This window comes from Simochromis diagramma, unplaced genomic scaffold (assembly GCF_900408965.1).
Source record: "Simochromis diagramma unplaced genomic scaffold, fSimDia1.1 OVJJ01000150.1, whole genome shotgun sequence".
Lineage (NCBI taxonomy): Eukaryota > Metazoa > Chordata > Actinopteri > Cichliformes > Cichlidae > Simochromis > Simochromis diagramma.
Genome location: NW_024387083.1, coordinates 2274907 through 2419085, shown reverse-complemented (window position 1 = coordinate 2419085; position 144179 = coordinate 2274907). Strand labels below are relative to the sequence as shown.

The window sequence follows — 144179 nt, the reverse complement described above, 5'->3', positions numbered from 1 at the left end:
CAGCTCACGGAGCCTCCTCACTGCGGCTGACAGGTCGGACGGGAGAAGTGCTCTGCCATCCTCGTCCGACCTTGGTCCGCTGGACTATCCTGCTGCTGTCAGCAAACCGTGACCCTGTGACATATCGACCAAATATAAATAATAGGGCTTCAACTCTTCCCCCACCCCCTTCCTTTTTCATTTGGAAATCTAAACCGCCCCCCCCAGTCTACCGCATTGCTACAGCAGAGGGATGGGTCTGGCTCGCTCCGAGTTGGAGGATCAGTCCTCGGCCAGCTTCATCACACCAAACCCCGCAAGCAAGCAAGCATGCAGGATCATGACACGAATACTGATACATGACTGGAGGCTACTGCCGTTTGAAGCTGGAAGAAATGCCCAGATTTAGCAAACCCTCTCTTCTTTGATTTGGACTATTGTGCAGCCCGCACCACCTCATCGGCGACTGGCGGGTTCGGCTTACAGTAAAAATGGATCTATGTAACAGCAATACCCCCCATAAATAAATCCACTATGTTTGGCGGGGGTTGTAGTTGCAAATGCATCGCAAAAGCACTGCAGACGGCTGAAGAGAATGGCAAAAAATGTGTCTCATTGAATCTCATTGACAATGGGGGAGAGAAACACAGCTTATTAAACAACACAAAGACAGGAGGTTTTGAGCGGATTGTAACAAGCCGCCAAAGCGCAGCGGACTGATTTCAGGAGAGCAAAGTTGCTCCAGAAGAAAGCTCAAACTGTGGGGACTGCTACGTGTCCTGTTGTTTCTGCCGCCACGGCAGGAGGAGAGAGGGACACGGGAGCTGTTGCAGTCCTAAGGTATGTGCGGGGGAGAACTGCCTAAACTGAGTAAAATAAAGACGGCAAGGCTTTTAGTCTGCGCTGTGTCTGATGTGGTGGAAGGAGATGGGTGAGCTCTCGTACCTGCTATCCGTCGCATGCGTCTGTGTAGGCGGATGAGCTCCCGGTTCACCCCGTGTCTTCTCCACTTTCTTCCAACTTGACGTTAGCTAGCAAGTCTGCTAATCGGAGGCAGCCCGCAGGCTTTCCCCGTGCGAGCTCAGGGAAGAAGAAAAACAACCTCCGCTGCTACACCACAACGTGGCAGAACAACCATTACAGCCCGGAGAAGAGAGGCTTTCCCCGATTCCCCGCTGTCATGAGTCTACTTGAAAAGTTTTTTGTTTTTTTTACTCGTTTTTATTTTGGCGTTGACAGCAAGGACCCAGTGGTGACGTCGGTACGTACCCGCCCACGCGTGCACACGCCCCCCACCGCCGCACACCCCTTCACCAGACAAGAGTCTACGCTACAGTCTGTGGGTTACACCCACCAGGAACAAAGGCCACGGTATATTATGATTGATGATGATCCGCTGCAGCACAGGTAGTGGAGACGTACAGTCTGCAAGTCATGCTGCTCTGCTGGCCGATGGACTAACGACTTGCAAGAAGATATCTCACACTCACAGAGTGGACTGAGATATGCTCAAGGGGCTCAACTGTTGAGCACCAAACCTATCCATCATAAGTGGATCATGAGGATTTAAGTTACACCAGGTGTATTAAATAATATGAGCTCAAACACTCCTTAATTATGTGTCAAATGTAATGTTGAAAAAGCCCCCTTACTTTAAAGCTTATGGAAGGAAAACTATGTAAATGTGACTCGTAGTGCACTGAAATAAAAATGAAAACTACACTTTAGCTAAAAATTAAATGAACCTTTGTCAGATCTAACAATACAATAAATGTAATATTTAAAAAAAATATACGGGACATCTCTCCTTTTTTCAACAATTTAGTCTGGTGCATGTGTTTACTGAGATAGGAATGTCAACATGACTGTAGGAAGTTTGCCTTGACACAGTGTGTCACAGTGTTTGTGTTGTTATACATAATTAGAAGTTCTTAAACTTTGCATTTGATAAGTACCATTCAAGGCACTGAGGCAAAAATAAAATTCAAATATTGAAATTAAGCATTAAAGAATAAAATAAAAACAAAAACATAATATAATATAAAATATAATAATAACTATAAGAACTACTTTTAGCTCCTCCCATATTCACAAGGAGTCAAATAGCTCAGTATGTTTGCTTTGGCAGATTTTTAAGCTTTTTATGCAGATTGCTGACCCTCCCTGAACCTGGTTCTGTTGGAGGTTTCTTCCTGTTAAAAGGGAGTTTTTCATTCCCGCTGTCACCAAGTCCTTGTATAAAGGGGTTGTCTGATTGCTGGGGTTTTCTCTGTAACAAAAAACACCTTGAGGTGACTGTTGTTATGATTTCAATTTTCCTGTAGACTCCTGGTGGAGCATAGGTCCGCAACAACACCACGCCAACAGACTCTGTTCTGGGCAGTTCTCTTCATCTGGATCCACGTCATTCCGGCGGCCTTCACTTCGCTCTCGACAGATCTTCTCAACGTCTGTTTGGGTCTCCCCACTTTTCTTTTCCCTTGTGGGTTCCAGTCCAGTTCTTGCCTTGTGATGTTGTCGAGTGGTTTTCGAAGTGTGTGGCCTATCCAGTCCCATTTTCTCTTCTTGATGTCTTGACCTGGGTTCTGGCTGGTTCTCTTCCACAGGTCTGTGTTTGAGATCTTCTCAGGCCATCTGATGTTGAGGGTGTGTCGCAAGCACTTGTTGATGAAAATCTGTATCTTGCTGGTAGTGATGTTGGTCACCCGCCACATCTCGGACCCATACAGGAGGACTGCTTTCACATTGCTGTTGAAGATGCAGATCTTGCTGCGCTGAGATAAGGCTTTGGAGTTCCAGATGGGTCGCAGGGTGTTGAATGCAGCCTTGCTTTGTTGATCCAGCTTCATCTGTGCCGCCATCGCTGTTGACTATGGTTGTTATGATTTAGCACTATGTTATTTAAAAGTTTTACATATTTGATATAAATCATTTAGCATTGTGTAAATAAAATTTAATTGTCATTTGTAAACCACAACGCTATAAGGCCACTAATTATATTTAAACTGGGAAAAAAAAGAAATGCAAATAAAATCTAGGAAGAAAAATAAACCCTTCTTTCTGTAAAAAAAGATTCAAAATGTACCTGTCAAATGATCTTAAACACAGTTACTCATTGTGTATTTTATTTGTACCCAGAGGGCAGTGTGTGCTGAGAAACAAAGAAAAGAAAATGATCGACTTGTGCATATTACACGTGCAAGATGCGTGATTTCTCTCTGTTGGCAAGGCATAAAAAAGCCCTAGCAGCTATCAGCACGTCTCATCCTTTACAAATGAAACAAACAGGCAAAAGGTTTGAAATGCATGATTGATTTGCTTTGGAAATTTAATGGTGAGACACACCTAGGGATTGCAGTAAAGTCCTTTGTCTGCTATACAGTGCTCTGTTGCTCAATATATTTTTTAATGTAATGTAATAACTGCTTTCTCTTAGCGGTGGAGGGATTTTTAGAAAAAAATACATGTATGCTGTGAGTATAATTCATAAAAAGTCTCTTTTGAGATGTCAGTAAACCCATGGTCTGAATTCAAGGACATCACTCAGTTACATAGCTGGAAAAAAACGATGCAGACTACTGTTGAAGCAGGTTTCCAGGCAGAGTGAAATACCAGCAAGCAGGCTACAAGTATACGCTTATGTTCCTTTCATATAGCAGTTTGACAATCCAGACAATCCAGTTGTTTTGTTTTCGTTTTCTTTTGTTTTTTGTTTTTTTGGTTGTTTTTTTTTTTTCTTTTTTTTTGAAAAAATACAGAGGAGTAGTTACAACTGAATCCAGCCTATACCAGCATACTGCACAGACAATAGGAAAACAGCTTGAGTCACAATTAGGTTTAGGAAAAAAGGACGAAATGGCTGCACCTGGAGGAAAATGTAAATTCATGAGTAATGACACCATGCATAAAGTAACCCTTTGAATTTTCTTTTCCTTTTTTTCTCCTCCATCAGGCGACTTTTGGCATGGTGACTGTTTGACCTCTTTGTTGCTTCAGCTTCTGAGTCATTTTGCAGAGATAACGCTGAGTCAAGGTTGTCTGTCCTGTTCTTCCAGGACACAAACGATCACAGTCTTACTCTAACCTTAAGCATAAGTGCCACCCATTTAACCCCGTTGCCCCCAGAACTTTGAAAAAATGTTACCCCAAGAATTAATGACTTATATAATTGTCCTCATAAGGAAGACGTGTCCTCGTAATGAAAGTGAGTAAATGGATGTAGGTCCCCACAACATCTTTAATACCTGCACCACGGGAATCTTTTCTTCTCACAGTCGTGCACCAGCATGTTCAGTGTGTGTAGTCAGTAGCTGTGGGGTTATATTGTGTGATGCATTATTCATAAGAAATTTATGAAGGTACAGTTTTTATTGAATTTGTGCTAAGAAAAAAGCAGAAGGAGTGCAAAGAGTTAAAAATGTATCAGACGAGAACAGATGCAGGGATAGAGATTGCCTGAGACAATGCAAGAGGAAATTTATGTGCAGGTTTATAGACTGCATACGAAGGTAAAATCTCACACGTACAAGAAATTACAGGTTGGTACAAGCAGAAAACACAAAATTACTTTGTGACATGGCAGAATCTAAATTTATAGAGAATTAGATTTTAATTTTCAGATGTGCAGAGTGGAAACAAAGGACACTGTGACTGAATGCTTTGGCAAGAAGGTATGTGAGAAAGCATACAGAGATGGAGAAATGATATTTGTGTTCACTGAAAGAGTGTGTCGAGACAGGATGAATCTAATCCCTACACTAACAATGAAGAGCCTCACAGATTTACTAAACATCAGCTGGTAATTAGAGCAGATCAGATGCCAATCAAGGGAGTAGCACAGGGAAATAAAGAGGCGTGGGGAACATACTGCCTTTAAATTATGTCAGACAATATGACAGAGGCAAGCATGCAAGCAGTGGTTGATGTGCCATCACTTGGTTTCCCAGTGGCATTGGGTTACAATGTGTCAGTGTCATTACCAGAAATTGTGTGCCTCCATACCATTACAATTGAATTTAGCTTCCATAGTGGCCTACTCTAAGTGAAGCATGTACAGTATAATGTTTACTATGGTTGTCAACACAAAAAGCACATTATGTGCATTAAGTACATTCATTTGGGTCCATAAGTATTTAGACAGTGATACCAATTTTGTGATAGGAAAGCTGGTAGAGAGACCAAGGGGAATACATGTAGTAAATAGCCTCCAGGCAGATTCAAGCTCAGGCCTCTGCATTAACTGGCAACTCCACACTGGATTTTAAACCAACAATCAAAATGTGATTGAAGTGAAGGCTTTCAGCTTTAATTCTAGGGTTTTACCAGAAGTATCAGAGTAACTGTTTAGGATTTGCAGCCATTTTTATACACTTTAAGAAGCTCAAAAGCAATTGGACAATTGGCTGTCAAGCAGTTTCACGGTCAGGTTAGGCCTTTTTCCCACTTGAAGTGCACCACTAGTGTTTATTGCTGATGTGACTGCTGATAGAAGTAGCAGGTGACATGTAGAGCAAAGGAGGAATCACAGCATTTGGTGATGTTCAGGGGCTTTAGACATAAAGCAGTCAATAATCAACGTTATGTTCGTTTGTTAAGTTCCTTTTGAGCCTTTGAATATTGATGAATGTGCATAAAAATGGTTGTAATTCTATTCTATTTTATTTATTTATTTTATTTACTTTATTTTTTTGTAATTCTATTTAATTGAATTCAATTTTATTTATATAGCACCAAATCACAATAAAATTCACCTCGAGGTGCTTAATATTGTAAAGTTAAGACACAATAATACAGAGAAACCCCAACAATCAAACAATCCCTTGTGAGCAAGCACTTTGGTGACAGTGGGAAGAAAAACTTTTTTTTAACAAAAAGAAACCTCCAGCAGAACCAGGCTCAGGTAGGGGCAGCCATCTGGGTTGTGGGAAGGGAGAAAAGATAAAAGATATCATATGGAAGAGAGCCAGAGATTAATAATGACTCATAATTAAATGCAGATTTCAATGCAACAGTCACACAATACTTCTGTTAAAGCCCTTTAATTAGAGCTGAAAGTCTGCACTTCAGTCACACATTGATTGATTGGTTTAAAATCCACTGTGATGGTCTACAGAGCCAAAGTTTTAAAAAATGATGCATAAAAAGACTAGGTACACCATATTTATCTAGCTTTTCAATACAATTTTATTATAGCAAACAACAGAGGTGAATGCATATGAGTCTGACATCCCATAGATTTCTTTGTTCAGGACTGGTAGTCTGATCAGTTTCAATACAGTAAAAGATGATATAATTCAAAATGAGACCTGAAAACGCATCGCAGAAACTGAAGGAAGCTGTTGCAAACTCCTGAATTATAGTGGAAGAAAAACCTCTGCTTTCTGTAAAGAACATTAAAGTTCATCACAGTTTGGAGGTGAACAGAAACGTAGTAAATATTTATGCTTTATATGCATTCTCCTTTTCATTACATGAGTGTCATGCTATGAGACTACGACCTTTCCAATGCAATGTCCATCCATCGATCTCTTCCACTGAAGCCTATCCCAGCTATCATAGGGTACATCCTGGAAAGGTTGCCAATCTGACAAAGGACTAACACAGACAACCATTTAGACTCACATTCATACTTATGGGCAATTTAGAACCACCGATTAACCTAACGCCATTACTTACATGTCTTTGGACTGTGGGAGAAGCCAGGGTACCTAGAAAGAACCCATGCAGACACGGGAGAACATGTAAATTCCACGCAGAAAGGTCTCGGCCAGATGGGGGACTTTTTTTTTTTTTTTTAATTATTATTATTATGGGGGGAAGACACACAGCTAAGGGATTCACACTGGACTCAAACCCAGGCCATGGGGCATGTGGCTGTGGTTCATTTTTTAGGCAGATGTATAACCACACTATGGAGCCACACATATAAGACTTATGTGTAAAAAGGAAACTGTACCATTGTCTTTGCCACTTGGTTAAAGGCAGATCCTTTGAGAAAACCGTTTTCTGGTCAGATGAATCAGAGATAGAGCTGTTTGGCCGCAGTAACAGACATGTTTAGTGTAGATCAAAGACAGATCCTTGGGAGAAGAACCTGCTGTGAAGCATGGACCTGGAAATGTAATGGTTTAGGGTTGCTTTGCTGCCTCAGGGATTTCAGCTTGCTGTCATCGCCAAGCTACAAATTCCACATCGTATCAATAAATGCTTGAACATAATGTGAGGCCACCTTTCTAAAAGCTAAGCAGAACCAGAAATAGTGTAGACGTTTTACAAGGATCATGATCCTAATCACACATCAAATCCACCAAGGAATAGTTTAAAAAGAAGACATGGTTATGAAATAACCTGGTAAAAGCTCAGATTTAAATTCTACAGAGGGGATTTGAAACAAGCAGCACACACTGCAAATCCCCCAGACCTCTCCACTGGGAGGAATTTTGCAAGAAGTGAATACAAAATTTAAGTAAGCCAACATCAGAGACTGGTAGGCAATTACACAAAAAACAAGAAGAAAAAGAATTATTTTCTGCTAAAGGTAGTATGTGCCTCTGATGCACAGGGCTTCTTAGTTTTTCTACATTTTTCTTTTGGTTTGTTGTTGTTTGTCATGCTTCCCATGATGCACTGCCCTCTCTATGGCTTTATAAACAACTCTGCATTTATTCATTAGGTATTATTCGTCTCTGGTTCTCTCCCATAGTGTGACTTCTGTCCTGTCTATCTCTGTTATTTTCTCTTTCCCCTTGCACCTAACTGGCCACCACAGATGGTTGCCTGAGCCTGGTTCTGCCAGAGGTTTCTTCCTGTTAAAATGTTTAAAAGGAGTTTTTCCTTCCCACTGTCACCAAGTGGTTGTTCATATGATCTCTCTGTATAATTGTAAAGTCTTTACCTTATAATATAAAGCCTGCTGTTGTGATTTGGCACCATATAAATAAAATTCAGGTTGAAACTACTACAGAAATGACAGTGGTCTTGCAGTGAGAAGGTTTAATCTTTTCTACAAAAAGTCCTGATGGAAACACTTGACTGTATTCTGCACATTTTGTGACCATAACCACATTTTTACTGACTTCATTACATTGGGGTGACAGCAGAGATCTCACATATGTGAAAACCTGCACAAAGAAAACCAAAAGTGCAATCACATTTTTAATTTCGATGCAATTACCCTGTAGAGTATACGTTAAAGAAATAAATCAATATTTTTTATTACGGTAACTCCATGGGTCAGAGGAACCTAAAATATGAGATGGGACAACCCAGCTGAAGTTCAAAATTGTTTTAATCATGCAAAAACAATTACTTACAAAAATCGAACTCAAATAAGAAGATAGAGGCTGTGCAGAAACAAACAAAAGAGAAAGAGGGCCATGAACCAACCACACAATGGGCTAAACTAATATTAGAAAACCAAACCGATAAGACAAATACTGAAAACAGGACTGCTAGCAATCCTCATCTCAACTAATAATTAATAAATAAACTTCAAAAAGGAATAACGGCTAATCAGCACTATCAGAGAGGATGGTAAGAGCCGGTTAATAAGGATGATAAACGTATTCTATTTCTTGCCAAGGATTACATGACAAGATCCTAAATGCGCAGAAAACACAGATTAAACCTGTTATGCTCATTTCCAGCTCCTTAACTTTATTTTTTGGACTTTATTAGCTTTGCAAGATTTGAAATTAATGGAGTTAGATTAATTGGAGATTCTAAATTGCCCATAGGTGTGAAAGTGAGTGCGAATGATTCTCTGTCTCTCTGTGTTAGGCCTGTGACAGACTGGCCATCTGTCTAGGGTGTACCCGGCCTCTCGCTCTATGGTAGCTGGGATAGGCTCCAGCCACTTCGCGAGCCTGATAAGGATAAGTGGAAGAGAATGGATGGATTTGCAGTTCAAAATAATTTATCTCCTGCTGGGTCTCAGTAGCAGCCCTGCATATCACCCACTCTCTGAAACAGGTTTAGCTCCTTTCCCTTTGAGCAAACTGTCTTTTGATTGGCTGCCCCTCACGAAGGCAGATGAGTGGAGCGTCTGTGGTGACAAGCTGAGCTGCCTGAGTTCAGTGGGACTACTTGAAACTTTGGCCTGTGTAATATGAGCATCCATATTTGTAACACTGAATTATGATTAAAAAAGCAACATAAGAGATTCATTTAAAATGTTTATTGTATTGCGTAGCCTACTGTAGATCTCCAACGCTCCTGTTGTGTTGTTGGGTGTGAAAAACTGATTCTCAAGTCATGGTGTGAAATTGGTGAGAGTGACTCATAACTGGGTGCAAAATGATGCAATTTACATTCTTTACTGCACTTTGATGCCAGATTGGTAAACAGGTACAAGATGGTTGTTAATAATCAACAAACAAAACCCGTCAACTCTCCGCTGGATTCCTAAAAACCTCAGAGGGGTTTTAGAAAGCTTTTGTTATCTGATAGATTTAATTAATTTAGTCAGATTCACTAAACAAATCCTTAATTTACATTTTCAAGCATGGAAATTTCACGTCCCTGATGACTGACTGTAATTAACCCGTAATGATGATGATAATGAGTGCAACAGTGACATTGTTTATTATATTACAAGCGCAATTGAATACAGCAGGCTACTTCATCTCACTGCAGGACAGAGGGCTGTTCTCATCAAGGTGTAAGGGCAAGCCACAGCAGGGCAGTGTAGTGATCTGCAGGCCGGCTGAGAGTTTGGGCCAGTGCCATCTCTGTTGGTTCTATTTGGATGAAGCATAAAGTCTGGGTGTAGTGGCCTTTTTTTCAACCTTGAGAGTAATTGCTGGAAGGAGAAAGGTTGTTGGCTTGTAGCCCAGGACAAAGAGGCAGTTGGTTTCCAGTAGCCCTGCAGTGGACATCCATATGCTGAACAGGGCAAGATATATATCATATTAAAATGTCAAGAGTGCAGAGCAGGTCACTTATAGCCTGGACCTTTGCTCGTAGTGAGGTGAGATGGTAAAGTGTTTATTTGAGCAGGAGGAGAAGGTGTAGTGATGTGAACAATGTGCCTGCAGAGCTATGTGTATCCACATCACTGGAAAAAGCTATGGGAGGTGTATAGTAAGTGTAGGGGTTGTTGTATTTGATAGCTACAGACATCTTAAAAAAAAGGTTTACCAGGGTTGCAGCCAACTTTGAGGACACTGAGGTCACATTCTCTCTGCTTTCTCTGTAAATGCATAGCTGTAATTAAACCATAATATTAAACCTGTGAGATTTATGAATATGGAAGTTTAAGATATGAGTCCACATTTTTGTTTAGTCACACAGAGTCATTTTTTTTCTTAACCTCATTAAAATCAGAAAGTTGCCAATTATTCTATTGAAACTGGTCTGCTGGGTGATAATTTGTGTTATTATATGGACAATTATCACCAGGAATACACTTGAAAGAAATACTGAAGTAGAGTCTAGCCTGATTGTGACACCATGACTTCACTCCAGTGGCAAAGAGGAAATGTGTACACTTTAGCCATTTTCAAACACCACAGTTCTGAAGATGTGCATGCAGGATGTAAAAGGTCTTTGTCCTACCAGCTTCCCAGTGCATAGAAACCTACCTGGGATTTATGAAGCTTGTACACTTACTTCCATGCATATGTTAGTAAATCATTCAGAACTAAGATGTTTGTGCAATCTCCATTTTTCTATATAAGGAAACATGTTTTCATCCAGGTGAAGTGGAGAACGTAGTGAAACCTGCATCTCTAAATCAAGAAACCAGGAGAAGGTCTAATTGAAGAAACTTGAAGGATAGCGTGCAAAGAGGAAGCCAGAAAAGGCGCAGCTTTCCAAACTGTTTCAACAGGAGTGATTTTTTTTTTTTAAGCAAAGAAAAAAAAAAGAAATATCGGGCTGAAAGAATGGGATTTCTGGACATCCCCCCGGACACAATGAAACAAAGCTCAAGTACAAAAAAAATAAAGTTTGGACGTTAAAGTTGATATGACAACAGATTAACTGACTGAAGAAAACAGGTCGAGGACAACGAGCAACTCACTGTAATGAAAAAAAAAAGATTCTCCAGCATCTGTGGGATAGTGCCAAGAAATATAAGTAAGTGATGACATCCACTGCAATGATATGAGTCATTTTTAATAAGATAACACAAGATAAGATGAGACACGTGTCTTACAGTCTATCTTTCTATTACATTTTTTTATTTATTTAATTGTAATTCTGAGCATTTTCTGGCTTATGGTGTAAACTATAAATAAACACCAAAATGCAATAATATTAATATTAATTAGTAGTAGCATGCATTATAAGCAAAGGTAAAATACACCTACAGTCATACAGAAAAGGATTACTTCAATTTACTGCAGCCAAATGTTGCTCTACAACCTCCTGAATCATGAGGTGTACTTAGGATTTCACAGGATTGCATAGAGTTCTGTTTCTTTTCCACATAACTGCAGTATCTGTGTAAGAGCTGTTTCTGTCTATGAATCTTTTGTTGCCCCGCACCATGTGGCTCGTGCAGAAAGCTACTTAGGGGTATAATTGTGTCTCAGATACAGCACTGTTAAATAATCAAAGTCTTTGCTCATTTTTCTTCAGCACAAGTGGATAAAAGCTGGGGAAAGCAAAGAAGCTGCCACTGCCCCCCACACCCCCCAACCCAACTGAAGTAGAGACAGTCATGAGATGGGGCCACAGACTCACAGGAAATGTCAACAGCTTTTGCCCTCAGGTCAGGGGCATTTGGTGCCTTGATTGGATCTTTTCTCAGATAACCTATAAAACACAATCAGGCGCCAAGAGAAGGCCACAAAGGATAATGAAATTATCTGAATAGCACGCATAAAACACCAGCAGAGAAAAATAGAAGTGAGGATGAAAGTTTACCCAGAACTGCACTTGACATGGATGAGTATACTGAATAATGAGGAAATACTGAGCCATCTGTTCCAGAAAGGAAAGAGTATGAGAGTGTTTGAAAACAGACAAATGCACAAGTGTCTACAGCACAAACCTAAATATTTTAACAGATGCAGCGTGTCTTCAGCTTGAAATATTATAGTCTCACAGTGCGTCTGAGTGCATGTGTGCAGAAACACATCTTTATCTGCGTGAGAGTACAGTGCAGAAGTGTAGTCGTTGTAGTGCATTATTAATATATTGACGCTGTGATCGCCTTTATTCTCCAGTTTATGCGTGTTTGGAATTTATAAAGCAATAAAATTAGTTGTAATCCCAGGAAAACACTTGGCAGAATAAATCATTGTGTTGCCTTCCTTAGTCAATTACTGTAATTATTAACCTCCCTTGGGCCCTCTGAGCAATGTTTGAACTTACCAAGGCTCAAAATATTTCATTATCTCGGGAGGAGACTAATTGGCACTCTGTTGCAGGTAGTGAGTTAAGAACAGCCATTATTCAACAAATAAACATGCAATTTAAATCCATCTTAAGTTTAATTGTTTCATTTCAGCTGTGGGAGAAGGTCAAGATGTAGGAGCGGCTGTGCAGCACACACGATGATAATTTTAGCCCGATATAATTTCTTTGTCAGAAACCTGTTACTTCTCATAGTTATTTCTGTTCAAAGCACAATTATCGATGCGCTGCGACACGTTTTGACAAACTGTTTCATATCTTTTTTTATAATCTATGTATCCATAGGTGAATAAAGTCGAGTCCTCCCACTCCTCTGATTTAGGAGGTGTTAAGTTTAACGGCAACTTCTTCAGCTCCTTGCAGATATTACACGCTACTTAAAGGCTCATATAATCATGATATTTGGTAGACTATTTGAAATTAAAATGGGGAAAAAGAAATGCAAATGGTTTAGGCTCATACTAATAGGGATAGTAGAGAACCCTGGAAGTAAAAGTGCTTCTCCAGCTAATGGTGCATGAGTAATACAAAGTGCTTTCTAACTAGCCAAATAGGAACACGACTGATTCAGAATACATTAATGAAACATTTTTAGAGCTTCAGACTCATTTCTATCACTTTTTATCACTTGTATTATAAAACCTAGAGAGAGAAAAAAAATCCAGAACCTAGAATTTAATTTATTCTTGCTTAACGTTAATGTGTCTGGAAGTACCAAGCAGAAACCTCTGAATAGTGAAGCCATTGTAGAAGTGCCCAAAACGGCAGGTCCTGGAGTGGCCCTCCATATTTTAAAGCAGCGGTCCCCAACCTTTTTTGCGCCACGGACCGGTTTATACCCGACAATATTTTCACGGACCGGCCTTTAAGGTGTTGCGGATAAATACAACAAAATAAAACTAGTACCGGTACCGAAAAAAAGAAGATTTATTCATAACACACGTGAAAAGACCCAGGAAAACCGAGTTAATGATAAAAACAATAACAAAATAACGCTGAAAACCAATAAAAACCTTGAAAACCATACATTTCACACCTGAGCCTCAACTCTCGCGGCCCGGTACCAAACAACTCACGGACCGGAGGTTGGGGACCGCTGTTCTAAAGCATTAAAAATCATATTTACCTCAGCCTGGTACACAAAAAAGGGGGGTCGGCCTCTATGAATAAGTTCCCCTTTAAAACAAATGTACAACGGGTGATCTGGGGCTATTGTTTTTTTGTTTGTTTGTTTTGTGAGGTGTGACGACTGAAGCAGCTCTAGCTAGTAGTTTTTTTGAGGGCTTACATTAGGCCCTAGTCAGATTGGTTGGTGACTGCCTGGCAACCATCAATCACTAGGGAAAAATTTGTATTCTCCAACTGGTTGCACTATGAAACTGAAATCTAGCTGCTGAGGTTGCTTGTAGTTTGTACAGAACACTTTGACTGTTCTGCAAACACTTGCCAACTACTCTCTAAGAAATAGTGATGGAACAGAAAGCTGTTGCTGTCCAGTCTTTTGAAGTATGTTGGTTTCAGAGTTAAGGAGCAGTTTTGCTACTGCTCAGTAGTTAGTGAGTGCTTGCAGACAAGTTGCCCTCCATCATTCAAACAATGAGTGACCAAAGCAATGTGCTTCCAACCATGAAAATCACAAGGAATCCTGTGAGGATCCCACATTGACTGGTCTCTGGGCTTGGCTAATTTGAGTCACTGAGCTCGTCCTTGTTACCATGTTTGTCCTGGTGGTAGATTTTGGAGCATTCTTAATAGAATTATCCGGTGAACAATATGGTTTTCTGTGAGGTGTGGGCTGCAGAATAGGCGTATGTTTCAGTTTTGGTGAGAAAGGTTTTAGTGTATTATTAGCCCATTACTTAGCACTGCTATCATTAGCTGATAAATTGGTGCTCTGTGTTCTCATCCAAATGTGGTAATTTCTGACCAATTTATCGCTCCTACCCATTTTTTAATAAGAACAAGAGCACGACTGTACAGCGATTACACATGACAGAGTGACAAAAACACAGTGGAATAAGGAGAAATCCCTTTAGTCCTCCATCAACGCTTTGAAGTTGTTGTTGTTCTGATGACGAACACAAGATGGCATACTTGATACTGTCCTCCAGTAACGTTACTTCAGAGGGCCCAGAAAGGGGTGGCTTTTCCTTCCCAGTCAGCTCCTACATCAGTGGAATACTCAAATCTGCGGCCTGCATTTATTAGAAAGTGGAGAGTAAAGAGTGAGCAAAGAAAATCCTGAAACTTCCAAATCCCACCAGATAGAGCCCATCAGCCTGCGAGGCTGAATTTTAACATGTATCTCTGTACCACGTTACATAATATTGGTGATGTGCTAATGTAAAGCTGTTACACTCTAATGGGTATAACAGAACAGCCTATGCCAGGTCCCAGTGTGTGTGTGGGGGTGTGCGGAGGCGTTAGAAAAAAAAAAAAAGGGGGGGGGGGGTGCCATAAGTTTGTGTTGTGCCATGCCGCAATCTATTCCATTCTACACCCACACAACTAAACTAACTACTGTAGCAACTAACAAAACGCTGGAGAAAAGCTTTTTCTAGAGTAAACAAAACGTGTTCAGATTCACAAAGGCGCAAACACACGCTCAGATTCATATGCACCTGCCATCCTTTTACCCAGACTGGCACCTACTGTCAGTATGATTTAACCCCACTTGTCCTCTATCCTGGGAAGTTTGATGAGCGCCATCAGACAAGAAGAGCTGGTCCCTTCTTTTTCTTGACATGTGAACAGCTGGGGCCTTCTGTGTTATGACTCCCGCTGCCACATCTGGTGCGTGTGTGTCAGTTTACGGGGCGTGCATTTGACGAGTCCTGCCACATCTGGGAGGCAATCCAGCCGTCCCATTCTTCACACGTCTGGACAGCGTCCTGCAGACACCTAGCTGTCACTCTGGGTTACCTGGAGCCCACCTCACCGTTAGAGGCGAGACACTGGCTACATGTGCATCCACACTACCACATCTGCTCTGTGTGTGTGTGTGTGTCGGTGTGTATGTGAGAAGCTGTGTGTTGTTGAGTGTGTGTGTGTGACACTGAGGGTACATGTATGTCCTCAGGGCTGAGGCTCCAGTCTTCACACCTTTCAGTTGAAAACACACCCAGAAAGACACACCAGGCACTGTAGCCACGCTGGGTATATGGGTCAAAGACTCTGCTTCAGAGGGAAGATTTTTGAAGCTCAGGCTTTCATGATGAAGCAAATACTTATGCAAGAAAAATAGATTTAAGAATATTAATTTAAAATATGAAACAAAGACGTGATAGCATCAATAATGATCTAGCCTTTTTGCGTTAAAGAGACAGAGAGTAAGCTGGGGATGGATCTGAACCAGCTGAGTTGCTTCCAATGCAAATATCTTGAATATGACCTGAAGCAAATTTAGTTTCGTTTTTACATTTTGCATCACCAGAGCGAACACAGAAAACAATTTTTACTCGGCAGACTTTTATTGTGTTTGTGGTATAAATATTATGGGTAAAGATTATTTCCAATGGATGTGACAAATACAATTCATCTTTTGGTAGTCTGAGGCTGAGGCTAACGCTTTGGCAATTAGAAGCCTCAAGAAACATCTTTGTAAATGATATATATTATTTTTTATGCAAGTACAGAGATTAAAATCACTTTTCTATGTACACAAGATAACCTGGTGAAGTTCAAACTGAGCACCAGAAGGGTAAGAAAAAACTGTGGGGATTTTCACACACAACCATCTCTTGGATTTACAGAAAAAAAATGTTTCCAGTCAGCGGCAGCTCTCTGGGTAAAAATGCCTCGTTAATGCCAGAGGTGAGAGAAAAATGGGTCAGACTGCTTTGAGCTGATTGGAAGGCAACAGTAATTGAAATAACCACTGATCACAACCAAGACATGCAGAAGAGCATCCCCGAATTCACAACACAACTGTGTGTATGTGTGTGCAGCAGATGACCTACAGCAGCAGAAGAGCGTGCCAGGTGTTTCAACCTTTGTACAAATTCATAAAAGAAGATTGGAAAAATGTTGCCTAGTCTGTTAGTATTCATTTCTGTTGTGACATTTGAATTGTAGGGTCAAAATTTGGTTTGAATTAATTCAAAGCATAGCTCCATCCCGCCTTGTATCAACAGTTCAGGCTGCTGGTGGTGTAATGGTGTAGGGATACTTTCTTGGCACACTTGGGGACCGTTAGTAATACCTGAACATTGTTTAAATTCTACAGCCTACATGAATATTGTTGCCGATGGTGTCCATTCCTTGATGATTGCACTGTACCCATCTTCTGATGGTTAGACCAGAGCTCAGATAATCTCTAACTGGTTTCTTGAATATGATGTCTACAATCACAAGATCTCAACCCAATAGTGCACCTATGGGACCTATGGGACCTATGGGTGAAGGTGGAGATTCTCATCATGGATGTGCAACTGTGTGATGCTGTCATGTCAACATAGACCAAAATCTCTAATGAACATTTCCAACCTCTTGTTGATTCTATCATAAATAATTACAGTAGTTTCTGAAGGTAAAAAGGGTGTACCTAATAAAGTGGTTATGAACGTTTATGTCAGTCTTTAGGGATGTGTGTGTGTTCTTCTCTAGTGAAATATTTTATCGTGATCAAGAGAGCAACATGTTTCTCAGCCCTGATTTATTTTTGATTCCTTTCTCTTTTGGTTAGACGAATTGTTACAAAAGAAAAATCAAAGCAAATAAATGTCTGAGATCAAAAACGTCTTATTTTTCTGTGTCGTCAAGGTTTATTTAGAAAAGTGTCAAGAAGTCAACAATCATACAAACCAAGGTGTTTAGAGCGTTTTCATACTCCCCCTCTTTACCCCAAGAACTGTCATCCAGTCTTTTGCAAATCATTAGAAGACTGTGTGAAGTGTAAAATCTATTTGTCAGGCTGTTCATGACAGGGAGCAACGACAGTCACAAAGATTAAACAAATATCACTACATATATATATTATATATGTAGAAGTTTTAATCTGAGGTTTCATTGAGATTCATTTTTTTTATGTTACAGTTATTTTACAGAGCTAAGATGTGACTAAGCTGCTTCTTGATATTTTGATACCAGATCAGTCACATATTGATTAACTGCATCACATTCATCGCTGGTTCCTGTTTCTCAAATGATCATGTTTCCTGCCTATTTTCTGTTTTTTGTCCAAGTATCGTTATCCTGAGGACTGCCATTTGGGAGTGTCTCTAGCAAAATGTGGTGGATGTTTACACTATTTTCTGATATTTGAGCTGCAACAAAAAAAGTCCAGATAATTGTGAATTGCCACCACACCACACAGTTGTTGCACAAAGTATGATGTATATCTTTGAAGTCTCGAGAGTCTGTCTCTCATGTTTTAAAGGCAGTCACTCGACTGCATAGGTTGATGTGTAAAAAGCAGCCTTGGAATGAAGCAGCACCACAACTCAGTGTTTCTGTGGATGCATGCGCATCTGCCTTGCCATCTACGAGGAGTGTTGCCAGTTCCTTACCTCCAGATCAACATGCATCTTTCCCTAAGCACTCCACAACTGAAGAATCTCCACACTAATTAACTGAGATTACAGCAATTAGCAGACCATTAATCACACCCTTATTAGTTTAGCAAGGCAGAGAGAAGGAAAGAGTGAAGAGAGGGATGGAAAGACGTGGAAAGTGCAACAGTAGAGGAGGAAAGACTGGTGGGGTGTGGGGGAGAGGCTCTCCTCTTGGCACCAGAGTTGTCTGTGACTCCACATAGTGAAGCTTTAGGAGCAAAACGATGTTTCCCCAGATTAATACCGGGGGTATTTGTTCCTAAACGTGTGCTCGGTGTTTTACGACATATTTAGACTTTGCACACAGACACACCTTCATGCAATTTTTTCAAACGCGCCCTGTGCAGATTTTACATACGATAGGGGAGGTGTACACTTAGAGTGTAAAAATTGTGGCGAGTCCTGAAGACAACTGTGTGTATGTGTGTAATGGTGGTGGGTGGCAGAGTGTGAGTTCGGGTTGGCACAAGTGTTGGTATGTTAAAGCTCGAGCGTGTGTGTGTGTTTATTTGTGTGTGTCGTAATGCATGGTCTTACAGTATCAGTAAATGTGTGAGCATGTGTGTTTGAGCCAGGGGGGAAGAGGTTGCATGTGTGTGTGTGTGTGTGTGTATTATATATGTGTGCATGAGTGTGTGTATATTGTGTATATTATATATATGCGTGTGTGTGTGTGTGTGTATGTGCGTGTGTCTTAAGGAAGGAGTGAGAGCAAAGCGGCTTCAGAGGCTGAATTTCTAAATGTGCTCACATCTGATACTATCTTCCATCTACTATTCTATGTTTCTTCCTCTCTCCTCTGCTACCCCCCCCCCCCCAGCCCCCACCCCAACCCCCACCCCAACTTGCCCCCCCCCCTCGTCAGCGAGCGGGGTCAAATGTTATTCCCTCCTCGTTGTCACGGTTGCCAATCACCTCACTTTCTGTAGCAACTGTTTCCAAGGCAACGGAGAGATCCGGTTGCCAGGCACCGAGAGCAATGCATGTGATTGTTACTTATTTATTTAATTCTATCTTTATCTATTTGTTCATTCTAAATGCGTCTGCACTTGCGTTCACGTGCGCACCCTCCATGCACCAGAAAGGCACACACACTCTGCTCATCTCGCACTCACAAGCACAAATACATGAGCTTCTCACACACACACACACACACACACACACACACACACACACACACACACACACACACACACAACAAACAAACGACTGAGACCTTAACTAGCTAACCCAGCTGCATTTACCACAGGTGTGAAACGTGCGCATTGGATGACAAACAGTGATTATCATAGCAATAAGGATCCTAATCTGAGCCCTGCTCTCCTCCTGGCCTTCTGTTCCCTCCTCTCATCTGCCACGTCTCATAGGAGCTGCACAGTGATAAAGACAGGCCCTAATGAGAGGGCTCTTATTGCGCTGTGATTTCCTCCCTCTGTCCCTTCATCTCCTACTGCCCCCCCCCCCCCCCCCCCCCCCCCCCAACTCTTCCATATCCATCCTTCTATACCTACAGCATCTCCTTTCTCTCTCTCCCCTTCCATCTATCCGTCAGATCCCTGCAGCCACTCCTGCACACAGCAGGCCTTTTGTTTTCCTGGATAAGTATTACAGGGTAATTGTAATGGAGTGACCCATCGAGGAGGAAATTACTTCTATCACTGCGCGGCCAAACCCAAGGCATACTTATTCATTCAGAGCCTGTTGTCTCTGTTTTGTTTGGTCTTACTGTGGTTATTACAGACTGATCTGTCGGGGGTGGGGTGGGAGACAGTGTAGATGGAGGAGAAAGGGGTTGGGTTAGGGTGGGTGGTGCTTCAGCTGACCACATTGTTGATTCTGATGGGGGGTTGCTTTGATGTAAGCTCAGCCACGGATTGTAATGTGGGGCTATTTGATGGCCATGTTTAGCGCCATCGCTTTTGAGAGGCAGATCGCTATTGTTGTCCGGAAATGACAGATTAATCATGTTCATCAGCAGCAGCTCTATGAGAAGTGGACAATGAAGAAATGAGGTTCATTTGAGTGTTGGGAATGTGGTCAGTTTACTGATTGTGGAGACACAGGGGTGGAAGTTGAGTTACAGTAAGTAGAGCTGAGAGGGCTGCGAAATATGAACTACAGCAAACTGCCTATGATGTATTCCTTCATAGCTTCTTCATAGGTCAAAAGAGTACTCTTTATTATATTAGTCCACTACTTCAATTTTTTAAACCTTAAGCTGCTTTAAAAAACAAACAAAAAAAATCACAAGAAGAGTCATCCAGTCTTAATTTGTATACTTCAGTTTGTGCACTTCTGTGTGCACTTTATTTACTTACTTGCACGATGTTTGAATTTCTCAAATTGAACACAGCAAGTTGTGTACTTAGAGACGATTGATATCAGGCATTTTGCAAATACATCCGACTTGTCGTGGATTTGGCTAAATTGTTGTGCAGTGAAGGCAAGAATTATATGACGCCACACATGTATATGTACAATGCCCGATCAGAATTGGCCTCCTATAGTAACTTTGATATTTTCTCGTTCCCTCTAGTGCCACCAGCAGAAAAATCGAACGTGTGTCAGGCGTACATGGTTCGTTGACATTTATTGCTCTGCTGAAATGTCTGTTTGATCTGTTGCCTAGCTTGCCATGAGAACACATATAATGAGGGGATACGATTGTTTGTTAGGATGACACCATCTTCTCATCTAACACCAACATTAAGTGTATATTTTAACTTGATTCATGATATCTGAGAAGGAAATCAGAGTTAAATGCACATTTAGCTTTGTTTTGTACACAGAAAATGTTGGCGTTACATCAGATTGTAGCTAAATGCAGTCAGTGGATATAATAATCATTGTTTTTTTTTCTATAAATTTCCACAAATATTGAAAAATATGCTATCATGTGCCAGCAAATTCAATATTTCTAAAGTATTTCCTACTGTATGAAACAAAGACATCTTGGCCTTTAAGAAGCTAGAGAATTAAAAGTACTTAAATAGTTAACTGCTAACAAAATTCCTGCCATAAATTTTCTGTGGATAATTATTTATTCTGTTAGTAAATGTTTTTCTTTTTCCTTTTGAAGGCATTGTATTTAAAGGTAAGGTGTACACGTTATTGTTCCAGCTCCCTGTTTAATCAGATATCATAGAAAAACCAAACTAGTGAAGCAGGTAATCAGTGTAGGCAGGGAAATCAATTGGATCTTTAATTGCTGTGTGGAAGAAGAGACTGAAAAATTGCAATCTTACACATGCGTGCACACACACACACACACACACACGCACACACCCGTGCACAGTGACAGACAGACAGTGGCACTGATATGAGTGGTGTCTCTGGGGAGTGGCATGGAGAATCCTCTTGGCTGGGAATTTCCAGGGTTTAGCACAGAGACACAGTTTCTGTCAAAGGGCCCTTTACATGGATGAGCCCCAGCATCACATTCGCCCACTGTGAAATAGAGGGATTTGAATAATCTTATTACATCCCATTACAATAACACTAATATGATCCAATGCCCTGCAAACTAGACTGGAGTGGGGGGAAACTGACAATCTGACCACCCCACATGGCACCAGAGCTGGGGCAAGTAAATCACTAAAAAGATATTAAGGGGATAGCATTTTCATGAGATTACTTAACCAACATTTCAACCCCACAAACATGACTCGATTAGTGAGTTGAAGCAGAGGCTGGTGGAAGGACTTATGTGGTTAAGGTCACAATTGCACGGCAAAGCATAAAGTCACGGATTTTTACTCTGCTTAGTGAAAGCAGAGATGTATCGTCTCCTTATACATAGATATATAAGTATATATAACCTGGTTGAAATTGTTCTATGGATGTACTTGAAAAATATAAAAAAATAAAGTTCACACAGCTTTAGAATTATGCAGCGTGATCGTAGAATTAGCTGATTTTCTCGAAATTACTGACTGCAAATGATATCGCCTTATAAGCAGTGTGTGATAAGCAGTGTACACTGGTAGTGTGCTACTTACAGTAACATGTAATGTAACGTAAATTGTGTGTGATTTTTAAAAGTAAATGTATGAAATGCATGAAATTTACCTGCAGAGTAACTGTAAAAAATCAAGTTAAATAAGGAAAAAGGAGGAGTATGTGTGTAGGCAGGATGACTTTGGTACATTATAGAAAAGCTAATTTTGAGCATTGTTTTTGATACATTGTTTCGATTTTCACCACCTGTTATCAGCCAGTCAAACCCATGCAGTTTGCTCCTGGCAGCCTGAGTCTGTTAGGCCTGCGATTGACAAACCACTCCACAGCAGGTAACCTTTACGTGCCGAAAATTCAACATTAATTTACTTAGGAAATTTAAAAAAGCTCTATAAAAGCCCTAAACCTGAAAACAGAGTCTTCAGAGGACTTCTCTGCTTTTTGTCCAGTTAAAACATTAAAAGTAATCAAAAAGTAACCAAATGTAATAATTTACATGACTTTTGTGAAAGACATGAAATAAGTTCATTCCTTACATTTTTAATAAGATAGTAAACTGTAACCTATATTTCAGAAATTACCTTCCCAACACTAAAGATTGATTTACAATCCTGTGCTAAATCTATGGTCATGGTTGTCATGTAATTGCATGATCTATGCTATTAACTAAGCCATTTTCTGAGACCTTCCCAGGGATGTAAGTACACATTTCAACAAAGCACACGGCAACAACTGTGACTCGTCTTCTTGGTAGTATGCTGCTTAAATACATAATGAGGCCTCTATGAAACAAAATGTAACGGAGGGAGAGTGTGTGTATATGTGTGTGTGTGTGTTAGTGAGTCTGGGGGGGTTGGGTGGTGGTGGCTATAATTGTATTTAGTTTGCTCACCATGCTAACACAATAGCTCGTATTCTGCCAGTGTAGACATATGCTGTTTTCTTGTTTTCATAGCTCTGACAATCTGCGCTTCAATATTTTTTTAGCTCCAAGTCCAACATGATCAGCTCACTTTCAGACACGAATGGCAAAACGATGCAGACGCAGCACACAAGTATAAATGCAAACGACGACGTCGCCCACTATAGGCTCTGCAGAGATTAAAGCTAAAGAGCTGCTGGTCTCACACACTGCAGTAAACAGACAGACCTGTATGTCTGTATTAATCTGTCTATGCAAACTGCTCTCTGCCATGTGTTTTTTAATGGATAGTAACTTTTTTATCTATATATTGAAAAAATATATAAATATATAAAGTGTGTGTGTGTTTCATGGATTTAGTAACTTATTTATAGTTTTACTGTATATATACATACAAGGCCTTGCAATTGTTACACTTTTTATATTGTATTAGTGTTTTTAATATAACAACAATATGTAGTTACTGTATTGCTTGTTTGCAATAATGTACTTTATATAAAATGTAGTTGTAAAAAAATAAAAACTACTACATTTGCTTTTGAATCCAAATCCAAATAAAATGCTGCATGTCATGTCATGACTAACATGTTCCCTGCCCTCCCATTTTCTTAGAAAATGAACAGTTCAAAGAGTCATACTGGAGCACTGAACACTGCACTGTTTTGTATAAAAGCCTGAAACTATATATTACAAATAACTAGATGAGCGGAGTGGAGTCGTTTGTTCAGTAAAGCTGTAAGTGAACTGTATTTAGGGGCAGAACTTGAGCAAGAGAACGTAAATGTACATGTTACCTTCCTTTCATCAGATATTTGAATCACAGATATTGCATGTGAAGGTTGTTCCCGTGTTTGCCTGTCTTATAGCCCCTGTTTCTGTTCTTCTGTCTGCTTCTCCACCCACCCTCCTCCAGGCAGCTTGTAGAACAGCTGAGAGTAGACTGAGATTTATCTCTGACTTTCTAAATGCGTTCCTGCCCGTGCCCCTACCTGCCCGCCAGCCTGTTTGCCCGCCCGTCTGCCCGCCAGCCTGTCTGGATATTGGATTTGCTCTTTGACTGTGACCTTATACACAGTGAGCCACAGGAGCTAGTGCGACTGCTGGACCTTCTGTCCTGTCGTGCAGAGTCGTGTCTTCCTGCCGTCGGGGGCCCAGCCTCCCTCCCACCGAAACATCAACACTCCCCCCTTCTACAAACCCCTCTGCCATGTGCACTTATTGGATTCCCCTCTTCACCACGCACTCTGATAAGGGCATCTGTCAAGCGGATGAACAATCCAAGCTAAAAAGGTGTGTGATGCACGCTTGGAAGGATCTTACTTCCTGCAGAGGCCGAGAGGATGCTGGGTAGAGAGTCTGAGGACCTCGAACGGGACTTCGGGAAGAGGACTGCCATCACCACAGGTGCTCTTCACATCAGGAGGAGAAATGTTTTATCACTGCACATGATGGTGATGATGACGATGATGGCTTCCGCTCAGCTACGCGTATTCTCAAGCAATAACATCGACATCTGTATTATCAACCCAAGAATACCCGTGGTCGAGACGGGAGCAAACGGTCACGCCACCGCTCTTCCCTCCACCTTCTCTCCTCTTATGCTCTCACCTCGCATCCCTAACCCACCCCCTCTGTCCCTGTTCGACGTTATACGGCAGGAGAGAGCTGGAGGGAAGGGTGGGGATTTCATAAGCGTTTTCATGAACTGTCCAGGTCCTGCAAAAGGAAAAAAAAGAGAAGAAGAAGAAGAAGAAGAAGAAGAAGAAGAAGAAGAAGAAGAAAGAGAGAGAGAGCAAAAACAATTCTTATGGGATTGATTCAGAAAATAATTACGACCGCAACAGTTTTTTTAATCAATCATTCATCTGCAAATTATTCGCAAAATATCATAAAAATGGTACAAATAAAAAGGCAAAAGCGGAAAATGCCAAAACCCTACATGATATTATAAAACCTCAGCATATGTTCACATTAACAGATGACAAAGAAAAACAGGAAATCTGTAAATGATTGTTATTGTTTTTTACTTTTAAAAAAATCACTGAAATTATGACCAAAAGCGTCAATTGCTTGTGGAAACATCGTCTTCGTCTATGGTCGCATCACGATCACATTAAAGTTTGCTGTAAAGTGAGAGGATTACTAGGAAGCTACTGAGGAACGAAACAGGAATTCAAACAAAACAAAACAAAACAAAACAAAAAAACAGGGAGTGGATGCGTTCAGATCATCATCTGAACCGAGAGTGAACGCTCTACTCAAGATGCCCGCTCCACGTCGCGCACAAGTCCTCGCTAATTGCCGTGAATACGTCTTGTGTTTTAGCGGTGTCAGCCACGGTGCGACAATGAAACTACTCCTGTTTCCAGCGTCGTAAACACTCCCTCCACTTACTCGCCGTTTCTCCCGCAAACACCAAACCGTATCTACAGCCAGCAGCAGGCGAGCAATGAAAGAAATAAGAGCGAGAATGTGATGGACTGCCGTGCTCGCATGAATAGTCATTTTGTCACCGCACACTGGGGCGCAATAAAGTCCCCCCCTCCCCTTTTTTCTCTTTTTTTCTTCTTTATTCTGTTCACCTCTTGGAACCTCTGACTGTGTGCGAGTGAGGAAGTGGGAGATGTGAGCTTTAGCCATCCCCTGTCCCCCGTGTTTTATCAGCAAACGCCACAGTCGCACGCTTGCATCTGAGGGAGTGAGGGCTGCCCCCGCAGTGCTGCGAGCTCGAGTCCCCCCCCCCCCCCCCCCCCCCGCCGTCACCTCCTCCACCCCACCTCACCCCGTGCTGCACACGTAAGAGAAATCAGGAGAAAAGGAAAAAATGTATGGAAGAGGAGGCTTTGTAGAGAGACGACGAGTATATATATATATATATATATATATATATATATATATATATATATATATATATATATATAATAAATGTCAAGGAAGGAAAAAAACAAAAAAGGAGACGTGTGCGCAATTTCAAGCGAAAGAGAGGGAGAAGAAATGGATAGAGAGAGAGGTTTTTGTGTTTATGTGTGTGTGTGTGAGAGAGAGAAAAGACAGAGAAAGAGAGAAGGGTGGGGTGGGTTTGTGGGGGGGGGGGGCGGGGGGGGTGATATCAGCTGGGTTCGGACTGTCATTCTACAACATGATTGGCTGTGTCAGGGAAGAGAGATAAGCAGTCTTCACATCCCTCTGCCCTCGCATCTTCAAGGCCCCGGAATCAAACGGTGGAGAACACCGACGTGCGCTCCTCTGCACTGAAAAGAGACTTACATGAAAGGAGTGATTCCTGCTATTATTCTAAACACCTCTGCATGTGAAATACCACACTTTTTTTCAAAGGGTGGAGGTGGGGAGGGTGGGGAGGAAGGATGAAAAGGCAGAAAGACAGAGAGAGAGAGAGAGTGAGCAAGAGAAAAAAGGCTGCTTTAAAAAAAAAAAAAAAAAAAAAAGAGTTAGAATTCCTCATAGGAGGTTGTAGCCTGATAGTACCCCTGTGGTTCCAAGGCCCTGAGATCTCAAATCCCTGTGTCTTTACAACTCTTTCTTCCTCTTCCACTCGCCATAAGCTCTCACATTAGACAGCATTAAGGGAGGAGATGGAGCGAGGAAGAGCAACTCCCCTACATCTCAGTTCCTGTAGGACTTAACATCTTAGCTCTTAACTGTCCCGGTGGCCTGTCCAGCCGCTCTCCCCTGATTCAGTCCACCACTTCCCAAGCGTCATCTAAGAGAAATCCCCAAATTAATCCTCCAGGCGTTATTATAAGCTGTGACACTCTTGTATAGATCTGCAGGATTAAAAAAAGAAACAGGCAGGTATTATAAGGTATTACTTGGTATTAGTTTTTTTTAAGCAACAGCTTAAACCTTCACATCTGATGATGGACTGGTGAAAGGGCTTTTAAACGTTAATTCTATTGATATAAGTAGTTCCTTGTGAGCGCCGAGAGCTACAGGGTGGTGTAAAAGATTCCGATCACAAACCCTTTAAAAATAAAGAACCGCAGATTGGGGATTGATTGAGCAGATCTGAGCGCACGCCGCAATAAGAGCGAGTGTTGTAGTGTTTGGACCCTGCGAGGATAGAACGCCAGGCTGTGTCTGAAACAAGACAGACTGTCTGCGAGGCTGCACAGGCATCACCGGCAATCTCTGGTGTGCTCCCAAACAGCTCCCCACTATGCGCCGCATCAATTATTCAGCATATTTATCTATGCAATTTGACGGCCTCTCCCCTCCAAAGCTCTGAACAAATTGCGGAAGCAGCTAATATCGCTCCCGGGCTATGTGGCTCAAATCGGCGCGCTATAGCAAAAAAAAAAAACAAAAAAAAACAAACCCCAGAGGCTGAGCACAAGAGGCTGTAAACAATCACTTGACACTTAGCACTTATATTTTTTGATCTGTTGGGCTAAATGCAGGCTGTGAACTCGTGCACACCTCCTCTTCCCAGACGTGCGTGCCGCAAGCGCGAGCCTCTTTTTTTCATGAGAGACACAGTGGAGATAAATGTGCGCGCAAGAGACCTGTGGAGCTTTTACAATACCAACAAATCTAAGCATCCCTCACCCCCGCCCCACTCCCATTGGCGAATCTATGTGAACACACACACACACACACACACACACACACACACACACACACACACACACACACACACACACACACACACACACACACACTCCTCATTTCTTTCTTTTCTCTCGTTTTCCACCAAACCGGCATTTAGCATGACACACGCCGAGGAGCCAGGGTAGCCAATTATCAAACAGATGTCAATGTATGCGTTACAATACTGAGGGGAGCCCAATTACCACACAGATGTTTTGTTTTCCTTCTCTCACTATTTGCACCCCCCCCCCCCCCCCCCCCACACACACACACATTTTCTACCCAGCATCCTCTCTGCTCAAGGCCCTGTGGGCCCAGATCCCCCCCCCCCCCCCAACCGCCCGAAAAACACAACCTCCACTAGTCAACACTAAAACCGAAGTGCACACATGTGTATGCGCGCACTCGCGCTCAGCCTTTAGCGAGCCAAAAGGAGAGCATTGGGATGTCAATCAACAGGGTGGAGGAAGGGAAAAGGACTGGGGAGGGAGTAGGTGGGGGATAGGAGTGTGTGCGTGTGTATATGTGTGAGTAGGTTTTTTTTTTTTCCGGGGGGGGGGGGAGAGGAGCAGTATATACGGCCACTGATCAGAACCAAGGACAGCTCCCAGTGGGTAGACGCTTGCCGCTTTGCTGCGTTATTAAATGGAAGTCTTCAGACACACACGCGTTCATATGAACACACCCGTGCAAGTGCGCTAAAGCACCGCTATACGGGCAAACTGATTAGTGCGTGTGTGTGTGTGCGCGCGTCAGACACACACATGTACACCCACACACACGCGCACACGCACATGATCTTTGTCCAAGCACTAACAACAATTTAGTAATCAACTATTAGCTCATTCCTGTTTCCTCTCTTCATCCATCTCCCTTAATGGATTCCCAAGGCTTCGACCAATCTTTTTGTATTTCCTCCTCCTACTCCCCCCCCCTACCCCCCATCTCACCACCACCCCCTTCCACCTTCTCGTCTTCATAGGGGGGCCAGCAAGCCTAAAAGACAGACAGCTAGCTCCAAGCCGAGCCCACATGAAAACCGAGGAGATGGAACTTTATGTCTCTCTCTGCTGCTTGATCAATAGGAATTTAATGGACAAGGATTGAGTTCAGGGAGTTCATGCTTGCCAACGTGCCTGAGGGGCTGAGCACATGCACACTGTGAGGGAGGCAGGGGGGCTTACAGACACACACACACACACACACACACACACACACACACACACACACACACACACACACACACACACACACACACACACACACACACACACACACACACACGGGCACGCATACACTCATTCAAATGGATGTTCTTTCTCTATACCATACAGATGCACGCGTGAACAGGTGCACATCACGCCGTCACATGCTCACACGAACCAAAAGCTGCAAAATTAAACAAACAAACAAACAAATAAAAAGCCAACAGTTGAAATTCAACTGATTGCAAGTTACAGGCGGGATCTGACATAACTGTTCACTGCACAACTCACAGAAGGAAGACATGGACACGCCGAGGAGAGAAAGCACGAACATGTCACTGAAGTGAGCCGAAACCAAATCATCTGAAGAGGTCCATCACATTATGCTGAGCCCTCGCGCGAGAGAGCAGCTCCTGCCTTACAAATGTGGGTTTTTTAAAGCGCAGGCTGTTTAGCCTGCATGGATACTGACAGAAAACTTATGCTGGATTGCTGCAAAAAACATAAAAGAGAATGTCAAATGAAGAAAGGCCCGAAGAGTTCGGAGTAGATCCACAAATACATCAGCTTGGTGTTGCAAACATTAAATGATGCTTAATATTCACGGACACACAAACTGTGACGGTGATGACTTTCGGATTTATCAGGGCAAAAGAAAGAGTGTCATGATGTGGTGTTGCATTGTTTCCACATTTTCCTTAGTTCTAAGCTTTATTTGGCGGAGAAAATAAAGTTATTCACATCTGCATTGTAGTGCAGGCTGTTCACTTTGAACACGAAGTGAAGTCATTGCAAAATTACAGGCAACAAGCAAAGTCACGTCCAACTCTTTCAAAAAAAAATCTTACTAAAGTCTGTGAAGAGGAATTAGAAGAAAAAAATAGGGAGTGGGGAAAAAGCACGGGAGCAAGTTGGAAAATCGCGCGCGAGGAATGAATGAATGTATGAATGAAAGGAATGAAGAGAAGGGGAATGGTCTTAAAGCGCTGTTTCATGACACTGGTGTTGGCTTTGTGCTGCGATTACACTACACAGAGCGCTTTTTCTTCCTCCTCCACCCCATCCCCTTTTATTCCCCCCTCTCTCTTTTAATGGACAGTCTGCTCTGTAACGATGGTCAATGATTTGAATAAACCCACCTGACGAAACTGACAGCTTTTCATAGTGCACTGTAGCCATATTGGCCACACATTTTCTGCGTGACTTAACGGCTCTGCATTAATTCTATTACACAGCATTTATGTCAAACGGATTATGAGAAGAATGGCAGCAGCGGCGGCAGCAGCGGTGGCAGCAGCAGCAGCATCATCTCTGGAGGATTTATTCCATACTCACCCCATTGTTGGAAGTCTGTCAATTCCCCCCTCATGCACTCAAGTCGACGGCAGTGTATTGGCGATATCTGGAAATCACACTGAAGAGAGGAGGGGGAAACGCCCCCCTTTCTAACTCTCTCTTTCTCCTTCCATCCAGAAAAAGCCTCACCCTTGTTCGAGGGAGGGGAAAAATGAAGGTAAAAGAGGAGAGGGGAAAAAGAAGAAGAGAGATCCGAGAGGCAGACACTCTCCACCCTTTATCCTCCCTTTAGATCCTGGAATCTCTGGCTCTGCTTCTGCCCTCATCTCTCTCTCTCTCCCTCTCTCACTCCCCCCTCTCTCTCTCCTGTTCTCCCATTGTTGCGAATCAAGCGTGGTCAAAGGGGCGCGGCGGAGGCGACTCAACGATTCAGGATTCACAGAGAAGGAACAGATTCAAGCCCCGCGCACGCGCTCACGCACGCACGCGCACATACATCGCGGTCATGGTGATGCACGCTGATCAGCATGTAATGACAGCTCACACACTGTCGGGGGAAGAATCGGCGTAGGTCTAATTACGACGACGATGATAATAATAATAATAATATTACAATAATGATGATAATAATTCGTGACTGTAAAAGCAGAGTGTATTAACTCGTCCGTATTCTTTGCTCACCGGACTCAGTGCAGCTTTTTTCCCTCCTTTGTCTCAGTGTCTTAATTCCATTAGGCTATAACAAGCGCATTAAACAATAGTCTCTAACTAAGGCTTGGAAATTATTCAAATGTAACCTTCACCAAAGTGTTCAAATGATAAACCTGCACACCGGGAGACACTCATTAGGCAGTGGCAGGCTGCCTGGAGAGCTCCGCTTTGGAGCCGTTTGCCCTGAACATGACCGCGTTGCGCGTTAGGCTAATTAACTTTTCAAAATTACAGATGGTCCCGCATTTAAATTCTGGCCGGAGTGATGGACATTTTTTTTTTTATTAATTCCGCACCCCGTCTTCTTTTGTACCCCAAAAAGAGAGAAAAAAAAAATCATCATTGTGCCCAAAATCAGGCCCCATCAAAAATCTTTTTTTGTCCTCCTGTTCCTTTAAAATTGTCTACTTCCTCAGCAGCATATAACACGAGCTGATGGATAGATGCACAAGCAAAGGAAGTCACCGCCTGCCCATTCAAAAGCACAAGCACAATCTGTATACACACACACACACACACACACACACACACATGAGTGTGTGTGTATACTATGGCCTACTGTGAGCATTGCAGCTCCCTGACAGCAACTTCTCAGTGACTGGCTCTATATCCATCCTAATCCAATCCCATGGGATTTCCAGCCGTTGAATTTCCACAGCAAGAAGACTGGCAGCTTCAGCAGGATCTCTGCTTCTCAAATCTTCCCAAACCTCGCCTTATCCGCCGGGGGATTACACAGCTCAACTCCCCGGGTAGCAGTGGAAGTAGAGGTAGTATACTCCAGCAGCAGCAGCAGCAGCAGTAGTAGTAGTAGTAGTAGTAGTCTGGTGGAGGGTGTGGAAGTGGTGTTGCTCCATCATTGCATAATAGCTCAGTATCGCTGACGAGGTGGGCACATTGTGGGACTGCGCCACCCATTCATCACGGTTTTATTATTTGTCAAAGAGCATCAGGATGCAGGGTTTTTACTGGGCTGACACCGAGAGGCAGGTTTGCTTTTCTCCAAAGAAGGGGCCTGGCAGGAACAGCACACGTGAACACGCACACGCATCATATCTGACCATCCATCACTCTGCGGCTGATACGGCTGTAGCATTACATAATATTGCTGCATGCTGCCTGTCAATCACAAAGCAGTTCGATTTCCTATCCCGTGCATACTGTAGGTAATCAAAGTTTTTCTGTAGTAATGGGGGTTTGCACAGTTTTTTGGGTCCCCTCTTTACTGAGCTTGAGATTGGCCCCCAGCCTTGGTGAGGTGGTGGTTTTCCAGGATCTGAAGCCATCAGCGGCTGTGTGAGGAGCCCAGACAGGACAGCTGAGTTGTAAGTCCTGTTTCCTGCCTGTTTCCAGTCTCTTTGGCTCTCTAATTTCTTCTCCCTGTCTTTCCTCTGTCCCCCCAATCCCCCCCCCCCCCACTCTTTTGCAGTCTGCTCAGATCCCCGTGGTATGAGCACATTTCTCATTCCCTCTCCTTCTCTCTCTCTCCCTTTCCCTCACTCCCTCAAGATTGCTGCTTTATTAAACAGACTCTCCCTATCTTTCATTTGCCACTCTCCCCACCGTGCTCCCCACTCTCGGCCTGTGTGTGTTTTTTTATTTTATTTATTCTCTCTTTCAACGCACACATCACACTGGCTTTTGCATACGTCAATGCATTGCTCAGCACACATGCCTGGGTACACTTTTCCCCACCATATTCTCTTTAGTGCAGTAAAACTAAAGGATGGGAAAATGTGATAGCAAGAGAGCGAAAAAAGAAAGGAAGGAAGGCTTCCCTTCTTCTATATGTTCCACCCCGACTCCAACCACATCCCTCCCTTTGCTTGGTGTCTACATCGCTCCTGCCCTATGTGCTCTCTCCATCTCTCTCCCTCTCTTTCAGACCCAGGGCAGCTATATTTAGCGGCAGGTTAACTGCTCCTGTCAAAGGTCTGATTTGTATTCTCTGCATGCAAGCCTGACTCGGGCCTCGCAGTAACACAAACAAAAGGCCCTAGTTTGAATATGCACTGAGCCCTACTGGCTTAGGAATCAAAGCCCTCTCTCTGCCCCTCTGCCAGTGGCGCCACCTGCTATGGAAAGGGGAGGGTGTGTGAGGAGAAGGAGAAGGAGGAGGCGGTGGGTCACAGGGACTCAAAGTCAAGCTCAAGTCGCTCCAAATGCACACATTGAAGCGCGCGGGGGGGGGGGGCACCGGTGCAATAGGCCCAAGTCGCTCTGTTGCACAACCCCTTGAATGTGCAATATCTGAGTAAGTGAGGCAAACATGCGATCAGTCGCACCCCTGTGCCAGAATCTGGGATGGCAGGTGGGAGGGACGGGGAGAGAAAAGGAGCCCCCATACAGGAGACAGACCGAGAATAGAAATCTTCCCATCCTCAAAGTGTGCCCCCGGGGGCTTCAAGTGACAAGGGAGATTAAAGTGAAAGGCACATGCATTCCATGCTACTGTACATGTAAAGACACATGGGGAGCCCACGGAGCCGGGCTGGCGGAGAGGTGTGATAAACCCCGCTGCTTTCCCCTCGCTTCCACTGCCTGGTCTCATCTGGTCCTGCAGCAGGCTGTGGGTGACAGGCTGAAATGGCACCGTGCTACATCGAGAGATACAGTCACTCTGACCAGAGGCTCTGAACACAACACATCCCACATACCAACACAAAGCCTGCCTCAGCTAGACTCTTTTCTAGGTCCTTGCCCTTAGTAGTTGCTGTTGCCTTGCGTGACATGCTTTCCATTCTCGCACTGGCAATACAGTGACAAAGGTGGCAGATTTAATATCGAAACCATTAATAGCGTTCAGACAGAACCAGGGAAAAGCAGCTACTCATATCTTGCCAGTAACAGTCAGTTTTCCTGAATGAAATGAGAACTTTCCCTGGCAACTTATATTAGCTGTAGAGAACTAGTAAACTGGCATTAGATTTTAAACTATAAGGCCTTCCGAGGTTCATTAATACATATTGGATGGTAATCTATAGAATAGTCCTGCTAGTGAATAGCTCATTTACACATTGCACATAGGAGTATCTCAGTAAATAATGCTGCAACACAACATTGTTGTTGTGCTGCTGCATGCCTGCTGTGCACTTCAGTGTTGTTGCATTATCAAACAGATTGTTCGACGTTTACTGTTAGAAGACAGAAGGCTTTCAGGATGAGGACTAATCACTGCATTTGGCAAATGTAACATCCGGGAAAACAAGTTAGAGCGGGGTTGCTTGAGGGTAAACTTCCCTAAATCCAATAAAATAAAAAAAAGAAACACAGGACAGAGACACTGAGCTGACACTCTGAAAAGCATCAGGAAAATACACAAAGGATGAGCTAGTTGTGAGCAAAAAACCCACTAAACCAATTAAAAAAAAAAAAAAGTAGTATAAAATGCTTATTGGCATTGGAAGCCATGCTTTGTTAGTAGTTTAGACGATTGCATTTAAGGTCAGAGCTTCATGTTTACTTTCGTGTATATGTGAAATTTGGCTTAAGAGTAAAAGGGGAAGACAGAAACTTCTTTTCATCCATCACTTTCCGAGCACATTCACACATAAAGGAATGTCTTTCTGTGCAACCTTTAAAAGTCTTTTCACTTTTCATGTTTCAGCCTGCTGAGCACTGGGCTCACTTCAACATTATGACTGTGTCGTTGCTTTCGTACAGCTGTATGCTCTCTGGCTAGATAAAGATCACTTTTGAGTCTGAGCACTTTTAATTATTTATTGCACTGTAAATATGATCCCACAAACAACTGCGAAAGTATAACAGGGCTAAAATTATTTGAAATGCATTGTGTGAAGGGTTGATATGACCCCATTTTATCCAAAGCACTATTCCATTCCCTATTTGTGTCACTAAAAGTATCTATTCAGTAGCAGAGACCACACCTCAAATGTGATTAGACAATGTTTATTGGAAGAGAGTGGAGGATGGAGTGAGTGAAGGTCTGGCACTGAGACTGCGGTTTGGGGAAGGCCTCAGTGAGGATTGGTGACTACTCCAGACAGATGGAGGAGAAAGTATGGAGCCCAGAAATGGGAATAAATAAACTTGTAGGGCAGAAAGGCGTTTATTAATGCTTGTAAGAGGTGTGTCCCTTTTCTTGGAATTTAGATAAATTATCAAAAATAAACAATCAAGGTGTGCAATAAAGAAAATCCTTTACTGATTTGAGTAAAAATACACTACTTGTCCTCAGAGACAGTCTAGCTTACTGTAAGACTAATAAGATTAATATATGGCAAGTGGGGAAAAGGGCCATATTCAGTAAATGGCCCAGGGTGGGCTAAACACCAGGCCTCTGCTCAATCCAGTGAGTAATATTGGCACTTTGTGTTGATGTAGACTGATCAGGCATAACATTATGATCACCTGTCTAATACTGTGTTGGTCCCCCTTTTGCTGACAAAAGACCCTGACCCATCCAGCCATGGACTCCTCTAAACCCCTGGAAGTGTGATGTGGTATCTGCATCAAGATATTAGCAAAAGACTCTCTAAATCCTGTAAGTTACGAGGATTGGACTTGTTAGTCCAGCACATTCCACGGATGCTGATTGTGCTCCTCAAACCATTCCTGAACCATTTTTGCTTTGTAGCAGGGTCCATTATCCTGCTGAAAGAGGCCACAGCCATCAGTTAATACTGTTTCCATGAAAGGGTGTTCATGTTCTGTAACAATGCTCAGTTTGGTGGTGTTGACCCAAGGTTTTCCAGCAGAACATTAACCATCGCACTGCCTCCACCAGCTTGGCTTTTTCCCATAGTGCATCCTTGTACACATACACAACAAACTGTGAAGCACTGTGTATTCTGAGAAATTTCTATTCAATTTGTTAGCAATTTTAGCTCGTATGTTGGATCGGACCACACGGGCAAGCCTTCGTTACCCACTTGCATGCATGACCGAATTTCCCAGAGGAACCCACCCGAGGGATTAATAAAGTTTTATCTTATCTTATCTTATCTTATCTTATCTTATCTTATCTTATCTTATCTTATCTTATCTTATCTTATGAGTCTTGGTTTTCCATGACTCTGTCACTGGTTCATGACTGTTCCTTCCTTGGACCGTTTTTGATAGATACTAATGCACATGCAAACCAGGAACACCCCCACAGGAGCTGCAGTGTTGGAGATGCTCTGACTCCATCATCTAACCATCACAGTTTGGTCCATGTCAGACTCACTCAAATTCTTATGCTTCCCATTTTCCTGCTTCTAACACAACTTTAAGGATAGAATGTTCACATGCTTCCTAATATATCCCACCTACTAACAGGTGCCATGATGAAGAGATGATCAGTGTTATTAAGGGCATCTGCCAGTGGTCAGAATGTTTTGGCTGACTGGTGTGTTTCTAAATGCTAAAATGAAATTTGATAATTTCTGCAATCCGATCGTCAGATTGCAACACAATTCAATTCAATTCAATTCAATTCAATTCAATTCAATTCAATTCAATTCAATTCAATGCACTTCATACTATAAGGTAAAGACCCTACAATAATACAGAGAAAAACCCAACAATCACATAACACCCTGTGAGCAATAATTTGGCAACAGTGGGAAGGAAAAACTCCCTTTTTACAGGAAGAAACCTCCAGCACAACCAAGCTATGGCCATTTGGGGGAGACACAACGCACTCCACTCCAAGTGCAAGGACTTCCATCCATTCCTATACTGTGTGTCACACGGTGAGCTTGCAGTACACCCTTTTAACAGTTTATCAGCAAACAGATTCAGGTTGCATCTTTAAGATGCATAACCATGTATGTCCTACTGCTCCCCTTGAATGTCTGCATGTGTTTTTCTTCAAACTCATAACTGTTCAAATGAAAACTTTTGAATGATATTTCTTCAGGCAAAGCGTGGTCCAAAACAGATGTCCATCTTGGTCTGAATCTGGACCAAATCAGATGGACTAAACAATTTTTGATGACTCATTTTGGGCTAAATAAAGACGATGACTGACCAAACACACAGCCTCCACGGACATCTGGTGTTTGGTGGGGAAGGATGAGAATGACTAGTCTCCCTTAACAGGACATATGTTTATACCACGGCTAAGACACCATGACAGACAAACATTCATGTTCACACTCGGGGTTTCCAAATCAACCAAATCAGCAGGGCAAAAGAGCCTCAAATGAGACGTAAACCGACACCTTGCCTGTCACATCACATCACTGCGAAGAAAAAAAAAAAACGCTCTGGCGCTGCTAAATCCCAGAAGGAAAGTTTCTTGATTCTTGTATCTGCCATAAAAAACTCAAATAGTATGATTTGCATATCCTTTAGGAGTTGTAAGAAAGATTCATTCGAGCTTGAATTTTGCCCAAATGCATTATGATCAAAGTGTGAGGTTTATGACCATGTGGTTGGTAAATATTTTGAATGCAAACAGTGACAGTTGGTGTCCAGTCTGCTCAGTCGGGTACTGACACAGCCAAACAATATCAACAAACATGACCAATGATTGCGTGATTCAAAAGGGGACTTATCCAATCAAATCCAAAAAGGAGGGGAAAAAAAAACAATCTTCACAGAACAGTTTCTGAATTGTCCATTACATCCAAGTGGCACCTCGACTCAGACAAGTGAAAATGTGGTTTGAAAAATAGGCCAGGCGCAGACATGTAATGAATACATTTCCTGGTTGGCAGAAACATATTTGAATATAATTTCAAATGAGCTGTGGAACACTTTATATTTTGCTCACTGAAAATAGCTTTGAAAATGAATGAATTGCCGGTCAAATAAGATTTTTTCCCCCTCCCCTTCTTCCTTGCTTGTTTCCACAAACACTTTATGACGATTTGTTTAAGGAATGGAAATAAATCACAAGCTATTTTTAAATTACTGTACTCTAACTTGGCTGTGATTACATGATGGTCGTATTAATGCCGAAGCATATTGCAAAGAGATAAGTTACAGCATCGTATTTCTTTGGAAAATTACATCGTAAAAGGTTATTAAAAAATATATATATTTTTTGTAATAGAGTGGGGACCAACGCATGAGGCTAAGCTTGGAGAGAAAAGAAGGAAGTCTCTCTCTCGCTCTCTGTAGATGTAGTTACAACATAGTTAAATACTACATCAAATATAAACATATGAAAAGGAATAAATTCAAATGTGCTTTTTTTAAATGCAGGGCATACTTTTGCAAAGGGATTTCTTTGCTATGAATGCACGGACACATGTAATATTTATGTGTGTGCATGGAGACGGTTTCCTCTGTTTTCTTACATGTGTTTTATTGTTTGTGCAGTTGACACTGCAGACCTGTGTTTTGGGGCTTTCTCTTATACGTGCATACATCCACGTGTATGCACGTATGTTTGTTTTGTCCGTAGACACCGAGTACACGTGTGTTGTTTCTCAGTGAGTATGTGCAGCTTTGTTAGGTGCACTAATGTATGAACTACATTAAGGATAAAATAAATAATAACTGCTATTTTAAGATTAGACTTAAAAGTTTCCTTTTTGATGGAGCTTATAGTTAGGGCTTGATCAGGTGATCCTGAAACCTGCCCTTAGTTTTGTTGCAATAGGACTAGGTTGCTGGGATGCACTGAGTGTTTTTTTCTTCACTCTCTGTGTATTTATACACCACTTTGCATGTGCATTAGTTGTTATTAATCCCCCCACAGCGTGTCTTTTGTCCTGTCTCCCTCCCTTGATCCTCAACAGATGGCTGCTCCTCCCTGAGCCTGGTTATGTGGAAGGTGTCTTCCTGTTAAAAGGGAGTTTTTCCTTCCCACTGCCCCCAAGAGGTCGTCTGATTGTTGGGGTTTTCTTTCCATTGTACTGTCTTTGCCTTACAACCTAAAGTGCCTTGAGGTGACTGCTATGTAAATAAACTTGAGTTTTTTCCTCATATTTATAACATAGTTTTTGTATAAACAAATACAGACCGGTCTGTACCTTGTAATTATTTCAATAGATGTCAGATAGTCGGGTGTATTTTAGGTGAAATTGTGTGTCGGAGCTGAAGTGTTGCCCTCGTTCTCTTCCTGGCGTTCTTTCGATATAAGTGGCACCTCGCGTGTCCAAATTATTTTACACTGTCATTTGCTATGTCATTTAAAGATGTGTCACTTTAAATATTTTTATAGGCGTCTGGGATGTCAGACTAGATTGTTCCAAGACTGAAGCCCTTATCCTTCAGATGGATGACAAGCCAAGCTTCCACACAACTTACAACGCCAGAGGCAACCTACAGTCCACACAAATGACCCGATCTTTGGAACATTTTACAGATGTTTCTACTTTGCTAGAAGAAAAAAAGCAGTTGCTGGCTATATCTGCCCAGCCCTCTCCATTTCCCTGTCTAACCGTGTCAGTCTGTCTGTCCAAAAGCTGACATGCACTGCCAAGCCCCGCACCCATAAACTCTGACCGATTTTCCCATTTGCAGCTGTCTTAAGGAGACTGGGAGGTGATTTCAGTTTTATGGATATTGACTCCTCCTCTGCTCTTTGATCCTGGTTGTCCACCTTCAGAATGGAATCTATCAGCTGCTTGTAAAACCCGGTGACAGCTCCAGACAAGTAGGCCCGATGTAAAAATGCATGTACTTTTATTGTTCACGTCTAGTCTTACAATAACCAGGTCTGCCAATCAATCACTCTTCCAGTCAGTCAGGGCTCGAGATGAAAGGGTTTTTGCTACTGGACCGCACACAGTTGGGCTTATGATATGCTTGTTTTTCATTTACCCTGATTAATAGGGTGAAAAAGTGCACGTGTGACAGCTGCAGTCTCAGAGCGCTTTGTCTTGTCTGTGCTCACACTCGTCAGCCTCGCCTACTCTCAACAGCTCACTCAAGGGAAATGTCCTTATTGTCTATTAGCTTGCTGTGTGTCCATGTGTTTACGTGTGTGTGAAAAAGGTCCTGGGCCTGTCATCAGTCAGATTTACTACAGCAGTAGCAACAGAGGCAGAGGCAGTGTAGCGATGGCAGGCAGGGAGGGGCTATATGGGCTGGGATATAAGGAAGCTGAGCATGGCTCGGTCCCTCGGGGCCTGCTCTATGTGTGAGGATGTGTGTAATGTGTGTGCGCTCAGGTCAGCACCTCGCCCACAGCCCACTGATGATGTCCATGCCTGATGATGTCATGGTATTGATCAGCAAGGCGTCTGTTGTGGGATTTGGTGTCAGTATGTGGAGAGAAGAGAAGAGAAGGGAAGAGAAGGGAAGGGAAGAGAAGAGAAGAGAAGAGAAGAGAAGAGAAGAGAAGAGAAGAGAAGAGAAGATACTGGTGGAGAAAGAGCAACAGATAAAAGCGGGGAAAGAGAAGCTTGTGGATACATAGAATGGATAAAATATGATTTAAAGTAAAACTTTATCAGGCATTTTAAAGAAAATATTTGAAAATTGAAAGTGACTCAGCTAGCCTGAGGCAGTTCACTCCATGGCCTGAGGGCCACTGACTACACAGGCTCCATCCCTTCTTGTTTTACAGAGAAGGGCAGAACGAAGACCCCTGAGGATGTCTTTGTATTGTTGTATTGTACTGTTGAATATATAGTTAGAGATCCTATCTATCTATCTATCTATCTATCTATCTATCTATCTATCTATCTATCTATCTATCTATCTATCTATCTATCTATCTATCTATCTATCTATCTATCTATCTATCTATCCCTGTCTCTCTGTCTATAACAATGGGTTCACTGTACTCAAATGGCCTCTGGATTCCAAAGAAATACAACAGAACGGCTGCTTGTCTGTGGTGTCTCAAGCTGTCCGTGTTCATTTCAGAAACAGAGTATAGCTTAGCATGAAACCTGGACGATTTGATTGCTCTGTCTGAAGGTAGCCCACTTATGTGTTCTATTGTGTAACTTCCAACAGCAATTCAGAGCGCTACCTGTGTCTAGGAAATTTCAACTGTCTCTGGGAGCAACCCAAGATGTGTTTTGTCCTTGTTTGTAAGCATAGACTGTGCTATATACATTAGATGGTTTCCTAGGCAACTAGAACCTGCAATGTCTGCTACCAACAACCAACCCTTCAGCTAAAAAGTGATGTGCGACAAGCGAATCACCTCCTGTGCGGACATCCCTTGAGAAGCCAGAGACGTTACGCTCTCGTTTTAAAAACAACTTGTTAATCACAAAGTGGCGACGCCCTAAAGCATGCCCAGCTTCATGATCTATTTTATTCTAAATGGGATCATAATTTACAGCATGAACATCATACTGGATTGGAAAAAATTGACCCCCCCCCCCCTAATTAATAGATATACATAATAAATGTTTCCTTATGTGATAAATTACAAAAAAACAAAAAATCTGACTGCATATCTGAAGCATGTCCACATAGGCTTAACCTTTGGGACCACGGGGCGACATCAGTCTTTTAAAACCCGCACTGACAGGTGCTACTGAAAAAGTCTTCTCTCTAATGTCGGAAGGATCAGTGTTGCTACTACTTGTTATTAAATTCTCTCCAGGGAGTCGGTGGTGTTGCATTCGGCTGTACACGTGTCACAATAGGTTGAGTCTGAAGTAAAGGACATCCAACATGAAAAGGTGAAAGGGGAGGTGGTGGCCAGAGTGCTGTCTGAACATACAAAACATCCTTTTAGCTCAGTTTTTGGTCTCCATTGAGTCCCGAGGGAACATTAGCAGGCAGATTTTCCACTGACATGTATGTATGGTGTGGTTATAAATGATTAAGATTCAGAAAGAATAGATAGATAGATAGATAGATAGATAGATAGATAGATAGATAGATAGATAGATAGATAGATAGATAGATAGATAGATAGATAGATAGATAGATAAAGTATGAGCATGAAATAATGAAGTAGGCTTCCATCTCTGACTTACAGTGGTGAAGTGTATCAAGCCCTTTAACCATCCAGTGGGCCCAGGGGACTTGTGTGTAGGAGGATTACAAACCTTACTGCCAGCTCCGGCCATCATTTAAACCTTCTTCAGCATCTCATGCACTTCTAATCGATGCGTTGCCAAGCATTAGCATCACATTAACAGTGTGAATATATAGACTTCTGCATTATTATAAACATTCACTGCAGTCACCTCGTACCATCAGCCCGCGTAGCGCCGCCATCCTGCCAATAATGACTTTAATGAGCATCCTCCTGCGTGATAGTGGGCTTTTATGAAGTGGGCAGAAAGCATGAAATATACAGTAGCTTGTTTTATGGATTTGTGTCCTCTGGGTTTCCCTCCGATGCCTAGGCATAGCACGGCACCTCCATCACATTGACAGTCAGTCGGTGGGCTGAGCCGTGCTGCTGAAGCTGTATTGTGTAGGCTTGTACAGTACAGTTAAGCTACAAGCTGCTGCATTAGAGCTTGCAGACTCTGATGTGTGCTGCACAGAAAAAGAAGAAGAAGAGGGGGAGGAAAAAAGAGTTTTTCCTTCATCTCCTCCTCCTCCTTTTCCTCCCCTATCTTTCACTATCCGCTTCCTGGAACCTGCCCATGCAATTGGATTTAGTGTCTGTCTGTGTGCCTGGCTTGTCTCAGCCCTCTCTCTCTCTCTCCACTGCTCCATAGCACTCCACTCTCCCACTTTACTGCCCCCCTTGGCTCGTCTCTGCATTCTAATAGGACGATAATGCAGCCAGTGTGGTCCACAACTACAACACTACATGACAGTGCAACAACAATAGAGCTCCTCCAACAGGCTCACTGCCGACTGTGTATTGAGCCGCCGCTGCTGCTGCTACTGCTGCTGCTGTGGTGTGTGTGGATTATTCCACGTCTGTTTACATTCGTGCACGCGCAGTGTGATACCCAGGTCTGTCCGTACAGTGACTATTTGTATTTAGATAAGGGGGGCTGAAAGAGGGAGCAGAGACGAAGGACGGCGAGACAGTCCGCTGTTTACCCTCATCGATTGAACTCCAACCACCACGCCTCTCATTCACATTCCTAGCTGGTTTTTTGCCTCTACTGCATGTGTTCATTTTATGTGTTTCCCCATCCATCCATCCATCCATCCATCCATCCATCCATCCATCCATCCATCCGCTCTCAACAAAACCCTCCTGACCCTCTGCACACTTATCACTGCTCCCATTGCCCTGTGCTGCTCCCTCCGCATCTGCTCCACGTTCAGCTGGGGAGTGGGGAGCTGGCCGGGTAATGGCTGTAGAAACGGCCTAATAACATTACAAGCTGCCATAAGAGTGGGGAGGGGTCAGGAAGGGTGAAACGAGGGAGGGGTGGGTGGGTTAGCGGGTGTACTTATGAATTGCAAGGGGTTGGTGGGGTCTAGAAGGGTGGCTGGTTGTGAGTGAGGGATGCGGGTGTGTGTGTGGGGTGGGGGGTGGAAGGGGGGAGGGGCAGGTGCATCACTAATGGCTTTTTAAAAAGGTTACAGCATGTCGCTCCCTCTTCATAATGGGGCCCTGGCTGTGCTGGAAATGCAATTTCCGGGAAAGATAATGCAAGGAGTGAAGGGGCTGCGTGTGTGTGTGTGTGTGTGTGTGTGTCGGGCAAGAGGTGGGTGGAGGGTTGAAGATGGGGTGAATGGGTCTGGGGGGAGGCTTAGTGTGTACCTTGCGCTTATATTCAAGTCAAAGAAACAGAAAGGGAGTGAATGAGACGGGGGGATGAGGGGGAGAGAGGAGGTGCAGGTGTGAAAAAGCACGGGGCTTATGGAGGTGTGTGCATGCATGCGTGGGTGTGCATGTGTGTGTGTGTGTTTTGGGGGATGTGTGTTGGGGGGGTGGTTACACATTTTCTCGGATGTTCAGATAAAGCAGGAGAGACGGCGGGAGACGGGCATGAGAGGAGGAGGCGTCAAGGTGGAGGAAATGCCGCATGTACGCTTGAGGAGATACGGGGTTTATCTGTGTGCTGTGTGCAGCAGCATCAATACTTAATGAAGACATTATCTGCGGACACTGTGCCCGTGTATCTAAACAAACATAATCCTTCAACCCCTTCCCCCTCCACCCCTCCAACATCCTGAATGGTTGGTTAAAGCCAAGTATACTAATTAACCCCACTCCACCGCTGGATATGAGTCTCAACTTTGCTTGATTGAATCTTCCTGCTTTTCACCGGGCATCTGTAATTGCTAGTCATGTTAGAGGGAGGATTTAAGTGTATACATTATGTTCCTGTCGGTGCTGCACACTTTGCTCGATGCTGTAGTAATACTTTCAATTTATTTCACACCCTCTGCACATAACACAAAATCAATACCTCACAGTTATGTGTAATTTCATTGTGTCAGCCTGTAGTTCTGCCTGAACAATTATAATTTAACTAAATTAATATTGAGCTGACATCTGGTATCAGTGCGTGCGTGTGTGTGTGTGTGTGTGTGTGTGTGTGTTCAGCACGAGTGTGCCCGCCTCTGTGCATTATTTTTCATACATAAATAAAAGAAGAGATTGAGGATTGAGAAGCAGGAACTTAATAAGTTTCTCTACACCTGCTCTGTGGCTTATTTTCTATAGAAATTCAATACAGCACCACACACACACACACACACACACACACACACACATATACCCACACTCTGACTTTCTCTCCCCTCACTCCCTTCCACGTCTCCCTCTGTTCCATCATGACTCATCCGGCTTGTCTCTCCTCCTCTCCTCCACTTAACCACGATGATGACATGTGCAACTTCCTCAGTGGAGCAGCTCAGCTGACTGTGCCTCACCTCCAAACTGTCAGGGGGAAACTGATGCCCCGAACCTACAGCACCCGCTTTTAGAAACAGGTCCCATATCCCGGCAGATGGGAGACAACGTGGAGTGGGACGGAATTTGAGATTCGAGTGGGAATGCCCCCATCGTCTGCTTGTTATAGATTTTGTGTGGTGCCTCTCCTCTGCCTGCTCGCTTGCTCGCCCTGCTGTAATCAAAACTACAGGAGTGAGAATTCAAATCAGGTTCCACGGCAACACTTTAAACACACTCAAACACACAACGAAATAAAAAGCAAAAGACTGAAATAATTATTGTGAAGATATTATTTTATTTACTGAGTTGTAAAATTATTCTGTTTATAGTTTTGGAAATAAAATAAATAAATAAAATAAAACCTGCTTGAAATGCGTTCGCTGCATAAACCTGGATAATAGAAAGTTTATTCAAGAAAAAACAAACAAATATTGTTTAGTGCATGGAACATTTAAATTCTAAGTGGAAAGATGTCAAAAGAACTTGTGGTATCGTACAGAAGACACACAGCTTGATTTGAAGTCCCTCTCATAAAGAGTCTTGCTGAAATGTTTGCAACAATGTAAAATTCATTCATAACATAACTTTATTAAAATCAGGACCGGATTTCCTGGCTAAAAGTAGCAACTCATTACATGAAGGCAACCATTTCAGAAGGCTTGTTACTTCCTGTAGTGACAGATAATCCAGCAGTGAGCTGAAGATGTGGTTGGACTTTATACAACTCGTGTATCATATGATATGAATGGCTGTGTAAGGTCCAGCACAGTATTGGAGAACAACCTCTCAACAGTAACATGTTGTCCGATACTCTGAGGTTTGTGCACTTTTTTCATTTAAATATTTAAGAAAATATAAAAGCAGATGGAATTTGTGAGTCTTCTGACTCACAGCGGTTGTATACATGTGCCTGTGGTCTTTAAACAATGCTCAGTAGAAGCAGCCTGAACCAGTTTTTGGTGATAGTTGTTGTAGCCTCAGTTTTCTCTTCTTAGGTGGCAGGAGAAGTACCTGCTGTGGTCTTCTGCTGTTGTAGCCCATCTACTTTGACTTCAGTGCATTGTGAGATCATCTTCTGCATACTTAGGTGGTAATGAGTGGTTATTGAGTTGAGGCCATTCTCCTCTGGCATTGGAGAACTGTTGCTCACTGGATATTTTCTTTACAGACTATTGTCTGTAAACCCAAGAGATGGTTGTGTGGAGAAGCAGATCTGCAGTTTCTGACACACTCAGACCAGCCCATCTAGCACCAAGTCCAAAGTCACTTAAATCACCTTTTTTTATCCATTCTGATGCTCAGTTTGAACTTCAGGAGGCCAAGTTGACCATATCTTAATGCCTAAAAGTGTTGGGCTTCTTCCATGTGATTGCTTTGTGTTAAGAAGCAATTGATCTACCAAAAATGACTGGTGCCTGTATTCTTGTCATTGAATGCAAGCTAATAAGTGGCTAAAAGGGCAGCAAATATTTAAACAAATATTTATGTTTGCAAATATTTAACCCTGTAAGACCCAACCCATCAAAAAATAACCAGAAAATTCAGATTTTTTTTTTAACTGAGATGTTTATTAACCCTTATAACAAAATCCACATTTTTCTTTGCTATATCGTGTTGTGAATGATATATTTTTATTATATATTTATTATATTTTTTTTGTCCATTTCGATACATTGGGCGTTTTGTGCAACTTTTTGTAACAACAATGTTAACTTTAGACAAAAAAAAAAGTTTTGTCCATAACATTTTGAAATTATGGCAAGTACTGATCATGTTGATGAGATAGAGGTCTCAGAAACTCATGTATCAAATATGATAAAAAGGGCATAATAGGGTTAAAGATCTACACTTTCTCCCATTATGTAGAAGATGTGATGCATAGTGGGGTTGTGTTTTTTTGCTGTTTGTTGGTTTGGAAAGAGAAAAACTTGAAGATCTCTCAGCCTTGTGCACACTGCTCACACATGTGCATAAATCTGAAGCCCGACAGGCTAAAAATAGAGATCATTTAAGGTTTAGTGATGGGTCACCTAAATTCGCTAAATTACTCAATAAATATTGATTAACCTTCACTTGATATCATCTCCTGAGCAAATGGTCCACATTTGCCCATATGCAACTTGACTGTCCAGTTTTACTGACTCGGGAAGGAGATAAAGGATCAGTTGTGTTTTCACCTTTGCCTCTCCACGTCATGCATATTTGCGAAGCATAAATCAGTTAGACGGCTTCAGCTTTGAATTTTTAATATATTTTCTCTCTATTGAATTGAAAGATGTTGATTGTATCTATCAGGATCATAAGCATAAATCACCAGACTCCTGGAAACAATAACAAGGACAGTCACTGCTCCAGTGCATTTCTTTTCCACTTATGCAAAAGAAGAAGAAGAAGACAAAAATGACATGATTTCTCTCTAAGAAATCTCTTAGTGCACATTCTGCAGTCGTATTTTTTGCGCACTCATCCCCAGCATGCAAAACCCTCTCTGCTCCGAATTGGTATTAAAGCGTTTGGTCACCCCGATCACGTTTACCTTCAAACCCAAAAGAGCTTTCTGGTTGAAAATAAAATTACCAAAAATTACAAGAAAACCTTTGCGATAGGAATGCAGAGAAGAAGACAGTGGAATTAAAATTCCCAGCAAACTAACAGAAGGAGTTGTGCTGCCCACACTAATGAGGCCTGTATGGGCAAGAAAAAAAAGAGACAGAAAGATGCTGCAGGTGGGATTTCACCAGGAAACTGCACCATCCTTTGAACCTCTCTTACTGGGATGTTTGGTAGTCATTTACATTCAGTCAGGCAGTTAAAAATATATTTATTTATTTATTTATTTTTAGGAATTGCAGGTGCATCTCTCTAAAAGTCTGGAGAATTGAGCTGGTTGCAATTAGCGTCAGCTGTACTGTAAGGTTTCTTTGATCAGCTTTCCGTGGATAGTGTTCCATGTTTCATGGGCCCGAATTTCCCTCCAGAAAAAAAAAAAAAAGAAAAAGAAAAAAAATCTGTCAAAAAAGAGCCACTCGCTGTGCAAATCACACGTGCAGAGTGGCAGAGCGCGCAGACGCTTACGTATAAGCAGTTCTTACCATTATCTGTGACATTAAGGAAATGGATGCCATTATAACTCATTAGCGTGCACAGGTGCAGATCTTCTCATTAGAAACTTTGATTGTTCCTTTCATTTCATGACACAGCTTGAGATGTCTCTTCACGTCTGGAGGATGAATGCTTTGTTGGAGCCGACTTTGTGCTCCCTCCCTTAATATTTACATGTCTGTGATGTACAACGCCATCGTGTGGATTTAACCCGCAAACGCATGCACCCCTTGAGAGTGGCCAGTCAAGTGTTGTTAAAAAGAAAATGAGAAAAAGCATATTTTTTTAATTTTTTTGAATTTAAAGTTTCATATGGTTTTCATGTGGTCATTCCCAGCACGCGTGACACCGTGGTTTAACTTCCTTTAATTCATATTTAATTCATTCATTTGAACATATTTTAAATAAAACTCTGAAAATAACTGGGCTAAAAGATTATAATTCCCTTTCACAATCATTGAGCTCCATCTCAGGTGTGTGTTGGAAAGGAACGCTTTACCCCACATGATGGCAGTACTGAGCCTGCCGTGTCACACAGCTTTAAACAGACTGGGAATTTATGCCGAATGAGACTATGTATGTATTTGTTTTCGGTTTCTTTTTTTCGAATATTTTAAAAGTTGTGCTGTAGGTTTAAAAGAACACTTTGCAGACTTAACAGTTCAGCAGTCATGCGGAGCAGCCTGTGAGAACAGTTGGAACAGCATGTCCCCTGATGATGTCATTATTAAGTGGAAGACTGTGAATAGTTTCTGGAGCTTGATGCGTAAAAACAAGTCTGAACATCACAGCCTCTGAATTACTCATATATGCCAGTGATTCTCTTAATATCTTTCTTAAATGCAATATATCTGATATCCTTGTATTGGAGTTCCTGCATCATAATAATGTTGCAATTGGCCAATCACATTTTGTGATGTCATAGCCTTGCAAAGTGGGGATAGAAAGCAAAAACAAAAGGATAAAAAAGGCTTTGTTTATCTAAAACTCCTTTCTGGAACAAATTATCAGCATTTCAATTGTTTTATTTGTTCATTTATACAACATAATGATGTTATGTTAGTCAGATTTACATTATTCGTGTTGGTTCGCTTGTGAAAGTTTTAACAGCATTATCTAATGTCTTGGCTCCTGCTAACCTAAAGCATTGATCAGTTGCATTGTTGATGATCCTGGATCAATGATGATGTAGGAACAACACCAACGCGGGGATATCTCATCAGATCGTGCCATATATATTCTGTTACGGTGCTGGTTCATAAGAAAGATGGCCAAGGGTTCAGTGAGGTCAGTGTATGTGCGAGTAATCCCTATGAGCCATACTTTAAGGCTTTTTCTCTACTCCTGGCTTTATAAATGTCAATGAAAGTGGATAGCCTAACCCTGTTAGGAGGGGTGCCCGATGCTAGCTTAAAGGTGGTCTTAATGGAAGAGAAGCTAAAACAGCATGTTTCAGACAGTGGATGAGGTGTGTGGCTGCATCAGCTCGAGATAAATAAGGGTTATTTTGAGCTGTGAAGTATGCAAAGCTACTCTAGTAGAGGCCACGAATAAAGCAGGACGAGTTCCCTATGGAACAGATGGAGGTGGAAATTAGCCAACTACCGCAGGTCTGCTTCGTGACACTTTAATGTTACTTTAACTTACAACTCAGCAGCTAGACATTTTAGAGAGACATAGGGCACCCTGTCTGCAACTGATTTCATACATTTATTCAAAAGTAACTTTAGGTAGTAAGATTTTATATTTAAAAAAATTAAAGTCGAGAAAAATTACCTTAAAACTTCTCTCATTTTGATTACATTTAAACAACTACTTCACTTTAAAACTTTAAAAGCATAAAATAACATTTTTTTCTGTTCTAATGTTTAAACTTCTGACACCCTCTGAGACTTATCAAGAGAGAAAGGGCCTAGGTTATGTAGAGTTAACGATCCAGTAACATGATTTTTAATGATAATGAACATAGAGACATGCTGCTGGTAATACTGCTAAGTACTTTCTGTCAAGTAGGATGTTGGATGTGGGACTTTTTTCATTGCTGTACTGACACATTTGTAAAGAATTTGTCATCTGGAGATATGCACCATGTGTATATGGGAAAGGAATGGGAATAATAATGTAGTAAGTCGTGACTAATCATTTTAAATGAATCTGTACCTTTTGTTATTAGTTTTTTCTTTTAATCAGTGATACTTTGGCTCCATGTCAGGAGATCAGAAGATAATTCAGGAGTTGAGCTGCATTTATAAAATACAAAGAAGGGGACAGAAGGCTTTCTAAAAAGCCCTGACGTTATCACTTTTTCCCAACAAAACGAAATGAAATGCAGTCTCAAACCATGACAGAGCCTCCACTGTGTTTTACATGGCTGTTCACTGTTCTAACTTTCTCCTGACCTCCTCTTTATATATTGATAACCTTTTTAACCAAAAATGTAAAATTTGGAGCTATCACTCCATAAGACCTGCTGATGCTGATTTTTTCGTCCAGTTTTTGTGTGACTTGGCAGCCTTTTCTCCCCGCTTCCTTTCCTCAAGTCAACAAAAGCATCCTGTTCACATGCAAAACAAATGCAGCAGCTCTGACACACAAAATCACCGCCAATCACTCTGAGAACACAACAGCAAAACAAGCAGTGCAGACTGACACAGACAGCTTTTCTTATTTCAATATCCATTTATTGTTCTCATCACACAAATCTTTACAAAAACAGAGGGTTTGCTGCATCAGGATCAAAGGAAACACAGTCCTGCCTCTGAGTAGCAGATCTGAAGGAGACTGGTGCTTTTTATTCACATGTCAATCAACTGCAGCGTGTTTGTTGTTTGATTTTTAAACATGTGTTACCGAAGACTTAACAGGAAAGTAAAGCTGCGGCGACGGCAGTCGAGCCGGTGGAGAATCCGAGTCTTCGTGGCGGGCGTGTTTACCTTTCATGTTTGATTGTGTCTCATTTGTGCATTTTGGATCACAGAGGATTCACAGAGAATTTGGACAAATGACAAATTCGCACTTGCAAATGAAATTACAGCCAGTCACTGCTTAGAAAACACTTTCGTTACATTTCGTCATCAAGATTATCTTAAGGCATTTCTGCTTCACTGGGACATTGAAGACTGGAAAGAAATGAGGAAACACATGAAACAAAGGGCCATCATGCAGCAAAGGTCACATGTCTGACTCAGCTTCACAAAGTTGCAGGTACAGTATGTGGTATAAGTAGCCCTGGCTCTCTGAGCCATCAAAATGTCACAGTTTTGATTATTTATTTATTTGTTTTTTCAGTGAAATCAAACCTCTCACAAGTACAAGATGCTGATGATAATGAAGCTTAGCATCCATCAGGGAACTATATAAGGGTAGTTTAGCACATATTCTCAATGGTCAAACACATGCTTTTGGTTAAGTAGAAGCTATAATGAAAAATAAAATCTACTGGGTGCTAGATTTGGATCTCCAAAATATGGTCATTTTTATTTAGCTGAGCACAATTAAAAAAAAAATAAAATGAAGAGAAGTTATGTTCTTTTTGTTTTAATTTCCAAAATGATACCTATGACAGCCACATAGAGTGTGAGTGGAGCGTTCGTAAGGAATGTTAACAAAAAACTTAAAGATATGTAGGCTGATGAAGGATTTAGTTGTTGTCACGCAGTCTGATGGCGTATTATCACTAATGTTATAATGCTAATGATTAGCCAGAGAGGCACATATTTACAACACAGGCCTATCATCAGAAAATTGGGCCATCTTTATCTTACATCCACATGAATGGGGAACCAAAAGCGATACATGCCTGGAGAATTATCTCCCAGCTCTGCTTCTCAGCGATATGGAGCCTTTTAAGCATGTTATAGGTTTTTATTCTGGTTTTTATTCTCATTTCCATCTGCAACAATTATTCTTTTCTGGGACCTTGCGGCTTTATTACACAATAGACATGACATTGATGAAGTCAGATAGAGCATTCGAGAAGGGGTAGTGATCAAGGTGGGTTGCAAAGCAGCTTGCAGAAGTGCATTAACTGCAGACAGGCTACACCAACTCAAATAGCATAAGTCGGATCAGCTAATGTGGAATAGCATGAGGATCAGCTGATCTGCTGGTATCATGAATGAGTCTCACTTTATGCTAGATAATTAAGACTTAAGAGCAGGAAGCTCCCTTCAGTGGGGAAACCTCTGGTAACTGTAAAACTGGTCCAAGTAGACAGCAGACAAACAAAGTTAGCAGCTGGCTGGTGATCATAGTAGAGCATAGTAGAACCAAAATAGAAAATATGCCCATTCATCATTTATATTACACCATTCATCAAATTAAAGCTCTTAATCTGTTAAGTTGGATGTGAAAGCTGTTAGATAAAGTATTAGTGCTAACTAGAATGCAATAATTTGTGAAATGTGTGTTCACAGCTTGACCTATTGCCTTGAAAAAGGAAAAATAGATCTCTTAGGGTGTTTAGATATCTATGCTTTAAATTTATGGCCCCACTATAAACTGTTGACCTGTCTGGGATGTAACCTCACTCTTGCCCCATCACAACTGAAAAGTAGAGGATGGATGGATGGATGATCAAAGCATGAAAAAAGGAAAGTGAAAATGGCCTCATAAAACTCAGAAAGTCAGGATCACATAGTGTCTGATGTCAGAGTAAAATGACTTTTCCAATCCAGCTTTATTCAGTCCAACAGGCAGACGCAGCAAATTGAAACAAAAAGTGAGTCATCTGAGTACTTTCCAACTGATGGGTCAGAGTGGTTCAGCACGTCTGCACGAATTGTCCATCATTGTAACAAAAACAAGATTTTCCTTCAATCGCCACACAGAGTCTTGGTGATGCTCGTGTAAAAATCACACTCTCAATAGAAAAAAGAGCTATGTACAATATCTTACAGGTTCGGTGTTAGAAAGTGGGGAAGAGGAGAAGGAAAGTACAGTAACAAGTAGGGGGTATAAGTGTGCTTGTGCATGTGCGTGCTTTCAAATATGTTAGAGTTTACGTCTGTAAAACGAGGTCTTCTGTGCTTTGTGTGTCTGTGCTTGTGTGTGTGTGTGTGTTTGTGTGTGTGTGTGTGTGTGTTTGTGTGTGTGTGTTTGTTTGTCCAGCAGAGGGAAACATTTCACAGCACAGTGATGGCATATTAGCCTAGATACAGACACCACAGAGAAGAGAGATAAATGGAGAATGTAAAAAACAAAATGTATTTGTAAAGAAAGGAAAAGCAAACAAAGGCAAATGAAGAGAACAAAAGACAAAAGTGGATCGTGAGGGAGTGTGCAAATCAAAATCAGCAAAACTGTCACGCCACATGGAGCGCTTATGGCAACCACACCGTATATACACAAACGTCAGTAAATCAATATATCAATAAAATCTCAGAAATAAATCACAGTAATTACACGACGCAGCCAAAGGAGACGCCACTTCGGGATGAGCGATGCTGTTCCACAGTTAAATGAAAGAGACATTTTTTTTAAAAGTCAGTTGGCATCACAGAGAAGTGTCCTGTATGAAGGCTCCTTTTCGCAAAAGAATAAAAAAATAAATAAACAAGCAAAAAACAAATATTTGCTCCTGAATGTGATGCACTTAATTTGGCTCACTGTTGTGCCACCTGCATTCGGGAGCTTGGGTTTGTCTCATCCAATGTGTGTTTCTGTTTCACATTAGGTTTTGGCAAAATTGCAACCATCTGAGAGCGACGGAAAACACAAAGTTGATAGCCAAGTGAAGATGTCTGTACCTTCATCCTGTTTGCTTCTGGTGAAGGATAAGAAACGGATCCTTTGATCCTGGGAAACCTCATGCGAAGCTGACTAGGGCACTGCTACTCAACCCTGGTGGGTGCTTATGCGTGTGTCTGTGTGCACGTGCATGGGATGAAATAAGGAGAGCAAGTGTGTTTGTTTGTGTGTTCATATGGCTTGCTAAAAGGATGTTTTGTACGGGTAAATCTCAGCAGCACACATTTCCTCAGGTGGGTTTCTTTGGTCCAACACGGCGCACGTCAAAGCCGCGTCCTGAGAGCTCACCATCACCTTTCGGGTTCTTTCCTCAAACAGGCGTGCGCTCGTACGGTTGGAGAAAAAGAAGCAGCGGACATTCTCAGTGGTCACCGTTTGATTTCGTTTTTGTAACAGAGCAAACCACTGCTGATGAAAGTGAGCTTCATGTGATTGAGTTTATATACATATAAAAAAATTAGTTACATTTTTCAACATGAAAAAAAAAGGAAAGAAAAAGAAGATGTACCTGACTCTGTACTTATTGATCAGAGCTTTACTTTACTGGTATTCCAACAAAGAGAAAGTCTTTGAAGAGTTTGCCTATCGGTTCCCCGGGGGTTGAGAGGGCAACGGGGGATGTGTGTGCTGTGTATCATGTATTAGGAGGGGTGGGGGGTCTAGACCTGCGTGGAATAGGAGCGGTGCAATGTTGCGTACCGCCCAGCCGGATGGGCGGCGCATTGTGGTGAGTGCTGCTCCGACTGGTCTAGACTTCGCTGGAAATGGAGCGAGACGGTATGAGGACATCGGGGGTGGCGGGGAACCGATAGGGCTGATGGTCATGTGATCTCTGTGAACGGAGATCCCCGCGGAGTCTGCAGGGGAAAGAGAGGAGTGAGAAAGAGAGAGGAGGACGGGGCAGAGAGGAGGCGGAGGAAGAGAGAGAAAAGTGAAGAAAAGAATAATCAAGAGCAATGTACAGGGATGAGGGGAGGACAGAACAGATGTTCAACAGAGCAAAAAACAGAAATAAGGCAACAGATGGTGGAAATAGTGTTGGGGGGGGGGGGGGTGACAACGTTGGGTAAAAAATATTCAAAGCTGGTTAGAATGGTTGGACGTAGGTGTTGTAAGGTGGGGAGGAGGAGGAGAGTGCAAGATGCTGAAGGAGAGTGAGGGACAAGGGAGCAGATTGAAAGGAGAGAGGCAAGGTGGGAGACAGAGGAAAACAAGGCAGTCAGGTGAGGGTTAGCGACAGTGAGAGACCACAGAGGACGCACGATATTTTTCTAAATGCTTCACCCCTGAGAGAATCGCTTTAGAAAATGCAGCGCTTTCGGAGAGCAGATATAACTTGAGGGGATCGCTTCCACAGCTAAGACTATTTTCTTTTAGCCTCTGCTGACTTCACAGTTTCCCTTCAGCCAAGTGCTCTGCATTATATCCAAATGGTAAATAACACTTGGAGTGTGTCAGCCAAACTGCTGATTCACCTTAAAGACACAAGTGGCTCTCTCTATAAACCAGATAACGTGAAAATTTGTAACACTGTGGGATTTTTAGGAGTAAGCAGCACCTCTTTCCAAAGCAAACATTCACACTAGAATTTGTTCCATCCTCTGACTGAAACATAACCGTGGCTCATTTCACACCACTAGAAAAAATCTCACATGCGTTCTTATCAGGGTACAACAAGCCTCGCGTGCGCAGAGATTTAAAGGATTCACTTGGGTGTTTTGCTAGGACTGGGCGTGCAGGTGGGCTTGGAGCATGCGTGTTTGAATTTGTTCTTCTTTGAGGAACAAAAGGAAGGTCACGGATTCAGTTAAGAGACAAGGGGTGTGTATCTCAGCCCTTCTGTGAGCACAGTTGTGCCTCACACCCACCCCCGCCCCTTACCTGAGGGCCACTTAACTTTTCGAGTGGACTCTCCACGGAGGGCAGTGTCACCATCGGCATGCCCAGCATTGACTCAGGACGTTGGGGTCGCGGTGGAGGAAGACCGGGCTGCAGCTGTTGGAAGTTGTTAATCACACAAGTCACCTGATGATAGAAACCAACATAAAGAGTTAACTGGGACCAGAATGAGACACATGAGAGAAATTGACCATTTGCCAAATTCAACACCTAATCAGATTGTTCAGTAACAGCTTAGTGGATTTTCCTGTGTGGCAAAATGGTTTACAAGGGCTTTGGGGGAAAAAAGGACCGAATTATCAAAGAGCATGAATGTTATAGTTATTTTGGGCTTTGGATAATTTCTTTGAACTGTTCTTTTTCCAGTGTACATCTTTCATGCACAAGTTTATGGTAAATGGCCTGCATTTGTATAGCGCTTTTCTAGTCCCTAAGGACCCCAAAGCACTTCACACTACATTCAGTCATTCACCCATTCACACACTGGCGATGGCAAGCTACATTGTAGCCACAGCTGCCCTGGGGCGCACTGACAGAGGACACTGGCGCCACCGGGCCCTCTGACCACCACCAGTAGGCAAACATGGGGTTAGTATCTTGCCCAAGGATATTTGGCATGCAGTCAGGGATCGAACCACCGACCTTCTGATTAGTGGCTGACCTGCTCTGCCACCTGAGCTACAGCAAATATATAGCAAATATTGTTCTCCAATCCACACGGGGTCAAAAGTACTCAAACATACTCAGATATCGACATACATTCACTTAAATCTTCTAATATGTGGTACGAAAGGTTCTTGTCTTTTAACTTGACATGGTCACGGCATATTAACCTCTCATTAGTGATCATGATTGACTACAACTGGTTCTACAACTTTTCAACTCAACATAAAAAGAATTTGACAGTACTCTCTGGATTACTCAATACTCAGAATGGGAAAGTCCATGTGAAAATCTAAGAATGAGAATTATAGATTTACACAAGTTGGGAAGGTCTCAAGAACTGCACCATCAGTTCAAACATTTCTATGTAAATGCAAGTTATTTGGATTTTTCCCCACCAGAAAACCCAACTGTCACCCTCAGCTGAGAAGAAATGTGTTAGGATATTCAGGAACAACCAAGGAACCACCAAGGTTCCAAGGCATGACCTGGAAACTGCTGGAACACCAGTGTCACTGTCCAAAGTGATGTGGGTTTTTACACAGCCATGGACTAAGACAGTGCTAACAGAGAAAGAAGCCCCTGCTCCAAAGGTTGATGTAGTTGACCACAGTGAGATTAAGATGTTTGGAAGAGAATAAGATCAGGTTTTCAAACCTAGGAACACTCTACCAAGCCTCAGGCATGGTGGAGGTAGCATCATAATCTGGGGTTGTTTTGCTGCTGGTTGTATTGCATTACGTTAGATTAGAAAAAATCCAAAATAAAGTCAAACATTTGCACCCAATTCTTGCTTTTTAAAGTCATTAAAGAGTATCCTGCAAAAGGAATATTTCAAAGAAATAATTAGGAGTCCAAAGTTACCATGGCATTCATGCTCATGATGAGTGGAAACATCTGCAAAACATTATCAGGCACTGCTAACTATTGTTAGGTCTGCAACTTTCAGTTACATGATTTTTCATAATTTGGGGTCTCTATGCCACTATAATAGGTTTGAAATGAAACACTCCATGTACAATTGAAATTGAGACTCTCAATTTTGATTCAATGAATTATACAAAACATTTTGTTACCTGTTTAAATGTTAGTTATTTGTCTAACAAAAATCGCAAACTTTAAGGAGTAACCTAGAAATTCACTTAAAACTATTTCATAGTCAGATTAAGGTTATTTTTCAGTATTTCTTTATCAGTTAAGCAAAGAAAATGTCTTGAGTAATTTATTATTGTGGTACTTGCATTGGGAAACTGTTATAGTGGACCAAAGCAACTGGTCAAAACAAAACCAGATACTATAGTGGGAAAGTTAGAACCAACCAAAGCATGACTCATGCCATGAAAATGTAAAGCTCGCCAGGTATAGTAACAGTAACAAAAAGGGGTGTGGTTTAAAAAAATGGTTGCTTGACTTCTGCTACTGTGGTGCAGCATATTAAAATTGCATGTAAACCTATTTCCGAATGTCATTTAATCTGTTGAGATATTAATGTGGTCTTTAATCATCTGATTGATATGTAGCCCATTAATGACCGTTTTTGTCTTTTTTCATAATTAAAAGCACCTAACAGGACATTTTTCTAAGACACATTGTTTTAGATTATGAAGAAAGATAATAAATCACCATATGAGACATTACACAGCTGTTTTCACAGTGCTCTCAGGGGCAAGTAAGCTCGTCTTTACATGCAAAGATGGAGCGCTTAAAAAACTAAGAACATGTCTTTCTTTTTTAATCTATTTGTCTGCCTGTCTCTCTGCTCCTTCTATTCTCTCCTCACCAAAAACACAGCGATGGCTCCCCCAGTGAAGAATCCCGCCAGGACATCAGCCCAGTGGTTGCGGTACTCAGCCACTCTGACCACACCGACTAGCATGGCGAGACAAAGCAGCGTGAGGCTGATAGTGGGCTTGGTGAGCCGCGTGCCTTTGGTTTTGAACACCAGTGTCACGTACATCTGCAAAGAAGCGTAAGGGAGGGAGCGCACAGTAGGGTGCAACAAACACAGAAAGCCACAAAGAGCATGCAAGCGCTTAAGATACATCACTATTTTAAACCAGGTAATAAGACGTACAAGAGATTTTCTTCCTGTAATTGGCTGGTTAAAGTGGACCTATGTAGCTTGTCCTTACTTTCTCTCATTATATATTCAGCTAGTGGATGGTCATATTAAACACAGCATTTAACTAATCATAAGGGGAACTAATCATAAGAAAGTTAGCTTAAAAGGGAATGGAGCATAAAGCAGGTGAACTGAGGAACTGCACTAAGTGGCATAGCATAGGATAAGTTACAAGAACAAAAATACTGAGATAAAAGTGAGCATATTATGCCACCTTTAAAGTTAAAGTACCTGTTAACTGTCTCGACAAAGGGAGGAAATATATAATCTGAAATTTTGTTCAGGCTAAACACAAATCAAATTTTTGAGGTGGCAGAAATCAGCATAAGTATCCACTTGATTACATCAAATAACAGCCAGTGTTATTTCTTGTTCAGCGTGGTAATGATTGTTTACAAATGACAAATACAAACTGGTAGAAACAAACTAATCAATGTTGAAATAATTGGTAGGTGGCACCTTTTTAACTGAAGGCAGCATTTAAATGTGAGTGGTAAAAGTTAAAAAGGTTAAATTTATATTAGTGCTGTCAGCGTTAATCTTGTTAAAATGATGTTAACTCCATAACTGCATTAAAGTGGCAAATCTCCATTAGCGAGTTATCGCAGATTGCCTGGTGCGTGGGGCTGCAAGGCATCAACGCGTTAGCGTGGTTAGCTCTTTAACGCGTTAGTGCCGTGCAGCCACGTGAGAGAGAGAGAGAGAGATAGATAGATAGATAGATAGATAGATAGATAGATAGATAGATAGATAGATAGATAGATAGATAGATAGATGAGCACTCGACTTTGACCGAGTCAAAGTCCAGACCTCAACCCAAGTGAAAACTTGTAGCGGGACTATAACAGAGTGGTGCATAAATAAGTGCCCACAAACCTCAAAGAACTTAAGCAAAGTCCTAAAGAAGAAAAGAAAACACTTATTTCAAGTTATGGATGCTAAAAGCAATTCAACAAGCCATTGTATTGCCGTTTTCCACAGGACCCTATGTAACTTTCCTTTTCAAATGACTGCATTCTATATGTGATGGTCTTCTTTGATTTCATCCTAATCTGAGATCTAGTGGCAATGGTGTTCACTAAAAACAGAAAGTTTGGCATGGGCCTGAAATAACACAGTAAAGTCAGCAGGTGGGCTTCAATTGCTAGAACACATCTGAAACTCCCGTTAAGTCTTAAATCTTTACAGTAGCAATATCACCTCCAGTTTTGTCTAACCTACCACTGTGTACACTGCTGAGTAGACGCTGAGTGCTGCATCCTTAGATGGGAAGGATTTACGTGCAGACATGACAATCAGTGGGTTGCCTGTGCAGGCCCGTCGCTCTGTGATGTACTGCATCGTGGACTGGCAGCCTAATGCTGTGTAGTTTGGTCGGCAGGCAGACAGGAAGTGAGGCGTCTGGTTTCCTGTCACTACCTGGCCGGCATTGGCGAAAATGGTCGTGGTGAATAGACCAAAGGCATAAACACCTGGACAGGACAAGAGTGTAGAGAAGGAGGAATTGTGGAAAAGTTAATAAGCAAGCATATATTTTATTTTCATTAAAAGAAAATCTAGATTTTGAAAGAGACACACGTCACCAGGTGATAAAAGTAGTAAATGCTTCTACTTCAAAGAGCCCCAACACATTATTATGTGTGAAATTGCAACAGAATCCTCCTCCTCAGCTGATTCAGCTCAAGCTGCAGATTGGTAGGCTTCTTAATATTCATGGGAGCCTTCCTGCCAGGATCCTGAGCAATCTACCTCAAACATTATGCCACATTTGATCATCCAATTAACAGCTTCATGTGCCAGCTGTGGCTGACAAACAGCAGGTCAGGTTTTTCCAGTTCAGCAATTTCTTTCATAATGTTAAATGGTACTTTTTATTCTCTTTTATTTTTCATCATTCAATTACACACTTATGAAGCACTTATTTATAGACTGAGGATGCCTGTAAGTGAGAGCCCCAATGTTAAAAAAAACAAATAAACAGATTAAAGCCTGCCATCGAGCAGTGCTGGGTCCAACACATCCCAAAGTAATGTGTTACTGCATTACTTGTGTTACAAGTTATCTGCACGCTGAGTGGATACCCTATATATGAACGAGCCCATTACCATTTACCATCAAACAAATAGCTAGCCAAGAACCCAAAGTGACGTTAAATCTTACTGCATGCTGACCCCAGCCCAGCAGCCAGAGTTCAGTCTTGCCCAGGTAACAAAAGCAGTGATGAGCAGTCAGTCTTGCAGCATTGTAGCATTAATTTCTACCTGTTCATGTTTCTATAGTAGAACATGAACAAGTAGAACTGTGGAAATCACTTTAAACTCTCTTTAGGCTGTTTTTCAATGCTGAGTAATTAAGTAACAAAGTAGATTAAAGTTCATCCAGAATGTTCTCACAGTGCTTCACTTGTTCCACATTGTGTCATGTAAAGCCTTGTTCCATTATATTATACAGCAATTACAGTCTCAAGTCTTTTGGAATGTGATGCTACAAGCATGGCATACCTATTTTTAGGGCAGTTTCTTCTTTGCAGAACTACCGCAAAAAATAGAAAAAATACACCCAGTGGCTGTGTGCTTAGGGTATTTTGTCATGATCCTGGGTCTGCTGACCCAGCGTTTTGTGTTTAGTTTATGTAGCCTTCTGGTTTCCTAAGTTCATCGTTTTCATGCCTAGGTGTTTCTAGTTATTTTCCCCTCGTGTTTCCACTATGTTAAGTCTCCCCTGCTTTCATGTATTTTATGTCTGTGGCGTATGTTGTCAGTTCAGGTTGTCATGTTTATATCTCACTGTTTCCTGTCTTATTGTGAAGAGGTCTGGTGTGTCTGTGTTCATCGTGTTCAGTTTTACTCTCCCAGTGTCACGTCGTTATGTTCATGTTGTCATGTTTATATCTCACTGTTTCCTGTCTTATTGTGAAGAGGTCTGGTGTGTCTGTGTTCATCGTGTTCAGTTTTACTCTCCCAGTGTCACGTCGTTATGTTCATGTGTGTCAGCTGGTTCCCCATGTGTTGCCACTTTCCTGATTATCCTCCTGTGTCTATTTAGTCCGTGTGCCTTCAGTCATTCGTTGTCAGGTCGTCTGTTGTATTTCACCCATTGTACTGCCCATCCATGTCTCATTTCCAGGTACCCATGTCAGTTCGTTTATGGTTAAGGTTTTTCATGTTTTGTTATTAGTTCACCCAGTTTAGGTTTTTGTTTAGTTGGCTACTATGCCCTTTTATTTTGTACCCTTATTGTTAGTCTCAATAAACGGCTTGTTTTGTTAACCCATACCACGTTTTGGTCTGCGTTTGAGTCCTCCTCTGCAACACATACGGTCTGCCCCAGCCAGACCGTGACATATTTGTCCTGTTGGAAAATGAACCTTCACCCCAGTCCTGAAGTCAAGAGTGCTCTGGAGCTGTGTATCATCATGGACGTCTCTGTACATTGCTGCACTCCATGTTCATCTTTCCCTCAACCCTGACTAGTTCTCAGTTCCTGCTGCTTAAAAACATCCCCACAGCATGATCCTGCCACCACCATGCCCAGTGCTTGGTGCCTTTGTTTCTAATGGTCACACGCCGCAAAATGTGGACCAAGTGAAGTGCTGTGAATATTTTCCGGATGCACTTTTAAGAAAAGTAATACATTACTTTGTTGAAAATGACTAAGCATTGCCCAGTACCTCAAAGTCTATGTGATGTCTAAATAAGTCAGTGTCAAAATATAACAAGTAAAGAGAATTCATTACAAGTGTTTGTTACAACTCCAGCTACCTGCACACTGCACCGAGCTTCCCTTTTGGAGGAATGGGTCATCGCGACCTGACACTGTCCACAGTTTATATATGAAAATGGTTATAAAGATTTAGATGTGTCACTTCAAAAGCCTGAAAAGGGGGCTGTGGAAGACACTACAGCATGCTCACCCAAGAAGCGTATTATGCGTCTCAGTAAGGGGTTGAAGTAGCAGCAGTCTGCAGTCACAATGGTCTTCTCCTGGGTTCCCTCTGCCTTGGTGAAGAAGGCGCACAGCTCTCCAACAAGAATCTGGAAACACACAAAAAACATAGTAGCCATGGTTCCATCCATCCATCCTCTACTTTTCATTGTGGTCCAGATCACAGGGGCGGCAGTCTAAGCAGAGATAACCACATGGGAGCCAAAAGCAACCTCCTCGGTTGCCTTTGTCACAGGAGGGATCCTAGACATAAAACCACCTCAGCTGGCTTCATTCAATATAGAGTAGCAGCTCTAGCCCCTTCAGAATAACTTGCATGCTACCTAGAAGGCTAAGCCCTTCAGAAGAAGCTAATTTCTGCTGCTTTTATACAGTGTTATTCTTTTAGGGGTAGTTCAGATATATACATATAAAGGAGAGGACTGGAACATAGATTGACCAGGCCATCTACAGACCCATCTTCACATTATGTTTTGGTAAATCTTCAAAAATTGTTTTGTATAATATCACTGTAATTTTTAAAAAAATACACTCCAAATACCATTTCTAGGTGCACCAATAGTACTGGGGGTTATGTGTGCAAAGACCAAGTTTAAGCATGCCATTTGTGCATGACTCCATTGTGATCCCTGTAGCTAGTGAGTCAAAGTTACTACCTTGTTTTATTTTATTTTTTCTTTATTTTTTGTGTTCCTCTTGTTCTTCCGGTGTGGTTTTGTGGTATGATGTGCCATGTTGTCCTGATAGGAGATGCAGCCACCATTAGAAGGTGCTGACAGCAATGGTAAATAATATCCACAAGCATGCAAGGCACCAAGGTTTCAGAACATTACATTGCAACACAATAATCAATTAGGTTCACTTAACCTCTCAGTGGTTTTAATGGCATGGCTTATGGTTGTACGGCAGTGGCAGGAATAGAAGCGATCATATTATATGTTACAATTGAACAACTCATAAACTCCATAGACTGTTCACTGCAGAATGACAATGAGCTCGGGATTTGTTTATCTTCAGCTATAAACATGACATAGCTCTACAAAGGATTTAGCCATGACAGTATTGCGGCTCCAAACATTACTTATGATCTCAGAACCCACTGTGCGAAAATAGCTAATTACACACTTTAGTTATCATCTCTTTAATTAAGTGTGAGCTCTCTGGCTGTAGTGCCATAGAGCTGTAACCTCAGTACAGTGCTGCACATTCTGTGAGCGAAAAATAGCAGCCATCGTTGCTGGGTGCTCACAGTTTTATTGCTGTTTTTGTGATGAGCATCAGGCTTGGAGCAGAGAGTCTGGTCAGATGACTTTGTTCAATTCGCTCCCAGCGAGTCTGAACAGCGGTGGCTCTCCAGACTGATGATCCCTTAATGGGCTGCAACTGTGAGGCTCATCTGTATGAGAGCCTACTCCACTCAAAGACTATAGCACACACTTCAACAGAGCCCTGAGTAACCACCTATGGCAGATATATCCTTCATCATCCTGACAATATGCATGCAGACTGTGACAGAAGTGGGACCGACATTGACACTGATTGTGTTCCACAGATTCATGAGCCTTGCTCTTACTCTTTCCATGCTTAATATAATTCACCATTTACATTCACAGTGGCAATATCTGAAGCACTACTGTAAAGGGAAACGGAGCAGGAGAAAATGAAAGAAAGAAAGATGAGAGATGCAGAAAATGATCGCGTTTCAGTCAGGTTTGATATATTTCCATGAGGGACCAGCCAAGCTGAAAGAGTTAAAAGCATGCAGGGAGCCAGCCAGTGCAGCAGTGCTGTGAAGTGCATGCCCAGCCAAGTGATTTCTTTCATTAGAGGCACACGGCCCCACTGGGTTTCCCATGGCAACCATCTAAACACTAATATAAGCATGAAATCAAAGCTACGGGGGGATTAATCAGAAGCTTCAAATCAGAGATGTTATGGGTAGTATGAGACTCTGGACAAGCATTTAGGGGGCAATTAAAAGGCAGGATAGCGTCTATTTCCACAGGGACAGCTTGTCTGCAGAGCATTTAAGCCTGGGTACGCCACAAAATATGAGATAATAGCGCTTTTTAACACTTTACCTGGGGCATAGATGTGGAGGAGTGGGTGGCAGGCATTTTAGAAGCATTTAACAGCACTATAACCCCAAAAAGCCTTTATTTTTAAGGCTTTACAAAACCCCACACTCAACATTCCCAACTCCTCACTGCTTCTAGCACTGTCCATCCTGCCCCTATTGTCCAGCTGACATAATCCTCCCAAGAGAACCTCTTAGTTGACAAAATTGATATGCTTGCAGAGATTTACCTCCTATCAGTCTCACAGTGTGCCTCGAGTAACAGGCTTTACAGACTGTGCCTAAATCAAGTAAAATTTTAAATTAGAAAATTAAAAGGTTTATAAAGTATGTCCACTTGGAAATTACATTCAATTAGTTAAATTATTACATTAGTTAAGCTTCAACCTAATTGATTTAAAGCAAGAAAAAAAGTCAGTTTACTTTTCCATGGGATTGTTCTGCAAACGTCTAAATAGATTCTGTGTTAAAGCATTAAAGCATCTGTTTTCAAGTCTTACTTACTTTGTATGTTGTTATATTGCTTCAAGTTGAGCCCATTATTGGAATAGCATGTGCCTTTTACAGTAAAGTTAAACAGTAAAGTGTAACACAAACAGTGTGTGTGAATTGTCTGGTGTTGCTCTGGAAAGTCACCCATGACAGAGATTAACAGGACTTAACAGCTCTACATTTTTATAAAGTAAAAAGTAGCACAACAATAACACCCACCTGTGCTGATCAAGCATGACGGTCATTATCACAGAATAGGCATGATATGGTAATATTATTAATGTGCAATTACACATGTGTATACTGTGAGGGATTCTCATGATTTTCTGTTCTGTTACTCTGTCGTGACTTACAGACTTACTTATTTATAAACCAACCAATCTGAACAAGACAGTGTTTACTGAGTGGGTGTAAGTGAAAATATTAGGTTTACATGAATACACCTTGTTAGTGAAAACACGCACCAGGCCGGGAGTTTTGAACAGATAAACCCTTAATAAGACAAAAATTTTAAATATAATAATGTTAATTTATGGATTTAACGTTACATTTAGATCCCCTGGTGTTTTGATGAGATGATTTAAGTTGCTTTTAGACTCAAAAATAACCTGTAAATGTCTTTGTCTAGTATTAATAAAGCGGGAAACAGCCATCAGCAGTGGGGGAAAAAAGTACCCAACTACACCAATAAACTGTGACTAACTACAACGTTAAAACTCATCTGTACCTTTCAACATTTATACCCTAAATGTTGATAAAATCTTATAACACTGACTTTAAGTAATCTGATTAGATGTAAATTTTCAGTGTAATTTTGTTACATAAGTACACTATAAAACTTTAACTGACTCTGGCCAAATGAAATTTACTTGACTGGTATACAATCGGTTTATACAAAATATGTTTTTCTTAATGATTAATGATTTTTATATTTTTGGCTGCCTTTTAATCAAAAATTGTTGTCTCATGTTATATGAGAGCCAAGAATAATTTTTTTTGTGTAGAGTGTGTGAAATGTTTTATGCTGCCTCACTTTGCAAAACAAATCCCTGCTCGCAGAAGCAGCAGGAGCAAAAGAGAAGATGAGTTTAGGAGTGAAGAAAGAAGAGGGGGCGCTGTGCCGAAGGTAGAAAGTTAATGGGGTTAGGGTTAGTAATGCAGGAATACATTATTCATGCATTGATGGCATCCGTGTGAATCATGAAGCGCATTATTTCAACCAACATTTTTAAATCATCTCTCTCGGCTGCGGCAGAATGCACTCTGGCTCCCTGCCTCTGTCCCGACTGCTCCTTCAAGGACTCACGGTTAAATGTGATGAGGCTGTCACTGCAGTTTAGAGACAACAGGATAATAATTCCTTGAAATTAAGCTGCTCATCAAGCGTGCGCGATGACAAAGCGGAGGTAGTGTGAAGCATTCGGAAACCAAGGACGTGCGACTTTGTTGCTTCAGCGAACTGCAAAATCAGTACGTAAAGGTGAGTGACAGGGAGTTGCATTGGTCACATGATGCAAAACTAGAGATGAGTCGAGGAATGAAACATTAATACAGACGTGAGATGTGATTAACAATCGGCATCATGACTACACAGCCCATTTTTGTCCTCACAAGGAGGCTGGAGGATTTGGCTGTGTGTGTGTGTGTGTGTGTGTGTGTGTGTGTGTGTGTGTGTGTGTGTGTGTGTGTGTGTGTGTGTGTGTGTGTGTGTGTAAGTAATCAAATCTCAATTTGTGGGTATTAGTAAAATGCGAGTGTGTATTCAGACTGGCCCTTTTTATGAATGTGTGTCTATTATAAGGCAATAAGCAGGGACGTTTTACTCTGAGCCACGAGATGAATGAAGAGGATTGTGGAGATGACAGAGAAGCGGTGGGAGTTGGAGAATAAAGAGAGCAACAAGAAAGCAGGGAGGATTAGAGCAACATTATTAAAGAAGAGGAGAACGGAAAGAAATAACATTTTAGATAAATACATTTCACACCCATGTGCGTTATTTTATATCTAGCTTTGTAATTAGCAATTTCACACTGAACATGTTCATTCAGAAAAAGGAGGAAAAGAAGTCAGGATACACAATCCAGCAGTTTCCTTCAAAGCCGTGTTAAACAAAACCAGCTTCATCTTTTTTCCCTTTTAGTGTATGAAAGAGTGAATTTCAGAGAGCATATATGAGAACAACAGCCAGACATTTTAGCATCTTCTAGAATAATGACATGAAGCTGTGAGGGCCAAATCAGGCATCTAGGAAACAGCCAGGACCTGCTGCTTAGCAGCAAGATACAGATTACTTCCATTAGGATTCCTCTCTGCAGACAGCCGACTTTGGTGTGTTAGTGATCAAATAAGGTGGCAAAAACAGAAAACTCAAACCAAAGGGACAGATGAAAATAAGACTCATGTTAGGCTCTGAGTATTCACATAAAATGTATCAGTATTTATTAAGTCTTCATAGCTAGAATCTGTTTAATAGTAAAATGATCAAAGACACATTTCTAGTCTACATTGTTAACCCTTTAAACCCTGAACTGTTAAATAAGTGCCAGAAAAGTCACAGTCTTGAAAATGGAGTGTTTATAAAATCTTATGACAAATAAAAAGATATTACTCCACATATATGAGTTTAAATTTGTATTATATTGGCTAAATCTGCCAATTATTATAGGTTTATATTTATTTATTGGCAGCTTATTGCTTAAAAATGTATTGTGCAATTTATTTAGGTGTTTCGGGGGCAAAAAAAAAAAATCAAACTGATAGTGTAGAAGCACTCATTTATCAAATATGATCGACTAGGTGTTAAGGGCTTAGGTTAATTTCACCTGCTGGTGTAGTGTTTTCCATTTGTCTGAACAACATGATACACTTGGTCTTAAGTCCAGTAAGGTCATTCTTTTGTGATGTGATGCAATATGAAAGAAGTTCGCACTGCATGGGTGTTTTGCACTTTGTTAGTTAGTGATTAATTTTCACTTGGTGTTTTTTTGTGTTTGTTTTTTTCTTCACTTACTGGTTTAGTTTAGCACCAAAGGTACTTGGTTAGGTTCGGGTACTTAAAACTACTCGGTGGGTTCAGGAAAAGGTTGGCGTGTGGACTAAAATATTCTCCTTCACAACAATAACTCTGCAGAGTGAAAAATGACTCTATCCAGTATGTTGAAATGTGACACCAAGGGGTTCTTGTGACAAGCTGGAAGTGACAGACCCATCTCACTACAGCCATAACCCACTGTGTCACACGCCAATGTCAAAGGACCTCTTGCATAAATGTGACACACCAAAGTCTTTGAAATAGCGGTATTTGAAGCCCCAGGAATGCGCTGCTGATTTGTCCCATGTTTCTACAGCCTGTGAAACAAGGCGACAAGAGCACACACAGAGACATATGAAAGGCTCACTTTTTGTAGTCCACATTCATTAAACTGTAGTTTCACCGCAGTAGATCTACAACAGCATTTGCTATCAGGTTATTAAATACTGCAGTGCAAGTGTAGCTGGATACTCTGAGCTCTGTGTTTGTCTTTTCCTAAGTGCCTGTGTTCACTCTGTGAACTTTTCTACTGAATTTGAGAGGCAGTGATTAGAAAAAGACACGATACACGAATGTAGTCCAGAATTAATCCACCCTTGCAGGACTATCATTAAGTGCAATATAAACCAACACTGTTTTTGATCCATATGAAAAGCTGGATTAGGGCCAAGCTCCTTTGTTTTTAACATTTTCTTTCTTTTGCTTTTCTTTTTTGTTTCTGTATGAGAGGGATGGGTGGGGTGGGGGGTGTTCCAGGTATTTCTTAAAATTGGCCATGGTGCAATATAGCTGGAGGGTATTGTGCAATATTTGAGTGTATTTGAGCTAAAGCTTAGTCATTTGGGAGTAAAATCCATGTACAGATTTTAGTGACCCTCTTTGGTTAAAGCATAATTCTGGGTGTAGAGCTATTAGTTATTCCCCATGAACAATTGATTACAGTTTGCATTTCTGCCACTTTCTGGTGCGTGGAAATCTTAAAATACACAAGCTGCCTTTAATTTCTTCTTCAGGATTTTGCTATTCTCAAATGATTGAGTCAGCACTTAGCTTTAGGCACCCTCTCAGGATCACAACCATGTAGCAGCAGGATGTTATATATAGTTCTTATTTGTCCTGGCTTATTTTTATCTAGTGTAAAATACTGTAAATGAATGTGAATTTTAAGAAAGTTTCTGATTTCTTTTTTGCTGGACATGCATCTCCATATGTGTTTTTTATTGAAAATAAGTACTGTATAGCTTTCAACAATATAAAGATGAGAGAAGTTAGGATAAAGCCCCCAGAAAGTTCAACTTAGAAAAGCAAGAAAAATATCCTCTGTCAATATTATTCAAAGATTGTATGTAATGTGTATGTACAATTTTGTTGCTGCAGATGTTTAAATTGTCATGTTTAAATGACTGAAATGTTTTAAGGTGGACCATAAAATAAAAACAGAACAGAAACCTCAGGCTTTATTTAAACCTTAAGTCCAGAACAAACAAAGCATAAAGGTGTAAAACTCTAAAAAGCAAACATCCAAAATACACAGACAAGAAGCATGAGGAAAAAGAACACATGGGAGGAAAAAGTGAAGCACAAAATTCAAAGACAAAGGCAGGGCTATTTATACACACCAACTAGAGTAGTTGGGGATAGGAAACAGGAGCCAATCAGACACAGAGGAAGTGAAACCCTAAACAAGACCAAGCAAAACAGGAAACAACCCCAAAGTGCACTCACTGGTCATTTCATTAGTTACACCTCATTAGTTTTAGGTTGGACCCCTTTTGCCTTCAGAACTGTCTTAATTCTTCAAAGCAAAGATTCAACATATCGACACAGACACGGTGCATACTGACATGACAATGTCATTCGACTACACATCCATAATAAGAATCTCCAGTTCCAGCACATCCCAAAATGCCTATTGGACTGAGATCTGGTGACTGAGGACAGTGAAGTGATCGTCATGTTCAAGTTATCTAAAAATTCAAAACACAACACAACCCCATGGCCTTAACAGTTATCCTTAATGTACCAGTAGTTCTGCGTATCTCTATGTCTCAAGACACAATCACTCACATATTGTATAGCTGAAAACCTTTGTTGGGAGATATTCAGTTCATGTCTGTGGCTTAATTTAATGAAGGCATGCTGCAATTCTTGCATTGCATGGACCAACTGCAGATCCACATTGATGAAACGCAGCTCTGCAGCCATGAGACTTAATGCTTCTGACAAGATTGGGAGAGTCATTCATGTGTAAAGTAATGCGATGCAGTGTATAGATGAGATCTGGGCTAATGGATGTTAAAGACACGGCACCTGTCTGAGCAGATCAAGATCATTACCTTTCCTTACATGTGGATCTCACCAGGACTTTGACTGTGAGGGGTGGGTGCTAACACGAGACTCCTGGTCTCTGTAAATACAGACTGGATGAGTCTATAGATCAGAGACTTCATAAACACTGATAAGATATGATGAAGAATAACAACTGAGAAAAGAACATGATCTCATTTATGGATGAATAGACATACTGAATGCAATTGTGCAAACACAATTGCATTCACAAGGCCAAGGGGCACTTTACACAAATGTTAAGGCTTCTACAAAAATGGAGCCTATCAAGCATACACGTCAACACACATCATACAACCTAATAAACAGAGTGATGCCCTTCTTCTACTAGGAAAAATGCAACATCACAGCCACTGTTATCCTGCTTGGTATCTGTCCAGAAAGTCAAACCCTGCCTGCTTGCATCAAAGCGATCCTTCTTCCTTCTTACATAAGCACAATCGCTTCATCATTGCGTAGCAGCATCACTAATCCCCTTCTTTCCCTTTAATCTCTTCTTTCCTCTTCCTTTACCTTAGTTTTTTTTTTAAACTGAAAGAAAAAAGTAGGTTATACATTTCTTACTTTTTCCTTCTCTATTTTTATCTTGTTCAATTTCACACCCCACTTTTCTCTGCTCGGTAACATCCCTTAAAATATGCATCAGTGGGACCTATGGCTGCTTTATATCTCATTGTTATCTATCATTCTGTTTCTTTCACACTTCACGTCTTTGCTGGGACATTGTTTATTTACAATGAGCCACCTGGATGCACATCCGATGACAGAACTTGGATTTGAATAACAGAAATTTCATGGAAGATATTCCCCATGTGTAGCAAAATGGGAACAGATGTCAGCCTGTAGATGTGTAGGCCTACTACACATGTGAGCAGTGTTGGGCAAGTTACTTTAAAAAGTAATTAATTATAGTTACTAGTTACTTCTTCAAAAAAGTAACTGAGTTAGTAACTGAGTTACAATATTCTAAAAATAATTAATTACTTGAAAAGTAACTATTGCGTTACTTTAAAAGAATGTTTAACCCTCTGGGGCCCAGGGTATAATTGGCCATTTTTGACTACTTTTGATGTTTCCTCTATATTTCACCTTTAAAAACTATTTACTTTGCTTTGTTTGGTATCATCCTTTTCAGCACAACCTCACGTGTCTGAATTTACAGTTATGTTTTCATTTTGACATACTGTATTAACACAACTGATCTAAAATCAGACAAAAAAAATATAAAATCTGAGTAGAAAAAGTTATACTTTTTACTGTAACAACCACAAACATGTTTAATGAATCATATTTCACAACTTTAGATGCAAATATAAATTGTCAATTTTAAAATCCTCTGCACAAGTTTTGCAAACAACAAAGTTATTTGCAGCCATTTACCTTTTACCCTAAAAAAAAAAAACATTTCAAACTATTTACAGAACAATCAGCTGTTCTGCATTCAGTAAGATGCCACACAAATTATTTGTGCCACTCCAAAAAAATAATTTCTGTCCACTATAAAGGAGAAAATCACAGCCTGATACCTGCAGGTCTGACAGCAGCAGGTGTCTCGCTCATCCTGTTTTTTACCTGGAGACAGCAGTCGCCTCGTTGTTCTGACACACAACACAAAACTATCCACAACACTACTACACAAGACAGCACATTAACTACACACTCCAAACACGCTAAACATCACAAATCTCTCACATCTCAAAACTCGCTCTCTCACTCTTTCTGCTGTTTCTCTCTCTCTCTCTCTCTCTCTCACTCCTAAAACTTCCCCTCTTCCTAAACAACCAAATGTCATGTTGCCATATCAATTTTGATTGGTCGACATGTTACATTTTTCCATCAACACGAACAGGCTGTTTTTGTTTTGTTTTTTTTATTTTTTGCTCATAAGCAGAGAGTGCTCGCTGCGCTGTCCTTAGACAGTAAACGTGACGAAACTATTGAGGAAAAAATGCAGCGTATATATTGTTTATCATGACTCTGGTTTTACGTGGCCTATCAGCACAATTGAAAAACTGGTATCTATCACCTTGTTGCTTTGTCTTCAAGTGGTCATGTGATTGGCTTACCACGACTACTTTATTCTTCCTCAGTCAAACAGCAGCGCTCATGCGATTGTTTTGCCCCATTAGCTCCAGGTGTTGTGCCAAAAAGTGCTTGTCTACCAGAAAGTGATTGCCGTCCGCGGGAGCGCGCGCAGCTGCTTAAAGCTGTAGTCTCCAGATTACTGACAGCTACTGATATAAGATGCTGTAAGCTGAAGACAGCTTCAACCGTCTGTTTGTTGAAAAATAGTAACGGACCGCATTTTCTTGTTAGTAACGGTAACGGTGTTGTAACGATAGAAAAAGTAATTAGTTAGATTACTCATTACTGAAAAAAGTAATGCCGTTAGTAGCGCCGTTACTTGTAACGCTGTTATTCCCATCACTGCACGTGAGCATGGGCACTTATATATATATGGGTCAAAGATGCCTTTCCCACATTTTATTTAAATAAATAATCATTAAAATCATTATTAAAGTGAATAAAATTATATAACCTGAGCCTGTTTCTTCCTGTTAAAAAGGAGTTTTTCCTTCCCACTTTTGCCTGCATGCTCATAGGGAGTCATATGATCGTTGGGGTTTCTTTTTAATATTTTAGACTCTTTACCTTCCAATATAAAATGCCTTGAGGTGACTATTGATGTCATTTTCTAGATAAATAAAACTGAATTGAATCAAATTTAATCTATTACTTACAGTAATGCTTTTATACTGTAAACAAATAAGCTAATAAGCTTTGCAGGTGGATTCTATTATCTTTAGATACAGTGATTAGCTGTTTTTGATGCTAGCTTAAGCTAACTGGTGGTTTCAGCTTCATATGAGCGGTACAGAATAACAATGGTATCAGTGTGAGAAAGTGTTTGGGGCTGGTCGTGCAATCAGATACACAAGCTTCCTTTTTCAAATAAGTACACAGTAGTACTCTCCAAGCATGACATCCTGGTGCATTTCGACCCAGCAACACGCTCAGACAAAAACTGGTTCACCCGAAAGACAAAACTCCAAAACACAGACTTAACAACGTGGTGTATGCCAGAGGCGGAGCCAGACATTTGAAACACCCGGGGCTTAGCCCTAAAGGGTAGTATGCATGTGGGATTTTTTTTTTTTTTTTTGGGGGGGGGGGGGGTAGAGATGACTGAAAGATTAATTGGCTCTGTTTTGTTCAAAAAAGAATGACTTCATATAGGGAAAAATATATATCACATGTGCAGGACACCTTAAACTAGTTTTCTAATTAAACAGCAAGGCAGAACAAAGTCAGGCCTATATCAAGACACGAGGACTAAACCCCAATTCAACCAGACCCAGAACTGATCCAGAATTAAAACAGGACTACAACAGTTCAAAATCAGGACTACTGAGGACTTAACCAAGACAGAACCACAATCAGAACTAGATGATAGTAGCACTAAAAATCATCATAGACCTGCACTACACTTGTTTTTTTAATTCTATCAAAGTACACTATTTAGATTGAGAAAAGTTTATATAATTATTTAGCCTTGTTGTGCAAACAAGCCTGCAAAACTTACAGTTTTTCTCAGTCGCTTTGGTGCGTTTCTCAGATCAGAATTGAAATTCTCATAACTATTAGTTCAACCTCCACAACACTCAGTCATTTGTGCACATCATAGTAGCAATTTCTCCTCTCTCTGAACAAACTGCAAATGATTTTGGACATGAATCAGTTGCTTCCATACATGTCCCTACTGCTTTCTGACATTTCCATTTGCTTATGTCTTGTCAGTCAAAAGTAATCGTACCTATGGATGCTGAATAGTCGTTCCCAATAAAACTAATAGTCATACATCCATTGCTTGAGTCATCACACACAAAATTGTTGAACTAGTTATCACATGCCAAATATTGGCCATCTGTCAAGCAAATCCTATACCTTTCTGTATCATTTTTCCTGGAAATGTCTCCGAAATTGAACAATTGATCTCAGGTGAATTACAGCTGTCACTCATGAGGAGGCGTGTGAAAGTTTAGTTGTAACCAATGACAAACAACTTGTTCACTGTCAATTATGGATGGATCCTGTGAATCCCCAATTGGCAAGCATATATAAACTGCGCAGGAGCTAGTGTGTACCATTTCTACACTTCTGTGACACAAAATGGAAGGTCAGTACCGTGGAAGAGGGGTGAGGATGCGGGGAGGAAGGGGAAGAGGGAGAAGAGGCAGATATAGGCGGATTCCTAATGAAATAAGGGCTACAATTGTGGACCATGTTGTCAATCACGGCCTCACCATGGAGGAGGCTGGTCGAAGGGTGCAACCCAATATTGGAAGAACTACTGTCAGTTCAATCATTCAAACATTCCGTAGGGAAAACAGGTATGCAAACAGTAATACACTGTACTGTACTGTGCCATCTCAGACACATCACATGTTACTGTACTGTATTTGCAATTTCACAAAAAGTTCACTCTGCACCACATAGGATTGTAAGACAACCTCGCGGAGGCGGAAGAGGGCCCCTTTTTACCCCACAGCAAGAAGAAGCCATTTGTGCAATGGTCATTGCAAACAATGCAATAAAGCTGAGAGAAATACAAAGCGCTGTCATAGAGAATTACACGGTATTTGGCAATATTGAATCTGTTTCAATTTCAACAATTGACAGAGTACTCAAGAAAAATGAAATCCACATGAAGCAATTGTATAAAGTGCCATTTGAACGAAACAGTGACAGGGTGAAGGAGATCCGTCACCAGTATGTGCAGGTAAAGCTGGTCTTCTATGTTCTGCACTGCAAACTGTTTTACAGTACTTCGTAGTTTCATGCAGTACACTTGCAATTCCACAGCACATACTCTACAATGTGTTTTACCAAATGCATGCATTACTGTTTGTTACTGTACACAGGCATATTGTGACATTGCATTTCTGTCTCTCTCTAAAGCGTGTACTGGAGCTGGAAGCCAGGGAAACACTGCACACATTCATATATGTTGATGAGGCAGGTTTCAATCTGGCCAAAGGCAGAAGGCGTGGAAGAAATCGCATTGGACAGAGGGCAACCACTGAAGTCCCTGGTCAGCGCGGAGGGAATAGTACCATGTGTGCAGCCATCTCAGACAACGGCGTCCTCACCCATATCCCCCTTCTTGGTCCATACAATACCCAACATCTCCTGACATTTTTAGACACTCTTTACAGGGACCTAGTCCCTGAGAATGAGAGAGGTGGAGGCCAACTCAGCAAGTATGTTGTTGTCTGGGATAATGTCCGTTTTCACCACTCCCATCAGGTCAGAGAGTGGTTTGCAGCACATGACAGAATTCTGGTTGAATATCTCCCTCCATATTCCCCATTCCTTAATCCAATAGAGGAGTTTTTCTCTGCCTGGAGGTGGAAAGTTTATGACCGGCATCCACATGAGCAAATGGCCCTGCTAGCAGCCATGGATGCAGCATGTGATGACATCACAGCAGGGTCCTGCAGAGGATGGATTCGCCACTCCAGGAAATACTTTCCTCGCTGCATTGCGAGGGATAACATCTGTTGTGATGTAGATGAAAATATGTGGCCAGACAGACAGGAACGTCTGGATGTGCCAGCATGATTTACTGTACTGTTACATGTGCTGTTTATTGTTCACATTAGTGCACAGCTCTACCAAATGGGTGATTTTATGTTTACATGTATTCTACAGTGAACAAGTGACTGTAGCATATTTTTCTTTTGCACAATTCTGTAGGATTACAAACACTTCTACACAATGGAAATGTGAAACGTACGTATTCAGTGTCTCAGTTACTCCCAAGACTCCCATAACATCTACAGTGACTTTACTGCACATTTCAGATGGCTGTACAGGTAGGCCATAGTGCTGTCGTCAGCATTTTCAGGTGTCACCAATTGTTTTTGCAATGGGAAACACTGAAATTATAAACTGTCATAGTGGAAACATGACAATGCCATTTGACTATCTTGTTCATAAAGATGGTGTCACAAACTGAAAGCAGGGACTCAAGCGCAGAGCAGGTTGACGTATCAGAACGCGATTTATTTACACACCAGTGCAATACTATATACAGTGACGGGGGAAAGTCCAGGATTCCAAGGGATTAGGGGAAGGCTCTCTCTCTCTCTCTCACGCTCGCTCACGTCCTTACATCCGACTCACACACGTCCGTACCGCGGGGAGGTCACAGGTCCGGGAAGATAAACTGGAATAGGGAAGGGAGAAATCACTCACAAATCACGAAGGTAGGGCGTAAAGGTATAAGACCAAAAGAAAGACTAACGTCAGTAGCTCAATCATCCAGTGATGAGAGGATCTGTGACCCAGCCTCAAATAGTAGATCGGTAATCAGCTGATCGCCATCAGCTGATCGCCAACAGCTGTGTGAGCCAAGGGTGGGAGCCAGCTGTGAGCTCTGCCCAGGCAGAGAGGTAGGGGAGAGAGAGAAAAAGCAAAAACACAAGTGTAGCCCTGTGAGGCCGGCTGGGCAGGCACAGGGACCATGACAGATGGTGTCAAGACTTTTTATTTTGATGGCACTGAGAGTTTCATTGACGTGGATACTTGCTTTTGAGGTATGGATAATCAATTCTGTGCATGTGACGTGCTTTTGCAGGCTATCCACTAGGTTTTGCAGTTTGCACTAATTGTTTTGGGAAATGCACTAACTGCTGTGCAAATGTTAATGGTGTTCTGAGGAACGCACCAAAGCAACTGAGAAAAACTGTAATAAATGTAGAATTTGAAAAATAGCAAACCTAAAAAGAAACACTAGGTACGAGATACATGAGTACCTATGATACGGTGATACTTTTGGTAAACAACCATTTGACTAACATGTGTGTCTCACCTGCTCTTGTTCATCTCTGTTCTGTCCTCATTCTCCTCTCTCTCCCTCTCTGTTCCTCTCTCTCCCTCTTTGTGCTGACAATCATCAAATATACAGTTGAAACCAGATATTTACATACTCTTCAGATCAAAATACAAACACTTTTTTAATTGTAACATCAAATCAGACTAAATGTTTATTTTTTTTAGATTGATAAATATATTATTTATCAATAACATATTTGTTAACTTTAAGAGTAAAGAGAGAAACTATCTGTATTTCTTAATTGTAAATGGCACCAAATTGTATTCAAAATTGAGCCACACTTATGGAGCTCCACAGTTCTTTTCCTGGTGTTTTGGTTGACATCTCTTGATTTTCCCATTTCAAAGAAACAGGCTCTGTGTTTTGCCTTATATGCAGGTGTGCCACCAATTTACTCACATGGACTCTACTAACCTATCAGAAGCTTCTTCAGCTCAGAATGGAATCGTCTGGAGTTTTCTTATTAATTAACAATAAACTTAGTGTATATGTGCTCCTAAATTTGATGAAAGTGATAAAAAGAGACAGCTCTGTCTCTTTATTCTGACATTTAACTAATTCAAAAGATATTTCAATATTTATTTATCCAAAACAAAACAAGTTTACTCTAAATTGATGTTGTACAGTAAAAGAATGTTCTTGTGTTTTCCATAAAGTGTCTGTAAATATCTGGTTTAAACTGTGAATATACTGCTGTGTATTGAAATTCCTCTTGTTTTGCATAGCAATATACTGAACAACATACAAAGCATAATATATAAAATACTACCTGAGTTTTTTCTTTGAAAGAAGCTCCTTATGTCCATTCTTGTATATCAGTGCATTACTGAAACTGATTTATTTAGTCGTGGAGGGAAACAACTGAAAATATGAAATAAACACACATGTAAGCTAAGACTCTCTAAAGAAACAGCATTGTTGTTGTTTGGCTTTTCATTTCGCCATTTGTTGATTCACTCGAAGAGCAAGTAACGTAATATATCAGTCTTTCATGATGCACCGTCATATTTACATTATTTGTACGGTACGAATGATTTGCTTTGGTACCTGGTCAAATTTAAGCTCTCCTTAGTAGGGCTGGCTCCGTTTCTCCAACAGCACACTCACAGGCAGCAGCTGCCCCGCCCTCTTGCTCAGTCACTTAGTGCCTGAGCTCGGATCATACCAATATCAGGGGGGATTCACGCACAGTCGTAAATTCCCACAGTGTGCACTATGTGCTTTGAATATTGTGTGTACTTTTTGTTTTATACAGTTGTCAGCCAGGCATCTAACTATGAAAAAATTACACTCCAAAAGACCCCGGGCTTCTGACAAAACAACTCGGGCTTAAGCCCAGTAAGCCACCCCCACGCTCCGCCCCTGGTGTATGCTATACAGTGCAGCGAGGAATGCCCAGACCTCTACATTGGAGAGACCAAACAGCCACTTCACAAGCGCATGGCACAACATAGAAGAGCCACCTCCACAGGACAAGACTCAGCAGTCCATCTGCATCTTAAGGATAAAGGACACTCTTTCGAGGATGCCAATGTTCACATTTTGGACAGAGAGGACAGATGGTTTGAAAGAGGAGTGAAAGAAGCCATCTATGTCCACTGTGAGCGACCATCTTTGAACAGAGGCGGTGGTTTACGACACCAACTGTCTGCCATCTATAATCCAGTTTTGAGTTCCCTCCCCAGACGCCTTAACGCCCACTCACATCCTGGGCCATCTGACCTCAGGAATTCACATGATAAGGTGGGGCCAGGTTTCACAATGAGCTCACCCGAAGCCCTGGCTGATTGGGACCCACACCCAGTTTCATACCTTGGCTCAGACCTTTTGTCCCTCTGTCGGGGGATGCTCCCACTAGGTTTATATCTGGGACTCTCCACCATTTGACCTTAGAACTGAAGAAGCTTCTCAGATGAGAGGTGAAACGTCTTCAAGCAACTTAAAGAAGTCCAGACGCTTTAATTTGCAAGCTCCTTTGACTACGATGACCTGGATGACTGAGAACCTTCACAGATATACAGTAGTACTGAACAGAAGGATGCAGCTCAGAAATCATCATGTCATGTAAAATCAGCATGCAACAAATTTCAGTTTGCTGCGATGGCGCGCAGTATTTAAAATTTTAGGGTGAAAAAACATTTATTGGAAACTAATATTTTCTTTAAAAGTAAGTATTTAATAGTAATATAATAATTTGAGAACCTTCAAACCTTTTTCCCCATTTTTAGATAAGATAGTGACGATGGAAAACAGGACAACTTTGAGACACATTTCCTTACAGAACGTATGCCTCTGCTTGCTGCCTTTAGCCAGAATCATTTTTCACAGAGAACTTGTGTGAGTATTAATCCACACTACTGCATTTTTCCTTAGAAACATATAAGTATTACAAGTATCACTAAAACAGTTTATAACTTCTTAAATGGAGACATTTGGAAATGCTGTCAACCCAGTTTCAAGTTTTAGACTTTTGGAAATGAATGATAATCTATGCTTGTTTCATTAGTCAAGCAATTTATGTCATAATATTATAATTCATAGTTAACTATTGGTAGGAATACAAACTTAAAACAAATACCAAGAAAAATCTTCAAGGCTATTTTTGATATAAAAATATGTAAAAAAAAAATTACATGCAAAGATTATAACAACACAGACAATAATATAGAGAGCTATTTTTAATTTGTCTGATGTAGTGCTGCACTACTGATGATTTGAAACCATTACTTCATACAGATAGAGATGGTAAGGTCGGCTACCACGGTTTCCATGTAGTTGCCAACTAGTAGACTTTACTCAGCTTCAGTCTTGGACTTTCAGAGAAACATTTATTTACAAATAATTATTTCACACTGTTAAATGAACACTATCATTATTTCAAATGGGCAGGACTGAAAATGTTAGCTACCAAGCTCCTACATTGACATTATTGTTTTATTATTACCCATAGCTGCTACCTTAACAATAGCTTAGCAGATGGCTAATGTTGATGGCTATTGGATAAACATATTTTCATCTGCTCCATTATTTCCCGAGGCGTCGCCACATCATTTGGATCTACTGATGTCTGATTTGGCACAGTTTTTTACGCTGGATGCTCTTCCTGATGAGCCCATTTATCCAGGGTTGGGAAGGGCACTAGAACCAGTACACTAGCTTGAGGCTGGATTTATATGTGTCAAATAATGGCTAATAGATAATATGTGCACTTGCCAGGTTAACATTTATGGTAACCGTTTAGTACTAAAGCGTTGTTGAAACTGGAGTTTTACTGAAATTCCTGATAAAATATTTTTTAATGTTTTCAATCTCAATTACCGTTAATGTGTTCAGCTGCTAGTGAGTGGAGGGGTCAACCCTAACCCTATGTCCTGACTAAAGTTTAGTGTCAACCACAGGAGGTTAAAACAGAACTGTTAATATCGATACCGTTTCTAATTAGCATCTAATTGTTTTTGTTTTTTTTACAACGCTATACCGTTTGTAATTTCTTCCTTCTTTTACTGTCCTGAGTGTTGGATAGAGGACCTACACTTCAGGCTGAATATTAAACAAAAGGTGAGGCTTTATTGTGGTGGATCAAAGTTCCACTTTAAATACAAAAAAGTCCAACTAAAACCATGTAAAAAATATGAAGGCACAGACAGGAGCAAACCAGACTGAAAAAAGGAAAGACTGTAAATACATTTTGTAGTAATTGGTCAAGAAGAAAGAACACCGTGAAAACAAACAGGAGATCAGGGGAAGACAGAGACAGACAACAAAACAACAGGATATGAAAGAAAACCAGCCTTCAAAGTAAAACAGGAAGCAAAACACAAATACTAAACAGAGACAAAAACACATTTCAGATGACAAATAAAAGAAAACAGAACAAGAAATAACACTGAAACAAGACAGAGGGGGAAACAGCGAAGGTTCTTGAAACACCCTGATTTTATTTGAAGCCGTTGCAGTTCCTTGTATTCGTTATTTTCTGCAAACAAATAGATCTCTGCTCTCTGTCCACACCGCCATAGTCAGTGCGCACATGACAGAAAATATTTCTTAAACTGTCCAAAAGTGTACATCTGGAGAGTTTTTTAAAAATGCTGTTTTAAAAAGAAGCATTATTACTGTGATTAAGCGTGAGTGTGAGTTAGATGCTAAAAAGAAAACCTAAGCCTTGGACCAATGTACCCATGTAGAGATGTAAGAATAGACAGTAGCGAACCAGTATGCACCCCTGTTGTGAATGCAGATTGGGCACCAGCATTTGCCAGAGACCTCTGAGGTGTTGACTGAAGCATGGCAGTCCACCAGCCAAGCAGGACCCCTGAGGTGTCTCTGCTTTCGCCTGAGTAAAAATGGATCAAAGCTAAGAAGCAGAAATGACAACCACTGTTCAGTCTAATCTCATTTCACAGGAATGGGTGACTTTAGCTGAAAGCACTAGGAAGGCATGAACTTTATCTTTCTTGCCCTGTTCACTGCATAGGCAATCAGGTTGATGCAATAACTGCCCAGGGCCATAAAGGAAAATGGTAAAGTACAAACTGCAGACTTATGAAGACACAGAGAAACTGGTGGAGAAAAGAGAAGGTGATGGACGGAACGAGGAGATGTGAGTTGATGATTAAAATGGTATGTTGATGCAATCCCCTCCTATCTTAGGTAGGGTGATAATCACCATGAGGAGTCAGATGAGAGCTGTGACTGCATGCCAGGCAGAATGGGAACTGTGCAGACTGTGGTAAATTAGCCTTCTGTATGGATTCCAGCATCACAGATAGATAGAAAAGATAGAGAGTCTTTAATGTGTACGGAAGAAAACAACACATGAATAGAATCCTTATCAGTTTCTTTTTCTTAAAGTTGCTTTTTTTTACGTGTATTTTCCCTTCTGGTATCAGCCTCAATATCAGATGTCTCTCCCTTCATTAACATCACCTCTTCTATTATTATTTGAACATTTTATCTCCCTGCTCTCGTCATCACAAGCTAAGGAACAGAAGTCGAGGAGGCAGAAACCTTCGCCCGTGTGACATATGCTCTCATGGCAGCCAGTGTCACAGAAATCGATGCCACTCCTCTGCCGCATGGAGCCCACCCTGCCATCTGTCTCATTAACCTGGCTTAGCAGCATACAAAACCAGACCGTGTGCTCGTGGGCCCGTGTATGAAAACATAAAGGAGAGATGCTAAAGAAGAAAAACAGCAGGGAAGACTAAAAAGCGAAAGCTTAAGGTAGAGAGAAAGTCTGGAAAATGGGCACTCATCCTGTGGGCACAATTTAAAATGAAGGTGAACTGTTTTGTGGGGTTGTCAACATGAGGTCGTAGTTTGTGTCAGTGATGCACAGTGAGGTTTAATGGAGGAGGAAGAAGCAGGCAAGACATCTCTGAGAGAGGTTAGGTAAATCATTCAGCTTCACCTGTTCGGACCTCAAAGCTCCATCCCTGTTAGTACTGCTTTGAAACCTGTGAAATACCTAGCACTTTTGGGGAGGCTGTGGCTCAGCAGGTAGGTAGGGACATCGTCTCCCAGAAAGTTGCTGGTTCGCTTTTCAGCTCTTGCAGTCTGGATGTTAAAGTATCCTTGGGCAAGATACTGAACTCCAAGATGTATCCACTGAACTGTGTGTTAGACAGAGTGCTTAGGTATGGAAAAAAAGTATGTGTGTGTAATTAGGTAGGCTTGTAATAAAAGTGCTTTGAGTGCTCATTTACGAGTAGAAAGGTGCTATACAATCAATATATTTATGGTAAATGGCCTGTATTTATATAGCGCTTTACTAGTCCCTAAGGACCCCAAAGCGCTTTACATATCCAGTCATCCACCCATTCACGCACACATTCACACACTGGTGATGGCAAGCTACATTGTAGCCACAGCCACCCTGGGGCGCACTGACAGAGGTGAGGCTGCCGAACACTGGCGCCACCGGGCCCTCTGACCACCACCAGTAGGCAACGGATGAAGTGTCTTGCCCAAGGACACAACGACCGAGACTGTCCAAGCTGGGGCTCGAACCGGCAACCTTCCAATTACAAGGCGAACTCCCAACTCTTGAGCCACAATCGCTCAAGAGTTGGGAGTTATAGAGTACTTTAACTAAATTGAAAACATCAGTTTATTATCGATGCACCAAGGTTAAGTTAATGTTACCGTCAGACTTGATTGAACTTTAGCACTTTACCTTTAACATAGCTAAGATTACCACTGTCATAATTTTCTAGGATTGTTTGCCACTGGGGGAAGTTGGGTATTTGGGCATTCTGACTGGAAGACTTCAGGAAGTTAGGGAGGAAGCATAAAGTTAAACTAAACCAGGAGGAAGCTGTTATGGCTGAAAAGCTAAAACGGGACTTTCAGTCAGTAGATAGTGGTTTGAATCCAAGTAGAGAGCCCATGTTAATAAATTAATTTTAGCAAAAGTTGATTTTTTTCTTTCTTTCAATTTTCAGCTGGACCTTGGGACAGTGGGACAGGCCAGCCTCCACCTTTTGACTTTGCAGTGAAAGACATCTCTATAATGCTTGTATTATTATTAGAAACCTATTTTTGAAATAGTAATTTTCCAGTGGAATTCAATTCAATTCAATTTTATTTATATAGCGCCAAATCACAACAAAAGTTGCCTCAAGGCGCTCCATAGATACAGAGAAAAACCCAACAATCATATGACCCCTTATGAGCAAGCACTTTGGCAACAGTGGGAAGGAAAAACTCCCTTTTAACAGGAAGAAACCTCTGGCAGAACCAGGCTCAGGGAGGGGCGGCCATCTGCTGCGACCGGTTGGGGTGAGAGAAGGAAGACAGGATAAAGACATGCTGTGGAAGAGAGACAGAGGTTAATAACAGATATGATTCAATGCAGAGAGGTCTGTTAATACATAGTGAGCGAGAAAGGTGACTGGAAAGGAAAAACTCAATGCATCATGGGAATCCCCCGGCAGCCTACGTCTATTGCAGCATAAGTAAGGGAGGATTCAGGGTCACCTGGTCCAGCCCTAACTATATGCTTTAGCAAAAAGGAAAGTTTTAAGCCTAATCTTAAAAGTAGAGATAGTGTCTGTCTCCCGAATCCAAACTGGAAGCTGGTTCCACAGAAGAGGGGCCTGAAAACTGAAGGCTCTCCCTCCCATTCTACTTTTAAATACTCTAGGAACAACAAGTAGGCCTGCAGTGTGAAAGCGAAGTGCTCTAATAGGGTGATATGGTACTACAAGGTCATTAAGATAAGATGGGGCCTGATTATTTAAGACCTTGTATGTGAGGAGCAGGATTTTGAATTCAATTCTGGATTTAACAGGAAGCCAATGAAGGGAAGCCAAAACAGGAGAAATATGCTCTCTCTTTCTAGTCCCTGTCAGTACTCTTGCTGCAGCATTTTGGATTAACTGAAGGCTTTTCAGTGAGTTTTTTGGACATCCTGATAATAATGAATTACAGTCGTCCAGCCTGGAAGTAATAAATGCATGAACTAGTTTTTCAGCGTCACTCTGAGACAGGATATTTCTAATTTTAGAGATGTTGCGCAAATGGAAGAAAGCAGTCTTACATATTTGTTTAATATGTGCGTTGAAGGACATGTCCTGGTCAAAAATGACTCCAAGGTTCCTCACAGCATTACTGGAGGCCAAGGTAATGCCATCCAGAGTAAGAATCTGGTTAGATACCATATTTCTAAGATGGTGGAAGAGGTGAGTGAGTGGAGATGAAACTTGGTTTTATTTGAATAAACTAAGCTCAACTACATATGGATTTAACAAGGCCTTGAATGTTCTGTGGACCTCTCCTTGATTCTGTCAGAACACAGCGTAGCTGAAAGGTGACGTTTTTTTCAGATTTATTAAGCAAAGCATTCATCTCCGTGTGTGCCTTTTAACTCAGTGTGACTGCAGTCACATAAAAGACTTATTCTCCTCTTCATCAGAGGTAAAGAGTGGGAAGTGGGACAGATGAGCACAATTTTGATCATTTTCTGTAAGATCTCTATGCTTATCAGTCTAGCCACAGATTTTAATGGCAGTGAGGTGAGAAATCCCATCAGGTGTGAAAATGTGTTAATTGGCAGGTGAGACAAACACAGAAGAGAAGAGCGGTCAGGAAGGGTAAAGATTTAAAAATGGAAGGAAGGGTGTTGATGAGTGGAAGCAATGTCACAGTACCCAGGATGGTGAAAGGTGGGGAAAAAATATTTAGTACTATTATGCTGTTCTAGTTACAAACAGGATATTTCTGAATAAATAAAAAGAAAAAACACAGAAAATCCTAAATAGCATAGGAAAGAGATGAATGGTAATAAATAGAACACGAAGGCAAAAAGGTCAATGTGGATGGGATGTAGTGGAGTGAGAAATGTGGACGGTCGTGGAAAACGGCCGTGCAACAGAGAGAGAAAAAGACAAAAATGAAGCTGATCAAAGGGTGGATTTACAGAGAATGAACACACATTTGTGTGCAAAATGTCAGACTAAATCTTTGCAGGATAAGTTTATTTATCCTAAGATTAACTGGCTTACAAGCTCCATTAGTCAAACTTCCAAGATGTCCTTAAAATGAACCAAACTAAAGTGTGCGTTTATACAGAGAATTCTTACTGTTATTCCAGATACAGCAGTGGTCTTTTGATAAATGCTGACAGCATTTATGTGCAACTAATGTATCAATAAAAAGGCATATGGATTATCACAATATGTGTTTTCCTTAAGTAAAACATGATCATTTTGATTACAAATAAGTGATTGACTTGCTGCAGTGATTTAGGTGCTTTTTGCATTGATATGATTGCAAGAATTATTCCTAAAATTGATTGTGGAAGCACAAGTTTCCCATTAAAAGCATATTTTCTTTAAATAATCAAATCGATGCATACAAATTCCAACACCTGTGATTAAAAATCACATAATAATTACCAAACATTTATGTCTTACTGTCTTCTTCCATCTCTCAAACCCCCTCTTATTAAAATATCCACGCAAGGCATAAAAGTTCAAAAGTCAGCTTGCGCAATTGTCCAAAAAAATTGTATATAAGTCCATGAAGAAAAGACCAGCAATTTTCTACTATTTTATGTTGTTTCAAGTCTTATTGAATGATTCTGTACTACTGTGAGGTGTCGTGTCCTCGATTTCTCAGTCAGATTAAACAAAGGGTGAGATGACCACAACGGTCAAGAGGGGATTTCAAAACTGGAGACCACTAACAAATACAGTGCTATGCAAAAGTCTAGAGTATTGAGTCACCCAACAAGCTTGAAAGTCAACTTTTGGTATGACCACCATTCTTCAACATAGCCTGAACTCTTTGAGGCAACTTTCTTGTCATTTCTTTAAGTAATCTTCAGAAATAATTCTCCAGGCTTCTTGAAGGACATTCAAAGCTCTTCTTTGGATGTTGGCTGCCTTTTTCTTATGTCCTCTGTCAAGATGATCCCACACTGCTTCAATTATGTTGAGTATCTACTGACTCATGGATTGGTTCTGGGGAGGCCAATCCATGACTGATAGTGTTCCATTGTGTGTTTTTCTATCCAGGTATGTTTCGGGGTTCATTGTCCAGCACAAAAATAATTCCATTGTCAATCAGACAATAAAGTATATTCCATAGTGGATTCAACCTAAAGTAGTTTTCTGTGTAATTTCATCAATTTTGATGACATCTCCAACACCACTGAGTGAAACGGAGCCCCAAACCATGACAGAGCCTCAACCGTTTTTTTAATGATGGCTGTAGTCACTCATGTTGTTCTTCGGTTGATCTGATATCCTCGTGTTGGTGTTGTTCCCAGATCATCATACTAAATGTTGTTCCAGGATCAACATTGCAAGTGACCAATCAGAATGTTGTGACGTCATACCTTTGCGACTTCGGGAAAAACCGGCGTAAAACAAAAAACTGTACTTAAGCTGCGTGAAACCCCCTCTGTCCGCCGATCAACGGACCCTGACCCTAACCCTAACCCTTTAATAAACAGTAAGCAGAATTGATATTGTCCTTGCAACATTGGAATTTCATAAATGCACGAATGGCTTGGCGCGCAAAGGAATAACGTCACAACAATGTGATTGGTCACTTGCAATGTTGAACCTGGAACAACATTTTCATGATGGTCTGGGAACAACACCAACACGAGGATATCAGATCATCCTTGTTCTTCACTCCTCATCTTCCCTGTTCACTGACAGTTTAAACATAAAATTTCAAATGCATCTCTCAGGTTTTATGTCAGGTTTTGCTGGTTTTTCCCTGTTTCTTAAGGACATGACTTCCAGACTGTTCATGTGCTATAGTCCTGCCTCTTCCCCCCCACTTGTGCAGGACACGCTGCACACCAACCTGAAATATGCCAATTTTTCAGCTAATAAGATAACCTTTATTAGTCCCACATGTGGGAAATTTAATAGCTCTTTGCTAAGTTGTCTGTTATGTGTAGCCGTAACACTGGTCCTTGAGTTCCTTGAGATGACCATTTATGCTTGAATGAGTCATAGGGTGGTGTTAAGTGACTCAACAAACAAACAAACAAACAAAAAACAAGTACAACAACATTCCTCTGAAATATAAAGAAATCAAGTGTGACTCAAAACTTTGCTTAGTAATAAAGATGAACCATGGCCATTGTTTGAAAAAATTACAGCGCATTTGGAAATTTGCTCATGCATAGCAACAGAAGCTAACAGTAAATTGGCAGTGCTTACCGGGTGGGAGGTTAGTGGGGGATAATTACATTGTCTCCATGTGGAGATGCAAAGATAGTTTGAAGAAATAATTGACCAGTTACTCAGTGCTCCCTGAAAGTGGCTGCGATATCACCCAACTACAGTATGCTTGAGAAAGAAGGCAAGTTTGCTCCCATGGAAAGATGAATGTGACGTGGACACACATGAATTTTAAAATCTTTACAGATTATAAAAGATCTTACCTAAATTACCCTAAATGTCCGCTCATATTGTTGGGTTATTTTAACAGGCAGATTAACAATTCCAAGAAATTGGACTAATAGGAACTGGTTTTCTAAAAGAAGCGGTTCTCAAATTCCATCCCTAATTATAGGCCTGTTGTGGACTGTATTAGATTTCATAAACTTATAGGTGTAACAAATTTTGACTTTTTTTATTACTGAAAAGATGGATCTCACCCATGCTCAGTGCTTTTGGAAATAATCTAAAGAAACTATAGAAAAAAAATAACCCCTTCTTTATTAGTTCTTCCCACCTTTAGTGTAAGTTATAAAAAGGTTCACCTTAATGTTACTGAGGCGGAAACCTGCCTTGTACCTCCTCTTATGTTTTGGTCTCCACACAGTGGACTGGGTCTTTGTGCTAAAACCTTCAAAAAGTGATTGATGATTTTAATTAAATGTTGGGAGCCACACTGGGAGCCGACTGAGTGCTAGACTGCCCTCTGTTGGGCTTGGAGGACTGGCACTGACCCAAATACACTGGATGCCTATTACCTTCAATGGCTCAGCCAGACAAGGTCTCATTTACATGGTCAGTACAAGTAATTAAGTCCACATTCTAAAGTGTAATTAGTTCCTGCAGTAGCAGTATTATGGTACGATGCTCTAATACTCTATATCTCTACTACATTCAGTAGAGATTCGTTCTACATTCAAATCAAAGAATATGCACAATAACTGAATATAATAAAAAAAAAATGGCAACGCACGTTTACACCAGACTGCCACTATCTCAGGGAGTTACTGCTGTGATTTGCTTTGGTGCTTGTTACACATACCAAGGCCTCTGTCAGCACAGGTTAGGGCAGACTAGCTGGTGTAAGTAATGTGCTCTGACCCAGTTCAACATCCCGAGTAATTTACCCTGAGTTAGGGCAGATTTAAAGGTCTCTGTGGATAATCCAACTCAAGAGAAATTAAATTATCCTCAAAATAATATGTCCTGCTGTGTGGGTATTAGTGAGTTACTTAGCACTAAATAACACGTACAATTTTCCGCTAAGTCCTATCCTGAGCCAGCCCTATTTCTTTATGAGACAGACTTTCTTGTCATTTTTAAGTGGTCTTTCTGAAAAATTTCAAAAATTTTATTTGGACATTGGCTGCTTTTCCCACTCATCTTCAGTCCAGTCCAGTTTCTTAAGCTGTCATTCAAGCATAAAAAAGCTCCTAACTCAGTGGATGAATCAGTGTTGTGTCTGCACAGAACAGACTTAGGCCCATTATTGCAAGCAGCAGTGGCGGTCCTAGTCTGTTTGGCACCCTGGGCGAACACTCCCTCCCTCTAATTTTGCACTCCAGTCGAACACCCATCCCCCAACCCGAGGATCACCACAACATAACCTAATAGACCTACACCTTAATTCACAGATTCACTTTGTCTAAGGTGTATTTCTGGGATTTTGCACAACCCAGGATTCAAATCATGAATACATAATGGGCTTGGATTTACAACATTATGAATGAAATGTGCTCTTTTTGGAAGCAGCCGAGCACCCTCCCCTTTCGACAGGTCGTGTGTGAAACTTTAAATCATCAAACTGTAAATTTTAAATTGTTATTGATCCGTTTACCCCTAGTCCTAAAGTGTATATTTATTTTCTTACTCTTCTTATATTTATTGTTTGTTTACTTGCACTGCTGTAACTGGAGCCTCGTCGTCTCGTCTCTCTATATACTGTACTGTATGTAGCGGAGATGACAATAAAGTTTATTTTGACTTCAGCACAGCAGCGAGCAGGCGCACCGAGGGCTCTCGCGCTCACTTTTCGCGCATAGAATTTCGAAAAAACATCAGTGCAAATTATAAGTCTGTATTATAATGTCTGGTGTTTTCGTGTTTGTTGGTTTGTTTTTATTTTGTTTTATTTTGCAAGTTGGTTATTAGATGCAGCTCCAGCCAGCCAGAGAATCCCCCGCCGCCCCGCCCTCTCCTCCCTGTGCCGCAAGCAGCAGGCGCACCTCGCAAACGGAGGGCGCCCTTACTCCCAGCAAATCGGCGATAGAAAACCGATCGGTTTCCCAGTATGCGCTGGCTGATGTCGGGGCAGCATGAGTAAGAGCATTTTTTTTTTTCCCGCCCCGGACAACCGCCTGTGTCGCCCGTATCAAAAACCGCTACTGACAAGCAGCCTGTCACAGAAACACATAATTTGTTCTGATTTCTTTAGTTGAATTTATAAAAATGCAAACAGTACCACAGTTTAAAATAAAGAAATAGTACTTTTGCACCAACAAGGTGATTCACAAAGAGTTACCATATTAGCTGAAAACAGCATGGAGTGCAGCATGTCCTTAAAATATTGAAAAAGTGAGGAAACTGTACAAATGGAAGACAAAAGAAGAACCCAACAAACATGCCCTATGCACACACAGCCCTACAATCCAATCCCCATTTCTGAATGAAATGAAACAGCATTTATAAAAAATAAATGCTGTTTCATCCAAATGTGAGAAAACAAACACTTTCATAAAAGAAGACGTACAAACTTGCACATTTTCTTCTCTCTTTTATTATATTCCTACCAAATAAATCAACTTTATCACTTAGTTGTGAATATAAATACTTTCTGAATCCATTAAATTACTTACGCGTATTGTTTTGTCTGCTGTGGTTGCTAACAGCTCACAATTAGAAAAAAAAAATCACTGTGTATTGTGGCTGCGAGACAAACTGTACACAGCGGTACCACATTATAACAGCCCACAGTCTTTCTTCTGGCAATGAACTGCTGCACAGAAAACCTCATCATCTGCGATTGTTTGGTGCTCCAGTTGTGGGGTATTCTTGTCTTTGCACTGAGTGCAGGCTGTGGTTTTTGTCTGTGCATGTAATCTGCTCAGGTTATTTGTGTGCTTTGTATTGTGGATGCTGGTTGGTTTCTGTATGTGCTGTTTATTTTCTTTCTTTCTTTCTTTCTTTCTTTCTTTCTTTCTCGTGGTGTGCTGGGGATTTAAGCTGTTCGGGTTTTTTTTTTCTGCACTCAGGGTCAGGTGTTACACATTTAAGGCTCACTGCCTCCTATCTCACTTGAGGCTCAACAGCTAACCTCACATGCACACACATGCACAAGCATTCATGCATGTGCAAACATACATGAATACAGTACAAAAATAATAGCACACACCCCCTCTTAAAAAATTACTCTCCGTCGTGCTCATGTGTCTTTTTCTCACCTATTACTTCAGGGTTTTTTTGTTTTGTTTTTTAAGAACAGCATCTGTTGCCTGCCATCACTGCTCTGTCTCAACTCCAACTTTTACCTCGCTTCGTTTTTATTGCTTTCTGTGTTGTTTGTCTCTCTTCCTCTGATGCTCTCTTTCTCTCTCTCTAATGACCTGTCTGCCTCTTCCTATCACATCTCTGTGTGGTCCGAGCTGATGCTTGCCTCAGTTTTTTTTGTACTCTTCACACACATACAAACACACACTTGCATCCGCTTGTCAAGGACAGAGGGCAGAGGGGGTTACCTCTATGCAGCTTACCAATCTGCACACTATCGACAGTGGTGCAACACACAAACATACACACACACGCGCACAACAGATGATTCATCATGAGAACTACCAAACACCAGAAGTAGGAGATTCTTATGCACTTTCACAGCATCTAAAGACAGAGCAAATCTAATACACAATCTCAACTTTGATAACTTCCATCTTTCTAACGCATCATTTTTCCCCACTCTGCTTTTTCAGAGCACGGGAGATGCAAACCCACTTGCATGATTATCTCTTGAATTTCTTAACTACCCACCCCCTTCCATATCTGCCAAGCTTTACTTCCATACTTAGAAATGAATAAATAATTTGAACTCTTACCGTGAGGGTAGGGATGGCTGTGACGAGCGAGTAGATGAGCACCGGAGGGATCTTGCTGGTATCATCCGGACCAGGGTAGGGCTTAGAGAAGGTCTTGTCGTAACAGAAGAAGCCCTGGGTGTGCACGGGGAAGGTGTCCGTGTACTCAAAGTAGTAAGCCAGCAGCACCGTCCCAGCCATGATCACCAGCTGGAAATAGAACATTATCCCTCCGTTAGGAAGCGAGAGGATGAGAGGTGAAGCAGATGAGGTAGAGGTGGAGGAGCCGGAGTGGGAGCGGGAGAGAAAGAGGGGAGAGACGAGTCCCTGTACCCCTCAGCAGCGGGGAGATGCATAGGAAATGCCGGATCCAGAGAGAGGCAGAGTGAGAGGTTCAGTGTTTGGAACCAGGAGACATGGCGAGAGAGAGAGAGAAAGATGAGAAGACAAGAAATAAAAGAGCGAAATCTGCAGGAGACTTCTCTCATCAAGAGATGGAAACAAAGATTCAAAGAAGGGGAAAAAAACAAAACAGGATAAAAGAGGATTCCCAATACCGCAAGCAGAAAAAAGACAAAGAATTGCATAGAGAGTGAGCAAGAGAAGGAGAGAGTGAGAGAGCAATGGAGAGAGAAAGAGTGATAGAGAGAGAGAGGGAGAGAGGAAGTGAAATGTGAGGGAGAGGAAGGGGGAGGCAGCCTTCATGCTGCTGGCACTCATGAAATCTACTACAGTTGAGCTGTGGGTGTATTTGTAGATGCTGCGTGCACATGTGTGTGTCAGTGTGGAATACGTGAGTGTGTGTGGCATGATCACGTGCACAGAGACTGAAGTTTCTGCAGACACAAGGCTCTAACCATCAGCTGCTATCCCCACTAAAAAGTTTAGTTGATATCATGCAGAATTTAATCAATTTCATTTCATTTTCTGATGTAACTTGATGGCTTTTTAAGTTTTCAAAAAAGGCTTTTTCCCTCTGCGTGTCCATTTTAGAATTCATTTGTGCACTGCTTTCTGCTTTGTTTTCTCTGATCACTTTGATTTCAAAGTGATCAGAGAATGCTTCCATGTGCCATTTCAAGCTGACACATGCAAGCAAGTGCGCCAACTTGAAATGAAATTCCAACCTAGTGAGCAGCGTCACGAACCCTGATTGGTACTCACAGCTTGTTTTTGCAGTTTTCAGAAGGAAACAAGGAGGAGGTTTCTCTAACACAAGTCCCAAATGAGAGTGCACTCCTCAGATCTGCAGATTCACAAATGCAGCAGATCAAAGGCAGCAAAACTGATCACGATTTGTAGTAATTAAAGCCTCACCAATTTACCAATATTGTGGACCAGTATTGTCGACTGATATTAGCTACTGGCCAATCCATCTGTATCAGCATTTATAACAGCTAATAACTGACAATGTACAAAATAAAGATCGTAGAAACACCCTTGACACGTGTTATGAATTTTGATGTTAGGTTATTTGTCCACCAGAGGGCAACCTGCATTTTCCTTGTTGGCATCATCAAAAACACAACAACAAGCTGGCTTAAATGTGAAGTCAATAAATAACTACACACAAGAAACGTACGTGATATTTATGATGAGTATTAAGAACACATTCGGGGGGGGGGGGGGGTCGTTTTGCGATTAAACTTGAAATAGTTTTTTGAGATTAAAGTTAAAATGTGGTGATTACAGCTGTCATTTTAAACTAAACCGCCACAACTCCTATAACCTCTACGAAATGTGTAGATCAGTTAGTGAAACAAACTGATCAGCTGTGTTATGGTGTCTTACATCCAACAGTGTAACCATCAATATCCTTGCATCATTTTGTACAAATCCGGCCAACTCTTCCAAGTTTTTCCTTCTGACCAGATGCAACTTTCGGCACCATTTTTCACTCTCCTTGTTTGTATAAGGATGGCTGTAGCTCAGGAGGTAGAGCAGGTCATGTGATGTGCACCAAGGTTGGTGGTTTGATCCCTGGCTCCTCCAGTCTGCATGCCAAATATCCTTGCGCAAAATACTAACCCAAGTTGCTCTCTGATGCATTCATCGCAGTGTGAATGTGTATGATTGGTAGATAGAAAGCATAGATCATTCCAATCCATGTGACTGGAGTAGAAAAATACTACATAAGAATCAGTCCATTTAGCAATCACCACACTGTGTTTATGTGCTTAAATAATTTCTTTATAACTAAAACCGATTCTAAAGTACAATAAACTAACTCATCTGTATAAAGCAGTTAGTCTTGAAACAACAACTCATAAGAATTTCAACTTTCTCAAAAGGGTTATTTCTTGTTTAATTAATCTTGAAAATTTTGAGTTTATTCTCAAAATGAGCAGTGAAATTTTTTATTAATTTTTTCCCCTAATACAAAATCTGTTAACGCTTAGCATGTCTGAAAAAAAAAACATTTCGACTGATATGTTAGAATACCAGAGTTTGAAATGATCAGATATTGATACTGTTCTTAAAAATCCTATATTGGTTGAGCTCTAGTAAAACTATTACAATGAAAGAGTGTAATGTTGTGTAATCACACAAAACACAAAATGAAGTTTTACATAAAAAAGGAGGTGAATCTGTGTCAGGCAAGTTATTGTTAATGTCTGGCTCTCTTCCACAGTGTCTTTGTCCTGTCTTCCTCCACTCACCCCGGTCGCGGCAGGTGGCTTCGCCCTCTCTTAGCCTGGTTCTGCCAAAGCTTTCTTCTTGTTAAAAGGGAGTTTTTCCTTCCTACTGTTGCCAAAGTGCTTGCTTATCAGGGGTTATCTGACTGTTGGAGTTTTCTCTGTTTGTTGTGTATTGCGGTAGGGTCTTTACCTTACAATGTAAAGTGCCTTGAGGCAACTGTTGCTATGATTTGGTGCTATAGAAATAAAACTGAATTGAAAATTATTTATTTCACCTTTGCTGAAGAAAATTCCTATTACCTGGAAAATTATCAACTGAGATCCTAACATGGATCACAGACAATGGGAAATGGTGGGAAAGCTTATTAACTCCACACTGAAAAAAGGGGATTGGCCAGCTCTTGGATTTACATAAGCATCCTGCGTGTATTTAACATAAGTGCCTCATGCTTTAAAGTTAAGTGTAACTACATAGTGTAGAAACTACATGATATGCAGAGAGGCTAGATTAAATTGTTCATATCATGTTCAAGTGAAGTAAGTCAATAATATAGCAATGTTAAATCCCACGACACTGCACGGGTTTCAGACTCGCGCTCTTTAGATCGTGGTTTCAGGAAGGCATCCATCTCAGTCAAGTCGAGCAGCCACCTCTACTTTTTTTAGTATACCAAAAAAAGTAAATTGGGTGGTTGTTACATTAAAAAAGTCTAACTTGTAATTTGAACACAATAATTTCATGTTTCTATGAATGTAATTAAATCATGAAGAATCTGTACGAAATTCAACAACTTAATTTGTTCTTGTTGAGACGACCTGATACAATCTAGTAAGAGTGGTTAGTTGCTGAACTCATGAAATTCACAAGATCGCACAAGATTTCAAACTGCAGGAAAATCACTGGAGTTATAAGAGGCAGACAACTACACACGCACCACGTGCATGCTATTGCTATTTATTGTGTATTATTACAAAAACAAAACAATTCTGCATCAAATACAGGAAATCATAGCTTTCCTACATTCCCTAGACTGTTGGCATGGTGGTTAGTGCTGTTGCTTCACAGTAAGAAGGTCCTGTGTTCAAATCCACATTCTGGCTAGTTTGCAGGTTTCTCTCTGGGTATTCTGGTTTCCTCCCGCAGTTAAAAGTCATGCAGTTATTAGAGTTAGGGTTAACTGGTGATTCTAAATTATCTGTGAATGTAAGTGTAAATGGTTGTTTGTTTCTATGTGATAGACTGGTCAGCTGTCCAGGGTGTACCATGCCTTGTAACCTATCACTTCAGGTTTATTTCCCAGCCCTCCTGCAACCAGGATAAAGATAGAAGGATGGTAGTTGTTGAAGACCCATTCAATTTTTATGGATCCAGGATCTAGACTTTGTTAAACATTATGTAATATGAAGACAGCATGTAGTATTTAAGTGACCAAGTAGTACTGGGGTAAAAGTTATTGAATAGTGTTGAAATAAAATGACAAAATTGTGAAGGATTAAAATATTCCAGGAGCTCAACTTACTTCATCTGAACATGTTTCAATCGCGTTTTATGAACACAAAATGCACAGGTTTACTGAATATGAAAAAGTTGTGTTGATTTAACTCAGTTGTTTAAGTTTCTGCGAAAGCAAAACATTTGTGTGCAACCAATGTCCATTATTGAATCAAGTAAATCCAACATGGCCTTTTTTTCAGTGCATTTGATGGCAGCTGGGACTGTATGTTTTTAACTTGGCTAAGACAGGAGGACCATGGGCTGTATTCACCCTTGTTGTGTTGGCTATTAAACCTTGATTATACTCTAATTTAGTCAGACGTGGACAGCTAGAAATACTGCAGCTGAGTAGGTGTTCCATCTATAGGCACATGTGTAGTTGGTGTATTTTTGTGTGGTCACAAATAATGATGGGATTTCCGGCTCTTTTTAGAGAACCGGCTCTTTCGGTTCGGCTCACTAAAAAGAGCTCTTTCGGCTCCGAACCGGCTCTTCAGGTTGTTTTGTTGCTTTAACTAATTTATTATTAACAATAATATAAAATTATGCACAAAAGGAATTACTAACGTAAAAAAAAAAAAAGTGGTTTTATTTAAATATGTTTACATATAAATATATGCGGTGGCCCCTAGAGACAAAACACATACAAACTCCAAAAAGCACGTACAAACTCCAAAACACATTTCTAGCATGAACTGAACTTCCAAAACAGAGCTACCTAGATCACTTAAATTACACAATTGAAAGCATGAAAGCATATGTGTATTGTTTGTGTATTTATACACAAGCATTCATATATAGTCGAATAAAAAATTTTTTTTCATTTACCTGTTATTACCACAAACCAAATCCGGTTGTTGATACTTGCTGGCTTGTGTAGCCACTAGGTAACAGAAGTTCAACACTGCCCCCAGCATCCTGGAGCACTTCTGTTGTCTTTTGTTCGTGTTTTGAGTTTTTACGTGTTTTGGAGTTTGTATGTGCTTTGTCTGTAGGGGCCACCGTAAATATACTTTTATTTATTCACTCCACATAAAATGTAATAAATAAATCATATAATACAAAAAATCAACTATTCACATTTAAACTTTTAACTATTTAAATTTTCAGCTTTTTCCTTTTACAAATTTAAAGTGAAACAACACAAAACACTGCAAACCACAACACAATTAAATATAAATTATAATATGAAAACAAAAAGAAGATGCATATTCTCTGTCATATGGACCTGCATGAATAAACTTTCTGAATCCTTTATCATCTGCAACTGAAAATAGTTGTGGATGATTACTATACCTTTCTAATGTGAGGTTGTTGTCCCTGGCTGTTTCTCTCTCTCTCCCTCCTGCTCTTTTCCTGTGCTACTGAGTTTAACTACCCCCCCCCCCCCCCCCCCCCTTCCCAGGGTAAAGCACAAGGCTCACATGCGGAGTGCAGCGGAAAAAAGTGCGAGAGAGGGTGAGAGAAAGAAAAAAAACAACTCACGGCTCGCGATAAGAAGCCGGCTTGCGTCGTTCACGTCAAAGACCCGACTCTAAGAGCCGTTTCGTTCGCGACCGACCCATCACTAGTCACAAGAAGCTTGGCAGGCACGTGGACATTAACAGTGTCCACGTGCTCAAGTCTGATGACAACATTTCATTCGAACCCACGATGATTGTCTGTCTGTACTGAGAGGTGTGTGCAGTCTGCTTTACTGAAACGAAAGCTATGCACACTTGATGTTTCGGTCTTCTGTCACATCATCAATAAGCACAGGTTACTCAGTGCCACTGGAAGTCATGCTTGCCCATACATCACAATGTTTCACACAGGTTTTACAGATGATGTTGTGAGCATTGAATCATGATCCATTCCAAACCTTCGCCATATATTTTTTCCCCTATAATTCTGTTGCATTCATAGTCATTGATCCAATGAATGCTGTTTCGGAACTTTTCTTGCTTTTTACACTTTCTTTCTTTCTTTCTTTCTTTCTTTCTTTCTTTCTTTCTTTCTGTGATGGACTTGTAATGATACATCTACCTCCTGAAAATGGTTCTTGTGAAGGGCTTTTTCTTTTCAGTCAAAAGCATCAGGCAGTGATCTACCACTGGTCTCTTCCACAGATATCCAGGCCTTTTTATGCCTGTAGAGCTGACCAGCTCACTATATTTTCAGAATGAACTAGAACCGAATGAACTCTCATGTTTCCACTTTCTCTGTGATGGATTTGTTTTATTTTTGAAGTATGGGCAGAATTGCCCATTTCACACACATTGAGAGTTCCACTGAAACTGTTTCCGAAATCCAAATGCTACACTTGGAAATCAACTGCAGACCTTTTTACCTCCAAGTACGGGAAACAGCTTTTGCTAGAATTGTCCGATTACATTTTAGCCTCTGAAAAAAGACCGTCCCTTAAAATGGATGTAATTCCTAGAAGAAAAGTCAACACTTAAGGCCTATATCTATCTTAGAACTGTAACTTGGGTAAGTATAAAAAGAAGTTGTATTAGTGCCTGAAAATATATGAATGTTATGGTAAGATGAAGCACAGATCCTTATTCACCATTCATCATTGGCAAATTTTACCTCACATACATGTACACATGTTTACACATGTCAATGTATATCAACATCTACACATATACATCTGGCATGCACTATACATATGTCCTGAATGTATATATAGAAGGGTGCATGTATTTATATCATGTGCAAATATACATAGGGGCACAAATATAAAGGCTTTTTTATTTGTATAAACACCCTTCATTTGTGCTTCCCTCGTTTTGTTTTTTGACTATCTGCAGTTGTCATGGTGAAGAAATAACTGAAGCACCAGATTTATAAAATAAAAAAAAGTGTTTGTACAGATTTGTGTTGAACTTACGCTTCACTTTGTGGTTTATAAATTATTGTAGTAGCGGTTTATGTTTGTATTTTATGTGTTTGTGTATCTTGCACACACGCTTGATGGGAGCTGTTTGTTGGGTTTGCTTTGGGTGAGAGGAGGTGTTCTAAATGTGTGACTCATAAAGCCTTCCCTTGTTTTCCTGTTTGATGGTGTAGCGCTCCTCCCCTGCATTTCCCCAACGTATTGTGACTGACTGTGACTCACACTTCTAGGAAGAAACAGTTTTAAGTCAAAACGCCATGTTAAAATCATGATCATACTTATGCATAGTTGAGCACAGAGCACAGCATACCATGTCTCCTTTATTTCCACTTCTATGCGCTGGAAAAATATTAGAGAATGTGCGTCTGCTGAAGATTTTGCCTCAAGCTCCCATATGTCGGAGTTCATAGTTGTTGACCAGCAAATCTGCATCTCCAGCCAATAGATGAAGAGCTTATTTTTAGTCATCTTTAGATATGAGCTCTTTCTAAATCAAACCAGGAACCAAAAAAACACTACAAATGAGTATTACAGCCACATGATTCGAGAACAGAGAATATTCTATTTACTTTACAGAATAAATAGAACATTGGGCATTGGGCTCACAGTTAATAACACCTAACAGATTATTGTTCGTAAAATGATCAATATAACCTTGACCATGACTTTCAGCTTTATTGTCCATAAACCTTATATACTTTATTCTTAGCATTCCAACCTCAACATTTTAACTCAGGGTTCTCAAGTTTTCAAACTTCTTTGGTGAGAAGGGGATCCCTTCTCATATGTATGATCACAAGTATGAGCAATCTTGAGTCTGAAGGTGCAGATATGAATAAAAATTTGTTTCCACAGCACACGTACGCTGCTGCATTCTCTTATGTATGTGGCCGGTCTATAGCCATAAATGTAAAATGTGATTAGATGGAATGGTGCTTTCCATCTTGGCCACTGTATTCAAGATGGTGGGGCCACATGGCAGCTTAAAAAAAAACAGTGTCCGCCCCTAAGTATTTTTATGCAAGATGCAATTGCACACTAATCATGTATTTTTATGTGTTCAATATTCTTTTTTAAAGTTAAAAAAACAAAAATAAAAAAAACCCACTGACTGTTCCTTTAATTTAACTTGTGTTTTTTTTATTCTCAGAATGCAAAATAACTAATAAGTGAATAGATGTGTGGCGATACCACTCCTTCAGAAAAGACAGCATGGAATCAAGTATACCATAAAACTTATTTTTTGCAGCTATTAAAGGGGGGGAAATAGTCTTGAGTCACTTTCATTGTACCTAACATAAGAACGTTTTTTATATTTGCCAGTGCAGATTAAGCCGCTACTCTCATGATGGTTTGCTGTTACCTGCAATGTGACTTGTGGCAGTTTATTCGCACCCTGGCAACTCTCTGTCCTACCCTCCTCTTGGCATTCCTTCACATTCTTCTCTCCACTCTGCTGTGTACCTGTCTTTCCTTTTTTCTTTATTGACTTCGTCTGAAAGAGAGCAGCTATTAACAGAAAAAAAGGGACAGGCAGAGTTAGAAACCTGCCCTGCTCTGACCTATTTTTGTCTGGAGATGGAAGGGCAGATCAGCAGCACAAAAGATCCGTGGCTTGTCAAGATGAAAGGTCACATTAAGACAGTTCAAGTCTGGAGCTGTCAAAAAGCAATGTGTGGCTGCCTGTTACAGTCGCAAAAAGAGGGTGAAGACTGACGAATGTCTTCTTCTATTCCCAAGCTTCTAAAGATGTCATCATCTCCCTCTGAGCCTCAGCATTTTCGAAATACGCTTTTTGGCTGTCATATTATGAAGGCGTTAGGAGACTACATCTCATTAAGACATAAAACTCACTTCATTATTTTAGGTATCAGGATATTTTGAACAAGCTTCATTTCCTGATTTAAAAAAAACATGCAGGAAATAAGTTTTGAATCATTGATTTCTGTGAGTATGAAAAGTGCTTGTCAGTGATAAGAAGAGGGCTTATCTGCCCTGCATGTCTGATCTGTTAAGAATAAAAAGGCAATGAACAATAATTTAATTCATATATCTAAAACCTCGGGTACCCTTACTTTTGTATCATCACATTAAAACAAGAATAATTCCACATTTACTCCGCTACAATTGCAGCAACATACACTTTAAATACAGTTGTGTGTGTTAAATTTACATAAAAATATTTCTGAAGCAAGTTTACATAATGTATGTCTTTATTCACTGCTCCATTTTTCATCTTTAAGTACGGAAATAACTCAAGCTCAACAGAGTTCTTTGTCATCAGGTAGATGTCTTTTTCAGATGATATCTTCCAGTAAAAACTGAGTTTCTGATGTTCAGCTGGCTTCTGGTATAAAGGAGAATATCACTGATGTCAGGTTGCAAAGCTGAAAGTTCACAATTTTAGCAACAGAAAATGTTCTTCTTAAGGTTGAAAGAATGTCACCAAATATAACAGGAGCTGATGAAGGAGTCGCTGTCTAAACCAAAACCAAATGCAAAATGCCTGCAAAACCAAAAGTGTCAGTGTAATGGTGCCACTGGTGGAAAAGTTTTGGGAAGAACAAAGTCACTATTTTGGGAAAGACTAATATCAAATGCAAAATTTAATGCAAATCTAAATTGTAGATACTGAGATACTTTAGTGGCATAAAAAGTCAAAACTTCACAACTGTCAGATTAATTCAATGACCAACATGAATGTCTTAATTCACATCAGTCACTAGTGGTCCAAAGTTTGCTTTAAAAGCATCCATCAATCCTTCCATCCATTCATTTTTTTTCCATTCAGGGGTGGGTCACAGGGGTTTAACCTAAACTGGGACACCCAGACCTCCCTCTCCCCAGCCACCCTCACCAGCTTAACCAGAGGAACACCAGCACATCCTGTGTCTACCCTAGGGCCTCCTCCTGGTAGGACATGCCTGGAACACCTCACCCTTGAGACAAGCATCAACTGACTCCTTTGCAAAGGCAGTTTGCTTAAAAACATCTGGAATGGTTTTCCCAAAGACCCAACCTCAAGGCTTGTGGACTATACTTAACAGCTGGTTCCGTGCTTTTAAGGTGAACTCTAACAGTTCTGCCAAATATATATATATTTATATTTGATGGTTATGTGTAAAATTCAATAAAGAAGGACTGTGTTCACTCATCTCCCTTTTTTCCCAGGTTTTTGGCTGCTAGTCTATCCTTTATCCTTCCCTGTAAAACAGAATTGCTTTAGTCCAATCATCTTTCTGTCCACTTTGTCCAAGCCAATCAACCTGCTGCATATTGCGTACTTTAAATTGCACTGATCCTCTTTCATCCAGCATGCAAACCACCTCCTCATCTCTGCATCACCCAAGTACTCAGCCTGTATCCTATCTTCACCACCACTGCCATCTAGACTGCAGGGGGTCCTGATCTAATTCCTATCACTGCTGGGATTCTGTCTGCTGTGATGGCCCATCAGAGTCTGATTGCCAAATAGCATAACTGAATTCTGTATTGCAAAAAATCCTATTTATTTTATTGTAATGAGCTCTCCTTATTGATATATATTACTATTTATATATTCAGATTATTAAAAACCTCACAAACAAATGTGTAAAGCTTTATATATCTTTTTCCATTAGTTATAGTTGGCAGTCTAGAGCAAAATAGCAGATTGGGTAACACACTGGCTGCATGACTGATAAGGAAAAGACAACTTTAAGTATTACAGTCTCTCCCTTGGCAAGACTTAAAAGCCTTAAGACCTCACAGCACACAAATCAAGGCAGGAAAATATTTCTCATCTTGCACATCATCATTCACTAAAAGGGCACAGTATTCAGTATGTGCTCCCTCTGTGAGCATTGTCACATTCCCGATGGCACTACAGGATGAGCTCTTGCCCTTTTCTCAGATGAATATCCTGTTCTACCTGATATCAGTGTGTCTGACAATGGAAACGTCGCAGTGTGTTTCTCTTTAAACTGCTCCATGCTCCCTGCTGCCTTTAAAGGATAAAGCATGGCTTAGATACCCAGACACTCCTTTTCCTGTCCCTGACAGAGATTAAACATTTTACCTGTCAAAAATGCACCCCACCCCACCTTGGTATCAGTTCTTCCACTTCTCCACCAACATACACAGCTTTTTGATGAATATTTCATATCAGCTGATGAACTGACAGACTGTGCCCACTTCTAGTGGCTGCGATGCCATGAGGCAAGAAGGGTTTACATCAGCAGTGACATCAAGACGTCTGAAAACACGGCACAAATAACTGGAAAGCATTTCAGGAACAAGTCCAGGGAACAGCAACAGCCAACGGCATGTGAAGGACCCACCACAGCGAGCTCAGATCCAAAAATATGACCACTTTCCCCTCCTTCATTTAACCGGTGTGAAATACACAGCAACATCCCACATATCCAGTTTTTTTCTATAAACAGGAAGAGACAACACTGCTCAGAGTTGATGAACTCGATCTTAAATAGAAAGTTGTCTTTATATTTTTACAGTTGAGATTTGAGTTTGGACGTTCTCAGCTTTTTTTGAGCAGATTATGTATAGACATCATAGATATCACAACACTTTGCCACTTTTATTATTAATAAACATAAAGTGGTGAAATGTGCAGTAACACCTCAATTCTCTTATTTCCACAGCTTTTATTGTTTTCTGAGGCTGCCATGGACACGCCACAGCGCTCCTGTGTTTATTAGCAGTTCATTTTAAAAAGCCACAGGGGTGCGCCTTTATACTCTACCTGCTAGGTAGAGCAGGCTGAGCAAATCCAACATAGCCGTCTAGCTCATTAAAAATAATAAAAAGGAATTCTAACATGGCACCTTATCTGCAAATCTACCCTCATGTTGTTAAGTGGAAAAAGTTTTTTAGGTTCTCTTTTTCCAAAAACAAAACTAAAGACTTTCTTAGGTTGGAGCTCAGACTAATGTAAACATCTACTACTGCAACCATATTTTTTATCTATCCAATGGATCAAATTCAGATGACATATGGAGTCATTATGAGCTGTGCCTTTAACAAGCAAATATTAACTCACAGGCCAGGGATGCTGTGAGGCTTTTGCTAGCAGCTCAAAACTTACCATCTTATCATGTATGGAAGCTTACACTGAAAAAAATGAATTAACTGCGTTTTGCCATTCATAGGTCAAAGAATTCAGGCTCTCAAAAACCTGACTTGCTACTTAAACCATTGATTTATTTGAAATTTTTAGATAATAAGCGGAAATATTGACAGATTTTTTGTGTTTTATTTGTTTTATTTTTACCAGCAGCGAGCTACTATAGAAAAACTGAGGCAAAATTAAAGAAACTATATTGAAATTAATTACTAGTTAACTGTTTTAATGTCAGTGAATCAACTAATATTGATGTTAATTCTTTTGCACTGTCTTGCAATGTTTCACTATAGTTCACTCAGAAAATGTGATTAATATCATAATAATATTGTTGACCGTGCTATTTGTACTTCCACTTAAGCACTAAAAGTCGACATGAGCACATGTTTGCAGTCAATCCTTAATGAATTATAACATGGACTGTGTGACAGAAAATGTACAAGAACCCACAGTTGTATAAAGCAGTGGTTATCACTGTTGCCTAAGAACAAGGAGGTTCCTGGTTAAAACCATCTGGTCAGATAGAGGCTTCCTGTGTGCCGTTTCTGTGATCTCCCTCTGTCTGCGTGGGTTCTCTCAGTGTGATCTGGGTTTCACTCAAGGTCCAAAGAAATGTATTTCAAATGGTAATTTAAGCTGGTCATAGGTGTAGATGGAAGGCGGATAAAGTAGAATAAAGTGCTGTATTAAAAGGTGTCAGAAAAAGGGTAAATTTGGTTTCAATTGTGGCCAATAAGACCAATAAATTGTATTTTATATTTTCAATAATGTCCATCTCTTCAAAACCCATTACGCCAGTTTCTCAAACTTTGAGAAAATAAGTGTTTTTATTTGCTTGTTTCTTTTTTCTACATTGATTTGGTTAGTTTGGTGGTTTTATATCAGGATTGTTCACTGATTTATGGATGGCTATGCATGAAAATGTTACTAAAGGCACGTGAATACGTTTGGTTTTTTGTTTTTTACATTTTTGAGTCATTCTTGTTCTGGAAATTCATCACACTGAGACACTGATAGACATCTATCAGATAGATAGAAATACACATCTTACATTATATGTTTAGTAATACATCATATCATCATGATATTGTAATAATAAATATAAATAGGAATAATTTAGCACTAAAAAACTGTTTCAACCATACATTGTGGCCTGGGATTTTCCTGACTTGAAATCATCCTTAAACATACATTTAAATAATAAATTTTTCAAAGGTACACAAAGGTAGGCAAGTTATCTTGTAATTTCTTTAAGTAGTCTTTTGAAGTAGTTCTCAAATCTTCTCTGGGGAGTCCAGTTTGTTCCAGTGTATGTTGTTCCATTGATGCTTTGACTTTGAATGACTTGGCAACATGTTAGAGATCATTGTCATGCTGAAACATGAAGCCTGATAGTATTGCATGGCGGATCAAAATGTGACAGTATTTTTCTACATTGATAATTTCATCATTTTCACCTCGTTCTGAAACACCACTGGCTGAAATGTAGCCTCAAACCATGACACAGCCTCCACTGTGATTTCACAGATGGGTGTAGTTACTCATTGTTGTATCTCTTTCCTACTTCTTTGTTCAACAACGGTTTGAACAAAACATTTAAAATTTGGATTCATCACTCCATCAGACCTGCTGCCACTGATTTTTGAGTATAGTTCTTGTGTAAGTTGGCATACTTCAGCCTTTTCTTTCTGTTTTCCTACCTTAGTAATGACTTTTTGACTGCCACCCTTCAACATTTCTGAAGCTACACACTTTTATTTCACACTTCTGACTTGCTCCATAAATACAGACATGATTGACAATGGTTTGAAACAAAAAAAAAATCAAATTCAGTCTGACACTGCCACTACGTTTCTCCTGCACTTGTCCAGCTTACTTTAAATTTTTGCAAGAATATCGGGTTCCTTGGAAGCAAAATATAATGAAATGAGGGGTGACTCAAGACTTCTGCACAGTACTGTACATTAATACTTGTATTGTTGGAAATACTTCAGAATTAATGCAGAAATATGACATAAATGGCAGGTTTACATTAGTGATAGTATGAATTTAAAGAGTACACTTTCAGCTCCTTGCATCCACATCAGTGAGTGCTTCGTTTCCGTAATCGCATCGCAGCAATGACGTTTTTGCTGGAAGCATGCTGCCCTCTTTCTGTTAAGGTTGTAAATCAATCAGATAGATTTAACAAAAAGTGTAAACCAGAGAATGCCTTGGATTTGATTACCAATAAAATGTTTAGTTGTTCAGACTGATAAGATTGATAAATGTTAAGATTTGCACTTCCACGTCTCCACAGTGTAAGTAAAAGCCACAGCGCTCTAACGAGGGTCAGGATCGCTGCTTGTCTTTTCTGTGTTGTTCTCCTTCCCTCTCTTTCTCTGGAGGTCCACGTGTCTCCCTGAATGCTGTTAAAGCTGTGTTACCTAAAAGAGCAGTTTTGTGTTTTACAGATGGAGGATTTAGAGCAGAAGCACAGGAGAGGCACAGGAGTCCACCATCAGACACATGCTATCCATTAAGAGGCCTGCATCAACACACGCTACACTGCACCTGGCCAGCATGTCAGGAGTCCTGGAGGAAGAGGCGGAAGCCCAGAAGAGTAGCGGGGGTAGCAGGGGATTGAAAAACAATGGAACAGGAAAGAGGGTTGAAAGAAGAGTTTGGACGATGATGGTGAAAGAACACAGACTGGGTGCTGGGGAACAGGTGCAAAGCTTGGGGGTGCTGCCTCCACCTCTGCTCTATTTTCTTTTTCACTGTTTGTCTTTTAAAAGTATCATTTCTACTCAGGTGTTTTTTGTTTTTTTTTGTGGAATCCATCTCATAGTCTCAAATCCCCAGTGCTGTCAGCATAAAAAGCAGCCACCTTGTTGAAAATATGAAACATACATGAAACACGACAACAAAGTCTCACTGGGGTGTACATGTGTAAGCTCTATGTGCTTTTGTCAGACCTGCAGCAGCGCTTCGGCTTTGCTGCTCTGCCGTGAACGCCACAAAAACACATCTACGGTGCTCAACGGTAACGCTCTTCGGTGTTGAAGCGGAGGAGCTTCACACCATGACAAACTGCACAGAACAGAAAATGTGATAAATTATTGAGCAACTGGTGTATCTGGTTTCCTCTGCTGCACATTCCAGAAAAAAACAAAACAAAAAAACCCCCACAAAGACTGTAAACTTGTATTCTTTTACTGGGATTTGGAGCTTGTTTCACCACCTAGGTTTGAAGCCAAACACCACCTACTAGCCAATACGTTGCCAGTGCAACCACCAACACCACCCACACGCCGCCCTCCCACTTCCATTTCTTTGGTTCTCCTCTCAGCCTTTGATTAAATAAAAGAAAGGCCATGACCCTAGCTCTACGCACGGGATGATTTCCATCATGTCATCCTAATATGTGTTATTTTATGTGAACTGGAAGCTAACAGGCAGCCGCCGCTAACTTCATGGCTCAGCGGTCTGTGCTGATTCTAATCTGTCATTCTAAATACAATAGAGGCTTTCTGCTGAGAGTGGCATTAAGGGAACTAGAAGGGGGAGAAAACAATAAAAACCCAGTTTATTTGGTGCAGTATACCCTGTTATATATCAGCACTGTTAAAAAGCCTTGTGGCTAGAAGTGTTCACGAATGAAGGGCTCAGGTTTGTAAAAGTTTGCCTGCACAGAGACAAAAGGATGAAATTTACTTTTCTTCTTTTAGTTGGCAAACAAACTGTATGTTACTGCCCTAAAGTGTTGAAGAGGTTCGAAACAGACATTTACGATCTGACTCTGCAGTTCTTCTAAGCTAACCGCTCCACAACTTTACTTTTGTTTTAGTACATCACCAGTTTACACATTATAGTTTTAGAACAATAGTCTGGGCTCGCACCTGGTCCACTACACACTGTTAGAGTCGGAATGAGAGGAATCCTATTCACACTAAATGCAGGACAGAACAGCTAACCATCCACAATTAACTCCATTTAGCTGGGCATACAGCATGGTGCACAATGATTTGTGAAGCATAAACAATTTGTTACATTAATATTTGTACCATCCATTCTCTTCCACTTATCCAATTCATGGGGGCTGGAGCCGTGCCCAGCTACCATAGGATGAGAGGCAGGGTACACCCTGGGCAGGTCACCAGTCTGCCGCAGGGCCAGCACATAGAGACAGACAACCATTTGCACTCAATTTAGATTCTTCAATTAACCTAGCCTAGCCAACTGCATACCTTTGGACTATGTGAGGAAGCCAAAGAGAACTCACATTAACAGGGTGGTGGAATTGAATTTAGGACTTTCTTGTGATAAGGCAACAGTGCTAACCACTGCGCCACCATGCTGCCCCAACAGCTCTATATTTCAACAATTACAACAGCTTATTGGATAATGCTACTCATTTTGAAAAGTAAGAGCTGGGCAAAGAAAGCAAGGCATCCCTGTTTGAAGACAACAGGAAGATTAATTTCTTTACTTATAAACTCTGATAAACTTGAATGCACTTCTTGCCAGAAGTAATATCAATAACGGGAAAAAAATCCATCAACACCCAGAACTGCTGGTGTATCCGCTGAAGTAAGGCTGATGGCTGAGGAGAAGTAGCAGGTCTAAATATTAATCAATGTTCATTAATGTCTGAGTAACACAGACATTTCTTCTGATACCACCTTCATCTGATCAGCAGCTTCATTATGTCTTAAAATATGTGCTTGTTTGCCTTCACACACATATGAACTTGAGTGACATCCCATTTTTAATCCATGGGGTCTATTATGATGTCGGTCTATCCTTTGCAGCTGTGACAGCTTCATCTCTCAGTGGAAGACTTTACACAAGGTTTAGGAGTCTGTTTATGGGAATTTCTGACCATTCTTCCAGAAGCATTAAGAGTTCCTTTCACCACAACTAAAGGGATCAGTTCCTGAAAAAACAATCATGTTTGTCTGCAAATACTTGCCAGCCACTAGTGGTGGTAAAATTTGAATAAGTTCCTAAGTGTTGCAGCCAATGTGTGTTTAAATAAAAGCAAAATGTTTACTTTGTTACTATCCATTTCTGCTGTCTGCTGCACTTTTCATGATTTCACAACAGCTCGGAGAGTAGCTGGTCAGTGTTTGCACACAAGTTCGTCACTACCACAGCAATATGCTAGCAACCAAAGCAATCACAAACAGTTGGGGAATACAAGCTTTTCCCTACCCACAGGTGGATGCATGATTGGGGCCTTGTTCACTTGAACTTACACTGTCACCGTGATTATCAGCCACCGAAATGGAGGACAAGTTGACCTCAAGAAGTCAGTGTCTGCATATCTGCAAAACCTAAAAAGGTTACCAGAGTTTTTAGGTCCTCCCCAGGGACTGGTGACAACACCAGCACACCAACATTATTATATTATATCATAGTGCTTCTTGGAGTGACTTTGATTTAAGGTTCACTGTAGGTAACAATAAGAACTTTGTCTCCTATTTCAAAATTCATGTCAAGAACTTAAAATTGAAACTCATCTGCAGCTTCATTTAGAGCCTATGTCAAAACGGTGTCTCAGTCTTGTGTAATTGTGTTGTATCTGTGAAAGCAACAGTTGAAGCGAGTCACTAAACCTCACCACTAACAACTAATGATTCAGCAGCTTCTGCCAAACTGTCTCTTATCGATTCTGTCTGAACATGGTCTGCCCAGCATTGCTCCATAAAGTTTTCTGAGACTATATCTAAGTTTGGTGCAGATTGATCCAGTGTGTCATCTGATTTGGTTGTAATATTATCTTTCATACAGATACCTGGATGGACAGACAGGAAAATACATTTGCCGTCTCCTCCTCCCTTACGCTGTACCATGCACCAGTACTCTCTTGATATTTTGCTCAAATGATGACAAACAGCTATATTAAAGTAATAATAGTTCGAGCTGCCTTGAGCACCTAATCTATACAAATATTCCAATGTGACAAATAGGCATTGTAAGCAGAGTAAATGGCCCTGCTTTGTCAGGTTTTTGCAGCTGAATGAGAACGAGAGTACAAATTTGAAAAGTTTAGGCAGAGTGCTCAAGAGCGAAAAATGTGGAGCAATGGGAGCTGGAAAAAGAAAGAACTAACGGTGCATTTAGCAAGTCCCAGAAGACGAAAGGAAAAATAGAGGAAGGAGAAAAACAGGTGTTCAGGGAACGAGAGAGGGTGGGAAGATGATGGGAGCAGACTGAAATAGTGCGTGTGAATGTAAGAGCAGGACGAAGAGGTGAGCTGATGATGGAGAGGGCCGCCCAGAGAGTTTCAGTCCATCTCCGAGTGAGTATGTGTGTGCGTTTGTTTATGGGCAGGTAGGGTCAGGACAGATGTGAAGAGAATACAAGAGTGGGAGCTTTTGTACATTCTGCTGTAAAAAAAAAAAAGGGCTGAAGGAAAAGGAGTCCAATGGGATCAGTAAAAAAGAGATGAGAGGAGCAAGCACTGCTTTAATCATCCTCCAATCCAGCCCTCTTTTTCACACTTTAAAAAGAAAACACCTCTCCTAGTGCTCTTATTTCACTGCATACCAGTCACCATGTAAACTGCCTTGTAGGAGTCTTTTAATAGATAACACTGTGCATGTACAACCATGCATGCTGCTGGGGATCCACCTCTTTGCATGCCGTTGGTGCAGCAAGAAATCCACCTCTGCAGTGCGCGTATCTCCACGGGGAAACCTTGTGTATACAAAATATAGAGATTACACTGCAGCAAAACAGCTATTACCAGCCCACAATCTGCCGCAAGCTCCTAACTCCTTGTCTGCCAAGTTATACAGTGTGCAGTCTATGTATTACTCACTCCGACTACAGTAGCTGGTTTACCTTCTTTTTTGATGAATCATCAGAATATTTTTTATTGCTAAATTTACCATGCATTATTTCAACCAGAGCACAAACTGTAAATAAAAGGTGGATGTAGCTACCATATTGCCAGCCACTGGTTTATGGACTAGTATAACATTTTGGTTCCTGCTTTGATGATTCTTGGAGACTGAAATATCTATAAATAAATACATATAAATTTCACTTACGTTTTGAGTTCATTTAATAGGAAAAAATGTGAATAGGCATCGCCATTCCCCCTAACTGTATTGTAAGTATGTGACTGAGACCAAGTTAAATGTGGAGGTGAATATAACTCTTAGGAGGGAAATTTTAATTTGAGTTAATTTGGCCTCAAAATATGACACTGGGGCTCTGACACTGGAAAAAATGCATAACACAATTACAATCACTTATTGCCAAAAGATTAGAGAAGTGACCCTCCCGTCTCCAGACAGCTGACAATGAGCTTGCTAAACAAGAGCAGCTGGTAAATTATAAGTGATTGTTATGTCAGCTAATGTTAGCCTAACGTGAGCTAAAAATTTAATTTTCCCCTGTGGTAAACAGTTTGAATCAAACTGTACTGTGTCTCATATTGTATCAAAGTTTATTTTCTAAGAGTCCAAGTCCTACAATCTTAGATCAACTTCAAACAAACTTTTACTAATGCCAGCTAACGACAACTAACAGCAACTAACAGCTGCTAACAGGTGCTGTTAGTTGCTAGTTGACAGCATCTAGCGTCAGCAAAACAGCAGCGCTTTACTGAGAGAAAAGTTCAGACTATCCTCAACAATCAGGCAGCTTTCACAAAGTTTTACAGCCTCCAACAGAGTAAATCGATGTGGACACATATTGACAGCTCAGGTCAACACTGGACTGTTAGCCTGCACTCAGAGTTGTTTGTCCTACAGTAGCCAACTTTATCTAGGACTATGCACTTCAATTGGGAGGAGTAGAAAAACAGAATTCAGTTGACTGCAACCGACAATCTACTCACGGGGTGAAGCTAATATCGTCAGCTAAAAGTAGCTAACTTAGTTAGCAGTCTGCAATCATAAACTGTATGAGTGCAATGGACAGACACACTAGTAATATTAGTAACAGACTGAAATACTAGAGTTTCACTTCCCAAACTGAGACATAAAGTTCTAGTAGTCAGCAGTATGATCAGTCCCTTTTGAGCTTTTGAGCTACAACTCTATTATAAAAATGCTTCAAAAGACGTGGCTGCTCACCTATTTCCCAAGGGGTTACCAATGCAGATAGATCCAGATGTTTGGTTTGGCATTCTATTCCGGCCTTAACCCTCACATTTATTTCGTATCATCTCGGGACAAACACTAGGAGTACACTAGCTTGTCACCCTCTGAGACTGGGTTTATGTCTCCTCCCGGTCTCAAACATTGAATCTTTCTCAGTGAAATAGGTTAACAACCACACCATAAAGCATTTTTAATGTTGTCGAGTTTTGGCTTGCTTTTGGATCAGCTACAAGTGATAACTCAACAAAATGCATCTTTTGAGATTTTTCTTCATTGTCAACAAATGTCATGAATATCACCTACTGCTTATTCTCTAAAAATTGTAGCTGCATCCTGACAATGTTTGTCTTATTAATCTGTCACTGAGCCGATTCCCATAAACACATAGATTTCAAACTAAAGCCTGTACTGTCTATCATTATCTTCTCTGAATACAGATACAACATGCAACACCAGATCTGTCCTTTAAGGGAAAATCCTGGTTGTTATTGTGACATTTTGAAGAGATTTTTGATTTAATATATACAGGTTAGGTAACCTCACAGCACAGAGCTTTAAACAGACACGGTGACACAAAAATCAAGCAGCTCTAAATTGCTCTGCCAACAAACCATAACCTTCTGCTGGTCTTTTCATATCATCTTTATTACATTCACTGTCAAAATAGCATTGTCTAACCTGGTGAATCTGTCAGTCATACAAGGCAATAACACATTCAGTTTTACTAGCTAAGGTCTCAGAACAATCTATATGTCATATAAGACACTCATTCAACTACAGCTAAGCCACCGAACTTGCACAAAAAATAAAAGAAATTAAAGCTAGAGCACAGCATTGTGCTGTGAGTTCTACTTATAGAGTTAACCAGATGGACTGTAAAAGAAGTCATCTAGTATAATTCGCTTGATCACACCCAAGATACAGCATTACAGCATCTGTTTTGTGGGTCAGCGTTTGCCTTTGTTTGAGCGGATTTAACAGTTAGCTCAGTATTTCTGGCTATTGACTGTCTATCTCATTCTCCATACATTTGACCTTGTGTGCATGCAAAGGTTTGATTGCGTGGGGAGGAGATGTGGTTGGCTACACCGGGAGACTTCGTGTGACTTGGTAAGCTATCAGCTATCCACCATTAAACACTCTGGCCTATTTATAGCAGCTGAGGAGGCAGCTCAAGACACTGATGTGATGCTGAAGTGTTCTCTGTCTAATCTCTGCATGTCACTCTGGTGTTAATGAGGCTTCTGAGACCGATGTGTGTGTGCGTGTGTGTGACACATTCAAGAGTTTTTTTGTTTTTATGTGCTGTGTGTCAAAGTGAATTAAGAGAGAAAACTGAGTAATAAAAACTATGTGAAAGATCAAAGTTCAAAGCAAGTTACATAGTTAATGCTGCATTTTGCAGGAAAGCTTTAGCTGTGTTACAGCAGTGCCCTCTGGTGGAGACATTTTTGCCTGTAAATCATCAGACTGAGAGGCAACACCAAAGGAACGGATGTATATATACCACAGAAATGAAGGTTTACTTTCAAAAATGTGAAAATTTGTCCACAGATCTACAAAAACAATGAGATTGATGTGCAAGATGTAACCCATCGCCTCTCATTTAATTTTTTTAAGCAAAGGAGCTCAGGGATGATCGAGATGTGAGTTAGTCATATTTGGTTCAGTTTAATTGTGGCACCCACACTATCAAAACTGGTAGTGCATAAAAGCTGATGTGTGACACATTGGAGAAATGCATGCAAGCTCCGAGTTAAAGAACAGCTACCCGCCTTCATGGTAAATCTTAACTATGGCTAACATCCTAATTTTAACCTTAACAAGGGCATGAAAATTACTTCTTTACAGTATTGCCTCAGTCCATCGAGGCATTAATTTATGCACAGCTGTACTCCAGCATTTCAGTGGAGTTAAAGTCTGGATTTTTGATTGGGGCATTGTGGAGCCATGATTCTTTCTTTTTTTCATCCACTCTGTTGCAGATTTGCTGCTGTGATTGGAATCATTGTCCTATAGCATGAGCAGTTTGGGCCAAGCTTTAGCTGTCACATTTGACTCTACAGAGGAGTTCATGGTTGACTCAGTGAGTGTAAGGTGCCAGGTTCTATGGCCTGACAAACAAGCTCAAATCTTCCCCCCTGCATCACCATGCTTGGACAGCTGGCTTGAGGTGTTTGTGCTGATATGCCATGTTTTGGTTTTCACCAAATGTGTTGCTGTGTGTTATGATCAAACATCGTCACATTAGGCTTGTCTGGCCAGCAGACATCATTCCCTAAGTCTTGTGGTTAGTTGAGATGCAGCTTGGCAAACTTCACAGTGCTGCCATTTTATTCTTGAAGAGAGGAGAATTTCTCCTACCAATCCTTTCAAACAAGTCATACTTGTCATACATTTTTTTAACTAAATTGTCGTGGATTTTAACACTTAACATGCTAACATGTCTGACACACAGCTCTTGGGTTTTTCACAATTTCTTTGCACAGTATGAACTTGGGGTGAATTTGGGGCATCCATTCCCAGGTAGGTTGTGGCATTGTTCTCACAAACACCTGAGTGCTCCAGACCAGCAAACTGCCAATATGTCTGCTTTTATTGAGGAGCTCCCACTTGCTGATAATCAGTTAATCAAGTGCATTTAATTAGCAGTGTCTGGCTGCTACTTATCCTCTTGGTTTTTATGTAAGCAGTAGTTACACAGCTTATTTTATTGCCATGATATGGGTTAGAGTATTTGGACATCTTATTTCTGTTTTTATTAGTCTCAAGGAAATGCACTACTTTGGCCTTTGAACACTTCTGTTTTTTGACTCCTACACCCCAAAAGGACAAATTATACAATTAGCTGTCCTAAATAATAGCAGCATGAAAAGGCAAAAGGTACGTTTTTAACACAGCAACCACATTTTAATGACAGAAGTCAGACTGAGCAGTTTAGTTCAACTTGTGAGGAGACCTGTAAAAAGTATTTAAACTGGCAGAATGTGACTTTATATCTGGTGCTCCACTGGTTTAGATAAGAGTAATCAGCTGTTCTTCACAATCGAAAACACTTCTACACTGAACCACACAGTAGATTAGCATTGAACAAAAGTTTTGTTTAAACAGCAAATTTGCTGGTGTCTCTCCGAATGGCAAAGACTATTTTTTGAGGTGCAGAGGTAGAGAGAGTATCACCTATCAGATAACAAATAGAAAAAATGTCCACAGAATATATTTTTAAATATGCTATTTAGGTAACAAAGGTTAAAACAGTTCTTATCTCCAGTCTTTACAGAATGGGATTAGATTAGGAGCAGAGACGATAACATAGAATTGAACACGGTAAAACAGGATTAATTTGAAATTAATGAAAGGTGATGTTGATATCTGTGCTGCTGTGAATGGCTGGGAGAAATCCTGCCAGAACCAGAGACCAAAGATAAGTGCTAGCAGGGAGGGAATCACACTGAAAAATGGGAAATGACAGAGCAAAATGGAGGGGATAGAATAGACACAGAGAACAAGATGGCTGAGTGGGTAGCACTGATAGAAAAGGTTGTGACTTGTGATTAGGGCACAGAGGATGAAAGGAGTCAGAAGAAAAAGAGCACAGACGGAGAATGAGTCTGGCTGATTGGTTTCCATGGTAACTGCTGATGAGGTGTGTAGGGCTCAATAAAAGAGCAGGTCCTTCTGGCTTGGTATGGATCACTGTCACACACACACACACACACACACACACACACACACACACACACACACACACACACACACACACACACACACACACACACTAAAGATGTGGAGGGACATGTTTGATAGGTATTGTCAAACCTGTTCCTACTGCAGGACAGTGAGAAATTATTAACATTCTTCATTTATGCAATTTAAAAATATACATCACTTAGCAACAACATTACAACTACTGCCAGCAGAAATAAATAACACTGATTGGCACATTACAGGGCAGTGCTCTGCCAGGAATCCTCAGGTGCTGGCATCAATGGATGTTACCCAGTCTAAACATGCTTCACACTAATAACACGCCCCCATGGCTTCCTCACTACACTGGTTTGCCCCACTGTAATGCATAAGGTGCTTAATAATTGCTCAGGGTTGCACGCCCCATCCTGTAACCCTGAGATTTGAAAATCTCTGCTGCTTGTTCCTGATGATACGACAGGGCAACCTTAGAGGTCCCGTGTCTGTGCGATGACAGGTTAGAGCTATACAATACTAAACTGATGGTTTCAATGTAATAGTTGATCTGCGCATCCAACTCCCATATTATGACATCCAGAAGAACTCTGTTAAACCACAGTCTTTTGTTTGTTTGACAATATAAAAGCTGGACAGTCTGAAAAGTGAAAACAATGGGGAAGTGCCTTAAAAATGAATTCTTCTTTGTTGTCTTTAGGAAGCAGTAGGTGTAAAAGCAAAAAATATTTCTGGTATTAAAGAACTTTTACTTTGCCCATTGCAAGCCCTTTCTCAATGGTGTGTTAGTTAGCTAAATCCAATCTGAAAAATGCTTTTTAAAGCTACAAGTTTCTGTTCATTTATCAAAGGCCTCAGTATTTCTGTTTATCCATTTTTCTATGACTGGTTAGTGAGTAACTACTACTTCCCAACTAACCAGCCAAACAACTCCTGGCGGGAAACCTATTTGTGAAATATTAACTGTAGTTTGCTCACACTGCTTCCTATGGGTCAGTAAGCAGATTAGGCACTGTAGCAATAATTGTGGTTACTCACCATGGCTGGTAATCATTATCATTCATTATTTTTGAAGTAATTAATTAAGAATTTATTTGTTGTCTTTTCTTTCTTTCTTTTTTTTCTTCAGTTTCAGACAGGAATTAAATTCACCATGAAATGGAATAAACTGGGATACAGGATGGCAGTAGTATCCTGTGAAGGTAAGCATGGCGAGCAGCAGTTGCCCAGTGACAACTAAGAATAAACATGAATTAAAACCTACCAAAGTAAGAGTGAGGTCTGTCCTTGCATTTCAAATTACATTCTGTCATCAAGAATTCTTCCTGTTTGAATTTATCCTTTCAGTCACAGTTGGCTGTTGTCTCTGGAAGCATGCTCGTACCTCTTGCTTGGCTAAGAGCCGTTGAAATCTGTAGTGTCTGTTGATTTCATTTGCATGTCCATGTCACATTACTAAATGCTATAGGCAGCTTGTAGTATCCAGAGAAGTAGCAACACAAACCCTTGACAATCACAGAATATGCAGTCATCTCCAAGAATCATCCCTCAATCACTGTTGCTTCACATTTGCAACATAAACTGCTAAAGCGCCTCACAATCAATAATGTAATGTTATTTAAGGCAGTGTAGTGGCTCAATAGTTAACATTGTCAATTTACAGTGAGAAGCTCCAGGGTTGGGAACTTGAATGCATGGAAAACATCCAGGTAAAATTATGAATGTAACTTGGACTCTTTGAACTAACAATGGGTTTGTTATTGTAGCTGTGTCTTTGAATTTAAACCACACAGGCAGCGGTCATATTATATGGAAGTTTGGGCAAGAAAACTCTGTTAAGTTTTTTTTTCCTTGCTTGCTTAGAAGGCACCTTCTAATGCCATATTTTAGACGTAAGAGTTAGAAAACCACTGTTCTGCCAAAAAAAAAAAAACAACTTTGATGCCTCAAAAGAAATTCGACCCTTAAAAAGCAGTGGGAGAGAAAAAAAAAAGCTCTGTGATGTTTTCTGTCTGCTTAGCAACAGTATCAGTAATGAGACAACCCAGTTTATACAGTGACTCAGTGCTGTGATTTCCAACTTGCATCAATATAAGTCTGTTGTAAGGGTATGTCTAACTGTAGAATGACTTGTAAACACTATTTATCTCTAGAGGCTGTGTACCTGCCCACAGCAAAGTATTTCTGCATCTAGTATTATCATTTATCAGGGATGAATGTTTTAGTAGATCATCCACTGCCATGTCATTCCCATTGCCATTTTACAGAAAGATCATCATCAAACAAAACACATCAATCTAGTCAAAAGAAGAAAAAAAAACCCCAAACTTCTTTTCCAAATAACAAAAGTCTGTTTGTAGCTTGACAACCACAAATACATACATGCAGTTATTTTCTATTTACTTTTTCAATATGCTTTAGACATAATGAAACTCAGTGAATCCAGGGGAAAAATTCTAAAACATTAAACAGATGGAAAATTAACAAAACAAGAAGGATTTTTAGAAAACACATTCTCCTCCAAGGCCTGTGCCCTGTTTTGCAATTATAGACAAAGAAATTCATATCCATCCCAAAACTCAATTGGATCTTTCTTTACCCATGCTCAGTCATGGAGAAGACAAACAAACAGCTCTCATTCTGGCAGAAAAATAAATCTGGGCAAACTCAACTGGCTACAAGTAAAGTAAGAAAACTGTGAAGACAAATAGAGAATCAACAATCGAAAGACTAAAATAAAGAGAATTAAAAGAAAAAGCAGGCGCCATGTATTAGTAGCCTAAAATAGTATGTTTAACAGAGGTGGGAGGTAACGAACTGTACTTAGCTAGAATTTTCAGGTATCTGTACTTTACTTGAGTATTTATTTTTTCTCTGACAACTTTTAACTTTTACTTCCTACATTTTTAAACAAATATCTCTACTTTCATTTTTAAAACAGGCTCATTACTTTCGGTTTGACACGTTTGAGGGGAGGGGAGAGCCCGTACTTTTTCACTTTTACTCGAATAGAAGTTAACTCAGTACTTCAGCTTTTACTGGAGTATGTTTTAACACTAGTATCTGTACTTCTACTTAAGCACAGGATGTCTGAGTGAAGTAACTAGGAGTATAGAAAAGTACCAATTCAAAATTGCTTCCCCAAGACTGCTAGCTATGCTATGCTCCCTACATCAGTGACCAATCATTACTAACACGGTGAAAAGACCACATGATTAAATTGTCTTCATTAGTTTATTATATTTCAAGTTATGTTAAATGGTCCACATCTACAATATAGTATTTCACATGTGTGTCAAAGTGAGTCCTGTTTAATATTACAGTGTTAGCTTAATTAGCTAGCTTGCAGCGGTGGATTAATTCTGCTACCAATAGTTGCCATAAATGGGGAGCCAGTTATTCTTAAATACAGAATTAACAGTTCAAGAATTTAGATGGAGGCAGGACTTAGCAAACAATCCGTTTGCTGTACCTCATTAGTGCTCCACCAGTATTGTAATTTTCAATGCAGTAATGAATTTGGCTAATAGCTCATAACTTTGCAACTGTGCCATACAAGATTTAAATCATTCTATTGTTTAAACGTTGCTTAATTTGATATATATAAATATAAAATAATAGCTTTAGAAGCCTTAAGCTTCTCTGCCATGCCAAAGAAACCCTTTTTTTCACTACTCTGCCTCTACAGGTAACAGCTGCTGGCCTCCTTTCTTTCAACTCGATTACTTGCCAGGCTTCTCTATCACAGTGCAATCATACACATACAGACACACATAGATGAAGAGTTAGCAAGGGAATTGACTGAGACCTGAGGGCTGAGCACCAGTGTGTGGGAGGCATATGGCGGAGTGGCCTAATGGAGAGCTTTTAGAGTGTATTATAACCAAAGACACCAGTGTTTCATTGGTAGCCTGATGAAGGAGTTGGCTAGTGTAACTACATTATTCAGGTCCCCCTTTGAAACAGTTTGGCACAGTAAGGTGCACAGCGCAAATTTGCTGAGCTGTTCAGATAAAGGGCAGCAAAAGGACACCAGGATCCCCCTTTATTTCTTACTCTTGCATCCACATATAAAACAATGAATGCACTAACAGCTGAAGAAAGGAAAACAACAGATCTCTAACACACCCATTGAGTGTATGGATGAACAAGCTTTTCAAAAGTTGGGCATTTCTGCATCGCAAATCCTTTTTTGGTTGATTTTTATGAGATATTGAAATATTCTAACATACTGGGATTATGAGTTCACTTATTTCACACAGAAAGTGATATTTCACTTTACATGCAGTGCATGTATAGAATGTGATAAAGTTTAATTTTTGAATTCAATTATAAGGAGCAAACCCTTTTGTGCTATTCTAATTTTCTGAGATGTACTAGTACTGTATTACACTGTCACATTGAATTGAAAATGTGCATCATGAGGGTGTGTTTAGATCTGACTGAGTTATGCCTGCAGGAAAGGATGAATTTTGACAGATATCAGCAGGCAAAACAAGACATAACTTGTTTTTGGAAAAACAGCATCTGTCAGTCTTTTTCACCTCACATACTGTGTTTTGTCTCATGTCTGTTTTTGTGTTTTCTTCACTCTTCGACTCTGCCGTGTCCTCTAGAGAGGTGCATTTCATTTCAAAAACTTCACCTAGTTCAAAGTTTCCTTTAATGAGACCCATCTGCAGATAAAGTGCAAATTATATCCAGCACATACACTGTGCGCTGCACATGTATTGTCAACACTAAACAGAATCCTAATGTTTAAATCCAAAAGGATGCTGTGGTTGCACCTGGAAAGCAATGGTGCAAACAGCTTCTCTTATCTGTAACAGAACAATGCTTTAACTGCAAAGACTGCTCCCTAAAAAGCTGATGGTTGGTTTAGCTGAAGCCAATGAGCTTCAGGACCGCTAGCTTTGTCTAATTAGATTGCAGATCGTCTGATTACCTCACCAGTTTGTGCTTTTCACCACCTCAGTTTCAAATGGGTGAAAACTCTGGGACTTCCACAGCCCTCTGAGTCATCTGTCTGACTGCTCTCACAAACAATGTAGAGCACCCTTTCCACAAGGGATGTAGCGGTGTGTGTGTCCATTCATGTTAGCGTGTTTTTCTGAAAATTTTCAGCCTGCCACAGAAAATGACCTTTGGTGTGCCCAAACCTAAATCCTGCAGTACATCAGCTGAAAATCCACTATGTCTCTGCTGTGACATCCACAACTACCTCGATGAATCATGCAGTTCACAAATGTGCTGGAAAAAACCTCAGCATGCCACAGAACAACTGTAGCCACTTTACCAAGCCACCACTTCCCCTGGTGCTGGAACAGAGCAGAGCGCGTGACACAAAGTGAGAATGTCAGCAATTTGCTGAGCTGTCCCAAACTCCACTGTTGAGAGCCTGAAAAAATGTTACCGCTGAGGCTGAGACTGTAGGGATGTAAAGAGATGAAAGCGCTTAAAGCTGGGCGTTAAATAGTGAGTCACTTCTCAGGTCTCTCCTCGCTAACACGACGGGCAATCTCAGAGATAAACCTGGAGTCAGCATGAAACAGGAGATTTGGTCAAGCTTTTTGCATGATCTGCAAAGTGAGGTGAGGAGTTTTCTGGTGATTTCATCAGTTCTATTGAAAACCGTTTTCCTTCCTAGTGTAACACAGGATTAGTGCAGAAACTGCAAGCCATACATCAGCATGTCCATACTGCTTACCTCCACAAACAGAAAGCAGGGAACGATGGAGCTGCTGCTCTTCACGCCCGGCTTCTCCTCCACGGCCATCCCTCTCTTTGTTTCTTTGAACATCCCCCTGAACAGGCCCAACTTTCTGCCTCCTTATCCTGAAAGAGAGAGAGAGAGTAAGTCAGATGAGTGTGCTTGCCAGCCCTGAGGTCATGCCCAGAGTGCAAGATTAAGTAAAATCCATTCAGGACAAACGAGCTTTGGATAGATCTGAAGCTTTCTTTGATGTCTTTTTTTTTGCTGTTATTTCATATGCTTCTATTGTTATTTTGTTGCAAACTCTAAGAGCAGATTGTACCCAAAGCCCTAACATTAGTACACCTACTCTAATGAACTCACCAGCCATGCTGTGAGCCATCATTTACATTCGATTTTTTAAATAAATGTATTCATTTGTCTTCCTTTTACTGACGTTCTGCCACTGACTGTGAGTAAATATTATTTTGCATTATTGCAGTCTGAATTTTAAAAGGGAAAAGCGTGCCTGTCATACATTTCATTCATACTATTTGCACAAAATCTAAAGATTTAATATATATAAGAGTGAGAAACACACAAAGATTTTCTCAGAATAGGTCATTTTTGATGATTTTGCTCATTTGTCTAAGAAGTGCAGAGATCATATTTCTCCCATGTTAAATTATCTTCATTGGCTCCCTGTTAAATTTAGGATTGAATGTAAAATCTTTGCACACGTCCTGAATAATCATATCTTAAAGACCTTGTAGTACCTTATTATTCTAATAGAGCACTTGGCTCTCACACTTCAGGCTTAGTTGTGGTTCCTAGAGTTTTGAGAAGAGTTCCTTATCTCTCTGTCCTCGTGTTTTTCCCCTTATCTTTTTCCCCTCATGGGAGAGGACTGCCCGTCCCTTAGCCTGGTTCTGCTGTCTCTGTCTGTTTAAAGGGATTTCTTCCTTCCCTTTGTCATTAAACACTCGTTGGGGTTTTCTATCTAATATTGTTGAGTGTCTTCTATTTATATCACCTGCAGATTTTTGCTGTTATAAACTGGAACTATATAAATAAAATTTAATTGAACCAACTGCACAACAGAGTGGTCTACACATGTCCCAGGAATTTTATGTAATAAAATCCCAGAAATACTGTTTCAAATGCATAGCTGGTACAATATTGGCATAAAGCCACAACAGCCCACCAAAGCTAGTTGTAGAGACAGACAACATTACCCAGACAATACAGTTTATTCAAGATCGCGATTTAATGAGTGTAAACAATTTAATTTCTGGGAAGAACATATAGTGTATTTGGATGTGTTTCTTTTGTTTGTAGAGACTGCAGAAATTATAGAGCTGTGAATAGTGTGAATAGTAGGTTTTGCCAGTTATTTCTGCTGCTTCCAGTCTTTGCAAAGCACTGGGTTGTAAGGAGGTTTTACACAATTGTTGAACTATTCCTTTTTTGGTTGTTTTTTTTTCCATTCAGCAATCAACTGCAAGTAGTTCAGCAACCACTTTGGATTGCAAGTGGACAGAATCACAATCATAGCCAGCTTAGACTGACTGCAATTTGGGAACATTTGCAAATAACTGCCTTCTAATTTCTAACCACAGACAGATTGCCAACACTATGCAATTCTTCGGAGTCAACCTGTGCGATGAGGGCAACTAGTATTTGATCTTTCTCTTTGCAACAGGAAACTTGACTACACTAGCTGCAAATTGGTTGTATTTTTGTTATATTCCTATATAAACGCAAGGCTGCAGAGCACCTATGTCATCTTGCAGTTAAATTGTTGTCCTGCAGCAACTACTTCACTCTTTGCAGAGGAATTTCTGAATTTCTGTTTCAGATCTATGAGCTTCTGGCTGGACTATATTTTCATTTCTGTTTAATGAGAATTAAACAGACTGACTCTGTCTTGTTGCAGTTTTAGCACCTTCTCCTGACTGTGAATGAGCAGACCACGTCCTAACACCCATTCAAATGCAACAACATTGCAAGTTCACTGCAAACATTCACAATAATTTTAGTCATGCCATTGTCTGAAACCAGTTTTCCCCAGTGTCACTGTAACATATCCCACAATCTACAATCTATCTGTGTCTTTATTAGGGAAAATACAGTGACACACATTTCAAGAAAAATGAGGACAGAAGGGAAAAATCTTTGTGTAAAAAACACAAAAAGACAAGGATTGTGAGGTTGTACATGCCAGCAGCATGTACAGTCTGATTTCTGTTGTCACATCCAAAGTGAGTAGGAGTGCTCAGCTACAGTTAGTGTTGTCTTTCTGGTTTTATGACATTATCGTTTCTAAAAATTTCACAGGCTTGATATAGACCCTGAAATTTCCTGTTGTCAAGTTCACTTTAAACACACATAAAATACACAGACAGTAGATGAGAGAAGACAAGCAGTAAGAAATAAAAGATTTTCTTCTTTGTTTTGTTTTTTTGCCCAGAAGTTATCAGATTGACCTCTATCCTGTTGGTGAGTAGTGTGTTAGGTGCCGGACAGCTTTCCTCCTCCTAAATTCTTCTGCACTGGTGGAAAGAATAGGCCTGAGGGATGAATAAGGCATGAAGCCAAGCTCTTAGCAGCCCCCAGAACAACGCAATGTGCCAACCAAGACTGCTTTTAGAGACGGTTGGTTGTTTGGTTGTGTGTGTCTGTACAGCTGTGGGTATGTGATACTTGTCCAAAAAAAAGTAACTGTCAGGGTGAACAAGCAGAAGCCCCAGGTAATGGAAACCAGCAGTGAGGAGGAGAAGAGAGAGAAACAGAAATAGAGGGAAGAATCGTTCCTGTTACTTCTCCTCTGGAGGCTGATGGGAAGTGTTACTTTGTGTTTCATTTCCGTGGTGGGAGGCAGCACAATGAGACTCTCTCCTACAGTTTGGCCACCGGGTGGAAAAGTGAGTCGGCGGTAGCAGATTTCCTGTAGATGTAGTCCTGGGAGAAACTACTCAGGTGGCCAATGATGAGGCGGAGAAGCTTTTAATGATTAATATCTAATAAGTGGGACATCAAGAACGGGAATAATAAAACCTGTCACGTTCCTTTGGGGTATAAGCAAACTTCTGAGCCATCCCATTTGATATCGCTATTATATTTTTTCTCAGAAGTGTTCTCCAAGTGCTGATTTGGGTGGCAGGTTTGCAGCCTAATTAGTATGGGAAAATCTGTCCGCTGCTCAGCATGCAGCACAAAAACAGAGCCAGAGGCTGACATGGATCTTTTTAGTCTTACTGTCCTTGCATCAGGTCAAGAGCATTAATCAGTGCTGTGCAGGTTATTTGAAGAATCTGCAGCCTTTTTGTACAAATCTCACAGCTTTAGATATTCTGACACAAAAAAATAGTGCAGCAACATTAATTAGAATGTATGAATGTATGTAAAATGTATCAGATCATCCCAAGCCATGCAAAGCTAATGACTTACTATATTCACATTATCCATCCATCCGTTTTCTCAACCGCTTATTCAATTCAGTATCCAGTCAGGCTGAAGCTTATCCCAGCTGTCACAGGGTAAAAGAGGGGGAGGCCCTGGATAGATCTGTATTTACATCATTAATTGGAGATTATGTATCTGAATTTCAGGAGCGGGACCACGCCTCCAAACACGCTCCTTCCTTTTGCCATCTATATAGGTTCCCCCCAGTTCTGCAAACTGTTCATTATCGTTTCCTTCCCCCACCCTCCCTCGTTGTTCTCAATTCTTTAACTTCTTCTCTTCTATTTAGTACATGGGGATCTGCCAGGCCTGGGATCCGTCGCCAGTCCCCTTTGAGGCCTTCCCCAAACCACAGCTCAATTCATGTCCAAGCGTTCACCTTTACCTACTAAAACGCTGTCAATCTTAAAATGAGGACGTGGGCCCAGCTAGTGAAATAGTTTTTTTAAAAGAACATTAATGCTGACTAATCAGAACCTATCTCTGAAACTCCCCCTAGCAAGTGAAAGCTATACCTGGGAAGGTCAATCCAAATATTGATAGTATAGACACCAATGCTGGTATCGGTGCCAAATCAATACTAGCTCATTAGGATCGATACTTAGCTTCTATCTTCTAAGTTCAGTATGTGAACCACTGAATAGTGTTAAATACATATATTTAAATTTGTAAATTGGTACCTCAAACATGCAGTATTGTCTAATGTCTCAGTCTTTTTCGTGTTGACTGTCATGTCTATTTTATTTAGTCTATAGCATATTTAAACAACAGGAACAAGAGCTTTAAAAGCAGCACCAGACTGAATTCTTTCCTGCTAACTCATGCTACAGTACCAGATATACACTGCCCATGTCTTCTTTTGCACATTAACTGCCTCCGTTTACAGAGCTCTGGCTTCAGGCTTTATTGGAACTGATACCAATAGCTTGATTTGATAAGGCTTGCGACCACTCGGATCCGCACTACACCAGTGTCTGCTTCAGGGGACTGTGAAGGGGAGCACTCCACCACCTTGAAAGAGCTCTGTGTGCATTAAGATTATCGGTCAGGCTAAGAGGTGGATATTTCCCTTTGGGAGACCAAAAGATTTTGAAGTTACTTTTGATGATTGCAAGCAGAAGTTTGATCCTCACAGTCCATGCAGTGTGTTAACTGAAAGCAGGTTAAGTGATATAAACTCGAGTGTATCCTTTGATGAAATGGGAAAAAGTTGAGTCAGAACACGTATTTAAGAATTTTTTGAATCAGTGGGCCAAAGGGTGATTCTGGATTAATAAATGTAATGTGCATTTGACAGACTAACAGAGATGCTCCAATCATTGGCCAGCTAGTGGCCTCAGACTGGCCTCAGATACAAATGATTCTGCAATTTCAGATTTCATGCAATTATGTAGCGACTGGAGATGCCTTGTGGTCAGAACTTGGTCAGCACTACTTGAAATAAAAAAGCTGGAGACAGCAGCATAGTAACATTACCACCACTGGCATTTTGAAGGTATAATTACAAAGAAATGTTGTAGTATACTGGGCTCAGACTGCACAATATTTTTGTCATGATAATCACCAAGTCAGATTAGGGCATTATAGAGACATAAAATCGTCTTTTGCTCCCCAAGCAATCATGCTTGACCCCTTAAAAGATGCCAGTGGGTAGGACTTGGCAATTTATGATGCAGGCTGTCTACTCCATTTTACAGTTCTTGAACTGATGTCCTGCGTGACTTGAATCGACCAAAATTGGGCTGGTATTGTGCAGTCTGAACCTGGCAACAGATAAACAGGATATACTGCAATTTATATCCTTTTTCTCCAGCAAAGTGGAGCCCTTTATATTGAGATTTGTTTGGAGAGAGAGGAAAAGAAGATCTTATACCCTGATGCAGTTTTGGAGAAAAAAAAGTGTCAATGACTTCTTAGTTCTTAGATAACTGCAATCAGCAGGTCATACATAACTGATCCACCTCGAACTGCAATTACTTACGTTCTTGAAAAAGTGAGCCTGTGGCAGTCATTTAGAAATGCTGGTTAAAATCTGTGTCTGTATAGCAGAGTGAGTGCATGAAAGTGAGAAACAACCAGCTGGTTGTTTAAAAGGTCCATGTGAAAAGGGGCCTAATCGAATAGTCCATCTATCAATTAGAGAAAATGAAATCAACCTGTCAGCAGACACAATGATGGTGAGAAACTCCCAAAACAGACCAGAGACAAAGAGACTTTGTTGCATAGCCACACACACCAGCAATACACCCATCGGAATATAAAACATGAGAGAACTGAAATCAAAATGGTGGAGATGAGAGAAGCAAAGGGAGCAGCAGAGTGGAAAGTTGAATTAACACTAGCAAGCACACACACACACACACGCCTGCACTTCAGGGGGAGCAGGACATTTGAATCGTCTGCTGCTCTGAGGACTCCCGTCAAAGAGTAGAGACCCAGGCAGCCATATGTCCTCTCTTTTGCCTCTGCAGTCCACCACCCTGCCCCAGGACATCCCTGTGCATGTAAGCACACACTTAGACACAACCTCTCTCTCTATTACACACACACACACAAAAGCTAATTGGGCAAAACAATCTGGATCATGCTCACTCCTGCTTTACCAAAGCATGCTCTTGCGTGTCTTTTTATGCAAAAATCCACATTTGTGCAGCGGTAACATGAGAGGATGTGCAGCAGCAATGCAGCGTTAAAATACCAACTGTCAGTCACCCGTTCCTCTATTTCATGTCTGCACCACAGCCAAAGACATACACGAGCTGCAAACTAAATATCCAAGACTTTGTCAGCAGAGTATTACTCGGTATTTTGGACACTGTTTTGGACCATTTGCATGGAGTCAGGTGCCAGAACATGCGATCAGAGCAAACTGTCGAATACCTCAGCTCGCTTTTGTGTGTGTTCAGTGTGTTGAGATTTATTTATTTTTTGTCCTGCAATTGTCAAACCACTCACTTGCAGTTCAGATTGCACGCACAGTCCTACTCAGCACGCTTCTTCCACACATAGAGGTTATGTGTGAACAATGCACCTATCCTGACACCTGAGTTGAGTCACAAACAAACAGCAAACATCCCACTCCTTTGACTAAGGGGCAATCCCTTCCTACTATTAAAAGAACAAAGTAAAAGGGTGAGAGTAAAACCATAATAGGATTTACCCGGTGCTCGATAATTAGGGCTTCTGTTTGGGGAATACCACAGAGAGACACTCCCCCCACATTCACACGACTCTTAGAAGAAGCACGTAACAGCGGGTCTTTGACCGGTTAGGGTGCAGAAAATCCAACAGCGGCTGCTCCGTTACAGCATCCCGGGCAGGCATGCTGTTCAAATCATCCCGGCATGGGAGCAAGGAGAGGAAAGCCTCCCCGTCTGCCTCTTCATTCACCACTCCCCCTCCCTCCTTACCTTGGATCTGACGGTTGCCACGGCACCAGATTCCTAAGCGGTGGCCATGTCAGAAGAGATGATGAGGGGAAGTGGTGTGAAAATGTCCTTCCACCCAGGTGTCTGCCCCTTCTCTCTTTCTCCTCCTTCTCTTCCTCTTCTTCCTCTTCTCTCTCCTCTCCTCTCGCCTGCTCCACAGCAAAGCGTGAGAGAGCTGATGAAGGGGACGGCAGCAACAGCAGCAGAAGAAGCAGCAGCAGCGTCAGTCTCTAAATCTTACACACAAATACACATGCACACACACACACACACACAAACACACACACACGCTCACGCTCCTTTTAATTAGCTTGTTCCAACAACCAGCGATGACTAATAAATCAAGTGGCAGAAATCACCTCCTGTGCTCCGCTGATCCGATGAGGAGACACAGAGGACAGGGAGAGAGTGCAAGCACATGTGTTCGAGGAAGTAAGAGTGTGTGTGAGAGAGAGACAGTGATCTAGAGCATGAGAGAGGGGGAGAGAGGGAGAGAGAGAGAAGGAGAGAGAGGAAGGGAGGGCATGCATTGTGTGTCAGCTCATTTGTATTCAAAGCTTGTTTTGCCTCTCCATCCCTCCCCTTCTCTCTCTCCCTCCATCCATCCATCTCTTCCTTTATCTAACTCCCTCCATCCATTCTTGGTTTCTCTTCTTTTCCCCTTTTACTGTTCTGTCCTTTGTGCATTCACGTAAAGGACACAAACTTGACTGGAACATCAGAGGAAAGAGGGGTCAAGGAATTCCACAGATTTAAAAAATGGGATGGAAGTGGAAAGGAAGGTTTCTCATGTGTGTGTGTGGGGGGGGGGGGGGGTTGTTTGTTTGTTTATAAGGTTTCACAGCTGCATGCCTCCAGCGAAGCACACTCTGGATGTGGGTTAATGATACATGGCTGGCTATTGATCTAGGTCAGAGCTGGTAGCAGAGAGCCAGGCTGGACACTAGTGCACGTTTACCCCAGAGGTGAATGAAAGTTTGCTGTTACGCAGAGAAAAAAATACAGAAATGCAATACAAGCTTGGCAAAATGTTTTTAGCAATCAGTATTTCATGTAGATTTTAAAGAAACAGACAATAAAACAGCAAAACAAGCCTCTGACGGCACCTTCTTCTTAAAGCCCACCAGTTCTGAAGCAATGCTTCAGAACTGGTGGGCATTGTCCTGACCCTTGTAAGGACAATGCCCTTACAAGGGTCATTGTCCTGACCCTTTACAAGGGTCAGGACAATGCCATACTGAGAGCTGAAGACAGGAGCAGCAGTGGCAATGTAATGAAGAGAGTTGCAGAGAACTCTCATCGCTTTTGGATGAGACAGAAATATCTTAAAATTTCCCAAAATAAAAAAACATATTGTTGTTATTAGCAGCAAATGAATGCCAAGAAAAAAAAATTCCAGAGCCATTTCTTTGGCATTCGCTACTCAAATGCAACAAATATAATAAGCGTCATAGGCACCATAACAAAAAAATACAAGCTTTCTTGTTGGTAGTGTCCAAAACAGCTGTTTCTGTATAATATGAATGAGAGAGCTGGTGGGTCTTCAAGAATAAAAATATGTTTTGGGGAATAAGCATAGCTGGTCCCCTTTAAGTCACTGGATGAGCATTAAAAATCTCAGATCTGATTACCTTTTGCTAGAAGCTTCAAAAGTCAGGTTTTTTCACTCATTTGTCCACTTACTATAGACATTAATAGGATGTTGGTGTCTGCAGCTCAGAGACCCAGAGGTGCAAAAGGAATCAAGGTTGCTCTTGGTTGAGGTCTTAGGTCTTTTTGTGTGGTAGGCTCCTAGTGGCTTCCGCTATGCCCAGTCTTCATTAATATAGCATTACCTTTGGGGCATTAACAGCCCGCAGGCTTATTTTATGCACACAGCTCCTGACCTATTTTAGGAGTGACAATCCATCAAAAAAAGAGGCAAAGAACACCAGTAACCCAATGGTGATTCAGTTTCTCGTGCTGGTGAAACCGTTAGCATTGTAAGTAAGTAAGAATAAAGGCCACAAATGGGCATGGACTAATCAAATAACCTTCCTGTTGTGCAATTATTTACCTACAAGTAGATGTGGAAATCAAATCTAACAGTTTGTGAAATTCATCACTATTCTCTGTCATTCTTTTCAAATTACCTCATCACTGGGTTTCACTTCCCCTCCTCCAGTGCTGAGTGAACTGTCCTGACTTGTAGGGGTCTCAGTGGGATTGTCATAGTGGTAGATGAGATATGGGCTGAGCATCTTAGAAATGAGAAATCTGCCTGTTATGGGGCCATTATGGTTTACAGCAGGTTGGATGCCTGTCCCATGGGTCTACTCTCCTCCCGCCCATATACCCTGCTCCGTTTCTCTTTGTCCAACCCCCTCTCTGACTGCTTTCACCCACGCCAAGCTTACAGTGGAAACCCCACAAACTATGTCCATGACTGATGGAGAGAGAAGTCTGAGAAGGTGAAGGATAGAGAAGGGCAAAAGAAAGAAGAGGAAAGGCCAAAAAACGAAAGAGGTCCAGACCTCAAGGAGAATTGACTGAGCTGTTTCTGTGTATGAATTGGGTGTTTCCATGGAAACCATTGCAATCAGAACCATACACAGGAAAACGCACATTTAGTCATTGGAATCAGGTTTGATGTAGGATACTGTATGCACATTTACTTATTCGTGCGCACTGCACAGTTAGAATCCAGTAAAGCGTCTGGAGTTTATATGTGTGCTACTTGCCTGCATTCATATGTCTTACTGCTGCAACCAATTAGCTATGTAAGCATTATGGTAATTTAAAGTATCAAAGTCTGGTGGTAAAAATTAAGTCAATGCAGAAATAAAAAACAAACAAACAAACAAAACTGCAGTTCCACAAATAGCCACTTGAGGCTAACTCAAAAATAGAATTAATTCCCACTAACTCACATGTTAAAATGTCCATTGTTACAGCAGAATTAAAAATGTTTACAGCTTGATTTTGGTCCCTTGCCAGAATTTTATTGCTGTGTTGTGGTTTATATTATATCATTATTTTGTCTTAAAGTTATACATGACTAAAGATGGCTGTGACTGCTTTGTTAGGCTGCTAGCTGTAGGCCTTACCTCAGCTAATCTGAATGACTGAACTAGATCTCTTGATTGTGGTTGTTGTGTTGGGTTGAATTTTAGATTCTTTTCAACACAATTATCAAAGAAGTGTTACAGCCTGGTTTGAAGTTTGTGTTTCAGTTTTTGTAACTGGATTTCTGGTATTTCATTAGCAGTTACTTAGCTGTAATTAGCAGATTAGCAGCAGGGTTGCTAGCTTTAGCTGATAACTAACCTTTCTATCTTCTTGTTGAATTGCAACACTTCAGAATTCAATAAACCAAGATGGAAACAATAAAATGCCAAACACAAGGCTTAAAATTTATTTTCAGTAGGTGAAGTGACAGTAGCTACATCCATCTTCTTAGTAATGGATAAACACCATCTGTTTTTGCATCTATCCAACCAGTCAATCTATTAGTTGTAGCTAGCTGTTGCAGTCATTTATCCTTTATCATTTTTTTATACAAATGACTCACTTACTAAATACCATGGTGGCTCTGCGGTGTTTCAATAAGAAATTATATAATAATGCTGGAGACTTTGATGAGTTTGTGTAGTAAAAATGAAGCTACTGTAATTTCACTAATAAGGTAATAAGAAGTTGGGCTTAATACGTTTAAAACAACAGAGGTGTGAAACTTGCATTCTGACAAGATTGTTCTTAATGTTTTGTTTTATACTTATAAAGATAATATAATATATTTATATTTTCTCTGCACATATGACAGTGGTATGAATGTCTACAAGAAAATAATTCAAAGGATACAAATGGCTTTTTTCATACAAGACAACCATGCTTAAAATATCCAGCCACATACTGGGGAAAAGTGGGGCACATCAGTAGGCTACATAACATTAATAACTCATTTTACACCCATCATTTAAACATAAATGAATAGAGACAAACATTATCCCTCTATTACCACAAACATCATCCTGCACAGCTCCCCAAACATCAACTCACCAGCACAGAAGCCCCCAAATACCTCCTTGTATCATTATGCCAAGAGCTCCAGCTGTGGTCGAGAAGGGAAATTCATTAATCAGCCTTAGAACAAAGGACCACATTCCTCCGCTATCCCCCCTTTGTCTGTTCATCCCACTTGATCCTGTGCTAATTCTTCCAGTTAAACTGAGAAAAAAGCTCTAATTTTGTTTCTCAGTCTTGAACCAGACCAGTTAGATCACATCTGTATATTAATTATTTTGAATATGGCAACTTTGACAGTCTGTAAGTCTAAACACATGAATAAATAGTAGATATCATTCTGGTGCACAGTTTGATTTGTGCTTGGTAATGTACATTTATCTTAAACACAGCTGGACAAACATAAGGAAGTACAGTATTTAGCAGCTGTTCCAATATTTGTAAAAAAAAAAAAAGTATCCAGAAGAATTAAACTGAATTAACCACTCATCATGCAGTAGATTTGTGGCATGTTTAGCAGCTCAAGTGTTGACACACAGATACTGAGTGGCTTCTTCAAGAGTCTTCTTTAAATTATATGAAGGATTTCCCTTAAAATAATCATTTCATACCATAGCCTTTTATCAGAGGTTTTACCATGGAACTGTGTGGCTTCTTGTTAGTCATAAGAAATGTCCCATTGCCTGAAAAAAAAAAACGCCATTAGTGACAAACCATCAACACTACAGCATGCTTCTGCAAATATCAAGGTGGGGCCTACAGCAGGTGTTCCTTCCTTTTCACAGTGATTGGAAAATAAATTCCATCTCATGCGATTTGATTTCTTGAGCTGCGGTCGGCTATTATCACCCCCACCTCTTTACACAGGATCAACTGAAGTGGTCCCTTGTTCATGTCGGAATGCTATAAACCCCTCGGGCACAGAGGGAAATGATGCATGTTATTGTGAACACACCAGATGGGGTCCCGAAGCAGAGAACGTGTAGGTAGAGCAGCAATCTTTCTATAATGAGATGTAAATGGAGGCAACTCCAAGCTAGGGATAGTGACAGGCTCATTTTAATGGATAACAGTGCAAAGTAATGTAAGTGACAGGTAGCAAACCTGCATGAAAATAAATCACATTTGTTAAATTATGCTCAGCACACAGCTCCTCTCAGAATCTAACCTATTATTAGTCCCACCAGTCAACATTAAAGTCTCTAAAATCAATATTTTTAACAATAACATTGTTTCAGAAGACTGTATGTGATGTGAAATGAGTCACGAACCCCATAATTATCATCTACCTTTGTTGTTTTCCTTAGTGCCACAGATTTTTATAAGCACATCTATAACACTGCTTGAAAAATACTTGGAAAATCTATTGTAAATCCCTTTCCTATGCCAAAAACTACAAAAGGCTAAGATCCTAATTTACATTAATTTACTTAATGTAATCTTAATCTTAAATACTGTAGATTCAGCATCATTTACACATTATTCTTCTTTTATTCTGTGTACATTTTAGATTGAAATCTGTCCGTTTTGCTCTTTATCAATTACCAGTTAATGTAAAAATTCAATTTCCATTCATTTCAATATATATATATATACATATATATATATACACACATATATATATATATATATATATATATATATATATATATATATATATACATATATATATATACACACATATATATATACACACACACATATATATATGTGTGTGTGTGTGTGTGTCAGTCATGATACAAATAAAGTCGTACAAGCCAGTGTAAGCTGAATGTGACACATGAAGGAGAAAGTAACACCTCATTTGCAGGGGGATGATGAAATTAACATAATATCTATGCAAATCAAAATAATTAGGATTATATAATAGATAATAATTTTTTTTAAGTATAAATGTTAATAATCACTGCATGTTTGATGAGTTTTGTTTAGATCGGCCCACCTGGAGGAGATAGGGTACGTACAGACATATGCATATATATGTATAGCGGGCAGCACGGTGGCACGGTGGTTAGCACTGTTGCCGCACAGCAAGAAGGTCTTGAGTTCAATTCCATCATCAGGCCGGGGTCTTTCTGTGTGGAGTTTGCATGTTCTCCCTGTGTTTGCGTGGGTTCACTCCGGGTACTCCGGCTTCCTCCCACTGTCCAAAGACATGCAACTTGTGGGGATAGGTTAATTGGATAATTCAAATTGCCACTAGGTTTGAATGTGTGAGGGAATGTGAGTGCGAATGGTTGTCTGTCCCTGTGTGTTGGCCCTGCGACAGACTGGCGACCTGTCCAGGGTGTACCCCGCCTCCAGCCCCATGACAGCTGGGATAGGCTCCAGCACCCCCCGCGACCCTGAAAAGGATAAGCAGAAGCGAATGGATGGATGGATGGATGGATGGATCATTATAGTAACGTTATATGTTATAGTAATATATCCAAACTAATATTTGTTTGGAAGAAAAAAGAATAGCTAATGTACTAGTGATGTATTTATGCAAAGGATGTGGAATATAAATTATTATATAAACATTTCAGCATATCCTATAAATAAAATGAAAATAAAACAACAGTCTGCATCTAAAGTAGCTGTTTTATATGCAATTCAAAACATGTAGTAAACAAGAAGTCATTCATGCATGATTTGCAATGAATCCTCAGCGGACACATCACTAACAACAAAGAGCTCAGTCCATGGCAGGAAACAGGAATGATATGACCCAAGCGTTAAGGAGACAAATAGCTATAGTCAGGTTGCTTTTATTAAAAGTGGTGGCTGAAGTCCAGGCACTCGACCACCCATCATCATCACTGTCATCATCCTTATCCCTGCTGCCACCAGTTCCTCTCTGACTTCCTCACTGCCACTTTTCCAAATGCTTCCTCGCCCGATGTCAAAGTCAATAATCCATCAGTTGTGAAATAGGATGCTAAAATACTCAAAATATCAAACATTACAGTCACACAAGAGACTGAAGAAGTCAATTAGATGAGTGACGAAACGTTTTACCTACTGAAAACTTTACATCCAGATGAACAGAATCAACTTTTAGGGTTTTGCTTAACTTCTATTTACAGCTTAGATACAGTTGGATCCAGAAACAAAACTGGGAAAAAATGTAATCGTTTGTCTGTTATTTTTTGAAATTTAAAGAAATCCCATGAAAAAAAGACATATATATATATATATATATATATATATATATATATATATATATATATAAATGTGTGATTGGGTGCATTTAGTTTTATGTGTTTATATGCGTTTCAGATTCTGAAAGCAGAGAGAGACGCAGAGTGAAGCGCTGAGGGTCTGATGGTGTTAACAAATCCAGATTGGAGCCCAAGGCTGGTGAGACTTGCGATAAGACACCCACATGCTGAAGCAGAGCGCCTCATTAGGTAGGACATGCAACGGTGGGGGCGGAGGACCAAGAGAGGATGGGTGGGAGGACGAGAGAGATGAAGGGAATAGCTGTTCACACTCCATCTGGGTAGAATCTTTAAAAATGCTCCTGGGGTGTCGGGACTTTGCACTGGCAGTTCAAAGTGTTGGTGACATCGTAGATGGGTGGAGGGTTACATAAAACCATAAAATTCTCCGAATGTGAGTCCTACTGATAGTGAAAAGATCTGCACTATCAGACTTGAACTGCCCACAGCTTTTTAATTTGTAATGATGACTGGCTACAGCTGGCCGGGCAAGTGCACATAGGGGTTATTAGGCCAAGATGTCAAGCAGAGGTAGTAGCAGACTTCATGGGGCGAGAGTAGTAGTAGAAGTGAGGTTATACTGTATATAGCAAGTCTGAGTTTCTTGTCCTTAAAATTTGCATGCAACCCTTTGTGCTTGATAGTTTTGAATATCTGGGAATAGTTCAGCTGGACAGCTTTGTGAAGCTATTTTATCGTCTAGAATGTGTAAAAAGAAGAGTATGTGTGAGTACGTGAGAAAGAAAAAAGCAGGCAAACCTCCAGAACTCTTTTTTTGGCTTCTTGGCAAGATTTTACTACTCTGCTGGAGGAATCAGAGACATAAGCTCGGGGCTGTCTCTTTTGCTATTCTGTCCAAACGTAACTACATCATGTCAACACAGAAACACAGACAAAAAGCCATCAAGCACAACAGTCAGTGTCGTCAAATATCAGTTAAAATGCACTAAGTAAATACGGCCACTGTCAATATAATATTAGTGTAGCAGATTTCAGACAACTGAAAGTTTGCCAAAAACATCAAATTAATTGGAGTAATTTTGCTATGGGATCTGGGAGGCTGTTAGGGGTACTAACAGTTTTCTTTGACAAAATGCACTCTGAATGTTAAAAGGTCATATTTGGCACAGACAAGAGACTCCCTAAAGTACAGAGTCCATCCAAGAAAAACCTTAAACATCTAACAAGTAAAGAATTTTGAATGAAGGAGTAGTCCAAATTTATGCCACTCAGTCCCGGAGATTTGTGGCTAACTATGTAAAATACCATTCAAAAATTCATTTTCTTAAAAGCTTATCCAGCCAGGATTAAGAGGGGCACTTGGCACCAGGCAGGAGAAAGGATACACGCTGGACAAGTCACTTTCAGCCAAAATATGAGATCATCTCATCCAACTGCCTCCATAGTTTGGCACTACTTTTGGTCACCCAGCAATATAGGCAAAGAAGAAGGGATGAATGATTCCACACAGCCAGATATATACAGAGACTCCTTTATGCATTCAACAATAAATAATCACGTCGTAGTGGGTTTCTGTCCATCATGGTGACATTCTGCCATCCACTCCATCATCACCTCTTCTTCACCTCGCTTGGCTCTAATGTGTGATTTTCTGGGATGAGAAAGCTGACTGTTTCTCACACAGTGACATCGATGAATCACTCAGCTTTGCAGCCAGCTCTAACCTTAAAGGCCCTCCCTCACCTGTTTCAGTTCTGCCCTAGCTTAAACTCTGTCTGTCCATCATGACGATTAAAGGGGTTTATGGAGATCCATGCTGACAAGCTGGGGGAAAAAACGAGTCCTGCGTTGCTGGAGCCTGGAAGGTAGAACTCAGAACACTGAGTTTCTTACTTTGAGTTGGCTTTGTGAACATGATGGAGGGACACAGACGGGTAACTCTTCAGGTAACTCCTTTCTGACTTACCATAGACCACTATGAAATATATGTCTCTTCCACTTAAGCCCCCCATCACCACCACCACCTTTCAAGCTGCTTTTCAAAACCACCATCTATAGTAACAACAGTCTTGTCTCATCTCTCCCTTTGCATAATTTAGTAGGGGCTCTGTCCCTCAGACCCATTACTGTCTTATCAGGTGACCCAGTTATGGGGGGAAAGCCTGCATCACAGATATGATCAGTCTGGAGACCATAAATCTTCACGTTGGAACGCTGCCCAGTCGGTAGGATGCTGAATGTGCAACCAGAGCCCAGAAAAGCTGGTGCAATAGTGGATAGCATTTAAGAAACAATAAATCTACCAGATAAAGTTTATTTTTGTAACTGTAGAAATTAACTGATTGTAGAATAACACATTGCTGTATAACCAGTGTGGCATGATCCAGGTAAAGACAACATATCAAGAGTTTTTGAACCACTACTGGTTTTGGTCCTTATACGTTTTAAGGTGTTTAAGGTTTTAAGGTGGTTTATACTGCAGTCGCACTAGAGTAAACAAAAAAAAATTAACATTAATTTCTTATATTCAGGGTCCAGCCAGAAGCTCATAGAATTAAAAGCTTTTTTGGGGAAATTCCTCCACAAATAGTCACTAATACTGCAGACGGACATAGGTGCTCAGCAGTGTTGCTTTTATATAAGAATATAACCAGAATACAAACCTTTGATTTAAGTCACCTTGAAGAGCTACGCTTATTCACAGGCAACTGTGGCAATCTACTACAGCTGTCAATCTGTTTATGTTCATCGTTTGAATTCTAGAATTTTACATTTATAAATTATTATAACCACAATTTCAAAAAGTTGGGACCCTGTGTAAAATGCAAATAATAATTAAAATAGATTTGAAAAAACTTATAAACCCATATTTCATTCAAAGTATATCATAGAAAAGACACCAACGTTTACCCGCATATTGAATTTGTTTGAAAGACGGTTTGAATAATTGTATACATTGTGAGATTTTAAGTAGATAAAATAGGATTTTGTTTGTAGCTATGCGTGTCATTTTGGGTTAAAGGTCTCCATCCTAAAAAGGACCAAATAGCGTGTGCTTCCTACCTGCATTTTGTTCAACTCGATCAGCTCTGCAACCTCGTAGAATCTTTTCTTTTCTAAAGCAAGAGTCTAAAAAAAAAAAAGGGTCACACTCAGAAGGATGTAGCCATTTGTATATTTTATTGATCTCAGGGCCAAGTAGTGGGATCATTTAAGCTTCACGATTAAAAAAGGAACGAAGGCAGAAATGTAAATGAAGCAGAAATAGGAAATGATTTGAGGATCACAAAAGCAGACGGCTATTTAGAGAAAGTGCCTCAGCAGAGGCCAGAAATAGCTTTGTTCCAGCCAAAAATAGTCCTCCTCTCTCCTATTTCTAACTCGTATTGCCTGTTAATGCAAAATAGATTAAGGATTGGCTTTTCTAGAGATTTTTTTTAGTAAGCAGCCGATTTATCATGTGTGGGCCTTAGAACCACAAAACTGTTGCAAGATTTTATATTATATAAAGAATGTTTTAGTGTTGTGGGACTAGCGAAGAAGCCTGGGCAAAAACCTACATTTAAATCCAATTTTGTCCTCAGGCTGCACTGCCCTTGTCTGTCACAGCAGTCAAAATATTGGATTAAAACTTGTGTTTAGTCAGACATTTTATTATTCCAGGCAGACAGCATGCTCCTGCAGGATGACAATACCTGCCTGAAACACAGAGTAATGTATGGGGTTAAGATGCAACCTCGATATCAAAATGACTAAAATGACTTTGATCACCACATGATGTTTGTCATCACAAATTATTTTGAGCTTTCTTAAATTATGTCACATTACATCACATTACATGTGTTTCCACCAGTTGCTAAGGAAAAATATGTTTTGTACTGTGAGTTGCACCGTATATGAGCTTGAATGCTAATCCTTTTTCATGTATTGTGACCCCGTATATCTGCTATCGCTGATCCTTTACTCCCCTCTTTTCATACACTCTCCAGGGACTCTGTGAAAGTCAGAAGAACAGAAGGATGGCATCCTTGATAATAGGCAGGAAGTAAATAAGAAAAGTGTTTTAACCTTAAATATGTTGTTGTTTTGGTCATCCTGCTGTAGCTATGTGGACATAGATCAGAGACAGTCAGAAGGGACTGTTATGGGCTACAGTAGAAAAAAATCTGCGTGTGTGCCCCCAGCGCTTCATGTCCCATGATGGCTAAACAAGAAATATGCAATGCTGCCAGACAGCATAAGACAGAGCTGCAGTCCGAGAGGGAGGACAGAGAGGCAATGTTGCATAATTGCTTCTTATCTGTGTCATGCATATAAACTTCTATGCATGCTGCAAGGTCTTGCTCTGAGCTGGTTAAAGTGTCAGCATGCGATGTCCTTCTGGCTATTTTGTGGGCAGATGAATGTGTGCAAACTAGCTGAAATCATACATTTCTTTCTGAGGATGTGGGTGCTGCTGTGCATCCGCTCTTAATGTGTAGGTTGCAGCAGTTCTTTGATTTGTTTCAGCAGGGGGGAAAGATCCCATGGAGAGTAACTGTAAGCTTACAACGTCTTAGCTCAAAAGATTTGCTTTATTCGGTAGCGAGAAAATGGAAGATGCCTGATTAAAGAAGACATGCCTTTGAATGCTCCAGTTCAACCCAACGCTTGGCATACGATAATACAGAGATGCCGTTTCCGTGTGTTCTTTGCAGGGGTGGATATAGCAATTCAGTAATTCCTGGGCAAACCTAGACACGACACCTTACACATCTGTCTACTTCAGAATTTAGCTTTTCCATTGCCATCAGATTTTCTTTTAAAAATGGAAAAATGTTTGTTTCATTTATATTAAAATTAAACAAACAGCTGTTTTTCTCTGTTATACTTACTCTTCGATAGAGGAAGCATGATGTGTTCGGTTGTGAACTACGCAGCTGAGGTCTATTCTTGTTCTACAGAGTGGGCAATTTATATGGATACACCGTAATAACATGGGAATGGTTGGTGATATTAAAGTCCTGTTTGTGGCACATTAGTATATGTGAGGGGGCAAACTCCTCAAGATGGGTGGTGAGCACGGTGGCCATTTAGAAGTCGGCCATCTTGGATACAACTTTTGTTTTTTCAATAGGAAGAGGGCCATGTGACACATCAAACTTATTGGTAATGTCACAAGAAAAACAATGGTGTGCTTGGTTAAACGTAACTTTATTCTTCCATAAGTTATTTACAAGTTTCTCTTTGTTCACAGCCATTGACATGTCGAAGAGGTTAACACGTGAGGAGGAGATCGAAATTGTGTTGATATCTGGTGAACGCAGTTACCGGGTCATTGCAGCAGATTTCAATGCAAGACAACCTACGAGACCACCCACCTCCCATGCTACAGTTAGCAAACTGCTTTCTAAGTAAGGAAGACAGTTGACCTTGGAGACTCCAGGATGAAAAGTGCACATTTTAAAGGAAAGGATTTTTAACCTGGCCCGGTTTTGCTTTTAAGGTAATCTGATGATGCTGGAGGGAGGAATCGTTTTAAGTAGGATTCATGTGGATCTGCTGGGATAAAAAAGACTGGATTGGAGACCCTCTGTGCCCAAGGAAAGGAAATTGGTGAAGATTTGGAGAAGTTTGAGCTTGAGAGTGGAAGCCCCGGGATCTGGTGTGGAGACCCACCCTCTAACAACGCCAGGCCTGATAAGGCTAACAACCCTGACCTCTTGGATTCCAGGCCGGAGTTGTGTCCTCAGCCTGTAGTCTGACTTGGAGGGAAAAAACGCTCACACTGCTCACATTGCATTGTGAGCATGGTGGTTTCCTGTTGGTCAACATTAGAGCTTACTACATTCTTGTATGGAGGCCATTTTGGGCCATACATAACACATGTATTAAGGAACTTTATCAGGCTGATTTGGACATGATGGAGAAGAATGAACATAATGCTGTAATGTCAAGTATATCATATTTGATTAATATTTTTCCCCCCAATAAATTGCACAAATCCCAGTTGTGGAAAGACTGATAACAATTAAAACATATATATATGGAAAATTGTAACTCAATTTTTGTTTGAAAGTTTTCCAAAAGGTCCAATAAACACTTCAGTTAAAAAAAAAAAGTGTATTTCCTGTCAATTATTTCAAGGTTCAGGCTTTACAGGTATAATAATAAACACTTTTATAGGTATCTTCAATTCAGAAGTTTTATACATTAACAAAAAAGAGAGCCAAGTTAAGGTAACCGCCACAAAAGCAAATTATTGGGGGAAAAAAGTGTAGCTGTGTACACCAAAGACACATTTGTGCATATTTATGGATTCTGTAACCATTTTAGGACGCAGTAAATAGAAGTGTTTTGAGGGTGTCTGGCTTTAAAATTTTAACTGGCAGTGAGAACAGAAAAAACACTTTTCATTTGTAGTGTAATCGTTGGTTTGATTTTGCCCGTGGTAAATACTCCAGTTCTTTTTATCTTGGATTTGAAACATTCATTAACAAAAAAAAAAGGGTCAGAGTGCAGAGCAGAAGTCAGCAAAAGGCCAAAGAGCTAGAAGGAGGTCTCCACAGTGTGACTGCGCATATGTTACAAACATGTTCACACAAACAAGCAGCAGATGTCTTATTAAATCTGCTTTAATCAGACTTTGTTGTCTTTGTATGTTTTAATTGAAAGTAATTTGTCAGAGTAGATTACAGCCTGGGAAACAGCTGTGAGCAAGATGAGAGGGTCCTGTGAAAAGTGAGAAAGGGCTGTTGAGCTAACTAGTTGCACAATTTTTCCTCTGAACACTGAGTCACGTAGGCAAGGCAGCTTTTTGAAGTGCAGTTAAAAAAACAACAACAACGAAAACATAACTTTTATCTTTAACACTGCTTTTAACTACCTGTACTTTCATAAACGCACTTTACATTAAATGGACGTTAATTGGAGCCAATCAATATGCTCACTACTGATTGGCTTATCAATATTGCTCCATTGCATAGCTTATTTTTTTCTAAGTCGATTTTAAGAAAGTTAAAAGTGTATCTAGCAGTTAGTAATATGACAGTAAAGTCTCCGAGCTGCAGTTCATAGGTTTTCAGCCAAATCCAGCAAAAGCAGGAGCAGTGTGGGGAAAAAGGATTAGGAGGATTGTGAGCGAAGGGCTAGTATATGAGATTTGTGCAGTGCTGCTGAGGTCAGCTTCTCATGACCAAAGCAAAACTGTGGTTATTTTAGGAAACGTGGAGGCAGAAAAAAATATGTTCCCACAAATCAAACTGATGTCATTTTTTTTCACCAAAGATACAAATTGATTTACCAGAAAGTTTACTCCATTTCCCCCCAGAAAGTTTACGTTTGTCTAACAGAGGAAGTGCTTTCCAAACAGGACATTTTCTATTCATCCCTTTGCTCACTATGTAGGTCTCATAATCTTGTAGTTTTCTTTTCTATAAATACAGGGCAACTCTTAGCAGACTTCCTTTTTTAAAAAAAATTGGGTTCATGAGCTTCATGAGATCATCGCAACGCACTGAGTCCAAGTCTTTATACTTTATACATATGCGTCTTATCTTCAGGGCGTTTCACAAATGGGACTAAGCTGAAGTTGCTGTGGCGTGTCACAGCAGTTGAGGTGCAAGTGAAAAATGCAACAATGGCAACATTTAAATAATGGCCTGCCTGAGGTAATCCATGGAGAATAAACGCTGCGATTTCTGCATACGTTTTGACACCACCACTTTGACTTACTGCCAGAGCATGTTAAGTGTGAGAACTCTCAGACCACACACACAAAACGGGGCTGCACAGTAGCTGAAGCTGAAACATCAACTCATTTCAAATCAAAGATTTCTGCAGACACATTTACTCGAGCCATGTAATTTCAGGCCCTTGAAGTTCTCCAAGAGGACATGCACCCACAGCTGTGGCTGGTCACAGCACTGATATTGTACACAATCGTCATCACAAGCTCAGTATTTTGGGAAATAAGCTTTTTTGCTTTCTTGCTAAGAGTTTAATGGGAAGAAGGAAGCATTTGTGCTGTAAACACAAATTTAAACATTTGCACTTAAACTTGCACAAAGGATGGAACCGTTTCTGTGCTCAGTTAATATATAAAGGGGTTATGAAATTCATCTACCATCTACAGTGCTTTAACTATCATGTTTACGTGTTTAAACTGAGCAACAACTATTAAAAATTGGCATACTGCAACACTTTCAGATAAATCAGCCTTTTTCTTTCTCATGTTTCCTAAGCTAAGGTAAGCTTAGAATGTGGCATTGAAACATTAAAATGACTTGGGTAGCTCAGTTAGCACCAGATCGTGTAAGTGTAAGCCTCCATGGACCTGACTGTTTTTTGCAGCCCATCCCACAGATACTTAATCAGAATGAGTTTCATGTTTTTAAAGTGTTAGGTTAGGCTAGAGGGAGAACCCCCAAAAGTGTTTTAATTTTCAAGATAACCTCACTAGAGACATTTCAGGTATGAGGACATGTGATGAATGTATTCATAAACGTTTCACCAGTTTTTTTCTGGAACTGTTTAGCTTACATATCAGCTAAGCAACACATATTTTACTTAATTAATGTCTGAGGTGTCAGTCTACTTGAAGTAATGTTGTCACGTAGTCCTTAACAAACTAGATAAATTCACTATAAAGGCTATAGTAGATATAGATATATAGTAATTTGATTAATATTAAGCCATTAAAAGCGTTCAAGTTGTAATTTCCCCCATCCACATTCCCCAGTGGACACATGAACACATGTTGCCAGCTATGTTAATTTTGGGGATTGGCACAGACTACAGTGCCATCAGAGAGTACCATTAATATGGAAATCTGCAACAATCTCTAGATAGGAGCTAAGTTGTCAAAGCTTTCCCAGAACATCAGCCAGAGCGTCAAACTGCCTCCACAAGCTTGTCCTCTACCTGCTGTTATCTCCTCCTCAGTGACACATGATGTAAAAAGAAAACCAGGCCACACATCCACTGTCCAGTTCTGTTGCTGGTGTACCCATTGTAGGTGCTTTTGGTAGTTGGTGGACAGGTGTCTCCATGGGAACGCTGTACAGAAACAAAGCTGCAAGGCACTGCATTTTCAGCAGTTTTAGTTAGGATAGATCTTGGGTGGAACTAAATCTCACTCGACAGCCTTTGGTCACTCAGGACCCT

The 144179-nt window shown here is 40.6% G+C and overlaps 2 protein-coding genes across 11 annotated transcripts in view; both read right to left on the bottom strand.

Annotated features, from left to right (window-relative positions):
* The window catches only part of tlcd4b (TLC domain containing 4b), a 19521-nt gene extending 18286 nt beyond the window's left edge, over positions 1-1235 (bottom strand). For 2 of the 3 annotated variants that reach the window (XM_040045899.1, XM_040045900.1), the window contains exons 1-2: positions 925-1235; positions 1-114 (exon numbers count right to left, since the gene is read on the bottom strand). The exon at positions 1-114 is cut by the window's left edge. The gene's annotated coding sequence lies outside the window, so the exon portion shown is untranslated. The remainder of the gene's footprint in view (positions 115-924) is intronic. The other variant, XM_040045898.1, reaches the window with a different exon arrangement.
* Positions 1236-50043: 48808 nt separating this feature from the next.
* On the bottom strand, positions 50044-128444 carry plppr2a (phospholipid phosphatase related 2a). Of its 8 annotated transcripts, XM_040045890.1 has the most exons (9): positions 128229-128396; positions 127852-128044; positions 120992-121119; positions 91371-91559; positions 61725-61845; positions 59033-59283; positions 57470-57646; positions 55025-55152; positions 50044-53984 (listed from the first exon to the last, which is right to left on the bottom strand). In XM_040045890.1, exons 3-9 carry the CDS (start codon positions 121082-121084, stop codon positions 53876-53878), a joined length of 1068 nt encoding a protein of 355 aa, XP_039901824.1. In that variant the 5' UTR covers positions 121085-121119; positions 127852-128044; positions 128229-128396; the 3' UTR covers positions 50044-53875. The 8 variants fall into 8 exon arrangements, with proteins under 8 accessions (XP_039901824.1, XP_039901823.1, XP_039901827.1 ...); XM_040045889.1 differs by having other exon boundaries at positions 127852-128396; XM_040045893.1 differs by having other exon boundaries at positions 55009-55152; positions 127852-128394.
* Positions 128445-144179: the final 15735 nt, after the last annotated feature.

Excerpts from the sequence above, each read along its gene's own strand:
- plppr2a (XM_040045889.1), bottom strand. The coding sequence starts at position 121,084 with ATGTTCAAAGAAACAAAGAGAGGGATGGCCGTGGAGGAGAAGCCGGGC. Across the intron at positions 91,560-120,991 it reads CCTGCTTTCTGTTTGTGGAG|CTGGTGATCATGGCTGGGAC; the intron begins GTAAGCAGTATG and ends TTCTATTTCCAG. Across the intron at positions 61,846-91,370 it reads CAGCCATCCCTACCCTCACG|ATTCTTGTTGGAGAGCTGTG; the intron begins GTAAGAGTTCAA and ends GTGTGTTTCCAG.